The sequence below is a fragment of the Rattus rattus genome, chromosome 4 (genome assembly GCF_011064425.1).
Source record: "Rattus rattus isolate New Zealand chromosome 4, Rrattus_CSIRO_v1, whole genome shotgun sequence".
Lineage (NCBI taxonomy): Eukaryota > Metazoa > Chordata > Mammalia > Rodentia > Muridae > Rattus > Rattus rattus.
The window spans coordinates 8,700,686-8,844,864 of NC_046157.1; the positions used below are offsets into that span (position 1 = coordinate 8,700,686).

At 44.9% G+C, this 144,179-nt stretch overlaps 2 protein-coding genes across 2 annotated transcripts; both read right to left on the reverse strand.

Moving 5' to 3' along the window:
• Positions 1-7,744: 7,744 nt before the first annotated feature.
• On the reverse strand, positions 7,745-12,695 carry Rtp2 (receptor transporter protein 2). The gene is made up of 4 exons (XM_032899237.1): positions 12,532-12,695; positions 11,925-12,014; positions 10,838-11,005; positions 7,745-8,261 (listed from the first exon to the last, which is right to left on the reverse strand). Exons 3-4 carry the CDS (start codon positions 10,999-11,001, stop codon positions 7,754-7,756), a joined length of 672 nt encoding a protein of 223 aa, XP_032755128.1. The 5' UTR covers positions 11,002-11,005; positions 11,925-12,014; positions 12,532-12,695; the 3' UTR covers positions 7,745-7,753.
• Positions 12,696-37,218: 24,523 nt separating this feature from the next.
• Bcl6 (BCL6 transcription repressor) lies at positions 37,219-60,491 on the reverse strand. Its single transcript, XM_032900038.1, is given in 10 exon segments — positions 37,219-38,445; positions 40,551-40,688; positions 40,796-40,926; positions 42,418-42,585; positions 43,952-44,154; positions 44,637-45,611; positions 47,235-47,456; positions 49,512-49,683; positions 50,521-50,559; positions 60,420-60,491. Coding segments are annotated over 8 exon segments (2,142 nt in total). The 5' UTR covers positions 49,673-49,683; positions 50,521-50,559; positions 60,420-60,491; the 3' UTR covers positions 37,219-38,301.
• Between the last annotated feature and the right edge of the window lie 83,688 nt (positions 60,492-144,179).

Here is a 144,179-nt window from a genome sequence, read left to right on the forward strand (position 1 = left end):
TTTGACCCTGAGAGAGAGGGATCCGAGTATGCGCCCTAAAGGGTACCGAATGCTTTTAAGTTTATAAGAAGATATTTAAAATCTAGTTATATTAACATAGTGAGATGCACACTAGAGAAAAGGCACACAACTTTGAAGCATAGTAAAAGCTTGGGAATCCCAAAAATGGTTCTGGGTCAAAAGAACTAACACGCTTTCCAGAGAGCTGGATATATTGATTGGGTGTTTGTAGCATGATTGAGAAGCATTTTTAATTTTACTTAGAAGAAAGCCAAAAGAAATTCAAATTGTTAGGCTTCTGACTATAATTGTCTTTACCATCAGTGCTTTACCAGGGCTAGATTAGTAGCTTATCAGAGATCCCTTTGTTAATGTTAAAGCTCTGGACCTTTGAAATCTTAGTATAACAATAATACAGATAGAAAAAGAAATCTGAAAAATGTCTAAACCTATTTTGTGACTGAAGCCTGTCAGCAAGTAACCTATGTCTGCTTTTCTCGGCAGGAGACCTAATAGCTCTAGAAAAGTGAGGCCTGATTTTACCCATGAACTGAACTGAACAGGCCTCTGCTGTGGCCTTGGGTGGAGGAACATAAATCTACAGTTAGCCATCCGTGTCATCAGAAATCTGAGAAGGATAAGTTATAGCAGGAAGAATAACCCAAATGGCCTATGTATCAATTCAAATGACAAAGACTTACTGCCTTGGAGGTTCCCCTAGGCTTCTGTGGTCTCAATGCCCTTGTTTAAAGGCAGAAGTCACCAGGCAGTGTCATGCTTCAGCTGTTGGACCCAGAAGATATGAGAGACTTCCGGTGGAGGAAGAACTTGGGAGACTGACCTATCTAGACTTAGGCAGAGTGGAGCAGTCATCCTAACAATGTCCACTGGAGCAGGCAAGTTTGTCCTGTGGTTATTATTACTACAATCGAGGTGGAGTAGTCTGTCCTCTTTAGAGACCTTATGGTTCCCATTAGGAGCTGACACTTCTATCTATTATGGGAAGCTATCTCATTAAACATTTTAAATGTCATATTCAGTAGATCTCTGAAGAGTTGAGGACTATCTATTAAGTATACCTGAGTTAATTACTTGCTTTAGGCTTAACTTTGAAAACACATTAACTTGGATGTGTTAATAATCTTTAACCGTTTATAGCAAGCTAGTAGCTTATGTAAGATAAGGATTTTTTTATAGCTTTATCCCTGTTAAATCTGCACTTTAAGAATTTGCGTTGAAGATTTAATTGAAGATCATTTAGCATCAAAATAAAAGTTTAAGCCATAAGTGTGGTTCATAGAGAGACTGGGAACTTGCTTGATCTTTTTCATACTGTACCAACATAGAATATTATAATTTCTTGCATGACTCAGTTTGTCTAAATAGCTAGAATTTAACAAAGTGAGCAAAGAAAAAGAGGCTAGACATATATCACTGTTGCATATATTTTTTTCTTATTTATTATTTAAATTTAGAAGTCCAGTATTGAACATAGTTAGCAAAGACTTAAGTAGTTAGATGGACATCTCTAAGTCAGGTTTTGTAAACAAGTATATTTTTATAACCTTAGGACTTTACCAATCCTGATTATATTTAATCATAAAATCCATCCTAATCCAAGGTTATTTTGAAGATCTGTTGTTGTCTTCCTAATCTAAAAAGGAGATACAATGATAAGCAGAAGGCCCAGTAGGATTAAGAAGTTGTATAATTGTTGTTTCGGTTGCTTTATACCACATGGCCATCCTAACCGAGATGGTGATGAAGTTACATGGCATGTATCCCTTAACCTCATAAAGATGGCTGCCAGTCATGTGGTTACTTCCGTTATCAGTCAAGATGGAGGAGAGAGACATACATGTTTGTCATTTAAAATATCTATTTTCCTGTTGGGCCCTACCTTGGGCTGTTTCCCTTCCCCCACGCTGAGCCGTTTAGCCTGCTATGGCAAGAAGTTGTTGACACCCTTGGCTGTTGCTCTCGGCCCCTGATTTGGGCCCAGGACTTTCCATGGCACCCTCCCTCGCCAAGCCTTTCAGCTTGTTGTTGTTAAGAAGTTGTTTATGCCCCTGTTTTGGGGCCAGGACTTTCCACGACAGATTTTTCCTGTTCTCCTGTTTTCCTGGTTGGGGATTTTCACCTGCTTTGTTGTTTTTCCACAGCTTTTGCCTCTGGTATATAAAGAAATCTCAGTAAAGCGTTGGTGGCACTCTCTGAAAACCGGTGACCCGTGTATGTGTTTTCTTTCATCCTGCAGACCTATGCCCGATATTCACACACTGGAGGCATAGGCGTCGTCATTTTCCTAAGCAAGAGTTGAAATCAAGTTACATATACAGTAGGTAAATAGTTGAACCACAGCAAATTAAGATTCAATCTTTTATTACAAGTTGTAAGAACATGTTTACAGACTTTTTAGTCATACTCAATGAATTTGTGAATCCTGAGGAAAAGACTGGTTACGCCAGAGTCTTGTAAGATTCTCGAGAGCAGAGTGCCAGGAAATCATAAAGATAAAAAAGATTTAACAGTGGAAAGTCCTGCAGGATGTGAGTGGCAGCTCCTACACAGAGATGAGAACAGGGTTAGTGTCTTAGGTTCATATGGTAGGTGCCCTGGAGGGCATAGCAGGAAGATGTCCATGTGATAGGTGCCATGGAGGGTATGGTAAGGAGATGCCCACATGATAGACACCTTGGAGGGCATAGCAGGGTCCAGGAGACAGAGAGACAGGAGATAACCGGGTGCCTAGGAAGGCATAGCAGGTTATAGGAAGAAGAGAGGGGACATTTAGCAAGTAGACAAAGAGAGACAGAGGACTAGAGCAGGTGGAGAGAAGAAGAGGGTGAAGAATTTGGAAACAAATATAATGCGTGGCAGAAGCCAGCAAAAACAAATGGTCTGTACATATCTTAGGTGAGCCAAATCTGCAGCTTGGTTCACAGAGGCTGAGCCCCTTAGAAGAGAGCTCAGTTATGCCACACCTATAATTTCAGCATCAGATGAATGAAAGAATAAGTAAAATAAAACAGAGGAGGAGGACATGACTACCCCTAAAGTATGGAGAATATTTTTATTGTAGGTATAAGGGAGAAAGCAGACAGAGGGAAGAGTCCAGGTTGAACATGGCTGGCAGACTAAAGCCAACCAAGAGAGGAGAGGGGAAAGGGGGAGCAAGAGAGGAGCCATGGGAACTAAGGGATGCTGGGAGGGTTGGCAGGAGCCACAAATACTGAGTGAGATTTGTCCAGGTTTTGAGACCTATCAACCTCCACTCCTCCCAGATCCATATATCCTTCCCTACCCATCCAACTTTGTGTCTTTTTTAAAATCAAGTATAGTTTGTGCTCCCCACATACTCTTGAATGTGGCCTTTACTGGAGGATTTTCAACTCTAAAGAAAACTAATTCTCCTGCCCCCAGTAGCTAACGACTCTCTAACTCCTTAGCTAAGAATGGGACTTCATGCCCACTTCCCTATGCTGGAATTTTATCTGGCTTGAGCCTGTGGAGGTCTTGTCATGCTGCCCCAGCTGCATATGTCCAACTACTGTATCTAGAAAACAGTTTCCCTATTGTAAAATCTATGACTATTACAATCTTTCTGCGCCCTTTTCTTTTTTAAATTTAATTTTATTCTTTTACTTATTCACTTTACATCCCACTCACCCCTCCCCCATTCTCCATACCTCATCCCCTTCTTCTCTGAGCAGGTGGGGGCCCCATGGATATTCCCCAACCCTGGAACTTCAAGTCTCTGTGAGGCTAAGTGCCTCCTCTCTCACTGAGGCCAGACAAGGGAGCCCAGTGAGAAGAATATATCCCACAGACAGCTTTTGGGGTATCCCTTGTTCCGGTTGTTCCAAGCCCACATAAAGACAAAGCTGCACATCTGCTACATGTTTGTGAGGAGGCCTAGGTACAGCATGTGTATGTTCTTTGGTTGGTGGTTCAGACTCTGAGAGCCCCAAGGTCCAGGTTAGTTGACTCTATTGGTCTTCCTGTGGAGTTCCTATCTCCTTTGGGGCCCACAATCCTTCCTTCTAATTTTCCATCAGAGTCCCCAAGCTCAATCCACTGTTTGATTGTGAGTGTCTTTATCTGTCTGAGTCAGCTGCTGGGTGGGGCCTCTCAGAGGACAATATGCTCCTCTCTGCAAGCATAACAGAGCATCATTAATCATGTCACGGATTGGGCTTGCCCATGGGATGGGTTCAGGTTAGGCAGGTGATTGGTTGGTCATTCCCTCAGTCTCTGCTCCCTGCCCTGTGCCTGTACTTCTTGTAGACAGAATAAATTTTGGGTTAAAAGTTTTGTGGGTGACTTGGTGTCTGTATCACTCCACTGGGGTTCCTGCCTGGCTACAGGAAATGGCCTCGTCAGGTTCTATATTCCCACTGTTGTATCACAGTTAATGTCACCCCCATTGATTCTTGCTGCCCCCTTTTTCTTCAAGGATTGCTGACCCTTGAAGGGAGCGGTGTGATCCAGATAAACAGCCTCATCCAGGGCTGAGGATTCTGTAGTATCTTATTCTCTGCACCATGGCCAGCTGTCTTCTCTGTGTTAAATGCTATGTACTGCAAAAAGGAGCTTCTTTGATGAGAGTTGATTGATGCACTGATCCAGGCACTGTATCCATTTAGCATAAATAGTAGTAGATTAGCTCTGCTCTCTTGACAAGGGGCCATGGTCCTTTGAACTGACCCTCATTATATGTTATTCTTTTAGTTAAGGTTTCTACTGCTGTGATGAAACATTTTGAACAAAAGCAACTTGTGGAGGAAAGGGCTTACCATTTAAATATATATTTTATAATAGCTCACCATCAAAAGCAGTGAGGGCAGGAATTCATGTAGGGCAGGAACCTGGAGACAGGAGCTGATGCAGAGGTCGTGGAGAGGTGTCGCTCACTGGCTTGTTCAATGCGGCTTATTCAGCCTGCTTTCTTCGAGACCCTAAGACCACCATCCCAGGAATGGCACCACCTACTATTGGCTGGGACCTCTCCCATCAATCACTAACTATAAAAATGTTCTACAGGTTTGCCTGAAGTGCTGTCATATGGAAACATTTTCTCAACTGAAGTTCCCTCCTCTCTGATGGCTTTAGTTTGTGTCAAGTTAACATAAAGCATGCCAGCAAAAGGGACCCTTGACAACTTGACACACACACACCACTTTGCAATTAGAACCTTTTCTTTCTCATTTATCCCCAAGATGGCACATTGATATTAAGATCACAGTATAAAACATAAATAACTTTAAAAGTCACAGTCTTTACAAATTCAAACAATTTAAAAATTCAGTTGGAAATCCAAAATCCCTCTTCCCTGTGGGCTCCTATAAAAATCACAATTAAGCTAAATACTTTCTTAGTCCAGGAGGAAAGGACTAGGACACAGTCACAATCTGAACAGAGCAAACCAAATTCCAACAGTGTGAATAACTCAATGTTCAATACCTGGGATCCACTCACAATCTTCTGGGCTCCTCCAAAGGGGCTTGGTTCACTTCCCTGTGATGTGGGTAAGGCGATGAAGGGGGATGAGGTGATGACACTCAACATGGGACATAATAGGAAAATACTGTGGGTGAGCCAGCGGGGAGAAGAGGGATAGACAACACTAGATTTCTAAGAAGCCGAAGACTAGGTCTGGCCAGGCTGCTATGGAAGAGAGCTCCTGGTGGGCAGGTAAGTTGGTCTATGTGTCCGGAGCTCTGTACGAAAGCTTAGAAAGCCATAAAGACTGAGGGTGTGTATGTTGTGAAAAACTGTAATTGTAAGAAGAAAGGAATAAAAGTTGTGAGAAGAAATGAACAGAGGAGAATCTGGGGTGCCCTGGACATATAACGGATGAAGGAGAGGAGATTGTCCACAAAGACTATTGCAACTGAGAGAAAAAGCTATTCAAATATGAAGAGCAGGTGCTGTCCAGTCACTATGTAAGTTCCTGAGGGAATGGGGGAAATCAAGACTATGGTTAAGCACATACTATAAAGAATGTAAGTCAGCAAACCACAGCGGTACCTACAAATCCACATTTATTATTACGACACTACTCACAATAGCCAAGTTATGAAGCTCAGATCTGTGCCCATTAACAGATCAATGGAAGAAAAATAAATGTGGTGTGCATATAGTGGAATATATTCAGTTATAAAGAAAAATGAAATGCCGCCTACTGGGAAATGGGTGGGACTGGAGATCCTGTTAAGCAAAATATCACATGCTTTCCTTCATGTGTAAAATGGAGATTTTTAAACCCAGATACAAAAGCAGGAAAGGGATCATTTGGGGAAGAGAGGGCCAGTTGTTTGAGGGGCAAAAAAAAAAAAGGTGATAAATAAATGAAAGTGATCAGAATACATAGAAGAGGATTATGATAGTGACAGCCACTTTTTCAATGAAGAGAACAATTACAGAAAGAGAGGACTATAAAATGTGGCAGACACATGAGGTACACACATGCAGAAAAGCAGCCATTGTTTGGTAGTTAAGTTTGGACCTCTGGCTTTAGGGACGCAGAAACGAGATTCCCATAAACTAAAAAGGAAACAAGTCTTGGAAACAAATAGAACCTACTCCCTGGTTCTGTTGCAGCTGGGGCGTGGGGGTGGGGCGGGGCAGGGGGCGGGGCGGGGCGGGGCGTGGGGGCGGGGCGAGGCGTGGGGGGCGGGGAGAGTCAAGGACCAGTCACCCAATTTAACATGAAAATGCAGAAGTCATTGTTTACTGAAGGAAACGAGCTTCCGGAAATGTCCCCGACCTTGTTTCTCTTCACCCGTTCTATCTTCCTTGCCCTCGCATCCATTCTCGGCAGCACTTCCTCCCTCTGAGGTGGCGGTCAGGCACCCCATCTTTATTGACCATCTGAGACATGACCTATTTTCTTGACAGAACTTTGGCAAACTATTTCTAGAGACAAAACCAGATTTTAGCAAGACATGCAGGCTGGCGCCTGCTTTTTCCTGTCCCGTTGCTCCGTGTTGCCTAGGGGTTCCCAGGGTAGACAAAGCAGAGAGTGGAAGTCCTCTGGGGAGCACTTGATGCCCAAACCCTTGGTGTTCATCTTCCTAGAAGTCACCCTCGTCTGCCATTGAGCAATGGCCCCTATGGGGACAAATTCTGTATAAGCTCAACCGAGTTTGGAACTACTAAGGAACGATTTTTATTTCATTTTAATTAATCTAAATTGGAACATCCACATATGGCCAATAGCTAACCCATTGGACAATGATGTGCCCTTGACCATTCCAACCCCCCAACCCACCCCTACTTCCACCACCCCCACCTCCACCCTCATCCCAGCCCGAGGGAAATAGTCAGCATTTCCGAATGGTAGGAGCAGGACCGGGTAGCTGTCCCTGCATATTCGACAGAAGGTAGGAGGCGGTGCTGCCCCCTACAAGGGGAACCGTGCAGGGCAATTAGAGGAAGCTGAAAGTGAGCATGAGGATGTGACCGTGACGAGATGAGACCTAAGGCCAGGAACGTAAAGTAAAAGGCTGGAGGTGGCAGCTGCAGATTTTTGACTCACACTAACCTCTTGCAAGCTTCCAAAATCCCCATTCCTTCCACCTCCCTCCGTTGCTATCGAATTAGTGGAAGGACCACTATGTCTCCTAGTGCGGACTAGTGAGCAGTGTGCAGATGACCAGAGTCATAGATTGAACCTGTAGCAGACTCAGGAGACCCAATCCTTCCCACTATCAATTCCATGTGTCCCTCTCCCCACCCCTAACCAACCCCATTAAAGGAATCCCGAGCGGCCTCGGAAGAACTGCAGGTAGACAATGACCAGGCAGAGGGCACCCCAGAAAAGGCACCAGCGAAATGAGAAGAAGTTGGAGATAAAACCAGCTTGGCCCTTCCTCTTGGAGTCATCGGTGAAGGCGGCGTCCTCCTCCAGCAGCTTCTCGCTGGGCTTCCAGTGCACGATGCCTTCCTGGCAGGCCTCGCAGAACTCGCTGCGGTGCAATCCGGTGTCCGGCCGGCTGGCCACGTGGATGCGATACTGGCCCCCATCCTCGTCGTAGCACTGCTCACGCAGACTGGTGATGAGGTTGTCCACCAGGCCCTCGATGTTCTCCTCCAGCATGCTGGACTCGTCCAGCCGTGAGGTGCCGCACTGGTAGCACAGCTGCTTGAACACGCGCATGCGCACTGAGCCAACACGCTGGGCACGGTCCAGGTGCATGTGGAAGAGGATGACCACATTGGCAGACTGCCAGGTGTGCCAGCACCAAGAACAGTGGAACCTGCCAGAAAAGGAAGGAGGAACAGAGCAGGTGAGACTCTCAGGGACAGCCCCGCCCTGGGGAGCACAGGAATGAAAAGGCCAGCGTGTTAAATGGAGGACGAAAATGGAAGTGCCATGTTTATCAGTCTATGGGTTTCTTAGACCTCCTCCTGGTGATCACCCTGGAAACCAGAGAGCCTTGCACTGGAGCCATGAGCAAATAGGGGTGTTCCGGAAGCAGCCTTCTACGTGGTCTCCTAAAGCCTCTGGTTTCCTCAGCCTATTGCAGAGGTGTGCCCGGTCAACCCCCAAAACGAGTGTTGCTCCCATTCTCTGTGATTCGTTTCTTATCTGTGAGATGCAGGATTATGCTGTTCACCCTGGACTTTGTGCTCAGACCTCTTGTGCCTCTGCTACGGATGGTGATGTCACCATCTGACCCCTGCATCTTGCTTGCTCTGAGGAGCTGAGACGCAAGCTCAGATCCTGGCACATTTTAGGTCTGTACTAAGCCACCCCGAAAGACAGGATCGATTGGCAGACGGCAGTGGATAGATAGGGAAGACTGCTGTTTGGTTCTTAAGTCTTCACAGAGCAGTGTAAGAATGGGAAAAGTAGATTTTGTTCCCTAATATACCTACCCGCGGCCCAACCGTCACATGGGCTGCTTTGTCTGATCTGAACTCTTAGAGGCTGGGCCTCAGAAAGAATGGAGAGAGGTGACTCACCTGCCAAGCCCAGCTCCTCCTGGCCTCCCAATAGTGCTTACATACCTGTGAGGGAGCTCTCCTTTAAACTCCAGGGAGGCTCCATATGCCCCCGAAATGGCCTCTTCAGAGCCCTGTTACAAAGTCTTCAGAGATACACGCATGTCCACTGGGCTGACTCTGCCTTTATTCCTGGCTCTGCCTAAGTCCATTGTACAAATGGCTGTGAAAGACCTCTGATGAAGAACTCAGTTCAATCCATCAGGCACCAACTGTATTTTAAACACTACCCAGCCACTGTGGAGGAGCAGAGGAACCAAGCCGGCTTCTGACCTCTGAAAGCCACTGACGACCGTACAGGCAGAGAACAATACCAAGCAGCGCCTAACACATGGTCAAAAGGGCAGAGGTGTCTAAAGGACCCTGCACAGGGAAGATGCCACTCCTTTTCCCTATACTGAGCCGGTACTCAGTCCCAAGACTTAGCACATCTGAAAGATTAAAATCAAACCAGCATGTGTGCAGAATGACTGGGGCAGCTGCACTCCTGCCCTTTCTGTGGTGGCTGGGACTCAGCCCAAGGTGAGAAGACCTGTGAGCCTTTGGAGATGTCCTTGAACTCCAGAAGTCCCCCGCACCAGCCGGTTCTCAATCTTCTGCACTTTATCCCCCAGGAAGCTCAAACCCTCAGAGGCCTTTCAGTCTCCTAAGTCTTTTTAAATAAGCCAATCCAGAATTATTTCCCCCTCCCACAAGACCAACCCCATATTTCCAAAAGTATTGAGCATGGGTGAGCATTTGGGGGGAGATGAGACTGAAGCCTAGAAAATAAGAGAGCATGCAGCGACTTAGAGAGATTTCCACTGCCCAGTATTGATAAGAGGAGCCAACACAAACCAATCAACCTCTGTGCCCTGTCCCGTGTCAATCAATATATGCTCCACCTATTTGCTTGCAAGGCCTGTGGTAAGAGTCCAGGAGTTCACTCCCCACTCATAGGCTGCTGTTTTCTGTTTCCACCCACATGCTGTCCTCTACTCAAGAGGCTTCACACCCTTACAATACGGACAACCCAGCCAAAATTCATTCACACCTCCACAATACAACCACCAGCCAGTCTCCCGTGGAAGAGTGAGGGGGCTGCACCCCTGTGGGTGGGCTGAAGGCTGTCTGATGGAAACTGTGGGCTCCCTCCCACAAATCACCTGTCTGTAATCGGGAAGGGATTTTAGGAAAGCCCCCAGGACACTCTGCATGACAGAGAGTGAGAAACACTTAGGAAGAGCTAGACAAGCACTGCCCGAGGTCAGCAGTTCTATCATCCACAGACAGTAGAGTTGGAAGGGATTGGAGTCATGTTTGAGGATGAGCTAAGACGAGCTTTTTTGCTTCATAAATACAAAAACTGGGACCCAGAGAAAGAAGGCAGCATGCCCAAATTCACAGACCCATGGGACCAGATTCTTGAACATCCCGTGTGGCCAATAACTTATTCTGTCTTCAAGTCTAGTTACTTTTGGTTGAGCAGACAGACACCACAGCCCCCAAGCACAAATACCCTGACTTCTAGGTTAAGACTCCTCCCCATTCCAGTTACACTTGGCATCTGAATTTGCAGGGCACTGAAGCATTGCCGGTCTTGATTTTTCTGTGGAAAATGGAGACTCAAATGCAGGGCAAAATTCGTTCCCAGTAACTAAGGAATGGGAACAGCTGTGGTTAGCAGCAGAGCTTGTGTGGTCCCCCTGGTGGTCCATTGTCTGCTTGTCACCTGAGCTGACATGATGAGAACTTCCAAAGGCTCAGACTTGCAAAGTCTGTGACAGACCCCCCACCCCTGGACGAGGGAGGCGGGACTTTCTGCACCACCCTCCCACCGGCCTCTCACCTGCCTGAGGCATGCTGTTCCAGGTACTGCTTCCAGCCGGGGCCCAGCTCATTGGGCTTGAGATTGGGGTCTATGATGAGCTCCCAGCTGTCCGCTGGCTTTGCCACCTCCATCTTCTCATAGAAGACCTTCTTCCACTCACAAGTGGTCAGGCTGGTGGACATGGTCCTGTTGGCCGGGGTGGAAGAGTGAGCTCAGGCAGGGGAAGAACACAGAAAGCTTGGATAGATGCAGCCCGGGCAGTCTCTGTGGTCCAAAAAGCCTTACCCATAAGACTCAGCTTCCTCTTTTGTCACCCTGGAACCTGTTGCTATGACAGCCAGGCAGGTACCAGGAGCTAGGGAGAAGGAAAACCTCAAGGGAGAGTTCCAGGGTCCTGAGCTAGACTGCAGAGGCAAACTGAGTAGGCATGCTGACAACATGGAGAAAGCAGATAGGAGGCGAGCTCCAACCCCTACTGCCATGAGTTGACAAAGGTTCCTAGAGGACAAGGACTATGTGGTGGCCCTGATTCACACTACTCTTCCTTGCTTTCTCCATCTGTGCACCATGGCAACTATAATACCCTAGGGATCCCAGTAGAAACAGGATGGAGATGTGGGACCTGATGCTCCCACACTCCTGGCCATTGTTTGCCCTGTGCTAGCCACAAGCTGCTTGATCTGTGCACTAGCCAAGGTAGACCGGGAAACAGGCTTATATAACTTCCAAGTGATCATCCACAGTTCAGATGCAGGCCTTCCTAAACGATATCCATTCCTTTAATTATTGCAAGAGTATTAAGCTCCTAACATTAAGGGAGAAGTGACAAGTAACATGTGGCCCTTCGCTGGAGAATTCACAGTCCGGTTGGTGAGACAGAAGTAATTTAGTGCACTGTGAAAAGCACAGTGATAAGAATTCACACTATAGGGTTGAAACAATCGCTCCTGTTCTCAGAGCTCACTGACACTGCTGGTAGGGGATCTGTTTCCTTCTGAGCTTCAGGTTGCTGCTGTCTCAGCTTCTACAGAGCAGACAACAGAGAGCTGAGGCTTCCTGATGCCCAAGTTCAATTCTTTAGAGACCAGAGGCTATGGTACTATACCTGGTTCTGCCCAGGGCACCGTGAGGTTTCTGTGATATCTGTGGTCCCTCACCTGTCACTTCTTTAACCTAAGGCTCTGGCTCCCTAATGCTGTGGAGACAGCAAAATTGGAAAGGACTAAAAAGGGTAGCTAGGTGCCAGAAGTTATCAGTGCTGGGTTCCAGATTTGTCACGTGCCTCCATATGGTTTCTGTGTGGGGTAGGGTTAGGAGGATGGCCCTGGATATTATTCAGCTCAGAGAAGTGTTCTTCCACTAGCTTTGTTTTAACCTACAGAAAGGATGAATCTGTGTAATACAGCCATCAAAAACTACTGACTTCTGTTTTCTTTATTGGCCTCAACTCAAATCCCCCGACCCCAGCCCTCTTTCTCATTTTCTTTTCCTTTCTCTTATATTTTATTTATTTACTTTTTTGAGAGGGTTTCACTATGTAGCCTTGGCTGTCGTGGAACTGACAGAGATCAGTCTGCCTTTGCCTCCCGAGTGCGGAGATTAAAGGCTTGCAGCACCACAGCCAGCCCAAATCTTTTCCTAGTGAATCAGGGCAACTCAGGCCTAGAAATAGAAAGCTACTACCAAAGGAAACCCTGGAGTGGGTGGCTCACTGGGGACTCTCCTATAATCAGCCTCAAAACAGGTTACGTGCGGGACCCATGAATTCCCAGGAGCTGAAGGAAGCTGAGAGATTTGGCCTAACCTAGAGCTCAGTGTGGCGGTCCAGCTCTGAGATGTTCTATACCAGTGTTCCCAGATCAAATGGCAGTGAAAGAAAGCCTAAAGGACGGTGGGAATTGCCGGGGTTCTTCTGTTTTGCGTCGTTTTGTTCTCGCTCGGATGATGCAATCCCCTTAGGCATAGGATCACACCGAAGTTAGAACAGAATCCTCTAAGCAGAAAGCAGTGCGATTCGTCTCTCTGTTCAACAGCGCAGTTTGCATTGGGAATTCTTCCCTGGGATAGCACCAATGAGTGTAGCAGTCACTCTACGATGAGGTGGCAATTACTACCTCAGTCTTTCTCAGGATGGCACTGGGCTGCACCATTGCAAAGCTCTCGTGTAGGTGCATGGCTCACTGGCATCTGACTATTCAGATCACTGCGGGTGACACTATTTTAAATAAACTAATTTTAGCCTAATAAAATAGCACTGTCTATACCTTGTAAGCAAAATGAGCCACTCTTGTCCCCTACTATGGAGTCTCAAGTAATAAACACTTTTTCAAAATGTTCATTGTCTAAATTTTATTTGTTAGAATACCATGTGACGGGGGCTGGAGAGATGGCTCAGTGGTTAAGGGCACCGGCTGCTTTTCCAGAGAACCTGGTTCAATTCCCTGCATCCACATGGCAGCTCAAAACTATCTGTAACTCCAGTTTCACAGGATCTGATACCCCCCTACCAAGAGACATAAAATATTTAAACAAATCATTTTTTTTAGAAATAGGATACTCTATGATACATTTACTATGGAACCTGACAAGAAAGGGCAATGAAGAATTGGGAAGAATGTAATTCAGAACCACCTGGGAACTGACTCGAGAGCACATGTTCTTCGTGGAACACAGTCGTGCTGCCCCAGCTTTGCGCTGTGCTGAATCCCACCACAGCCAGCCAGTGTTACTGGTAAGCATGTATTAGCTCACAGGCTACCAAAGGTTCGAGTAAAATCACTTAGTGACTCAGGATATTTCTAAACAAATCGGGGGTGGGGAGCTGCGTTAAACCTTTCTGTCTCCACACTTAAAAAAATCTTAGCTGGTGTTGCAGACAAACTCCAGATCCTTGGTGGATCCTTTTCAAGACATTTTGAAAGGCTTCTCCATCGACAGACCTCGGCACTCGGTTCGCATTTTGGGTGGAAGTGAACTTTGAGTCCCAGGATAGTTCACCTGGTCACCACAACTCACAAGTATCTACCAGCGATGCCTAGCAAAGAGTCCACATTGCCTTTTATCAGCCGGAGCAACCAGAGCAACCATGAACCAGCCCCATTCTGTCACTGATATTCCAGGACTGGAGCTCTCACTGCCTCTCCCAGCCCCCAGAGACCCATAACAAGAAGGAGTTCTGGTGTTCACTCACATCAGGGGGAAGGGGGCGAGGACAATGATGATATACTGTGTAGTTTCAAAAGGCGAAAAATTATTTTGAATAGTCTTATCACATTTACAAATAAATACTTGAGGAAATAGATATGTTTGCCTTAATCTTAAGATTGCATAATGAATACATGTATCTGAACATCACATAAATAATTTTTAATTTCCATGTGCTTACTTAAATCAATTTAAATAAAATTTCCAGACTATATGTCTCAGTGGTAGAACATTTGACCTGATAAATACAACTCTGAGCTTTAGCTGCAGGACCCTTACCAAAAAGACAGAATGGCCATGATCTATCTAACTATACTACGTTAGTTAGTGTTCTATTGCTGTTATAAAACACCATGAGCAAGACAGTCTATAAAAGGAAGAGTTTATTTTGTCTTTCAGTTTCAATGGGTTGGAGTCCATCATTGTCACATGAAGGTGTGGCAGCGAGAGGAGGAAGCTAAGACCTCACACCTTGAATGTCCGGCATGAAATACAGAATTATAAGTAGCACAAACCATTTAACTCTCAAAATCCACTCCAAGGCCACTTCCTTCAGCAAAGCCACACCTCCTAAGCCCCCCAAATAGCACCATAAATTGGGGACCAAATATTCAAATGCCTGAAACTACAGAGGACAGCTCACTCAATCCATGACACATACCTAGCAGAGACCCAGGGACAGATCATCTCACTACTTACAGATTCTAAGTAAACAGAAGATTAGGGAGAGAGGAAAAGAAGTTTTATGCAAGGACAAGGGGCAGGAGCTGAGTGGGACACTTTGAGCAGGTACAGTTGGTTCCAAGATGAGGGCCCCCATTAGGTTTCTTTGGTTATATTCAGCCACTGGTGGTTGAACTGGATAGAATACAGACAAAGGCTTGGGACATTCCCAAGCATCATGGCATAGGGAAAGGGGAACAGGGATGGCTTTACTGGCTTTCAAAGTATCTCTTTTAAAATGATGCCAGCTACTCTCTGTGGTGATTTGAATAACAAATGTCCCCTATAGGTTCACGTATTTGAATCCTTGGTTCCTAGTTGGTGAAACCGTTTGGAAGGCTATGGAACCTTATGGAAATGCAGCCTTATGGAAGGAGTATGTCTACAGGCAAGGGTTCTAAATGTTTATAACCTTAGCCTCTTCCTGTTCCTGTCTTTCTGTGTCTCTCCTTTTCTCTCCCCGACTCCCACTTCTGTGTTAAAGTGAAAATATGATCAGCCAGCTAGGCCTCTTGCTACCATGTGGTTCATGACTGTTGCTATGCCTTCTGACCAATGGTGGACTCTATCCCACTGGGACTGCAAACGAAAACGAACTCTGTCTTTCTTAAGTTGCTCTTGGTTATAGCCTTTTATCTTAGCAACAGAAAAGTTTCCTACCAGAAGCAGCCTGCTTGACAAAGCACGTGCAAGCGAGGGAGTGAGCACAAGAAGGTCTCCCTTTTAAAGCCAGCACATAAAGCCAACATTAAGATGTTGTCACAGGAAGACCAACAGATTAACTAACCTAGGCCCTTGGGGGCTCTCAGAGACTGAACCACCAATCAAAGAGCACACACAGGCCGGACTTCAGCCTCCCTGCATACATGCAACAGATGTGAAGCTCGGTCTTCTGGGTCCCCAACAACTGGAGCAGGGAGCTGTCCCTAAAGCTGTTGCCAGTCTGTGGGACCCATTTCCATAACTAGGCTGCCTTGACTGGCTTCAGTGGGAGAGGAGGCCCCTATCCCTGCAGAGACTCGATGGGTCAGAATCTTGGGATGCACCCAAAAGGACGCTTCACCCTCTCATAGGAGAAAGAGAGGGAGTCGAGGGAGGTGCTGGGTGATGGGGGGGGATTGGCAAGGGGTCAGCAATCAAGATGTAAAGTGAATTTTTAAAAAGAGAAATCTTAAAGGCGATGTGGAGTCTCTGAATTGATTTACCCTGAACTCCATGACCATATCTGTCTGTTAGTAACAGGCTACACGGGTACATTGCTGCTCCCTCTGGTTTCCCTCTTTGCCTGGAGCTAATCCAGGTTCCCATGGCTCCTTTGCCCTGGTTTCCGGTCTAATTCTTTGAAACGCGAGGCTCCTGTGAAGGAGGCAGGTTTATCACACACTTTACTCCCTAGGCCAACAAAATCCCATGGGACGGTCTTTGTTCACTCCTAGTTAGAGCATGTGACATTAAGTGTTACAGGGAAATGGAGAGACAGTTGACAAGGTTTACATCGGAAGGTAATTAAAGTTACTTTTCATTCAGAACGTTAAATTTTTTAATGAGGTTTTACAAGATTTTATGGCCTATACCCCAGTGGAGCTCATGTGAGCTAGAAATAGATCCAGTCTGCTTGTGAGTCTGTGTCAGTATATCAATCATACGTAGAAAACGAACAAAAACGGTCTGGTCTGAACCTGTCCCTGAAAAGCCATACCTCATGCATACATGAATCCCTGATGCAAGAATGTTGGGAAGTGGGGTCTAATCAGAAATGGTCAGGTGATCATCTGTCCTTGCTTTCTTGAAGGAACTAATTTTATGGGTGCACATGAGTAGATTAGTTATTACGAGTGTAACACTGTTATAGAAAGTTTAGAGCCTAAAGAGATAGCTCAGCGGTTAAGGGAATGCCCTGCTCTTGCCGGGAACGGAAGTTCAATTCCCAGCACCCACACAGGGCAACTCATTCACCATAGCCTGTAAGTCCAGATCCTTTGTGGTCACTGCAGTCACATGTGCATGCCCACCTACCCCACCCCATACAAAAGAAACAAATTTGTCTGGGTATGGCAGCATGTGTTTGCAATTCCATCACTCAGAAAGGCAGTAGGACCACTGTGAGTTCAAGGCCAGCCTCAAATGGTTAGTGAGCCTCTACCTCAACAAAGCAGGACACCATGTTTAGCTCCCTCTTGCTCTCTGGCTCTCACTGTCTCTCAACCTTCTGTCTTTCACCTTGGGATGAGGTAGAATGAAGTCTATTTCCAAATATAGTATCTTGCCTGGGCATCCCCCTCTCCTAGAGCTATGAGACAAGAGACTTCGTACCGTCTATAAGTTAGCCATGGCAACCTCTTATAGCATCAGTCTATGGCAGAAAGCTGCAGGGGATATCCTTCAAACTGTCTTTAATCTCCTAATTAGTTTTAGAAAAGAATGATATAGACCGAGAACAGAACAATTTTTCAAATTTTTGTTTACTTTTATTTCAAGTGGTGTGTGTGTGTGTGTGTGTGTGTGTGTGTGTGTGTGTCTTGCCTACACATATTTGTGTGCACTACATGTGTGTCTGGTGCTCACAGAGGCCAGAAGACAGCACAAGATCCTCTGGAACTACAGTTTTAGATCATTGTGAATGAGTAGATTTACAGTAGATTCCTGGGAAGCAATCTTGGGTCCTCTGAGTACAGTAAGTGCCCTTAACTGCTGGGCCATCTCTCTGGCCAGAACGCTGTCAAGGTGGATTTATCCTGGATATAAGGGTGATTAGAATCTTGAAACTAACTTAGAAGACTGAGTCAATGTGGTGATCATAAAGTATAAAATATAAACTACAGTTTCCAGAGCCACCACTTAATCTGCCTGAAAGGTGAGTAAGAAAAGTCCAAGTGGCTGAGGGCACTAGGTTCAATCTGGAATGGCCTCAATGCCCAAGGGGACCTATTCATGGAGACTGGTCAGGGGGTGCCTGGGTAGTTGCAATTCCCAACTAGGGAATCCAGGTTATTCTTCCAAAACATTTTGTATGAGGTAACAAATAGAAGAAGCTGCAGTCTGAAGCAGCAAGAGCCAAACAGGAAAATGGTGGACTCCTTCGTCATCCAAATACCAACACGTGTAGGGGAGGACCTTGCTAAGCACCAAGGATAAAAATTAATGATGCCACAGACATGGACCCTTTGAAGCAGTGTGTATTGTAATGACATCACCCACTTTCTATATGAGAAAACGGGGTCTCTGAAGGTTAGCTAATGTACTAGAGGTCACAAAGGGATTGCTTGTTTGAGGATTTGGAGCCATGCCACATGCTTACAACCTGTGTGCCTTCCAACATGGAGTCTCCTTGGCCATTAAAATTTCAAAACAATTCAAAAACATATTGAAGTTCAAATTCTATTTAATTATAGAGCTCATTTTACTCCTAAAAGATGTCATGTTGTTTTATATTATATATGGTGCTTAGAAATATTTTAGCATCGATGCCTTCCAGTTTGGTATGCAACTGCCTAAGAGAAACAGACTTGAACCACGTGAGCCTGGGTCTACTAGTTGATGATGATAACATGATTGTCAGCTGGACAGGATCTAGGATTGCCTAGAAAGGAAGCCTGCAAGCATGCCTTTAAGACGTTGATTAGAATGAAAATAGATGCATATCGATCACCTTGCACAAAGCTCAACTCCAAGTGGATCAAGGACCGCAACATAAAACCAGATCCACTGAATCTAATAGATGAGAACCTGGGAGAGAACCTCAAACTCCTTGGCACAGGGAGAAATTTCCTGAACAGAACACCAATGGCTCAGGCTCTAACATTAGAACTGATCAACAGGACCTCAGGAAACTGAAAAGCTTCTGTAAGGCAAAAGACACCATTGATAGGACATATCAGCAACCTACAGATTGGGGGAAAAAATCTTCACTAACTCTACATCCATCCAATGGAGGGCTAATATCCAAAATATATAAAGAGTTCAGGAAGTTAATCTCTAGAAACCAAGTAACCCAATTTAAAAATGGGGCACAGAGCTAAACAAAAAATTCACAGCAGAAGAATCTTGAATGGGTGAGAAGCACTTAAAGAAATGTCCAAAGTCCTTAGTTATCAGGGAAATGCAAATCAAAATGACCCTGAGATTCCACCGTACACCAGTCAGAATGGCTAACATCCCAAACTAAAGTGACAAGCACATGCTGGCGAGGATGTGGAGAAAGAGGAACACTCCTCTGTTGCTGGGTTTGCAAATTGATACAACCACTGTGGAAGTGAATCTGTCCGTTCCTCAGAAAATCGGAAATAGTTCTATCTGAAGACCCAGCTATACCACTCCTGGACATATACCCAAAAGGTGCCCTACAATACCACAAGGACATATGCTCCACTATGTTCATAGTAGCCTTATTTGTAATAACCAGAAACAACCCAGATCTCCCTCCACCAAAGAATGGTTACAGAAAATGGGGTTCATTTACACAGTGGAATATTATTCAGCTGTTAAAAGCTAGACATCATGAATTTTGCAGCCAAATGGGTGGAACTAGAAAATATTATCCTGAGTGAGGTAACCCAGACACAAAAGCACATGCATAGTATGTACTCACTGATAAGTGGACATTAGCCAGAAAGTACAGAATGCATAGGATACGACCCATGAAGTGCAACAAGCAGAAAGGCCCAAGTCAGGACGCTTCAAGCCTACTTAGAAGGGGGAAGAAAGTAATCATGGGAGGCAGAGGGGGAAGGAGAGGGGGAAGGGAAGCAGGATCAGATATAGGGGTGTGGACAGGAGAGAAGCCGAGAGGGCCAGGAGAATGAAAGGAAATATGCAGTCTTGGGGGTTGGGAGGTAGGGGGATCCTCTAGAATGTACCAGAGACCTGGGAGGTGAGAGACTCCCAGGTCTCAATGGGGGCGACCTTAGCCAAAATGTCCAACAATGGGAAGAGGGAACTGGGAGAGTCCACCTCCAGTAGATAAAAGGGTCTCAAGTGGAAGGACACAGTTACTAACACACAGTCAAAATTCCTGACCCAGAATTGTTTCTGTCTAAAAGAACTGCAGGGACGAAAATGGAGAAGAATCTGATGGAAAGGTGGTGAATGACGGGTCCAATTTGGGATCTATATCATGGAGGAGGGTGGGGGGCACCAAGACCTGACACTATTACTGATGCTATGTTGTGCTGACAGATGGGAGCCTGGCATGGCTGTCCTCTGATAGTTCCTACCAACGGCTGATTAAGACAAATACTTACACCCAACCACTGGACTGAAGTCAGAGACCCCTATGGCTGAATTAGGGGGAGGATTGAAGAAGCTGAAGGGGAGAGCGACCTCACAGGAAGACCAGCAGTCTCAGTACCCAGACTCCAGGGAGCTCCCAGAGACTCAGCCATCAACGAGGCAGCATACACCGGCTGGTCTGAGGCCCCCCACCACATTTGTAGCAGAGGATTGTCTGGTCTGCCTCAATGGAGAAGATGCACCTAATCCTTGAGAGACTTGAGGCCCCGGGGAAGAAAGAGGCCTGGTGGGGAGGACACCCTCTTGGAGGCAAGGAGTAGGAGGAATGGAATGAGAAGGGGGGAACCTGGAGGAGGGACAATGGCTGGAATGTAAATAAATAAAATAATTAAAACCATTTTAAAAAGAGAGTGTTTAGCTTGGGTTAACTGAGGTGGCAAGAATCATCATCATATTGAATACCTACATCCCATGAACAGGTGTCCTGGACTGAATAAACACAAAAATGGGAACTGTGTACCCACTGTCAGCATTCTCTTCTCCCTGGCACTGGGCAAATGTGGCCAGCTGCCTCAAGATCCTTGCTACAACTCCTCCATCATGATGGAATGTACCCTTGAATTCTAGTTTGACTTAAGGTTGTCCCTTAGCAAGGGCTTCTCCTCAGATGCTTTGTCAAGGCAATGAGAGGAGTAGCATCAGACGCCCTCTGCTGGAAGCTGCCGTCACCTGCCTAGATTTCAACATTGCTGGTGGCTTGAATAGTCTACTGCCCAGGTCACACCTTGTGAAGTTATTGAATATTGATTCTCTACTACAATTGCATGGCAATAGTTAATCTCTAGATAAATGTGGTTTCTGTCAAGTTCACAAAACACTACCCAGAATGCTACCACCCTCCATAATCACAGGAGCCAATTCTTCCCCTTCATTGGTTTGGTTTCTCTAGAGACCCATGGGATATATAGGAACCGTATGGGTGTGTGTGTGTGTGTGTGTGTGTGTGTGTGTGTGTGTGTGTGTGTGTGCGCGCGCGCGCGCGTAAGATATAGCCGCATATATCCTCTCAACAAAGGATGGATAAGTCATATATTACAGTCATCGACACAAAAGCAGAGCTCTCACCTCAAGGGGAATAAACTAGTTTATTCTGGAGCCGAATACAGTAGCCATGACCCAGAAACACAGATTCCAAATGCTGTCCCAATATCACTGCAGGCTGGCTTTCACAAGCATCTGAAACCAACATCCTGTGTTGGGTCTGTGAGTCAGTGTGGGATGCAGCCCTGAGGATGTGGGGATCCAGGAGCACGGCATCTGCTCTCGGGGATGTAGTCTAGGATAGAGCTGGTCTCACATCCATCATAATAGTCTGGGAGTGTATGATGCTCACTGTACGGTGCCATGGGTGAACCTAGGACTGTCTGCATGAAGATAATGCCCTGCCTATTTCTAACCTGTGAATTTTCCATCAGTTAAAAAGTTTTGAGTTAAAAAAAATACAATTTTTCTATATTTTTATTATTTCTTTTTTCAGAGAAATAAGTATTTTATTGTTCTTAGAAAATATACTCTGTGGTAGTAACCCATGGAAATTTTCTGAGGCTACTGCTAACCTCTTATAATTATAACATTCTGTGTTGACTTTATTTATTTATTGGTTTGTTTGTTTGTTTGTTTGAGACAGGGTTGCTCTATGTACTTCTGGCCGGCTGTCCTGGAACTTGCTCTGTAGCAGTCTGGCCTTGAACTCACAGAGATCCACCTACCTCTGCTTCCCAAGTGCTCATATGAGAGGCATGTGCTTAGCTGTGTCTTCACACTGTGTCTTTTAAGAGACATTGTATTTTACAGTTAAAGTCCAGCCCGTGGAGGCAGATCCAGATGTGAATCCCAGCTGTCGACCCCATCAGTTGGGCGAGAAGCTGAGTCTGTAAACCATGCCGATTAATGGAGACTAGGGCAATGAACTGGGGACAGAACCAAATGTGCTCATACCAGCTCGTGACACACGGCAAGTGCTCAATAAATGACACAGTGGCAGGTCACTGACAACATTCTCAAATACACCAGTTATGGAAATGGGGAACAGACTGGTGACTGCAGAAAGTCTGGGGTAGAGGCGAAGGGCAGAGGGAACAAAAGAGACCGAGTGGGGATGGAGCATCCGTGTATCTTAGTGGAAAGCTCCTTAGGTGCATAAAAACCCACATCACTCATATACAGAGATGAGATGCACACCTACCCCCACACATGATCAGACATACGCATATACACAGAGATATACCATGCAAATACAGATATGTACATAGGCGCACATGCCTACACACCCAGACACAGATATCCATACACACATGAGCACACAAATGCATGCACCATACACAGGCATGGGCACAAATTTGCAAACATACGAGTTGCACCCAAACACATACACACATGCATACACAAACACACACTCAACACACACATGCACAAAGCACATGCAGAACTGGTGAGAATCTTGGTTAGGTCTACGAATGACACCCTGTGAGTCTCACTGTGATACCATGCAGTAGGTGTCTATCATATTCCTGCTGACACAGGAAGACAAGAATTCTGGCCTTCCCTGCACTCTCTCTGTAACTTCCCTGAACTTGCAAATTATTTTAGGATTTAAAAGCTGTTTAAATGTTCCTGGCACATTTTGAATGCCCCATCGATAATCTTTAGTCCTATTGACTACGTCATAACTGTTTTTTCACCATTCAATATGTATTAATTTTAAAGTTAAATATTAGGATGTGTTTTTGGAAAAATCTATTTCAGTAGAGTTACAAATTGTCATCTATACAGGGACTTTGAGGCGAGGAGAATTGTAAAAATGACATGGTGGGGACAGGTGGTGGCCTGTGCAAGTTCCTTCTGAGGTTCAGTGGCATCGGGTGCCACAGCCGGAGAGGAGTCTGAGTGGCTGAGTGGGCAAGAAACCCAGGGAGCAGGAGCTGAGAGAGCAGCTAGAGCTCTGTGGTCTCAGTGAGAGATTGACAGTCCTCGCGAACTGCAGTGAGCACAGCCCCCTGTCTCAGCGTCCACACACTTAGATGGGGAGGGAGGGTTCAGAGTCACTGCGATGGGGATTGTCAATTTTATAGAACCTAGAATCACCTAGGAGATGGGCCTTTGGGCATGCCTGTGGGGCAATGTCTTCACTTCATTAATTGCAATGACGAGACTTTCTGCGTCTCGGCACACGCACATGCACATGCACAAACACACACACACATGTACACACTGTAGGTGGCACCACTCACACACACACATGCACACGTGCACACACACACAGACACACACACAGTAGGTGATCTTACCAGTTACTTTAAGCTTTTGTCACAATGGTCTGTACCCTGGAAGTGTGAGAAAGAACAAATATCTTGTCCTTTAAGTTTCTGCTGTAGCGAGCTTCCAGGGACGGAACCACTACCCAAAGACTATACATGGACTGACCCAGGGCTCCAACTGCATATGTAGCAGAGAATAGCCTTGCTGGGGCACCAGTGGAAGGGGAAGCCCTTGGTCCTGCCAAGGTTGGACCCCCATTGCAGGGGAATGTGACGGGGCTTAAAGGAGGGTGGATGGGGGGAACACCCATATGTGGGAGGGGAAGGGGCTTATGGACAGGAAACTGGGAAACTTGAAATGTAAATAAAGAAATATATGTAATAAAAAATTTTTAAAAAATGTTTCTGCTGTAGAGTACTTCATTACAGCAACATAAAAGTGGAGTAGCCAGCGTTTGGGGGTGGGAGGTTGTCCTGAAAATCGCCAGTGTGGTCTTTTGTGTCTGAGCTAGAAACCCAAGCCTGAGAGCAACAGACTTCCCCACCAGTGCCGGAAGCCAGTCAACAATGGAGCTCTTGAGCTAGGACTGTTTGCACAGTCTCACTGAAGTGGATCCCTGCTCCGCACAGATTTGCTAAGGCTCACCGCCACCCACAGATCAGAACGAGGCTTGGGGGCACCTCTGGCCTATCACTGATGAGTAGCAGAAGGCAGGAGGGGTGCGCCAGTTCCACAGCCTTGGTAACGATAAAGTTGGTGAATTCTGGGTGTCCCTGGTGGCTGCCTATCTGACTCCATCCAGAATTTGCATTGTCACTCCCCCAAACCTTCCGATTCTGAGAGGCTCCACTATCTCCTTAAGCTACGCTGTGCACTAGAAAAGTTGTGCACAGGACTGTGCAGGAACAGGGGCACAGTGTTCCAAGCAGTGGCTCTGCCCCCTGGGGCCCAGCCTGGTCATCTTGCAGTCCAGTGCTCTTAGCTCCTTCTAATCTCCATTCGATCCTGAATAAGGTGGGTTTTTTCTTGTCTTGTTTTTCTTAAACGGGAAGATTGTGGTGAGGATCAAAGCTCTTGGATCCGGCAGTGTTTTGCTGACCTAGAAAGCCCACTGTGCTCATTAGTGGTTTTATTTGAAGGGCTCTAGTAGAGATTGGCCTCTTTTGGCTGAGAATTGGGACGAGACTTCCATGCCTTTCAAGGAAAACTGGAAACCTTCAATTCAAAGAAAGGCCAGAGTGGAAATTTACAACTTTAAGTAGGACCTCAAATCACATCTCATGGGCCACTAGTCACTTGGGGTGAAAGGAGTCACAAGAAGGGAAACGGGTTCTAGGGAGAACAGTCCCAGTAGACAGCCTGGCCCTATGGCCCTATTTACATTGGTGGTGGTCGGGGGTGGAGGTGAGTGTGCTAAAATAGCCACTGCTTGTCCTACCCTGCCACCTTGTGGCCATTTTCCAAACTACACAAGTAAAACTAGCTTCAAAACTAGCTTCAAAGAGTTGCTGAGACTGGCAAAAATCAACCTAGAATGAGTTGAAAATCCCAACTGGTTATCCTATGCCAAGTTGTCAGACATAAAAACATACACACAAAAACAACACTGCTGTGTTTATACGTGTGTGTGTGTGTGTGTGTGTGTGTGTGTGTGTGTGTGTGTGTGTGTGTGTAAGAATGATAAATAAGAGGTTATGAATTTGAGAGTGCCTGGGCACAGGAAGCTCGAACAGAAGAAAGAGAAAATGTTGCAAATACAGCACACATCTATGAAAGTCTAAAAACCAAATAAAATATAAGCAAAGACCAATCAGAGCGTCGGGAGTGGTGTTACATGCCACCCTGGGGAGCTGAGGCCCAAGTATTGCTGTGTGTTTGAGGGCAGGATAAGGTACAAAGTGACATCTAGCCTCAAACATAAATGAATAAAGGAACACATCTGAAATCCTTAAACGCACGGCCATCGCTCGGTCCACATCGGGCCAGATCGGCAGTGAGTTGTGGAGGGGTAAGCGGAGAGCAGAGGGAGCCAGGCGGCACGGCAGGACGACCAGGCGCTGCCTCTTGATGTAGACCTTGTGCATCTTTCCATGTGACTCGTGTGCCAGCAGAAATAATAGCAACGTTAGCAGGTGGGGGCATTCAACTGTCTCACTACAAATAAAATAAAATAAAATGAATGTCATGCGGGCTGAGTTGGGGTCTCATTTGGTATGGATGCTTGCTCTGAAAGCATGAGGTGCAATTTGAGTTCAAATCCCCAGTACCCATGTAAAACTCCTGATGTGGACAACTATCCCTTTAATCCCCGTGCTTTATGAGGTGGGAGCAGGAGGATGGATGGGGTTCTCTGGCTGCCACCCTAACTCCATGTTCAGTGATGGTATCAAGGTGAAGAGTGACAGGGCCCAGACACTTCATGTCCTCCACATGCACGGATACACACAGCCAAATCCATATGTGTGTGACCAGAGAGAGAGAGAGAGAGAGAGAGAGAGAGAGAGAGAGAGAAACAGACAGACAGACAGACAGACAGACAGACAGAAACAGAGAGACAGACACACACGAGAGAGAGGAGAGAGAGACAGAGACAGAGACAGAGACACAGAGAGACAGACACACACGAGAGAGAGGAGAGAGAAAGAGAGAGAGAGACAGAGACAGACAGATAGACACAGAGAGAGAGACAGAGAGATAGACACACAGAGACAGAGACAGAAACAGAGAGACAGACACACGAGAGAGAGAGAAACAGACAGACAGAGACAGAGAAACAGACACACACACAGAGACAGAGACAGATAGAAACAGAGAGACAGACACACATGAGAGAGGGAGAGAGAGAGAGAGAGAGACTTAAAACTAAAACTGGCATGTGAGAAGCCAGCCCAGGGTATGCTATAAAAAGAGGAAAAGCAACCTGAGCCCTACAATACAACTCTGTCCAGATCCACCCCAGAGGGGCTGAGACTCAGGGCGACGGCCCTTCTCTCTTGTGACTCATGGCAGCAGGTCTGCACTGTGATCTCCGCACTCCCTTGGTCACTGCTAGCTTCAGGCAGGCCACCACAGGCTCAAGGCCAGGGCCAAGCGGTCACAGATGGATCCCTGATCACAGGGCACCAAAACGGGCCTCTTCTCACCATAAGTTGGTTGTCTTGGGTATTTATTACAGTAACACAAACCACGGCCCTTTCTATCTTTAGACATTTGCTGGAAAAACCTTCCCTCCAATCAGGCAGAGCTTTGTTTTTGTGTCTCTCACCCATTGGTCACAGCCCCCCTGCCCCACCCCCATCAGCTTCACCAAAGAAGCAGTCAGACACAGCTGAGGCTATTTGACAGAGACGATCTGTCTGGTAGGGGTTCTCAACCTTCCTAACACCACGCCCCTTCTTCTTCTCTAAATGATAAAGGGGTTGAACTGCAGATTCTTCTCGGCCAGACCACCTGACGGCACTTACAATGACAGGTGGCAGTCTGTTAAAGAGCACTTGGGAGTAAAGCTCTCTTGGCTGTGAGGGCTTGTAAACCCAAGATACCCTTCGCAAGTTTAAATGCAATGAGCTATCAAAGTCTCCAGTGAAAGGGATTTTCACAGATCTTGAAATGGTCTCTCCTCTAACATTTTGATGATTTCTATTTCATAGATACCAGCTTTGACCTGTTTTCATGTCTGTGTAGCCCAAGTGCCCTTGCTCACCAAATGCTATACTGTTCACTGATGTTTCTTGGTGAGACCCACCAAAGGCAGAAATGACAAAACTAGTTAGAATGGGAAAGAAGCAACTACTGGGCTGGGGCCAGCACCATCATCTTGTCTCTCCTCCTCTGAGACAAGAAGCAAGGTCAAGTCTCCTTGGTGAGCTCCTGGGAGGACCCTGAGACCACGTGTCTGGTCCTGAGAAGAAATTCAAATCTCAACTCGATGGAACTCTAGTCGGCAGGAGAATATGAATGGGGAAGGGAGAGAGAGCGCTAGAGACAGAGACAGAGACAGACACGTGATGCTGGGGCCGTTTGTGAGAACTTTTCACCAAGTCTCCCTTACAAGCAGTCTCTGTTCTGAGTTTAAATATGTCCCTTTCAAAATTCATAGGTTGAGATTTTAATCCCGAGTATCTGAGAATGCATCGCTGTTTCCAAACAGGTTTGTCGCATAGTAATTACAAGTGTCATGCTTACTTGTCTTATCGCTGTGACAAACATACCTAATATGTTACTTAGGGGAGAAAGGGTTTAGTGGGTTGGTTAGTTAGTTAGTTAGTTAGTTAGTTAGTTAGTTAGTTAGTTAGCTGATCTAGAACTCCAGACACTCACACTTGAAGTGAGACGTCCTGTCTCAGTTAACATAATTTAGGTAATTCCTCATAGACACACCTAGAAATTTGTCTCCTGGGTGATTCTAGATATTGTCCAGTTGATAATCAACATTAGCTATTTCAAGTCCACCCCTTGTCAACTTGACACCCAAGCATGTCACGTGTAAGCCATAACCTTCCATTTCTTGTCTCCGAAGGCTCAAGGGTGTTTCCTAGTGCAAAGTGCAGTCAGTTCAACTTCAAAAGTCCCCACAGCTTTTAGCAGTTCCAATACTGTTTAAAAACCCAAAGTCTGAGTCTCTCCAGAGATTTAAGGCAATCTCTTCGCTGTAAGCCCTATTTTTAGAAAGCCCTATTTGCATAGTTCTGATGTATACTGGCACAGAGTAAGCATTCCCGCTCTGAAACGGAGAAATGAGGACGTAACAAAGTTGTACCAGACCACACCAAGACCAAAACTTCACGAAGCTCTGTGTTCAGGATGGAAAGCTTGTGATATCATCGTCTGGACACAAAGATGCCGAGCAGCCATATATCTACGGCTTTGCCACCGATAGCACACACCAACCCTCTCCTGGTCGCATCCAGTCCAAATCTGCAGCTTCTCTCAGCAGAAGGCCTGTGGTCCTGGCATCTCCATCATCCTGGGGGCTCCAGTGCAACATTAGCTGCTTCTGCTTCTGCTGCTGCTGCTGCTGCTGCTGCTGCTGCTGCTGCTGCTGCTTCTTCTTCTTCTTCTTCTTCTTCTTCTTCTTCTTCTTCTTCTTCTTCTTCTTCTTCTTCTTCTTCTTCTTCTTCTTCTTCTTCTTCTTCTTCCTCTTCCTCTTCCTCTTCCTCTTCCTCTTCCTCTTCCTTCTTCTTCTTCTCCTCCTCCTCCTCCTCCTCCTCCTTCTTCTTCTTCTTCTTCTTCTTCTTCTTCTTCTTCTTCTTCTTCTTCTTCTTCTTCTTCTTCTTCTTCTTCTTCTTCCTCCTCCTCCTCCTCCTCCTCCTCCTCCTCCTCCTCTTTCTTCTTTTCTTCTTCTTCTTCTTCTTCTTCTTCTTCTTCTTCTTCTTCTTCTTCTTCTTCTTCTTCTTCTTCTTCTTCTTCTTCTTCTTCTTCTCCTCCTCCTCCTCCTCCTCCTCCTCCTCCTCCTCCTCCTTTCTTCTTCTTCTTCTTCTTCTTCTTCTTCTTCTTCTTCTTCTTCTTCTTCTTCTTCTTCTTCTTCCTCCTCCTCCTCCTCCTCCTCCTCCTCTTTCTTCTTTTTTCTTCTTCTTCTTCTTCTTCTTCTTCTTCTTCTTCTTCTTCTTCTTCTTCTTCTTCTTCTTCTTCTTCTCCTCCTCCTCCTCCTCCTCCTCCTCCTCCTCCTCCTCCTCCTCCTCCTCCTCCTCCTCCTCCTCCTCCTCCATCTTCTTCTTTTCTTCTTCGTGTCATGCACCAGTCTCTCAGGCCGACCCACACACTGCCTGGCCTGACTAACAGTTTTCAGAGACTTTGGCACAAGCCTGCATCACTCCTTCAGCTTCCGTGTCTGCAGAAACACCATCATGTAGATACAGTATGCTGCCAAGTTCCGCTGCAAGAAGGGTGGAGCCTCCTCGTCCCCTTGACTGTGCCCGAGTCAGAGAAAAAGTCTTCCTAGGCAGTCATTTTGGGTGAGAAATTTCTTACGCGTAGCGTTCTCAGTTCAGACTGCCATCTTCCAAGTGACATTTGGACTTTCACAGGAGGGAGCCTGTGATGGGCGTGGCCATTTACTAACGACCCAGTGCACAGTAGGAGCTTTCCTGCTTTGGAAAAATAAAAATAAAAAAAAAGGCACAACCGGTTCCTTCCCATACTCCTGTGGTCGCACTCCCGCTAGTTCCGGCTTGGCCGGCCATTGGAACTTTATTATCTCAGCAGCTCCACGCTGCCCCCCAAAGTACTCTTTGACACAGGCTGGTCACTGCCATGCCCGTTTCATACAGAGACCACCTATACCGCCGCTCTCTTACTGTGGACTCTGTTCACATTTTCAACATCCACCCCTGGCCTCGGCGGCGGCTACCCTCTCATCACTCTCTGCCATTGCTCTGCTTATGCCCAACATCCCCCTAATAGTTATGGTCTAAACTCCCAAAATCTGTTAAAATTAAGACTCAACAAACTGTAAACCAACAATCAGATTCATATGTTAAATTCTCAACCCACAGTACATCTACACAAAAACCAATTGATAAGGATAAAAACCACCCACCTAGATAAGATAAATTTGTCTACGGAAATCCATCCCACCTACCTTGGCAATTCAGGACCACCAGATCTGGGTCATCCTTCTCCATCTCCATCTTGATTCTCCTTTCTTACAAAACCTTTGTCCCCACCTTTTTTTTTTTCTGTCCAATCATGGCTTTGGCCTAACCTGTACCAGCCCTCACCTGCATATTGACATCAACCTACACCATCCCTTTAGGGTTACTGTCTCTTTAACAATTACAGCTGTTATCTTCACACACACACACACACACACACACACACACACACACACCTCACCTACAACTTTAAATTCCCTGTTCTCCCACGAGACAATGCATTTTTCATATTTATTTGCTCCCTTATTGCTCTGCCTCACTGTAGACCCCAATCAGAGTAATGAGCCTCGATGCTATTCTCCTTCAAGATTTTTCTCCACCAACACATTAGTTCTGCTTTCTAATCCATCCCCATTCACATTCTGAGAACAAAATGCAGTCATCTTCAGCCAGAACAGAACAAGAATGACCTCTACCTGAATTCCTGATAAAAATCCTTGCTCCTCCCCAAAACCTCACAAGCTGGGTCCCTCCTGTCCGCATGTCTCTCAGCATTCTGGTCTTCTGATCTCCCACCAGGATAGCCCTTTGAGTTCTGCTAATAGAATATACGGCCCTAAGCCAAAGTTCAAGTCTTTCCCACATTCCTCCCACAAACCAATTCCAAAGATGTAATGACCACATGCTCAGGTTTGTCACAGTTACAGCGAGGACTACTTGACACCAATATTCTGTAGTAGTTACTTTTCTCCTTCCTGTGACCAACAAAAAGAAAGATAAAGAGAGGCAAGTTTATTTCAGTTCAAGCGAGTATAAACTGTCATGGTGGTGAAGGCATGGTGGCTGGAGAATAAGGTGTCCAATCACATTGTATCCACAGTTAGGATTCAAAGACATACTAATATTGTTCTCTGCACTGGAACACCACAAATCAATTTTTTTTTTATTCTGTCTCAGACCACAGCACTTAGGGTAGGTCTCCCACCTTAATAACCAAATGTAGAACCTCCCTCATAAACATGCCCAGGGGGTTGCCTCCTAAGTGAGTCTAAATCTCGTGGAGTTGTGCCTCTTAGCCATAGTTTCCTAACAGAGTGAGCTCCAGGTTCTGTCGAAGCCTTTCACCTGCAGACGGGAGGCCCCTTTCTTTATGTAACGCATTTTCTTTATCCACTCCTATGTTGGTAGATTCTAGGGCGTTTCTACTTCTTCATTACTGTGATTTGTGCTGCACTGGAGATGGGGTGCTAGGCTACAGTTGTGCTTCCTCTGGATGTGTATCCCCAGCAGTCAGAATGCTGGATCATCTGGTAAGTTCTGTTTCTAATTTTTGAGGAACTTTCTCACTGTTTTCCATAATGGCCTTACTAATTTACATTACCAAGAATAGTGTGTAGAGTTCCCCTTTCTCCACACGCATGCTAGCCCTTGCCCTGTTGATAACAACTGTTCTACTAGAGTAAGGTGATAGCTCACTGTGATGTTAATTGTATTCCCCTGATGAGTGATACCATTGAGCACTTTTTCATGCTTTTCTTGATCATTTAAATGTCTGGAAATATGTCCATTCCTGTTTGTACCATTTTTATATCATCATCATCATCATCATCACCACCACCACCACCACCATCATCATCATCATCACTGGCACTAGTAGTAGTAGTAGTAGTAGTAGTAGTAGTAGTAGTAGTAGTAGTAGCAACAACATATCTGTGCACATGGGCCACTGTGTGTCTGTGACAAGCAGAGGGCAGCTCTGTGGGATGGGTTCTCTCCCTCCATCTTTAAATGAATTCCTGGGATCAAACTCGGGTCACTGGGCTTGTGTGGCAAATGCCTTCACACACTGAACTGTCTCACCAGCTGTCCCCATACCAATTTTGAGTCTGATCTTTTCTGGCTACTGAGTAGCTTGAACCTCATAGATAATGTAGGCACTAACCCTTTCCTGAAGTTTTTCTGTTAGTGTGATATAAAAGACTTTGGTTACACATGTACGTGAGAGTGTGCGTGCATGCATAATAAAACAAAGAGACAGGGTCGGTGTTTTCATAAGACAGAAGAGAATCAAAGATTGCCAGGCAGCTGCCAGAGGCTATGAGAGAAGGCTGGAACAAACTCCCACACTGCACTCAGGAGAAACCACCCCACTGACACCCGGTCTCAGAAAGCTAGCCTCCAGGACTTGTATGAAGCCCCTCAGTTTATCATACTTTGATACAGCAGCCCAGACAACCTTCAGAGATGGTCACATCAAGAAAGGTAGTTCTTACCAAACAGAGGAGGCCCTGCCATTCCATGGAGAAACCCAGGGCTCTTGAAACCCTCAGCATACTTATCTCATAGCTTAACTGCTCGGCAAGGCTGGCCACCACATAGTGTCCGGAGAGAGCAATGTGTCATTCCACCTGTGTCCTTCTCAGGGTCCCAGGATTCCTAGGATCGTCATTAATTGGCCATCATTTTCATGTGTCTTGGTATTTTTTTCTACATTGCCTATGCCATGGTTTTCCAACTTAACTGCAAATATTATGAAGGCCCGGATCATGCTAAAACCCTAACGCTGGAGTTAAGCGATCTCTCTGATCAAAATTTTGCTGTGACCCTTGATGTGATGTCTTCCTGGTTTGGGCTTGGTGCTCTTGACTCTGTGAAACTATTATAAACCCTAAAGAGCCTGGGTTACAGTAGTCAGTGGTTCTGACTCTGTACATGACTGCTGCTTAACCAAACCTGCCTGCTTAGGATATAAAACAGAAGCTTGGTATGGTGTCACGCACTTTGTATGATGCCACACAGTTAGAATCCCGGGCCTGGGGAGGCTGAGACAAGACAACAGCAAGTTCAAGGACAGCTTGAGTATGTAGTAAGTTTGAAACAGGCCTCGGCTATATAGTAAAACTCTATCCTCAGGCTTGGCTCAGGTGTGAAATGTCCCAAGCAACCATTCATCTAGGGTGGTCAGTCACCAAAGGTGGGTGTTACAGTGGCCTTCCAAGCATCTCAAGTTCCCTTCTGAGACTGCAAGCCTTTTCTGGCTTCACATCCCTCTACATAGAAGTCTGCTTTCCTCGTGCCCACGGACGTGTTCTACCCTTTCAATGAAAGTGCCCCTGATCACCACATTGCTTGTGCAGGGTCTCATGACGTCAGCAGGATAGAAATACCTTCTGTTCTTTAGGGATTGGAGGAGCTTGGTCTTCTCTATTGGTCACAGTGTTTTGAGTAAACCAAGGTTTGTGTCTTTCCTTGGAGGAATCCAGGAAATGTGAGCCACCATTCATTAAGAAATGTAGACATTGCAGCCAGGGAGATGGCCCGGTTGGTTTGTGTGGTTGGTAAAAGTGAGTTCAGATCTCCAGAGACCACAGAAATGTTGGGTTGCCTTAGCAGTTGCCTGTAACCTTGTCACTTGGAAGGGGGAGATGTGGGTCCACAAAGGCCAGCTGTCTAGGTAGACTGACCAAATCGGGAGTTTCTGGATTCAAGTGGGAGTCCTTGCCTCAATAAATAAGGTGGAAAAAGACTGAGGAAGATAAACCATATGGCCTCCACTCATGTAAATATGGGTCCCTACACGTATGAACACACACACACACACACACACACACACACACACACACACACACACACACACACACCCTCCAACAGCAGTATCTGGTTTACAAATTTTGCTTTAGTTTAATAGTAAATTGAATCTTACTCACATTATATGAGTGTGGGAACACAGTGGTAAAAAGTGTGTGTATCCTTTATGAAAGTCACAAAGTTATCATCAGCAAAACCATCCACAGTGAAAAGCAGTGTATAGAGCAGGCAGCACTTTATTGTGGTGCCATAGTTAAAAGTGAAACTGGTCATGTAACTATTGAAAATAGTCTCCAAAGTCTGACGTTACCGTTCAGAGTATTCTTTCTTTTTTAACCCCTGGAGCTGGAGTTACTGTTGTAAGCTGCCTGATGTGGGTGCCGAGAACTGGACTCAGGTCTGCTAGAAGAGCCCCAAGCTTCCTCCACTGAGCTACCTCAGTAGACCCTGGGGATGTTGCTCCTCATAGCCAGTAATGCAGAATGATCAAGTGGCTATGAACAAATGGATTTTGATTTACTACTTTTTTTAGGAAGCACTACAAAAGTTTCATGCTTTAAACGCATCATATTAGTAATAACTCTGTAAATAAATAACTTAAAACTCAAAGATATATTTATATAAAATGTGAAATATAGACATGCATAAAGTGTGACTGTCAGTATAAACTGTACTCTTGTTCTGAGAAATAAGGGCCCACACAAACTAGCCCAAGTAAAGAGAAGGTTCTGGGCAAGGTACCCTATTGTAAGTAGGTGTAAGAGATGTTGAGTCTTATAGAAATGTAAGTCCAAAAACCTCCAGATGATAGCAGGCAACATAGATCCCAGTATTGGAAGATCACCTTGTTCTGGGAGCCTCGCTCTGGGGCTCTACCACTGATGTTGCCTGAGTACTGCCCAGGGGTTAGCTTTTCCCTGTTTCTCTTCCCTGTTTCAGTTCTCTTAATTCTTTCCTGGGTATGCCTCTGGGAGAACGTAAGAGAATTTGTTATCGATTACTACTGTAAGTGAGACAAAGAAGTTAAAATAAGAAGCCTAGTTCCTAAGCGTTGACTGAACTTTAAATCCTACAAAGAGCTCTGTGGTGTGCGAACTTGAACAAGCCGGACACTTAGCTGTGTGACCTTGGGCAAGCCCTATCCATTTCATCATTCCTAAATCAGAACACACACCTGTTCCTTCCTGGGGTTGGGGTAAGGTCTCCACACTTGCCCGGACACTAGATGGCAGCAGACTGTTTCCCTCAGTCCCTGCCTGGGTCAGAAGAGTCACTTGAAGGAGAGAGTTCTTGCCACTCTGCGACTTTCAGCTCCTAAAGAGCTCTGCTGGGTGGACCCACCCAGTCTGCTGACCTGCTGCTGTGGTTTAAGTCCACAGTCAAGCCCCCAACTCTTCCAAAAGCTATTGTTCTAAAACACTTGTCCTCAGTTAGTGGCACTGTTAGAAAGTTCTGGAAACTTTAGAATGAGAGTCCTCTATGGAGGAGGTAGGTCACTTGGCGCATGCCCTCGAAAGTGTCTTCTTCTTTCTCTCTCTTTGCTTCCTGTCTGCCATGACTTCCTGTCTCATCATGAGCCCAGAGTTAGCAGAGCCGAGGACAATGGGTAGGCACATCTGAAGCTGTGACCTTAAAGACCTCAAAACTGTGAAATTTAAAGGCCTCAGCCCTTCCTTGCTGGGATGGGAGTTGTGTCACGCCGGAGCTAACTCTGTGCCGCTCAGTTATCAACTCCACTCTAGTTAGAGTCATCTGGGAAGTAGGAACGTCCGCTGAGAGGGTGCCGCCCTCAGAATGGCCTGTAGACAGTTTCTGGGGGCATCTTCTCTGAGCAGATGGGCCAGGGTCAGAGACTGAGCAAGCCACAGGGAACAAGTAAGCAGTGTTCGTTCCTCATGGTATTTTGCTTCAGTTCCTGCCTCCAGGTTCCTGTCTTGACTTCCTGCCCTGACTCCCTTCAGTGGTAGACTGTGATCAGGAAATGTAAGCCCAATAAACCATTTCCCCCAAATTGCATTTGGTCTGTGTTTTATTACAGTAACAGAAAGTGGACTGAAGCCAAAGCTAATACACCTACCTCAACCTGAGGTCCTAATAAACCTTTCCCTCAGAAAACTTCCGTGATGCAGAGAATATTAAACATATCCTGGTTTGTTTGTTTTTTTTTTTTTGAGACACCATTGTGTATGTGCGCACATGTGTGTGTCTGTGAATATGTGTGTATTTTTGTGTATGTGTGTCTGTGTGTGTGTGCATGTGTGTGTGTCTATGTGTGTGCATCTGTGTGTGTGTGTGTGTGTGTGTGTGTGTGTGTGTGTGTGTGAAAATGCATTCACTTCATACTTTTGTAATAAAATTCTCTCTCCCCTTTGCTCTGGGCTATACTCTTAATAGCTCTGTTTAGAGATGTTTTCCTTTTACTTAATATTAATCATCGGCCGACTGTAGTAGCTCTCAGTCTTTGATCTCCCTTTTGTCAGAACACCACCCTCCCTGTCTGCTCCTCTGTCTCCCTCATAAATAGTAATGATACAAAAACAGACTCTCGGGAGCACAAGGAGCCTGGGGCCAGTCTCCCTCAGGCCTGTGAATTGTCATTCCTGAAGCTGTCTATTCTGTAAGTTCTTCTGCCAGGTTTCTATGGGAGCAGAGGGATCGTTTTCTCCCTTTTCAAAGAACAGGGTGAATTGAGGCCTTGGGCTGGCAAGTTCTTTAAAGTCATTTTCAAAGGAAACCTGAGCTGCAAGGCCGTGCGGTTGGCAGAAGGTGGCGTGACTTTCTGAAGCTCTCTCTGGGGCTTTGGGTGGGTAGCTCCCTTAGCTTCTCAACACGTGCCCAGAGAGTGCTGCAAAGTCACTGCCAGGATCTGACCAGTAGGCACGTGTTCCCTCCCCACTGCCACCCAGGAACAGGAAGGGGATGGAGGCTTTCTCGTCTGGGCCCATTACCAGAACCACACTTGTCTGCTGAGTTCTCAGATCCTGTCAATCACACTTGGTCCTTGGGGTTTTCTGAGGTAAAATCCAAACGGGTGCCAGAGCAGGCCGGTGTGAACTTACATCTGAATCATGGCTTCATAAATGGTCTCGTTAATCCGGTCTGCTCTTGGATGGGTCGGGACAGAGACCCACAGCAAAAATAGTGACCTGACGCACACAGGAGGCAGTGGCTGAGCTCCAGCACTGGGAGAGAGGCTTGCTTGGCCTCTGGCCAATCATAAAGCTTTTAAGTCTGTAAATGTCTGTCGGTCACCCAGGAGACTCCAAATGCATGGATGCTGAGATGTGTGTGGCTTCAGTCAGATACCTTTGACAGGCCCCGGGGTAGCCAAGGAAAGAAAACTTGTTTCTGAAGCCAGGGCTGAGATGGGACTTCTCACTTGAGAAAAAGAATAATCAACTAAGGCCCAGAGGCAGGAGAGGCCATGACATGTTTGTGTCTAAAGAACAAGGACGGGAGGAGTTATTAAGAGTAAAGCTCAGAGCTGGGGAAGGGCCCATTCAGATACTCTACCTGCCTTTCAGGCCCAGTGCCTGAGCTCTGTAGCTGATCCTGGTGTTCAGGACCAAAACAGACAGAAAGCTACCTGGACAAACCGCAGTCTGGCCCTCAAGCAACGCTCCTCTCACTCGTCTCTCTGGCCAGCGGCCCCTCCTCCTCCTAGAACATTCCCCACTGGGACAAAGAGGCTACATCCACTCCAATCTCTCTCCATGCAAAGACAGATCATTAGAAAAAGCTGGCTCGACTTTTCCATGTTTTATTCTTATATTTTATACAGATACAGCTATATTTTACAACGCACTAATGCAGTTTAGACACAGCCAAACCCTGTCTCCGGAGTAATTATAACAAGCATGACGCAGAATGTGGGAGGAGTCAAACATTCCCAAAGAGAGTTTAGTTAGTGACAACTTCAAGTCCCTGTGTCTGCCTACACTTCAAAAAGGGATGGCGCACACCCGTCCATCATTGAAAACTTCCGTGTAAAAAGGCACCGTGAGGACACGTTTACAGGTATGTACAAAGTGAAAACCAGAACAAAAGTATACATTTCTCCTTCTGCAGCTTTTTTTTTGTTCTTTTTTGTTTTTAATACACACTTTGTAAATTGTAAACCTTCACTTGCAAAAAAATACAAATACACGGAGGCATTTTAGACAAAATATTTTCTTACTTATACAGACGTAATACTTAAAATAGTCTCTTAAGTGCTCTTTCTCAATAAAGATTCTCAGATCCGTGTCTGCCTGCAGATACAAAATCGAGCCTTTAACACAGTTTTATATTTTCAATATATCTTTTTAGGTTTATATATTTATATTATATATATATTTATATATATTTATATATTTACAACTCTGCCATATATTCCTTCACCTTTGGTTAAAAAATTAAAGCCCTCTCTTTGACAACATACTGAAGTCTTGTCTTTTAAAACAATGCACATTTACATACAAAAGAGATCTCTGTCCCCACAGAACATTTACATTCCTCATGTTGCAACCTGTCAAGTCAGAACTTCTGCGTTCTCCCCTATTTTGATATTGAAAATGATTTTGCGTTTTTGCTGACATGGTTTGCCTTACACATAGGAGAAGAAGCGGTAGTATTTTCTTAATGTTTTATGGCAGTGTGGGAAGGAGAGCTGCCTTGGCTCCCGGTCCCGCAAACCCCACCCCCACCCCCACCCCCACCCCAACTATGATTTGCTCTAGTGGATGAGAGAGGCACTACGTCATGGGATGACCTTTGTAAAGTGTTACAGCATCCTTTGGGTAGATTCTGAGAAGGGGCTGGAGAGAAAAAGAGTCAACACTCCATGCTTCAGCAGGCTTTGGGGAGCTCCGGAGGCAAATCAGCGGCCGACACACGGTATTGCACCTTGGTGTTGGTGATGGCGCCATGTTTCTGACGCAAATGAAGTCGCAGTTGGCTTTTGTGACGAAAGTGCAGGTTACACTTCTCACACTGAAAAGACAACAGAGGTAACGTGTTAGCTGTCATCCACTCAAGAAACATGTCAGTGCTCAAAAGCCCAGAGGCGAGATCTCTGTGAGGGTTAGGTAGAGGCAGCCCCTCCCTCTCAAAGGGCTTGGCTTCCACTGGAAGTTACGTAGACAAATTGTGCAAATGCCCCAGTCTTCCCTTCAGGTCACATGTCCCTTGGGCTTGAGATGTCCTTGCCTGACTGAACTACATGATTACAAGTCTTATCCAAAAGATAAGTTCATATGCATACTCCCCTAATTAGCGACATTTCTGAATCTAAGATAAGGTAATCGTCTCTTTGTAACTCTCAGATTTTCACCCTTGCCTCACAGCTGTCCTGCTGTAGTAATGTCTTTGTCATGTGGCTGATACTTGGAAGTACTTCTCATCCAAACATGGTAGTCTCCCCTGTGACCTAGCAGAATACACCTTCAGAAAGCTGTGAAATCAATCTGATTGCAACAGTCCAAATGAACTAAATAGCATAAAGCCATGGAGGTTCCTGAGTGTGGGAGATGGCTTTCATTCTCTCCAAATGGCATAGGTCCACTGTACCTGTGCCACTTTCTGCTGTGTATCCTGGCCATATCATCTATCAAGACCGGCTTTCCCTTCTGTAAGGGGCTGGGTCAATCAAATCCAAACACCACTTTCCACTCTTACTGTCTCTGCGAGTAAAATCCTAGCAGTTCGTGACCCAGTTATATGCTTGAAAGACTCAACGTACCGAATGAATTAGTTCCCTAAATATGGCCACTTTACCGGTAGGCACTATTTTCTAAATCAATGTACAGGTGAGGAAAGCATAAGGCCAGAAGGGTGCAAACAACTAATTTGCCAAGAAACGAATAGCAAGTACAAAGATATTCATTCAAAGCCTTGGGACAAGTCAATGAATGCAGGCACACATTGAAGCTTACCCTCTGGGTGCCAGTGAACCATTCAATGATTTGTTCTGGGGCCTGGCAGTACCTGAAGTGCTGCCCTTAATGCCTCAAAGCATCCTTATGTAAGTCGTAAAGGTATCCGTGTGGTTGTATTCTAATTATATTCTATTTATGTCCTGTTCTTAGCACTACACTAAACATGCAGGCACCTGCTCGTTCTTTTGAAATTTACACACATGTATGCTAATCTATATCCACGCCACAGGCCTGCGGGATATAGGGTACCTGGGGAGGCCTCAAGAGGGAAATGAATCCCCTAAACTGGACTTAAAAGTGGTTGTGAAGCACCCAATTCAAGTGCTGGGAACCGAATGAACGCAAGTCTTTTATGACAGCAGCAAGTGCTCTTAACTGCGGAAACACCCCGGTCCCAGCCTGCTCTTTCTGGAATTTGTTTATATACTGCCTCTGGTTTGGGGTCTCTTCTTTGTCACGTTTCTCTGGTTGCTCTCCTACTCTTAAGTTCCCTTGAACACCTTCAATGCTCGTGCACACAGATCTACCGTAGAGGTATGCGGGAGATGCTGAGAAAACCTCTGTGGACTGAACGACTAACCAAGTTCTCCCAAATTCTGTCCCCATAACCACCTGTACCTCCACCTGTAAGACTAGGACTCCAATCTCTGGTCTCCAAGAGCAACTGCACTCATCTTCACAAACCCCACAAGATACATAATTAAAAATAAAACGAATACTTTGTGTTTGTTTGAGTAAAAATGTTTCACTATATGGTTCTATCTGTCATGAAACTCACCAGCACACTTGGCAAAAATAAATCTCTGTGATTTGGGCTTTTTTTTTTTAACAAAAGAATATAGCAAGGAACTATATAATAAATATTCCCTTAAAATATTCGATCTGAAAAAAAAACAAACAAACAAAAAAAAAAACAAAACAAAAAATCAAGTTCTATGTTTCCTTTCCTAAGGCCCAGGCCCAATGCCTCCATGTCAGAGATGACCACGCTGAGACCTGGGATGGTTGAAGAAGGGAACTTGGATAGCCAGGCCTAGATCTAGATCTCCTGACCATTATTAGTCTGCTTGTACACTAAGGTTGGAGCAAACCACTCTGCTGCCCGCTCACTCTACATCCCCTCCACCCCGGGGCCAGAGAGAAGCCACGGGGTTTACATACATGGTACGGTTTCTCTCCTGTGTGGATGCGCAGATGGCTCTTTAGAGTCTGAAGGTGCCTGAAGCGGGTGCCACAGATTTCACAGGGGTACGGCTTCTCTCCAGTGTGGATGAGCACGTGGGCACGGAGGTGAGCCACCTGAAGGAGAAACACAGCATGAGAGGTGCTGCCAGGGTACGCTGCTCGCCTAGGACCCGGTTCCCATCCTCCACACAGTCGTCCCTTGGCCACGCCCCGGGGCTCACCTGCACAAATCTGGCCCCACAGGTTTCACATTTGTAGGGCTTTTCTCCAGAGTGAATTCGAGTGTGGGTCTTCAGGTTGGCTGGCCGATTGAACTGCGCTCCACAAATGTTACAGCGGTAGGGTTTTTCACCTATCGCCAAGATGAATGGAAAAAGGAAATTATCTTTAATGGGGGCGGGGTTGCTAATGACCCTCAATTTCAAGACAATTACTTCCATCTGGGGGAGGGGCGATCAGAGAGAGAATCTACGGAGGTGGCTCACTACTTCCTAGCAGTGCCTCATGCTGTGGCGACCCCTCCTCCCAATCACAGATTGTTTTTTTCCTTGCTTCTTCATAACTGTGATTTTGCTACCGCTACGAACCGTACTGAATTATATTGTAAATATCTGTGTTTTCTGATGGCCTAGGGCGATCCCTGTAAAAAGGTCGTTCAACACCCCCCCCCGGGGGGGGGTCTCGACCCACAGGCTGAGAACCACCGATCTCGGTACCTGCCACACGCCAACACATCTAGCGAGGAACGAGGCCAAGAAAGAAGCAGTTGGGCACGGTAGGGCGGAAACTCTCTACGTAGGACACAGTGGGGTGAGTTTCAAGGAGTCCAACCTGCAGGGCCACCTTTGTCATGATGGGCATCTGCCTGTAGAGCTTAAGCAAGACCCGGCCCTTCTCTGGGCCTCGGCCTCGCTCTCTGAATGGGCAGGGCTGATTTAGACAACCTGGGAGGATTCTTCTGGTTTTTCCCTTGGCCGGACTCATGCAATAACCCACTCACTCACCAGAGAGAGACAATCAGGCTACTCTAGTTTCTCCCTCAGAACACACTTTTCCGCTTGTGGCAACTACAGCTGTATTCCATTTGCTCGCAAGACAGGGTGTGGGGCTGAGCAGAGGCTGGGCAGAGGCAACCAATCTAGAGCTGAGCTTTCCGGCCATGGAAAGTTTTGGGGATAACAGGGCCACCGAAAGGTCTGAGGGCTAGTGAACGCTCACAACAAGGAGATTGTGAGAAGCGTCCTGGGGAAAGGAATGTGAGTTGGTCGATAAGTCCTTGACATCAGGAAGCTTTTAATTTTAGCTGGCTTTATCCAAACCCCAGGCCACGTTGCCTCGGTCAGCATATGTCTCTTCACTCAACCAGGGGGATTAATACTCCGAACCCCAGCAAAGGCAGAGAAGCAGGAAAAAAAAAAAAAAAACCCACAGAGGAAACACAAAGAATAAGGAAGAGTGGCAGAGACAAGACAGGGTTAATCCCCTGATTCAGTGGTTCTCAGCCTTCCTCTTTCTGTGAGCCTTTAAGATAGTTTCTCATGTTGTGGTGGCCCTCAACCATAAAGTTATATTCATTGCTAATTCATAACTATAATCTTGCTAACTGCTATGAAACGTGACATAAATATCTGATATGTGGAATAGCTGATATGTGTGACCCCTGAGAAAGGGTTTTTTTGACCCCCATGAAGAGGTCAAGACCCACAGGTTGAGGACTACTGCCCTAGTGGAAACCAGGGTGGGGCAGGTATCACCTGCCTCACTCCAACCAAGTCCCCAGGTTTGTCCTAAGATCTATTGTCTGTAACCGTAATGGAGTACTCAGCCTGGGACAAGGCCATACCTGTGTGGACGGTCTTGTGGCTGGCAAGGTTGCCTTTGTAGCGGAAGGAGGCCTGGCAGCGGTCACATTTGTATGGTTTGTCACTGTGCGTCTGCAGCGTGTGCCTCTTGAGTGAGGCCTCCTCAGAAAAACGGCAGTCACATTCATTGCAGAAGAAGGCCCCATTCTCTACAGGAGGAGGAGGGATACCCGTGTGAGCATGGGGAGACAGGGCAGAGCTCGAAAGCCTCCCTCCTGTGGAACTCTGCCAATGTCTCACTGGACCCTGGGCTCCTACCCAACATCTATGGGTACCCATAGGACCAGTGGGGACTTTTATTTTTCTTAGCATTTAGAGTCTCAGGCGGGGAAGAGAGAGACAGGAGACAGAGTGAATCTTAAGGTCAACACATTTCACTTCAGAGACTCTCCTTAGGGCCTCACTGCTTTGAGGAAGCCTTAGTTTTTTTCTCCTCTGGGAGCTCTGAGACGCCTTGCAGTTCACAGTTCAACTTCTATTCACACATAGCAGCCCTGGGGCGAGACGCGTTACCTCCCTAAGCCTCTCCGTGTCTCTGCCCTCTAAAGCATAGCTAATAAGCCCTGTCTTGCCTACTCATAGGAACACATTATACAATGGGGAAGAAAAAGAATAACAATTATGGGGCCATGAGACACAGATCTAATCCATTCATCCTTTAAGTCCCCCTACCCCAGGAGGGACTGATGACCCAGCAATCATCTTGTGCATATCTCGATTTCATGTCTCCAAAACCCATCTGTAACCCTGGGACACTAAAGGTGGTAGAGAGAGACAAACAGAGGCCCAGTGACAGGAACTGGAATGCAGAGTGGGAAAATAATCTGGGGACAGGCAGGCACAGTCCCTATGCTCCCTGACTTGTGACCTGTGCAAAATGGCTCACTGTAAGCCACTTCTTTATTCTGTCCTAATCTTTTGAGAATGGCTTATCAGTGTAATTTAACCCTGATTATATATTTTCCGGGTCATAAAAGATGGTAACTAGGGTTGAGGAAAGAGTGAGACTTTTTACTACGGTTTAAACACTGAGGGAGCCAACACCGACTATGTGGAAATGCCAATTTAATAATTTAGTTCCACGAACTTAATTCAGCATTTTCTAATACCTCTGCCATTCTAGGAACCAACTGAGGCCGGTGAAAGATATGTGAGTGACTAAGGCCAGCTGTTTCTCCACAGAGAATCTACAGCCTACCAGGAAATGCTACCACCCCACGCCTGCTCAGGTCGTTTGGGCACAGACAGGCTGAGAAAGCTCTGAGGCTTCCAGAAGTTTTCTGCAGGCTATCTATGCTGGAGTGTAGTTATCCCAGAGTTCAACCAACAGCTACACCCATTGGCTTGCTTGAGGCAGCCCAGTTCCTGGGAGACAGAAAAGTAACTATTGCTTGTGCTATTGAGTGCCAGAGGACTTCTAATCTGGGTCATGTCCCGGAGACAGCAGCACACACATGCCAGGGAACAGAGGGGCCTCCCTTCCAGGCTCTGAGAGAAAGAGAGAGGAAAACTCACCACAGCTAGAATCCGAATACTCCGACTGGGTCTCTCCCATCTCCTCCGGGAACGTGGGCCCGGCAGTATGGAGACACATCTCTGTATGCTGTGGGGACTGAGAGCCGCAGGATGTGCACCGGGGTGCATGTAGAGTGGCAGTGGCTCGCTGCTTCAAGGGGAGCCTGCAGGGACCTGTGGACAGGGGGGGTTTCAGCATTCATCTGGGAAGAGTGGGCCACATGGCCGCCATGCTAACCTCTCTCTGTGTCTCTCGGGCAAGCCCAGAGACCAGAACTGCCTTCTCAAGTTCTAAGACTCAGAGCCCTTTTCTAGTGGTCCACGAATGCCCATCTTCCACTCCAAGGCCAGTTGCTTTTCCTTGGGGCCCAAAGCCTTTCTCAGTCTAAACGAGGGGTTCCCTGCTCCATCAAGGCCACAGGAAGGGCCTTTGGGATTTGTGGAATGCTTTTCTCCCACACAAAGGAATGGGGAAAAAAAAAAACGAAACGAAAATACAACTTCAATGTAATATGGTCAGTCCTGACTCAGGCTAACTCACTCCACTCCGGTACTAATACCCATCAGCGTTTCAGACAGAAAAACAGCACAGCCCTGCAACTCTGCCATCCACCGGAAGCTATGAGGCCTCGGAACTGTGTTCGGGTAGCCCCTGACCTTAGACCCACAGGGCCTCTGAAATCACCTGTTAACGATGTTATTGAGCCGGCTGGCTTGGGGGATGGTAGAGTCCTCCCCACTGGCACTGAGCTTGGTTGGAGACTGGAGATCAAGGTTCGCAGGCTCCATAGGCGGCTGGCAGGCCGGCGGTGCAGGGTAGGCTCGTGGGGAGAGGCGGCCCAGCTCTGCCTGCTCAGAGCCCTCTGGCTTGGCATTCTGATTGAGGCTGTTGAGAACGATGAACTTATACTTCTTCCAGTTGCAGGCTTTCGGATCAGTGGGACTCTTGGCTGGAGGGGAGCCAGAGGCCTGAAGGATGCAGGCGTTCTTGCTGCTGCAGGACTCTGTGGGTGAGTTGGGCTGGCAGTCGGATTTCTGTGGACTCTGGGGACTAACCAGACCCTTCCGGTTCAAGGGTGCATTGGGGGGCTCGAAATGCAGGGCGATCTCGTCCTCTGAAGAGGGTCTCTCTTCTTCTTTGCTGGCTTTGTCACAGGGGAAGTACGGGGCATTCCGAGCAGAAGGGGCAGCAGGCTTGGGGCCCTCAGTCACACTGTAGTGTATGTCACTCCGAGCCTCCTCTGGGACTGCCTCCTTGGGCGAGTAGATATTGCTGTGGCACAAGCTGGGGGATACCTCCATGGCTGGCCTGCTATACTCATTAGGGACTGGCCTGGCACTGTCACAGGGGAGGGCACGCTCCTTGGGAAAAGGGTTAGCCACAGGCATTCGGGAGGCATCTCGTAGTTCCTCATCGGAGAAGAGGAAACTGCTGAGCGGGAGATGGCTATACATTGGATAAGAGGCTGGTGGTGTCGACAGGCCACTGTACAGGGGAGGGGCAAAAGCTCTACTCTCACACCCGGGAGTATTTCTTAGTGGCATATTGTTCTCCACAACCTCACGACCTCGATAGGCCATGACGTCATGGGGCAGCAGCATCCGGCTGTTCAGGAACTCTTCACGGGGAGGCTTAAGTGCAGGGGCCATTTCTGCCTCACTGTGGGGGATTAAAAAAAAAAAAAGACCCAAAATTAGAACTGTTAAACAGATGACCTTCCAGTGACACTGTTATATAACCACATCTGTGCTTGAGTCAGCTAGACGTGGGAGATGTGACTCTGGAGTAGGAAAACGGAATGGTAGGGCATTAGACCCAGAAGTCTAGCAGTCTGAGGTATGATTGGGGAAACTGAGGAAGAAGAGCTACTCATGTAAATCTGTGTTTGATTGGGCATGTAAATGTGAGGCGCACAGGTATGCGTGCCTTGGAAACTGTAGGTGCTCTGATTATATAGAATTATATGGGTAACGTAAAGCTTTTTAAAGCCCCTATCCCATTTCACACGTGCGAAAGTCCTGTGAGGAAATGCAGGCCGTTTTATCCTCCCAGAAACTCAGAGGGAGGAATGCACACCATGGTAGTACTAAACAGTCAGAGTGTATCAAATAAACGACCCATATGTTCAGCAGATTCTCAGGGAGGTCGATGAAGGAGAGCGGGCAGTGAGTGACCAGCACAAAAGCCCTAGCGCTGGAGCAGCCTGGCCTGATTTGCAAAGCCCAGCTCTGACCTGGAGCAAGTTGCTTAACCATCGAGAGGACAAGGCCTGGCCTGTGTAAAGTACTCCCAAATGACAGCGGTGGTGAACTCGCCGCCATTGTCACCCACGGGAGACACAAACACTGGCTGCAAATACTTAAAGGGACGGACTTGTGTGGGTGAGAAAGTAGGGCAGCTCAACAGGATCCTCCACTAACAGGGAGGATCAGAAAGTGAGCAGTAACGGAGCCAGGTTTCAAGAGGTTGTAAAATGGAACATTGCAGCTATCCGAGGTAGACTGCACGGCTGTGAGAATGTGAGTTCCAAGGTCCTGGAGGTGGTCAAATAGAGACTAGAAATCCCTTCTGGTGGGAAAGCAGGCAGCTATCCTAAAGCTTTGGAGTCAAGCGGTTCTGAGGAAGGTGAGCCTCAAGGAGCCGTTACCAAGGCTCTTCGTCATTTCCTCAACTCTGAGGACCCCCCGTCCTCTGATGATGCTCGTGTCTCCTACCTTGGGTAAGGGTTAGACCCAGGGAACCCGATTCTATCCATGAAGTGACCTCCCCAACATGAGCGTGATGACAGAGAGAGAGCAAACAACGCACGCAACTCAACTGTGAACTCAAGCCGCCTATGCCTTGGCAGAGAACTAAGGCACCTATAGAAACCGTTGTAATAGAAGTCTAAAGGGGAACTAACACACACAGACAAACGTTAGGAGGAGGAAGGTCAGAAGGAAAAGCAAAGTGCTGCCTGCCAAATGGATGAGCCGAGGACGTCAGGGAAAGGTCCATGCTAAAGGCTTCCAGTTTTGGCCTTGTAGGGCAAGTGAGAAGAGAGACTAAAGGGATATAGGGTGGAGGTGGGCTGGTGGGTGGAGGTGGGTGGAAGTGGGTCGGTGGGTGGGGCACACAGGACATGCCTCTGGGGTCCTGCAAGGAATGGCATCTGCCTAGAGTACATGGATAAAGAGTAGAGAGGGAGGTGTCACGTGTCGTGGAGGCTATCACAGCATGCATGATTTCTGATCTGGAACTCTCCTTTCTGTGTCCACAGCTCCCACCTAGGTAGCAGCTCACCTGGCCTTGATGAACTTCCGGCATGTGTCGACAACATGCTCCATCTGCAGGTACATGGCTGTGGCCATCACGGCCATGATGTTGCCTTCCCTCAGGTTGAGCCTAGATGTGTACATGAAGTCCAAGAGGATGCAAAACCCCTCAGGGCTGATCTCAGGATCCAGATTGATTACACTAAGGTTGCATTTCAACTGGTCAGTGAAGATGCTGTAGAACAGGCCACTGCAAGACAGACAGAGTTGCCACGGTAGTGGTCACAAAGCATCTCTGTGCCTTGTCTTCCCGGAGCCTGGATCCCACAGCTCTGTGGCGCTTAATAATAACTTCTACTTGTGGAAAGCGTAGCAGATGCCAGCAATTCCTGAGGTATTCTGCAAGTTCATATTAACCAGCATTCTCCCCAATCCTGCGAGATGTCTACCACTATGTTCTACCTTTACAAGTGGAGAAACTGGGCTAGCAGAGTATGGAAGATAGCCTTGGAGCCCCAGTGCTGTTCTCTTTCGTCTAACTTAGCATTCTAACTTACTGCATGTGTTTGCTATGAATATTTCCCCTTGCTTTATCACAGTAGCCTTAGTTTTAGAAGTCTGCTGCATGTGGAGCGAGTTGGGGATGAATGGCGACGGTATGTGCATAGTTATAGGCCGCCGCCTTGCTCGAAGCCCAACAATTACCAGAAGGTCAATTAGTCCTAGAAGATTCCAGTCTAATCCCAAGCAATGCCTCCAGGTCATGTTGTCTAGTCAGTTAATATTAAAATTCTAGACTAGACTGTCATCAGAATTCTCATTCTGGGTGGGTTGCCAGAAGAGAGCCAAGGCTTCCCCAGGAAGTAGCTCTTCAGCGGTGGCCAACAGCCTTAACTTCTCTATGCCTTGATTTCCTTATCTGCTAAGCAAAGGAATATTTTTGCATGTGCTTAATAGGGTTATAGCAAGAACAAAACAATGTTAGAGTGTACACTGATGCAGGGCATGGTAAATACTAAACACTAGCTATTACTTTATATCTCTATTAATTCCCGTTCTCACGTTTTACATTTTAAATGTGTCTTTACACTCACTGTCTCTGTCTCTCTGTCTGTCTCTGTGTCTTTCTGTCTTTGTCTCTCTGTGTTTCTCTCTCTCTCTCTCTCTCTCTCTCTCTCTCTGTGTGTGTGTGTGTGTGTGTGTGTGTGTGTGTAAATATGCTATGTCATGAGAGTAGAGGTTAGAGGACAACTTGTGACAGTCACTCCTGTCATTCCACCGTGTGGGTCCTGAGGTTGAACTGACACCATCAGGTTTGGTGGCACATGCCTTTACCCACTGACCTGTCTCACCAGCCTCTCACATTGTTTTGTTAAAAGCTATTATTAGATGTTTGTTAAGTTCTCTAATTGCAATACAGAGCCTCCATCGTGATCCAGATATGTGCCTTGCTTTCGTTATCTACAAAATGGAGATGAGACGTTGGGGTCAGCCACAACAGACGCTAGCAGGAAGACCTTAGAAATAACTTAATATGCTATGGCACAGAAAAACCTGAAATTCAGGAAAATATGAAGAATTAGCTGCCTTGCTCACTCTATGCTTAAACCATGGAAATACGGTTATAGTATAAATTAAGTACGATAATCTGGGCATCGTGATTTATACCTACACTCCCAGCACTTGGGCTGAGAGGTGAGAATTTCAAGGCCAGCCTTAGCTAAGTATTATGTCCAAGGCTAGCTTAATGTACATTAAACCCGGTCTCAAAATTTTAGGGCAGCGGCAGGAAACGCCTATAATCCCAGCGCTTGGGTGGCAGATGCAAGTGGATCTCTGTGAGTTCGAGGCCAGCCTAGTCTACCAATCAAGTTCCAGGACAGTCAGAGCTACACACAGAGAAATCATATCTTGAAAAACCAAAAAGCAATTTTTTAAAAAATAAAGTATAGTCATGGCATAAAAGGTCAAATGCTTTCAAGGTTGGTTAAACTGTTTTGAAACTCTTATTTTTCATCCTCATACTAGTTAACTGAAGATACCCTCCCTGCTGGTCTCAAACGCATCTTGACTTTGAAAGTATATGATTTCTTCACTCAGTATTCCTTTGGAACAGTAATGCTTTCCGAAAGGTGTGTTCATTCAATTGTTTCCTAAGAGTCCACAACGCCAAGCCATTTGCTGAGGTCTGGAGACTAAGGAAATGTCATCTCGGACACGGAGAACAACCTATACATTCATCTCGCCGGCTGCCGATCCTAGCATCCCCTTTTATGCAATCGCCCTTCATGCCAAGACCACTCACCTGCAGGCCATGAGCACTGTCTTATGGGCTCTAAACTGCTCACGGCTCACCACGATGACAACGTCAGTCAAGATGTCCCGACTTCGGAGGCGGTTAAGGTTGAGAAGAACATCACTAGCATGGCGGGTGAACTGGATACAGCTGTCAGCCGGTGAGGCCATGTTGTGTTTGCCTGGGCAGAAGTTAAAACTCCTATTATTCCTTGCGAACCTAGGTGAGCCTGCTAAGCTATAGCAACTCAGGTATACAGTGGACAAGTCCTAGCCCATTTTCTGGGCATTCCTTTTCGTAGCTGTCAAATAGGGAGAATGAAGGCTGGTGTGGAAAGCTCTTTAGGGGAAAGGGGAAGGGAAGGGCTGCCCGTGAAGTGCTTTTCCGCATACTAAACACCCTGCCAAGCATTGAGAGTGTGTTGCAATGGAGAAAACCACTCTTGGAGAGTCACCCAGCTTGCTTTGCCTTTCACCAGCTCTGTTACTTGGAGTGCGCTGTTACTGTTTCTGGGCTTTCACTTTCCAAAATAGGAACGGCAATACCTATGTGGTTTTTAAAATTAGAAATATGTGCCTACACCATAATAGGTTCTTTAAAAAAAAAAATGAGTGCAGCTATTTTTAATCAGTATGTCATTTCACTGTTCATCCCATGCGCTGAGACTGGGGGTTGTTTCGTTCAATAGTTTGAGTACTTAGCACTCGCATAATGCTAGCAGTGTAGGCAGTCAGGTTAACCTGAACTGAGAACGGGAAGGAAGAATCCCATATATACAATGGTATGAAGTCAGTTACTGAAGGGTCAGAGGGGTGAGACCGGAGCTCTGTGTGGAGAGAATTCATTATCCTTTTGTTCATCAAGTCAAAGGTGGCAAACTTCACACATACACACACACACAAACACACACACACACACACACACACACACACACACACACACACCCCGCAGGCATGGGAAAAATTCAAGAGGAAAAATTCACCTACAAATTTTATAGCATATAATTTGATTTACTCACCCGATGCCTTGCTTCACAGTCCAAAATTTTGCTTTAAAACTGCAAAGAAGAGAGCAAGCAGAGATTGACTAAATGCGTGTAAGATTGTCCACTCCAGTCTTATTTTAGGACGCACGTAGCTAGCTTTGCTTTGATGGCTGCAGCCTGCCAGCTGGTGCAGTTTTCCCACAAGCTAGCAAACATTCCAGCTCAGTTCTTACAGAAACAACAGGCCCCAAAGCCATTGGGTAACAATGCCTTATCCTCAGTGCTAGGAACACCACTGCATACGTTAATTAGATATACCTGTATACATGGATTTCCTTTTTTAGGGTTAAAAAAAATATATACATCAAGAGGCCATTTGAGTTTATGGGAAAGAAAAAAAAATAAGTAGTTCTTTCAATATTAATGGTAATGATTCTTCAGGGACCTAAAAACACTGGATGCTATTCAAACCCTTGCTAAAAATATTATCTTTCAAGTCTTAGAATGATTCCACAAGGCTGATAGGCCCAATATCTTTATCCTTATTTCTCTGGTGATGAAACTGAGACCCAGGGTTCAAATGACTTGTTCAGGACAAACAGCCAGGCAGTATTTCCTGATTCTCTGGAACGCTTCAGACTGAGTACCAACTCTGGAATAAAACCTGAGACACCATGTTTACGAATTCCTTGGGTATCTTTGCCCTCCTTTTCAAAGTGTCCCCTCCCTCTGTTTCCAGGTCTAAAACTAGACAGAGGGCTGACCAGAGCTTCCACGTTTGAGCTGCTCCCAGCTGGTGGAAGATTTAACTGTGCGGTTTCTCTGACAACTGGCCGGGGAGCCTTCAAGTGATTTAATAAAATATGTACTCTCTCCAAATTGCTTTCTCTAAAACAAAAACCATTAGACGCAAAGGTGCAAGACTTTCCTTTATGATCGAATGCGGGCTAGAGAAGCCTGAGCCGTAATAGATTGGACCTCTGTCCTCCTGCCTAAACAGCACAGCCCTTTGGAGCTGCTTTCCGGGTGAAGGGGCCTAAGGCCAGTGAGGTCGCACTGGGCCACGTAGATAGTTGATGGCCTGGTCCTAGGTCTTCTGGCTCAGATCCCTGTCCTCTTTCCAAGTCAGCCTACGTGTCACAAAACACGCAGGACTGCAGCACCCTGAGGTGGGTGACTCTCAGTTTTAAGCTCCTTCCCCCACACAAACTTTGCCCCATTCCTTGCTGCCGAGTCTAACCAAATGAGCACTGTAAAATGTGAGGTTTCTTTGAGTCTGTAACCAAACACTCAGATATTTCTCTGTGGTCCCAAGCGCCAGTCACTCAATCTCGTCAGCTTCAAGGTTAATACGTGCGTGCGTGCGTGTGAGTGAGTGAGTATGGGGTAGGAAACCGGGGAAGTGAAAGGACAGAAAACAATAAAAAGAACCCAAACCCATCCTCATCCTGAGCGAGGAAAAAGATTTCACGTGGCCCTCACCCAAGTTCAATGACTGTCTCTTTTGAAAATAAGCACTGAAGACACGTGAAGTTTATTTACTAACGTCTCCTGCTTCCCCGTGGACGAGATCCACAAGCCCTTCTGGAATTCTTGGGCTGGGCTTCAACCACCAGCTCACTTGTGGATTTCCAGTCACAGACTTTTGGAACCACAGGAAGCCCAGATTTGCCGCTTCACCAGGACAAGTGGTAATGACTCACTCCAGATGAGGAACGAAGCAAGCAAACAAACAACAAAAAAAAAGGCAGCCCTCCTATGTCCACTGACAGGCTATCTTGGACTTTTTACCTTAAGCCTGTCTCCATCAACAAAACACATGCACACACAAGGGCAGGCTGTGTGCTATGGAATCACCCCTCTCAACAGATTCACATCTCTGTCAGCCAACTGGTCTCAGCAGGTTCCATAACTCCCTGGGGTGGGGGCTAGGTGTTGGAACTGAGTGCCACCTCCCTCCAGATGCTGCAGATAGGGAAGCTCCACCAGCATTCAGCTTGCCTGTTTGACCAATCACTCAGCCTTCTCCCACTCATCATTAGACCACATTTTTATAACAGCTAGGATTCACTATAAAGGAAACTGAGGCTCTCCAAGACCAGCTCTTCCGCAAGACCTCAAAACCATTCTCCAACAAAGTTCTATGCAAACAACCCCAAGGAGAATCGGGCTCGGCAAAGACAGGAAAGACAGTTGAACCAGAATTGGGTCTCAGCTCTAAGACAGGTCCAGCCTCAGTAATACCCAACTAAGAATTAAATTAGCCCATCCATGCATCCTTTCCCTCCCTGGGGCACTTGCCTAGTGTGCTTAGAATGAGGCAGCTTCACAAGGAGTTTCCAGTGGAGGGGAGAGAGAGAGAGAGAGAGAGAGAGAGGGAGAGAGAGAGAGAGAGAGAGAGAGAGATATATATCTCTGAGAATCCAGGGGAAAGAGCACAGTAGCCAATGCGAAAGATTCCGTCCTTTCCCTTTGAGGAGGTGGGTGGAGTGGCAGCCGCACTTGCCTGTTCACACACACCCGCACAAACCCCAGTCCTGCCGTCTGGCAAGCTTGCGCAGACTCGCTCACCGCACCTAGCTGTACCTGTCTTCCTGGGACCGCCCACCCCCTGGCGATCGGCTGGCACTTCTGCCCATCCGCCTCGAAGCCGGGAAGGTTCGGCCAGGGGCCGAGTGGAAGGACTGTAACGGCTAATTTGGTTACATTCAAATAAATGTTTTCGTGCACCTCCGTAGCTAGCTAGCATTGTGTGTCTTTTTTTTTTTTTTTCCTGTTACTCTGTCAAAGCGGGGGGCCACGAGGGGAATGGCACAGCCCTCTCATTCCCGGAACATAGTCGATCTCAGCTCTAAGGATTTCACAGAACACTCCTGCCCAGCGCGGTCTCCAACGAGAAGTAACTTTCCAGGAAGCCGCGGCCTGACAGTCCAGCCCGGGATCGCTGGTTGCGCAGCGCTAGACGGGGACAAAGCACCCTTTTCTCCTAAATCCGCCGTCCACATGGGTTCCGGGTTCCAGGCCCTACTCCACCGGGTCCTCATCCTTGCCCCCGAGCAAGCTAAAAGCCTCAGAGAGCGGAGCCCAGGAGTCTGGAGACAATCCGAGGCTCGCTTCATGATTTCTAGTTTGCCCTATTCTGGCAATTGCGTGCGCTAGGGTTCGTTTGGCTTTGTTTTGTTGTTTGTCTTAGGGTCTTGATGTTATTTCTTGGGACTTTCTTTTTTGTCTTCCCGCTTACTTCCTTCCCTGCTTTTGAAGGGAATGGGAAGGTGAAAAATCAAGGCAAAACATTGAATCCCCGGAACTACGAGTCTCTACCCTTGGAGAAACCTGACCGATTTTTTGAGGGATGCGGTGGGGGGTGGGGTGGAGGGACTAAACCTGGAAGAAAAGTAAACTGAAAGCCCCTTCCGCCTACGTTGGCAAGAAAGGGGAGGTTTCCGCCCAACCTTCTTTCGAGCTGGAGCTACCAGGCTGACAGGCTCCGGAATTTCAGTCTTATTTTCCTGAAACCGTAGAGACAGGGTAACAGGGCCCACCCCAGTGCAAGCTCGGACACACGGCTGAGCTGTCTCGCCTTCCCAGAAATGAACCCCATGTGGCTACCTCCTAAGTGCTCTCAGTAGCCTTGCGTCTTTGGGGCGGTCTGCACAACCTCGGTCCAGTCTTAAAAGTAACGGGTAGCATCACTGCATAGCACATCCTTTCATAGATGGAGGCGGGATCAGGCTCGCACCCCGAAATGGGGACTCTCTGGTTCCATGTTTTGTGGGTTTGTCCCTCGGTATGGGCTAACGGTGACAAAGGGAATTTTATATGGGACAGGAATGAATACCCTTGAGTTACCATCCCGCGGCTTACGGAAAGCGCAATCATATGGTGTATTTACCTCTGTCTAACGCTAGAGAGAGCTCTCCATCAAGGCTTGAAACTATAGTCCGCTGCTCGCCCCGCCCCTCCTTCCCATTGACCTAGTTTGGCCAGTGTCTGGATTTGGAGAACGCGTTTCCACTTCTCTCTATCCAGGATGGATGTTGGATTATTAGTAATCTAATAGCTCCAATAGCTCACCGAAAAAACCTAAAGATTCTTAAAATGTAAACACTGTTTAGGGACAAGGAGTTTGAAGGACAAGGGCCGGGAAGGGGTGGGGGGTAGATGACGCGCTGAAACATGCCTCTGGGCTCCAGCAGGAGCGCTCTTTCCTAACTGGGTGCTCAGGTCTAACCACCCTGTTGTGGCGATAATGGGTAGAGTCAAAGTGTTGCTTCTGTTCTGAAGGTACGGAAGGACAATATTGGTGCTCTTGCCTCTGGACGAAATGACACAAAAGATTAAAAAAAAAAAAGAAGAAGTTGATAATGCGACTCCGCAGCTTCAGGAGCTAACCAGAGGACTTTGTGTCCTGACTTTTCATTTCTGTTACGTGTCCTGCCCCAGAACTCTTGCTAGCCTGCAAGCTTCGAGGAAATGCAATAAAATAAAGGGATGTGTTTTATCATCAAGAGTCGAAGAGCTGAAAGGACGCTCCCCACGAGCCTGGTCGAGACAGCCTCCAGAAGGCCTGCAGACAACGCCAGTAAACCATGTCCTTCAGAAGAGATCTCTTCCCTCATCCTTACTGGACTGGGATCGGCAATGGGGTGGGAGGGGTACTGTGGGGCAGGAAAGAGAGGCATGATCTCCCCAAGCAAACAATGCCTTTTAAAATTCGATCTAGACAGAAGTCAGCCAAGGTCTTTATTCACGTTAATGAAGATGGAAGGCACTAACTGTCCTTGGAAAGCGATGAGTCAAACTTGACCGCGCTTCAGACACGTCCCCAGATTCGTTTCCAACCCGAACAGAGGCGCATTTCTCTGCCGAGGCCTGGGACAACTCCCGCAGTGATAGAGGATGAACTGGATTCCTCCCGGCCCAGTGGGGGTAGGGGGGGTGGGGCTGGGGCTAGGGGGGGGGGGTGGTTGGGGGAGACAGCTGTGTCTCTGTGGTGAGGACGCCACTAGAGGCCGCCAGCGCGTCGGTGCAAGTGGGCCATCTCTGCTAAGAGCTTTGAGAAAGAAAACTACGCAAGAGATGGGGTACACATTCTCAAAGAGTAAAGCTCTATTTATTCACAACCCCTGCAGACACGCACGCGGGTACACACTCGGGATTTCTCCCCAGGCCACTAGGTAAAGGATGAACTGGACGGAAAGAGTGTGGGTCCGGAGTTCAAGCTTGCAGAAAGCCAGTGCACACTCCAACTAGACTAAGTAGTTTCTGGCCACTCAACTCTCAAAACAAGCATGCACCACAGCTTTGAGATGTCCCGCCCCTCACACCTCGCTAACCTTTCCATGTCTAATGTCGAAAACTCTAAGACTAGGAGGGAAGGAACCGTTTCCATTTGCACTGGAGACTCCAGTGACCTAAGGTTAAACTGCTCTTCCCTTCTCTTAGATGGACTGGAATGAAGTCCCTTGATGAATTCTTTGGAATTCAGAAACTTACTGTTAGGTCTGATTCCACAATGGCAATGAAGAAGTTTAAATAAAGCTCCTGAGAGTTTGGGCGCAATTCTTCTGCCTACCAACTTTCTCTGTAGAGAGGCCACAAATGTCCTGAAAGTAGTTTCTCAGTTGAGACAAATATTGACGGCGTGGAAGGCGTGGGCATATGATTTTCATCTGTCTCTTCAAAACTTTGGAGGTCGGATGCGGTCTTCATTGGCGTATGCCCTCCTCAGTCCTAGCATCTGATCAGGATCCGAGACTACCGCTTCGGGCGGGAACCTTGACCCTGACCTACCACTAGGTGGCGAACTCAGTCCGTTCAAGAATCACCCGGTTACCAGCGCCTTCTACACCCGGCACCCCTAACCAGCGCGTTTTTGCCTCTCTTGAGGATGTGGGGGTGGGGGTAGGGGTGGGGGGAGGAGTTGCTCCCAAATCTGAAGTCGGAAAACATTTAGTTGAGCAGACGTAATTCCGTTCTTCCGATGCTTATGCCTCTAAGCTAACACCGTACGGTTTCAGGAGCCGCTCTAAGTCTATTATTTGGCTATTCCCTTCGTCCCCTCCTCAAAGCTGGCTACACTTGCTTTCAAAAAGAATCACACCTGAAAGTATTAAGAGAGTCTCTAGTCAAAGAGGGAGACAGAGACAGAGAAAGTGGGCAGAAGGGAAGGAGGAGGAGGGAAGCAACCATCCAGAATAACCCCATGATCCCTACCCACGAAGGAACGGGGAACCAGAGGTAAGCCCTTCACCCACTGGGCAAAGCAGAAGTGTGAAACCAGAATATGGTCTTTGGAGGTGCTACTGGTCCGTAGTTGGGAAGCAGGAAGGGCTAGGAGGAGCGAAAAGAAGCTAGCCAGCAGAGCCAGTGCGCAGAGTCGCACGTCGCTGCTGCCGCCCCACTTGTTGCGCAGTGTAGGAAACCGGCACGCGCCAAGCTACTTTGACTCTCATCAGGCTGCAGCCCAGCCTACTACCGCTGCTCCCTGCGGTCCACAAACCTCTCCCCCATCACTCTGACACAAGCCACCACGGCCCCATTGGGAAACTACAACACTTTCAGTTCTACAGTTTTACACAAAAAAAAAAAAAAAAAAAAAAAAAAAAAAAAAAAAAAACAAAAACATTCCTCTTTAGCTCAGAGTCAGACCGTCAATCGACTGTGGGTACAAGTCTGAAGGGGCAAAGAACTACACAGTCCAGAGAAGTCACTAAGAGCCAACTGTATCCCACCTCATCCCCACTCCTGAAAGGGTGTCTGTCCCTTGAACTACAGGAAGGACATCGCCTGTTAGGACACCATTCTGGTTTGGAAAACAACGTGTTTCTAACTTATTTGAGAGATTAAATGCAAAGTATTGATTGTAAAAGTTTCATCTCTCAGTTTTTAAAAAAAAAAAAAACTCTCGGGGTTGGGGAGCACATTACGCTCAATTTACAATTATGTTTCAAATATTTGACTTTTACCAATAGTTTTACTCACCAAGGGGTGGCGCTGCCGCACTACCTCCCCTGAAACTTAAGGGTGGTTTTTTTGTTTTTTTTTTCTCTCTCGCTCTCTCTCTTTTTTCACAACAGAGGGGGGGATATCCCCAGCAGGGGACAGAGGGAAGGAAAGATTTTGACATCTAGTCATGGCATTTACTCAACCCATAACTGGAACTCCTCAGGGCTCAGCAAACGACAACTTAGAAATTTAGGATGCCATTCCTGACCACTAAGGCCAGAATAAATTAGTCTTTTCAAGAAAACAGTCCTGCAAACCCTTCAAAAGTGAGGGGAGGAAGAGAGTAGTTCGTGAATACCCATTTCCTGGTTGTCTCTGCTCGTCACTTGGTTGTCTTGAACAGCATCTAGCCTTATTGTCACTACCAACAGATCCTTAAAATCACCCAACGCCTTGAAGTATTAGAAAAGAAATTCTTCCAAATAGGATACTGGAAACTTCTATTTATAAACTGGGGGGCGGGGAGGTGTCCATCTACAGCTTTCTATTTTGGCCTCAGGACTCAACTGCAGTCATTTTAGCAAGAGGGATACCCATCTCCTGGTGTTTTCTCTCCACTTTCTCTTCCCCCGGGGACAAATACCTTTCCTTCTTTTATTAAAATCCATATATAAAGAGGAATATGATTTCACCTAACTCCTTTGAGCTCATGTTTGCTACCTCCAGGAATAGCATGTGGATTAGGGCCAGATGAACTTCAACTTGGTCTGCAGGCTTAGGAGGTCCTCCTGCTCAAGTGCCTGCCAAAGGCTCTTGGTAGTAAATTGTAAGCAAAATAGATACCTGTCTCCGGGTGGAGCACGCTGCCCCCTTCCCCTATTTTAAAGTTGTTTATTACACACACACACACCTCGCAAAGAAAAAGGGAAACCAGCGATCTGCAGAGGAAGCCAGCGGCATAGCTCAGAGCCACAAACTGTATTTCTAAACAGTCTTTTCCGAGAGGATACCTCTCTCTTGCCCTTCTTCCATTCTCATTCTCTCTCTCTCTCTCTCTCTCTCTCTCTCTCTCTCTCTCTCTCTCTCTCTCTCGGATAGTAATATCCACTGGCACTGCAATATTTTCCTCCGAGAACTAGACAATGTTTGAAAAAAAGAAAACGGGCAGAGATAAAAATCACTTCTTAGGGGGTGGGGTGCGATGCTTGTCTCTACTGCAGTCAAGGACCCTGTGAATCGCTTTGGAGTTCCAGCGCCCGGTTTGAGGTCATTTCTCACTACCCCTAGCACAAAAACTAAATCCCTATGGGAGGGAGCACAACACAGAGGTTATTTATTTTACTCTTAAAAAATATTGTTTGGTGCTGTTGTTTTCATGGGGGACTTTTAAAACTCATTTTTGCAACATTAGCTCAATTTCTCGCTAGGGTTCCAATAACACGGTATTATACAGGCAACGCAACCCTCAGTTCTCAAGACATTTAACGTTCACTGTTTCCGGCAGGGGTGGCCTCTAGCTACCGCTGCCCCCCAGGCAGCCGATTTCCTAGGTCCCAACTCCCAACCCACTCCCGCCCCGGGCCGCCGCCGCCGCTTTTCTCCATTCCTACTCCCTCGAGGAGAGCCACAGGTTGCAAATCCAACCAACCTCGCAATCTGTTTTTGCAAAATCACTCACAAAGATCTCCCTTTCGCACCCGCTCCTCCCGTCCGGAGTCCCCCAGCCAGAATCACAAAGTGCCCCCTTCTTTCCTCCCTGATCTTGCAAATCAGGAACGCAGGCTGGGGCTCTGTTTTTCTTCCTTCGCCCAAAAATAAGGACCTTGGGAGTCTGAAGCGTGGCGTCCGCTATACCCAGGGCCATAGCTGCTTTTTTATTTATTTATTTTACACAGCTTGCACCAAGGGGGAAAAAAATGAAATTAAATTTAGGAAAGGGAGGGAACTACCGCTGAGAGCCAATACAGTCACGCAGCACCCAAAATACAAACACCGCGGCCGCCAGAAATCCCGCCACCTCCCCGGAGCTCTGGGCTGGCTGGCCAAGACCCTCCGGGTCCCGCACGCTGAAAGCGCCGCAGGTGCAAAAAACCGCGCACCCCTCTCCCGCCCACCCCCCAAATCCCTGTCCCGCCTTCAAGCCTCCTTCCTCGGGCTGGGCAGACCGAGCGCACCCGGGTTCCCGACTGCCTCGACTCCAACCAAGAAAGAATAATTTTCAAAGTATTCAACGTCCCCGCCCCCCGTGCAAGCGAAGCCTCCCCAAAACACTGTCTCTCCTTGGGAAGATCACGGCTCTCAAAGGAAACTGCAGACACGATACTTCATCTGGCTTTATGACCAAAGAGAAAAGGGAAAATAAAACAACCAGCCGAGGAGTTGGCTTGCATTCCCCCTGCTGACTCCCGGCTCGGGTGCAAGGCAGGGACTGTGCGGGGCCGGGGCCGGTGGACGGCCGCCAACGCGGGCACCGGGAGAACTGAGCGGGGAGGGAGGCAGCGGCGGGGAAGGCAGTTTGCAAGCGAGCAGAGAAAGCAAGCCAAGCCGCGCGAAGCCGGCGGGGCCGCCGCGGTCCGCGCTCCCAGGCCGCGCAACCCAGCGCCCGCCGCCCCGCGCCCCTGCGTCTCCAAACACCGAAACAACACCGGGCAGGGCGGCACAGCCTCTCCGAGGCGGCCGAGGCGCTCCAAGACAGCAAAAAAGAAGAATACGTATGCGTAAAGCTAGATCCTACAGTGGGAGAGACGTGGGGCTGGTCTTCGGCATTTATTTTAACACCTGACAGCTAGAATCAATAAATAGATACATTTATATCAATAGATACACATAGGAAACTTGGAGCCAAAGCATTTGGCAAAAGCGGAAAAAAAAAAGAATTAAAAGGTAAAATAATGATCATGAGCAGCGGCGGCGGCAGCGGCACCAGCGGCAACAGCGGCGGCGGCGGCAGCGGCAGCGGCGGCGGCAGCAACAGCAATAATCACCTGGTGTCCGGCCTTTCCTAGAAACTTCTTGCATCACCACTTCTAAGAACCCCAGTTCTAAGAATCAACAGAGCTCAATTCTCGGAATTTGAGCTGCGGGCTTTACCATTGCTCCACAGCAGGGGAGGACTCGGTGGCAGCGCCGCGCGCCCTGGCGCCCTCCCGGCCCGGAGAATGCCTCGGGGCCGCGCCGCTCGGCGCCCTACGATGCGGATTGGGGTTCCCGCAGCACTGCCGCTCGGAACACCGAGGGTCCCGTGGGGGGCGCGCGCGACTACAAGGCGACCCTCCCTGCCCCCGGCCACCGATGGAACGGCCCGCTCCGCCGCCGTCACGTGGACTCCTCCTCCGTGACGTCGGCGTCTTCGCTGTAGCAAAGCTCGGCCTCTGGAATTCTGAGAACTAATTTGCTATTCGGTGACATAAGAGGGGGAGTGCGCTTCGCTTTCCCGGGGTCTGGGGCTAATTCTTCCTCTCCTACCCATAAACTCGGCTCCTCGAGCTAAATACACAAAAGGGAGCCAGAGATTTGAGCTTAGAACCAGTATGTTAGAGGCAGGTTTAGAGAGGCGAGTGAGGGAGAAAACAATAAATACCACAGCTCTTTCCAGCTAGAATATTAGGCACCACGAGAAAAATATTTGCCAAGCAGTTTTCGGTGGGTTCATTTGTTTTCTTTTTATTTGGGACAAAGTATGTTGCGGGGGGGGGGTCCTTTTGGGATGGTGGCTTGGGGATGCTCCTTGTTGTATTTTAATGATTTAGGGTTTATTCTTTTTTCCGCTTCTGTCTGGTTTTTTGCCTTTTGCAAGTTTGTGGTGTTATGTAAATCGTAGGAACTGTCATACGTTGGTTTTATTGTCTTCCTCTTTCTCTCTCTCTCTCTCTCTCTCTCTCTCTCTCTCTGTGTGTGTGTGTGTGTCTGTGTCTGTGTCTGTCTGTCTCTCTCTGTCTCTCTCTGTCTCTGAATCTCTCAGGCATTTAAAAGATGCACTATTTCAGCCTAATACCATTGACAGAAGCTTATGTTTTTGGCCACCTATAACCCCAACCTCCAATATCCCCCCACCCCCACCCCGCAGCCGCCCTTGGTGCAGTTTCCTTTAAGTCTTGGACTTTACTAAAGGGAAGCTTTACTGCACTTGAAAGAGATGTAAAGGGATTTGTTTTGGTTTGGTTTGTTTCTTTCCAGGACAGCAAGTGGTGGGTTTACTCTGTTACTGTCAACTCTGAGGAAATTTCTTGATGCTAGAAATGTGTGTGTGGGTACGTGTGACGTTTGTCTGCTACAACATTCTGTGAAGCCAAATACATGTTTGTATTTTGTTATTTTCTTAAGGTCTTGAACATTTCTTTCTTTTTTATTTTTTTAAACCCCCCATGGGTTCGTTTCAAGGTCGTCGGGGAAAGAAAAAAAAAAATCTTTTCAGTATGTGTTGAAGGGATCAGCCTGAGGGAATTCTAAAGGCTTGGCTGCCAGGTTCACAGATACTGCGTGTATTGAGTACAGGCTGTGCTACAACTAGGCGCACTGCACGCAGCCGGGTCTTCTAGGCTCTGGAGCGGAGCTGAGGAGGGGAGGAGGAGGAGGAGGAGGAGGGGGGAATCTTTCTTTCCCTTCTTTCTTCCTTTATTTTAAAAGGCGAGTGCAGGGCAGAATCCTTTCACTGTGGGCCCTGGTTTGTTTGTTCATAGCTGCCAGTTTCCCTATTTAAATGTTGGTTGGGGTTTTTGCCCTCCTACTCATCCTTGGATGAGTGAGACTCTTGTTTCTTTTATGTCTGTCTCTTGCAAGAAGGGTGTGAGCTAAATAATATTCAGATTCCTTAAGAATTAGAATGAACCCAAAGTGTTTGGAGCAAAAGACGCTTTCAAAGGTCAGGCTGTTCTGGGCTTTAGCTGTGAAAGTCCTTCAAGTGGCTCGTTAAATCACAGAGGGGTTCTTAAGTATTCGCAAAACATCTCCACATATTAATTTCTAATGAATACCTGTGGACCACAACCCTAAATGTGAGCTTAAAAATAGAGATGCAAGCAAAATTCTGGAAGACTGGGGTACGGAGGAATGGTCCGTAACAGCTATGCCGTTGTTGGCGAACATCGCTTCATCAAAAGATGATGTCACAGGCTTTAGAACTGGGGGAGTCCGAAGGAGCTGATTGTTTTCTGTGGGGGTTGGAACTTACAAAATCCATTGTCTGTCCCTGAGAAATCTGTATGTTTGAATACGTATTGGCAGATGGACTACTGCAGTTTCGGCAGAAATGCCTGTCTTGTGAAGGATTTTTGAGGAATATATATAGGCCTAATCCTATCACTGTTGTGGAAATGAACATTTTACTTCCAGAGACGTGGTGACTTTGTCAAATGGATCGTGCTGCCGGGAAGCAGGGTGGCCGCTTTGATTTTTTTGTATCTAGAGTCCCTTCCCCTCTCATTTTAGAGTATTAAGTAAATCCCACTGGACCAAAATGATACCCTAATTTTGCTGAAGTGATTTTCTTTGTGTAGCTAGCTGTCTGATTACTATCTTTTCGGAGCATTAAGTACTTCGAATTTCTTAAATGCAACTTAGCTTTGGAACAGGAGGCTTCGTATGTGTTTGCTGTGTTGTTGTCCTCATAAATAGAATTACTTTTATGGTGTGTTTGATTATTTTTCTTTTCCAATTGACTGTGTGTCTTATCCCTTGACTCCTACCACCAAGCCTTAAAACACACACACACACACACACACACACACACACACACACACACACACACACACACACACACAGCCTGTCCGTTGTCTTGTGTTCCCTTTGCTACTCCACTCTTAGCCCCATGGGGGCGCTGCAGAGCAAAGGGAAATCTGCTCCCTCAGGCGGTGGAACCAGCCAGAGTGGGGGCTGGGAAGGAATTTACCCATCTCGTGTCTCATACCTCATACCCTTTGATTCTCTGAAGAGTTTCAGGGAGCAACGGTCCATGGCCCTGCTTTGTTGGTAATTAACCCAACCACTAGAACCTCTTGTCCTCCTAGGGACCATGTGTCAGAGTTTGTGTTACTGCGGTGGGATTTTTATTGTTATGTTTTAATTTTTTTTTCCTTTTCTCCCCCTCTTCCCACCCCACCCCCCAAATCAAAGTGTGTATGTTGGAAGAAAATAACCAGAGCAGGAGGAGGCACCTACTTTTAGATGAGTCTCTTTACTGAATGGAGGTTGAAGAAAATTATGCGCTCACCTTTCAGTTTCTTCAGTTCCACAGAAAGTAACTTAATTGAGTTTTGTACCAACATAATCTCTTCCCGAATGTCCTTTCTTCTCTCACTATTGGTCTTACCCCATCACTTCCAGCTGGGCAAGGCCTTTGAATTCTACAGTGCTATTATTGGGCTAAAGAAATGACTGGAATATATTAAGATTCTTTTAAATCATTTTTAAGGAGCCCACAGGAGTGATGCCTTGCCCTGAGGTCCTAAGAACTATTTCTGCAGACTTGGGAACAACACAGATCATCTAATGCCATGAGTTAATGATTCCTGGCTGCTACTGCTCAGGCTAGAGAACTAGGGCCAGCTTCCTTGCCCCGTGGACTGGGCTTAGGAATAGATCCTTGATCACAGCTGTTGGGTAAATATAAGCTATTACAAAATAAAATAACTTGGTACTAATATTACATTGTTGAAGGGCTGGAACACGGTTCACACCCACTTCTCGTCACAAGACCTTTCCCACAATTCAGCCGCAGTTGAAAAAGCGAACCTATCTATCCTTGGGATAAACATTGTCCTGTCTGCTCTCTATGGAGCTTTGAAAGGGAAGCATGCCTCACCAGTTAGGAGCTTGGAGGATAGCCCTGTAGATTCTAGAACAAGGGGCCTTACTGATGATCACTCCTCCCAAAGGCTAGACTATCCCTCATGAAGGGGTATGAGCCAACCTAGAGTCACAACTGGACATGAATCCATGTGGTCTGGTGATCGGAGTCACTTCTGAGGATCTGGCTGACCTACCATCTGGCCTTGAGGGGTGCGTATCGTGTTCTCACAGGATGGAGGACAGCGAGACTACATTAGGCCCTGTGTAAACTGTAGCTGCTTTCGAGAACCAACTCCAGGCCATGCTCATGGGGGCTGGGTCATTTGGATTTGTGAAGAGTTGAGTGGTTAAGTGTTTGTAAACCTTTTTTATTCTGGGTCAAGTCTTTAGTTTGGGAGTGCTGTACACAAGCCAGGCATATATCTGTAACCCCAGCACATGAAAGTTGGAGGAAAAAAGATTAGTTTTTCAAGGTCTTCCTTGGCTTTAGGGTGACTTGGAGGCCAGCCTGGGCTACATTAGACCTCATCTTGGAAAAACAAACAAACAACATGCTATAAAAACTCTCTGTATATTATTCTCAGGCACAGGAGAAGGCTCTTGGCATGTATGTTTTTAAAAATAGGTTAGTGGAGTTTGGGGAGATGGAGGAACAAGGGGAAAATGGAGGAAAAAATGCTGAGACATTGGGATGGGAGGATAGACCTGGACTTACTCACAGCTGCGCTCCCACCTCCTGAGGATGGTGAGATCTCATTTCAGTTTCTCCTCTTGCTCAAAGAAGCTCCACTTATCCATTCATCACCCCTTTGTCTTCTTCCTCCTCTTCTCCCCCTCTCCTTTTCCTCTTCTTCTTCTTCTTCTTCTTCTTCTTCTTCTTCTTCTTCTTCTTCTTCTTCTTCTTCTTCTTCTTCTTCTTCTTCTTCTTCTTCTTCTTCTTCTTCTCCTCCTCCTCCTCCTCCTCCTCCTCCACCATCATCATCATCATCTGCTCCCCTTTAGCCAGCCCTTTCAGCTTGGCTTAGACGCTTTTTTCATCACAGAACCAATTGTGTACGTTCTGCTCATTTGAATGGCAATGACTCTCTGGATTTTAAAATAGAGAAGTGTCGGGATGGGAACGCGCAATCATTTGGCTTTTTGCGTTCCATCACTGTTTGAATAGCAGGGTTTTCACTTCCTATGAAACCTTAGCAGGAGGAAAAGCGGAAATTGGACCATAAAGTGAGAGGGATGAGAGGGAGGGAGGGAGGGACTTGAGTATTTGTAAACTCAGGGTGGCTGGCCCTGCCTACCAGGCTGCTCTCTACCACCAGAGGCTAGGAGTGGAAAAACTTGATTTACGTGTTGTGCCTGCCTATTTTTCCTCCCTCCTCTTCTCCACGCCGCCCTCTGTACACCTGACCATGCCTAAGCCTATCTGAAGCTGGCTTGGTGGCAGTGAGAGCAGAAGAGTGTGCAGAGGGAGGGCGGGCTGGTACTTTTCCACTCACATCTCCACAGTGGCTCTCTTCTTGTTTACTTCAACCTCCTCCTGCAGAAACTTTTTCAGCTGCCTGAAATTCAAGTCATTAAACCGTCCCCTGAGGTCAGGCTGCAGAGGCCGGGTGCGTGTACCGTACATGCCAGTCTCTATGTAGCCTGTACACATAGGAAGAACACAAACTTGGCTCTGAGGTACTGAGAGCGAGGGAGAGGAAAAGGTGGCTTCCTGCCCAGCGCTCTTTGGTTTCTAATTACAGTTCTGCTTGGAACTTTTTTACAAGGCAAAGCCACCGTGAGGACCCTGTTTCCTCACCTGTGTGAAGGGAGGATCGCCCAGTGACTTCTGGGCTGCCAGTGTGTCCTGACTTCTGACTCTGTACCTAGACATACATTTGTGTAACTTTAGGATAGGGGAAGTAAAAAGACTGGTGTGTGTGTGTGTGTGTGTGTGTGTGTGTGTGTGTGTGTGTGTCTGTCTGTCTGGCTGGCTGGCTGGCTGGGGTGGAGCCAGAGGTTAAAATGTAAGCTTCAGAGTAAAGGAAGGCAATCCTCAAATAGTCACCTTATCAATTTTTAACCAGTTGTAGACCAAAGTCTCTGACTGTGCTGACTGAGTCCAAAAGCCAAGCGAAGGCTTGTTTGTTTAGTTTTTCGTGTGTGTGTGTGTGTGTGTGTGTGTGTGTGTGTGTGTGTGTGTGTGTGTGGTGGTGGTGGTGGTGGTGGTGGTGGTGGTTGTTTGGTTTGGTTTGAATGTTAAGGATCAGAAGGGGCAGGGTCTGAGACCTTTGGTGCTTTCACTGCTCATGATCCGAGGTGGCAACCCTGGAAGATGTGCTGCCCTTCAATTTTGTTTTATTCTTTTCTTTTTGTTCTAGAAAACTGTCCCAGGCAATGGTAGAAAGGGAAGGACAGTTGCAAATTGGATAGCCTGTAAGCCAACAGGCTTCTCGTGAATATGGGGAATATTTCAGGACATGGGGAAGGTGGCATGGCCAAGAGAGAGGAGAGAGAGGGAAGAACGACCCACAGAGAGTCGTGGTAGCCATGTGGAAGGGTCTTCAGTGATGAGTGATCACAGCACTCAAAGTAAACATTCAAAATGAGAAGAAGGAGGAGGAGGAGGAGGAGGAGAATGGAGAAGGCAGGGGAGAAGGGAAGGAAGGAACAGAAAGAAAGGCCAGAGACAACAAAAGAAAAGAAAGAGAAGAGAGAGCGAAAGTCAGTTCCAGGATCTATCAAATCATTGAACAGCAAAGGCCAGAAGGAATCCTAAGCAAGACTGAATCTATCATCTCAACTGACACGATTGCTTAGCAGTTGTTACTAATTATGAATAGTAGAGGAAAGTAGGTACAGGGTTGTTCTCTGGACTGTTTTCTCACTTTTCTGTTGATATAAAATCATTCTTAGAAATAAAGCCTATAACTCAAAAAAGAATATTTGTGTGTGATCTCTTTTTCATTCTTAGAAACCTCCAAATCATGACCTCAGCCTCCACTGAGTTCAGACAGCTTCTGATTCTCATTCAAGCTCGAGTCAGGACAGCATGCTTCTTTATCTTTAGTAATATATATTCACTCATCCATCCACTTTCTGCTTTAAGACAGCATTTCACCATGGAACCAAGGTTGGCCTCATGATCCTCCTGCCTCAGCTCCAGGGGTTCTGTAGCTGACTAAAGTCATCGACCATCTTTACCAGTTGTTCTGTTTACTCCCCTAGTTCCTACATTGAAAGCAGCTTAGTTCTCGTGTGCTACCATCCACATAGACAACGATCAGAACACAGGGGAGACACCAATGTAGGCAACCCAAGCCTTGCTCACTAGTCACATGCTTAGCATCCCCCCCATGGAAACCTTCCATGGAAACAGAACTCTCAGCTCACCTGTCATCCATCCATGTGGACACACAGAACCCAGGGCTTTGTGGCTGACATCGTAGGAGCGCTCACAGTCTTTCCAAAGTGACTGCTTTTAGTTAATAACTCCAGTGGAACTGTGGGTCAACAGTAACTCTGGGTGTGCAGAAGAGCCATGGACTGAAGCTCCCAGCCATGAGCCCGCCTTCATTAACCTCACACAACCACAAAGTCTAAATGGGGAGAGCCTCTCGCTTAGTCTTTATTTGATTAAACTGAACTATATAAGGCTATTTTATACAACTGCGCAATGTTTTTTTTAACATTTTCCCCCATTCTAGTCCCATCTTCTTACTCACGGGTTCTGTATGTGGGGAAAATTAGACAAGAAAATAGTTTACAGCGAACTTAGCAAGTTCCTGTGGCTATGTCCCATCGGATCTACACTGCATCAGTTTTTTAGCCACACTGTACTTGAGTACACTGACAGCTACTACAACATTGGTGTGCCTACTGACTTAAGATGTCCCATGAACTTCTGGCTGTTTGCCAGTAATCACTGGCTTCTACTTCTAAAGTATATTCAGAGTATCTCTCTCTCTCCCTTTCCCTTTTAACTGTTCCCAATACTACCAGCCTTTATGTCAGCTGTCGATAGTCCTTGAACCAACACTTACATTTCTTGGATGTATAACATTTAAATAATTCTTGGAGAAATGCTAAAAGACTGTAGTCCTCCTGTGACTAACATGACTCTTCCAGAAGGCTATCTGGTCACGTGTCAACAATCAAGAGCACGGTCATGCCCTTTGACCCAGTGCTCCACTTCTAGGAGTCCATGTTCTAGGTCTAGTGGAACCCGCAGGAAAGCAGATCTTTGAATGTTAGCATGTGAACATTGATGTTAGCACGGCATGAAATACCAACACTTCAAACAGTCTGTATGTTTGGCCATGACTGGTTGGTAGAGAGTGCATTAGGTAGGGGAACAGTTAAGTAAATTACAAAATACTAAGTCTGCAAGGTTAAAATTAAAATATGTACACGGGGCTGGGTGTGATGGCCCATGCCCTGAGTCCCAACACTTGGGAAGCAGAGGCAATTGTTGAGGCTAGCCAACATCATCCACATAGTGAGCTCCAGGCCAGGCAGAATTACATAGTGATTCTTGTCTTAAACAAACAAAAATACAGATGGTAATGTAAAGTAATAAAGCTGGGTACACGCATACTTACATACCTGTGGTAGGTCTAGATAATACATCTACAACTATATTTTAAAATATTTTTAGAAAGTAGACTAGATATAAATAAGAGTGTCCAACTAACAAAATACGTATAGTGGTTCCTTCACTGTTCTAGGATTATACATTTTCCCTTCTATTCTTTGTCTTTGAAAATGTCTAGTGTCTACCACCTATCTCACTGGTGCACACATGGAAAGCCCCAAGCAGCGTCTTTTCCCTGCAGACAATTAGATGCTTAACTCACAGTTTCAAATATTTGACATACAGTGTCAGTCACTCACATCTGTGAGCCTCACAACAGAAGTGAGAACTGCTCGTTCAGTCCTGGAGAGAGAGGACCCTTTATTCTAGAGACACCGGCCTCCCCAACAAGCCACCACCCTTTCTATGGGCACTGACGGCAAATAAATAAAACGGATCTGCAGATCTCTGATCTATCTCCCGCCCCCTTGGTGGTGTGGGTTTCTTGTTTGTTAGTGTTTCACGACATTTGCAAATGTCAAAGGGTTTCCTGGGTGCTGTGCTATGAAGCTACCCATGTGCTATCCTGGTAGCTAAATTTCCAAGACCCTCTTAGAACAACAGGTTATTTATTTTGATTCTTGATAACATGTTTGACTTGAAACTTCTGAAAAAAAAAAAGAAGTTATTTTAATGCTTATCATTCAATGTTCAATCAGAGAACTGATGAACTGTTAAGAACTTTGGGGATTATGCCATTATCAGAGTCACTGCCTTTCAAAGAAGGGCATGGGGGTAGAGGTCAGTATATAGTAGGTGAGGGCAAGGATCATGGTTTTACTAGGACTCTCTTAACCTGCAGATAGGATTTCTCATTTTTTCATTCATTCTATTCACACATGTACTTCCTAGCTCAAACATTATATGTTATTAACCTTTTGTGAGGTAGTCACTGTGCTGAGTGAATGAAACATGGGATCCCGACCACAGGCATTCCCCATCAACTGAAGACGTAAAGATACAGAAAGGCGCTGAGACACGCTTTAGGTTACGCAAACGACAGTTGCCTGTACTAAAACTTGCCCCACATGTCCTGGTTGGGAGCCCAGTAAAACTCCATGACTTCTCAGAAGCTGTGCTCTGACACAATCTCAGATTGGAGGGAGGTCCTGGCTCCCTCATGACGTCAGCCTTCTGAAGTGTTTGATCATATTTACTGTGAAAACAGTATAGCCCAGTCACCTCCATGTACCCTCCAGGAAAATCTAACTCCCCGTGTGAAAGAACCCCAAAGAGGCAGTGCGAGAGCTCGCAGCCTCGGCTTTCTCCACCATCATCACAATTTTCCTCAGCTTTCAGGACACTGCAACACAAAGTCTGTCCATTATTCCAAGGAGAAGAGTCCCACTCTTGTTTGTACTTTTAGCCTTCTTGGAAAGCCTGTTATTCTGAGCTATGTGTTCAGCATGTATGTTCTGGATGTACTAGCTTCGAGGTTCTACCATAAACATAGATCACCCGGCATCATGTTGTTCTAATGCACACGACTTTAAGGAACACCCACAACCTGGACTCTAGAATTCAGCATTAGTTACCACAGAACCTGAGGACAGTGGTGCCTAGTCACCTAAGGTCAAGATCGCTATAGCTCTATGGGTATTCCAGAACTTTGGGTCATAAACTATAGGTATTATCTCCAGGTGCCGGCTCTGCATCAAGACGGGTTTCCACAGCATTCCAGTCGTCAAGACCCAGCCTGCCTCAGGTTGGATCCATCAGCCAGGAGCTGTAACTATTTGTTTTCTGAGGCCAGGCAAAAAATAAATTGGATATCAGAGTAGTCAACTTTCCATTTCTATAACGAATACCAATGCACTAACATTTCAATAGAAAATGTTTATTCTGTCCAGGTTTTAGAAGTCCCAGTCTAGTTCATTGGCTCTGCTGTTTGGGCCCGGTGGCAAGGCAGCTTATAATGACAGAAGAATGTGCTGTATTCATTGCGAGTATGCGAAGCTTGGAGACAGAGATCGTGGCACTGATCAGTTAGGAGCCCTCCTTGGTACATCTACCTCTTAGAAATTTTCACTTCCTCCTAATAGTTCTGGGGTGGAGTCCAGCCTTGAAAATGCAGGACCATTGGGGAGGGTGGTATTCAGGATCGAAACTGCAAGATACAGTGGCGCATACATACTGCCTAGCTGAGAGTTAACAATTAACCGGACGTCCAACAGCTTTCAGTGTTTAAGCATCAAACTGTCGAGATTAACCTTGCCATGTTATAAGCCCCCACACCAAAATTTCAGCAAAAGACTCAAAACAATATGGGTAGGAAAAGATTAATACGGGCTGTCATTTAGGAAGGTGAATTAAGAATCGAGGAAGCAATGTTTTATCAGAGAATGATGTCATTCAGGCTCTCTAACTTCTTTCCAATCTCATATACAGAATTCTCCACACCACACTCCTGAGGATTCCCTAGGGAACCATGCAGTTCCCTGCACTCTGCACCCTAGCCTCTATGCCTTGATCTCGTCTGTCTTGAAGTACAGAGGTACTTCAGTTTTGTTTTCTTAGCGTTATGTTTGACAGCCAATGCTCACTTAAAAAACATTAACTGAGTTGAGGAAGGAAGAACCGAAAGGGAATTCAGTGTGAGGTCTGCAGACCCACATTACAGCTAAAAGCGCCACAGTTGACTAAGGTCTCCGGACCTCAGTTTCTTGTTCTCTAAAGCTGTCATTTCCATGACGGGAGAACCGAATAGCATCTCATGGGAATTAAGGGCACCAGAGGGAACGGTGATCCAAAACTCATTGTTTAGAGTGGTTGGTGAATGATTAACTAGGTAGTAAGGCACCATCATCACAGGGTAGCATTCTGTCATTTGGTAACACCTTCTGAGACTCACATTGTACCTAGAAAAATTGCATTTCAAGTGCCTTGTCTTGACTTTGCAACCATTCTTAAATATGATGATTTCACTTCCTCAAATGCTTTAAGCCTTTAAGTACTGGAAGATATACATTTCAGCTAAAGATAAACACTGATCCAAAGAAAATTTTTAAAAAGATCATCAGAAAGTCTTTTTGTTCTTGAAATGCAGAATTGGAAATGAACCATTTTCCTGTAGTGGGAACTGAAATCCAGTATTAGATCCTCGTTTCTGGTACATTCTTCCCCTTTTTTTCCTCCCCCTTTTACATTAGCTCCTCCCTACACCTTTCCAACACCCAAATAGGAAAATAGCAGTTATTTTGAGCTACCTTTACTCTTAGAAAAATGTACAGTAAAATTCCAGTTGATTAGGCCTGTGTTCTAGAATCGGCAAGGCAGCTGCTAATACCGTTTTAAAGCATTGGAAGTGATGAGTGAATTATCAAACCCTAAATGATAGAATGAATCCTGGTCTAACTCATCTCATGGTGGAGTTTAAATCTGTCCTTTTCCTTTCTGCAGCAAATACAGAGCCATCCCCAGGACATTATAGTAAATAAAAGAGGATCTCCATAAGGATTAAAGAAAATGTCAGCATAGATGTTGAGGGGAGAGAGACAACCATCAAGACAACCAATCAAGAGGCAATGATCAAGCAAGTAAAACAGTTGACTGTGGCATTTGTTACGTATTAAGTAAAAAAAAGAATAACTACTCAAAAACCCATCTCATGAAGCTACAGAGATGGCAAAGGATAAGTGCCTGATGCTTGAGTACGGAGACTTGAGTTCGGACACTCAGCAGCCACGTGAAAGCCATGGCAAGGTGGTGAATCTGTAACCTAATGTACGCCTGGGGACACAGAAGGAAGGCCCGAAGAGTCAGACCCATCCTCAGTCTGGCCAATTGCTGAGCACTGGGTTCCATGAGAGATCCTGTTTCCATACTCATGTGCATGCAATGCACACTCCCGTACAGAGGCACACATACCTCCCCCAATACACACACACACACACACACACACACACACACACACACACACACACACACACACAATTTTTAAAAGCCCATCTTAGAGGCCAGAGAGATGGCTCTCTTGGGGACACAATCACCAAGACCGGAAACAGAGACTCAGCACCCATATAAAAGCCAGACCCTGTGGAGTACATCTGGCTCATGGGTGAAGACAGGTAGACCCCGGAGATGGTCAACAAGCCTAGATGAATTGATGAACTTTGGGTTCAGTGAGAGACACTGCCCCAAAAGAAATGGAAGAGAGACCAGTTAAGGAAGATCAAGGCAGATACTCAATGATCAATCTCTAGTTTCTACCTGCATGCATATATGTATTCACACACAGCCGTCTGCACGTGTACATATACAGCCTGAACATATATACCACACTCACACAACATAAAACTAAATGAATAAAATAAAGATTTTAAAAGCCTTCCTTCTTTTCTTCTCTTCCTTGGCCACCTCCCCTCTAGTTCTTCCTCTTAAAGGTTGGCTCCAAACTCACCACATAGCCTAGATTGGTCTTGAAGATCTAACCTTCCTCTACCTCTCAAGTTCTGAGATTAAAGGTGTGTGTTACCATGTCAGGCTTTGTATAGTCTCCAGTAAGTACTTAAATGGAACAGAAATCAGGGTATTCCGCACAGATGGATGGGCCACACACCTCCAAAGGGATGAAGGTAGCAGGCATGAGAATATCTACAATTTAAAGCCTTCCACTTTGTACCTGCCACTTGGGTTAGCACCAAGCCAAGTGATCAATAGACCATTTATTTTTAGATTCCTAGAAGCAAAGAGGCAAGAATACTGTTGTATATGGTCTAAATGTTGAAAATGGGTGAATCACCACAAAAATTAGGATCCTAGACAATGTCAACATTGGGCAAGTACAGTCTCCCACTCTGGTTCAATATTCCCCCATCCAATCATCCCATTTCCCCAAACCTTTCACCCAATCATACTTGTAGGTCTTCCCATCCCTATATCTAGTACAGAGGAACCTCTGTACCAAGGTATGATGACCTTCTCACTGGAAACTGGGAGACTGGGATGGTCCAAGGAGAGAGTACTGTATTGTAAGACTTGAGGAGGTCAGAACAGAAAGAGTTTGACCACCCACTTGGCAGGACTTTCTCAGAAATGGTCCACAGGAATATATGTTAAGTAAACTTTAAAATGAAATTATAAAGAGAAGGCTCAATTGGCCAGGCCAAAAGTGGGAGGGAACATGTTCAGGCCAAGGAAACAGGAGTGAAACATTACACAGAGTAAATTCATGTTTTGTTCTAATGGCTGAAATGGGCTGACATGGGAGAAAGATCAGGATGTAGATGGCTCTTCACGGGCCACAGTTAAGACTTTATAGGTTATTCCAGATGTTCAAGATACCATGGAAGGTTGTTAGCAAGATGGTAGACAGATCTGACTTTTGTCTTAAGACAAAATTTGTACACTATTTCTATGATAAAGCACCATGACCCAAAGCAACTTGGGAAGGAAAGGTTTTATTTGGTTTAAAGCTTACATTATCAGAGGAAGGCAAGACAGGAACCTGGAGACAGGAACTAAATAAAGCAGAGGCCACGCGGGAGTGCTACTTACTGGCCTGCTCCTCACATCTTTCTCAGCCTAGTTTCTTATACAACTCAGGACAACCCACTCAAAAGTGGGACTACCCACAGTGTGTTGAGCCCTCACACACCAATCATTAATGAAGAAAATCGCCCACATGCTTGCCTATAGGCCTATCTTATGGACTTGCCCCCTTCTTCGGTTGATATTTCATTTTCTTGAATGATCCTAGCTTGTGACAAGTAGACAAGCAAACCAAACTCACCAGCACGTAATTCTACCTGTTTAGGGGAAGAAAGAGACCAGAAGGGAATCTTCTAAAAAGTCTATTATAGAATCCCTGGTATGAAAAGTGTTAACATAGACTAAGGAGTTAGCCTTGTAGATAGTGAGGCATAAAAAGACTTGAGACGCACTGCCAAGGGAGAATCGACAAGACTTAACAACAGATCTGACTAAACTGTGGAGAGTGGAAGGGCAGTAGAGCTGGCAATAATAAATTTCATTTTCCTTTAAACTAGGTAGCTCAAGGACTAACAGGGCAAAGAAATATGTGGGTGTGGGTGGGAATTGTTCAGAACTCAGTTTTGAACATTATATACTTAAGATGTCCCTGAGGTAGATGTTTTAAGGGAGGCAATTGAATACTCAAGACCTGAATTTAAAAAAGAAAAAAGATACCAGTTTGGAGATACAAATTTGGAATTCATTAATTTTTGATAGTAGGGGAAAGAATTTATTTTTGTAGCAGACCGGTTTAAAACCAAAACAATAACAACAAAAGAACCAAGCCAAAAGTGGTGGCTCACTCCTGGGATACCAGCCCCCAGATGACTGGGGGAAAGACGTCATGAGGTTAATGCTACCATAGATTACAATGAGTTCTTGGGCAATCTGAGCTACAGCGTGAGTCCCACCTTTACTGGAACAGCACCCCCCGCCCCAAAACAGTAAGGTGAAACAGTCCTTAGAAATACTTCAGACAAACTTCTCAATTACAGAGACATCAGCTGAAACAAATAAACTCCCTGGCAAAAATGGGTTGGCGAGAACAGCCAGCGCCATCGGCCTAAGGAGAACGTTCTTCATCTCATAATGTACTCTCAAGGTTTGACATTCAAGAGGTTGAAGCTGACAAACCCTCTGATTGAACTGTGTAGATGTGTGTGGTTCATGGCCACCACCTTTTCTTCATTTTATAATCACATCCACTATGTGCGAACTGCCACACACTCTCAGAACTGACTTCTCCACTTCATTTAACGTCAAGAAGGAGTTGTCTCCTTGATTCCTTACTTATCAGAACATTAGGTGTGGTCATTTGGGATGGAAATAACTGGACAGTTTGCTAGCCTACTACAGTGGTTCTCAACTTGTGGGCCGTGACCTTTTTGGGGGTCAAATGACCCTTTCACAGAGGTCACCTATCAGATAGGTGGAACTATATTAAAGGGTTGCAGCATTAGGAAAGTTGAGAACCACTGTATTAAACCTCGGCATAATGACTAAGCCTAACACACATTTTATGAGTCCCTATTATTTGGCACTCAAGTCCAATTAGCATTTGCTTGTAATTGAACTCTTTCTTTTTGAACTTGAGTATATAAAGATTAAGACCATTCTTTTCTTCTCCTTGAAACCTTAATCTAGACCTAACATGTAGGCTAAGCAGTTTATCCATCGAATACATGTTTAGAGTAAGAGGCAACCAGTGAATAGGAACTTCTATTAAACTTTTTGTAATATCTTGGTTTATCTTTCTGTTTTTCATGTGCACACATTTACCGTGAGTATATTACATGTCAGTTAGAGTATAACTGATTGTAATGTTTTCCAGTCCTTAAAAATAGAATCGTGTTATGGTAACATAACCATTAGTATGACCCAATAGCCCTAAAGGTACAGTGTTGGCACACATACCTTGGCAGTGACCAACAGATTTCTAATTGGACTTGAGACCCACTCAACGAGAGGGAAATCATATTTGGTACTGAAAAGCTGGCAAGTTGCTCAGGGCTGGTAAAGTTATGACAATTGGAAGAGAAGCCTACCATCACCACTTTATTAAACCAGTGTAGTCCCTAACTACGTTCTAAGTGTTGATCCTTCTACCCACAGATACGTGTAGTCTTCACCTCTTGAAGGAAACTTCTTTGTACAGATGGAGGATGTTACAGAAACCTATAACTGACCATATATATATACATACATACATATATATATATATATATATATATATATATATATATATAGTGTGTGTTATATGTTAAAGAGTTGGTCTCTGTCCCTTGTATTCCAAGCTTGGTGCAGGAAAACAAAAGCAATGACCACAGCATTCATTCACAGATACTCTAGTCGAATAAGTACATGGCTGCCTTACACCCAAAGAGTTCAGGGAGTTTCTTGGAGGAGTAAGATTCCGGCATAACATTGAAATAAAGTAAAATAACGAACATATCCTTGACATAACAGACACAAAGCCAGCAAGAAGCTTTGCAATAACTAGCCCATTCTTTCTATCACAGTACCTAGTCTGGACTGTTATAAAAATATTTTGTACCTATGATTTATTCAGTCATCATAACGGCATCACAAAATGGGTGGCGGTATTGGTGGTATTGCCCCTGTCTGACAGACTGGAAACTAATGTACCGGAATGTGAAGGCCCAGATAGCACAGCTGGACTTTGACTCCCGAAAGTGTGCAGCCTGCACTTAGGGCTATTCTAGACCCCTTTGAATGAAGTGCAGGGTTTCAAAATGCAGGTCGAGGGGAGGGAGTGTGGAGAGACGGTATTCTAATGTCACCTCCAGAATACCCATGTGTACTGGGTGTTCTTGCCTCTCAGAGGGGAAAGAGTTCAAGCCTGGATCCTCTCTGGGAAGCTGGTGACTCCTATGAGGTATGCTAGTATTCACATTCTGATTTTTGACCCTGAGAACCCCAGAACCCCAATAATCCACAGCATCACCCGTGAATTGGTTAGACAGCTTCTCCGACAATGGAAAAATCCCAATTAATATCTTTGCCAAAATCTTCCAGTCACTCTTATATTTGGCCGCCCTTTCCTGCGTGGTGAAAGTCAATATTTAAATATGAGACCTAGCTTCAGTGTTTTCAAAATTTTAATTCCATTATTAGAATTAGTTGAAGCTGGGCTTTGTGTCTGTTTGGAAACGGCTAGGAACAAGGCTGCCAGTAATACCCCAGGCTCGGTCTATTGCTGAAATAAGGACAACACCTTGTACTGCATTGACGGTCACATCGGGTACGGCTCAGTAAGTACCATTTCATAGGGTACAGTTTGAGAGCCTCCAGGGAGACTATAAAATCAGTGTCCAGAGAACAGGGCTGGCTCTATCATGGATCCAGAGGCAAGTACAACAAATGCTAAAAGAAATGCAATCAAAAAGATGAGTGAAAATTCTCAGGCAGCCCGACTGCCTCCGGCAGCAAGGGCTGGGTTCCCAAGCGTCGTCAGATTTGTTTGTGCATGTTTGGTCAGGGACTCCGTTCAGAAGACCATGTTTTGTTTTTTTGTCTTCCGGATTCTAGCCCAGCTCTTAGCAGAGTTGTGACCTCAGTCCAGAAAGGCAACATTTAAAAAAAAAAGACAAAAAGAAAGAAAGACAACTAAAGTTTTCGGTGCAAGATGAAGGAACACACAGGAAGGAATCTGAAAAGTTTGCATGTGATTTATCAAGGCTATCACTCCAGTGACAGACCTCGTTTCTACATTATGCCAAGTCTTCCAAAAGAGTCTCCCCAACATGCTAGACGTCATTATTTCTTTCCAGGGTGCATGCTTTAATTTACTCCTTTGGAAAGGTAAAAGAAACTGCTAGGGTGCAAGTGATACATTGAGGATTCAATGTAGCAAGGAACAGTAGCTATTTCTTTGCATAAATGCATGGAGACTGGATTTCATATGCTACCATTATCTCGGCCTTTTGTTTAAAGTCGAAGGGAGGACTGGAAAGATTCATTTAACCCAGTGGTTTTCCAACCTTCTTAATGCTATGACCCTTTATCACAGTTCCTCTTGTCATAAAATCATTTTCATTGCTACTTCATAACTGCAACTTTCTAGTGTTATGAAACATAATGTCAATATCTGATATGCAAGATATCTGATATGTGAACCCTGGGAGAGGGTCATTTAACTCCCGAAGGGGTCACGACCCACAGGTTGAGAAACACTGACTTAATGGCACCTTCTTGGATCACCTGAGAATGGCAGAAGAGGGATACAGCAGAAGGTGCCTTGCCGGAATGTGAGGGTGCATAGGATCCTAGAGGAAGATGAAATGCTAGGACCACTTAGACTGGGGACTCAGCCGGCTAAGCCTTTATAATGCAGTGGTTCACTTTATTCTGAACAGAGACTCGACTGAAGCTTGGGCTTTGTGCTTGAGTTTTTGTGCATGCATGCTTGTGCATGCATTTTTGTGCATGCCTGTTTGTGCAAGCATGTTACCACTGAACTATGCTCCTGGGCTCCAGAAAAGCTTCTATTTCTATGTAACAACCTCTTTCTTGAATTTTCCATGGTAGCTTCTGAAAGAAGGGTGGCCCGGAAAGGAATGTTTTTGTTTGGACTATTTCAGTCTGCTTATACATCACGGTGTAACTTTCCTTTATGTGGCTCAACTTTGAAATCAGAAATGGTTCAGTGCACCCAACGACCTGGGCTTTCTTATCTCTAACACTCTGACCTGTGAATCCCAGGAAAGAAGATGTTCTTCTTTGCCTCCACGTACAAGTGTTCCTTAGCTACAGAGATTATAGCTTAAAACTGCCAATATATGTTTCCTAGGATCTTCTGAGGCCAGTGCAAGGTGCCGTGTCTCCCAGTTCCTACTACGAGCACACAGGAGGTGCTCTATAAGTTTTCCTTGTGCTTTAATTTTTAAGATAAGATCTCTCAGCATTCTCTATGAGTTTCCAGCTTAGGGCTGTGTGTGGAGTGTCTCTGCTATCTTGGTTCTGTTTATCCACTCATGTAGACGTCCCTCATCTATCTAAGCCAAGGTACATGTTTACTCAATTGTGCTGTGGCCCTGCCTACTCTATATGTATGCATAGACCCTTGGCCATGCTCTGTAAGCATTTGCTAAGCCCTACTGAGTGACAGGTAGCTGCTGTGTGCCTATCATCTCAATGATGTGGCGACCAGAAGGTATCACCCCCAGCGATATATATTTTTTCTTTTACTCTTTCAGAAAATATAAGCCAAACACCCGATTTCTTTAAAAAAAAAAAAAAAAGTACAGTTGAATTAAATATTCACAGTACCAGGTCTGGATAGGACCTGATTGCAGGTTTGTGGGCACCACAGCCTTTTCCCGGACCTTTAGAAAATATCTAACAGCTCAGTCTCTTGCCTGTTTCAGCTCCCACTTTAAATTTTTACTTTGTAACTTTTCCACATTCAAGCGGCTTGAAGCAGTACTGTCAACACTTCATTGTTTGCCTTGGGGGTTTGAAAAGGCAGCGTACAGGCTATAGAGATGAGGTCGGCCCACTCCCACCCCCACACCCTAGGGACTGACACTAAATAGCTGGGTAAGCATCGAGAAGTTAAACAACTTTTCTGAGTTGAGTCTCCTATCTCTAAAGAAAGGGATACTTAACATCTAACTTGGAAACGTCTGTAAAGGTGAAAGGAGAAGTAAGCCGCAAACCCCGACGTGCAGGCAAGAAATAGCACCTTATTAGGACACTGAACGTATCCCCAGGAAGGTGCGTCTTCTTAATCCCTCCCCTCTGCTGTGTGACTCCTCAATCCAGATGAAGGATCCCCTAAGTAGCCAGTCGTCTGGAATCTCCCTTCCCCATTATCACAACAGTCACACAGTCTACCAACCACTGCAGTGGTTCAAGTCTCAGCGAGTGGAGTGCCACCCATTATTGACCTCGTCCGATCTTCACCACAGTCCCAGGAGAACTGCATGCCAGGGCTGCTTCCATAGCTTCGCAAGCTAAAGGTCAGAAAGCTTAGTGGTTAGGCCCACAGTCATAATTCTAGATTCAGGTCCCTGGCTCTGAAATCCCCCTATGAGCTTTCTAGTACATGGACAGACCCGGGGCTTTCGCCACTTACAGAGGAAAGACAATGAATGGTCTTCTGGAAGACATAATGTTAGAAAGGTAGATGTTGATGGGCCAAAGGTCTCAGGTCCAGCCCTACCCATGTCATTACCCCTTTCCCAGGTAATGTTCCTTTTCTGTGTTCCTCTCTCCCAAGCAGCTGTCCAGAATCTCTCTTCCTCTCCTCCTATCAGGGGAGCAGCACCTAACTCAAATCCAGACTCCATGATGAAAGCTTTGGTCAACCCTTCCATTTGTTTCTTTGCTTCATACTCATTAAGTATATGATAATATTCTCCAGTAATTTTTTGTGGACTCTTTCTAGCGGAGAGAAAAAGCAATCACTTAAACACTCCTTATAGTGATAGCACCAAAAACAAATGGGGGAGGGGGAGGGAGAGGGAGCACATGGATGTTTCAGCAAATGCTCACTGGCAGGCAGCATTTGATTGAAGACTGAAAAGCAGCACACAGAGGCCTGAGTGCACACCGCGGGTAAGGCTGTGGAGCAGAGACATAGGAGGCAACAGGAGGGAGGAACTGCAGAGCAAGCACTTCACCCTTTCTCCAAAACCTTCAACATCTAGGACGTCTTCACTTGGGGCAGTGGTTCTCAACCTCAATGCTGAGACACTCGGATACAGTTCCTCATTCTGTGGTGACCTTCCAACCAGAAAATTATTTTGTTGCTACTTCACAACTGTAATTTTGCTACTGTTATGAATTGTAATGTAAATATCTGATACCCATCTCGAATGTGACCCCTGTGGGAGTCAAGACCCTCACGGGTTAAGAACCACTGACATTAGGGCATTTATCTTCCAGCTAAATACAGAATTACAGCAAATAAAAAAAAACTCATTAATTCATTTGGATTTGTCATTTCCTAGTTGACTACTGTTTTTTTTTAAAGGTGTGTTTATTAATTCGTTTGTTTATTTATTGTGTGAACGTGTACATGTCAGATTCTTTGTAACCGATTCTGTGGGGATTTTGTGCGTCCATGAGTGTGGTTGTTCATAGAAGCCAGAAGAGAGCATAGAGTTTGGATGTGGACTTAGAGAAAGTTACGAGCCATTCAATCTGGGTGCTGCAGGTTCAACTAGGGCTCTCTGCAAGAGCAGCACACACACGTACTGAGGCGTCTCTCTAGGCCCACAGCCTACTCCTTTCCTAGAAGGAGAAGCTATAGCATCCGGGTCCTCAAAACAAACAGCCTCACCCCTTCTTCTGGGAAATGACTGTAACTTTTACTAGACACTGAGCATCTCAGAAGGTTGAAAATGCATAGATCATGTCTCAGCTCCCTACCCAGGGTAGAGGATACACACTTCAGTGCCTTCGTTTTGATGGTTGTGAGAAGGAAGAACAACTGGTCCTGAGACCAGTTGAAGGAAGGCCTAGGATGCTATACGGTCTTACAGAGATCACTCAGTCCGGTGGCTCTAAACCTACACCTTTAATACAGTTCATCCTGTTGTAGTGATCCCCAACTATAACATTGTTTTGTGGCTACTTCATAACTGTAATTTTGCTACTGCTATGAGTGCCAATATAAATATGATAATGCAGAATATTTGACGTGTGATGTCTGGGAGAGGATCGTTTGACACCCAAAGTGGACATAACCCACAGGGTAAGAACTTCTCACCTAGTTCAACCAGATAGCTATCCAGAAAAACGAGGGACTAGTCCAGCAAGGTCTTGCTCAAAATCCCATCACAACTATGTTCCAACCATGACTGAATGCCAGGCCTCTACTTGGACCTTTTCTGATCAGATTGACAGCAGTTGAATTATTCAGATTTATTATTGCAGGGGAAGCAAGCCAAATACTTCTACGAACTACCTTCCCAATTAACAGCTTAACCTTATCAGTAGGCTCTGATGCTTACACAAAAAAGTAACATGGAGGGTATGGAAGGTTGACTAAGAATAGCTTCCATAGGCTCATCTATCTGAACATTTGATTCCCAGTTGGTGGAACTGTTTAGGAAGGATTAGGAGGTGTAGCCTTGCTGGAGGAGGTGGTCACCAGGACTGGAGTTTTGAGGTTCCCAAAGGCCATGCCAGGCCCAGCTGTTTTCTCTGTCTCCTGCCTGTCGATGATCGGTACACAGTCTCTCAACCACTGCTCCAGGGTCATGCCTACCTGTCTACTGCCATGCTCCTTGCCAAGATGGTCCTAGCCTGAACCTTTGAAACTGCAAGCAAGCCCTCAATCAAATGCTCTTTTATGTTTCCTTCATCACGGTGTCTATTCACAGCAATATAGTGACTAAGATACCCGAGGTCACATGACTGTCATAGTGGGTTCCCAGGCCTGTTTGACTTCATGACTTTCGTCTAGCACAGCTCATACCCCTCTCAACAACTCAGCTCGAAAGCTTCAATCAAGCAAGCACCCGAAGGCCTGCCAGAGCCCCAGTACATTAGGACCCCTTGGAGCAGCATGTTTATGAGTGGTTTAACTTTGAATCCATGAGGCGGACTTTGGAAGCAAACTGCCTGTGTTTGAATCATGATTTTGATATTCATTAGCTAGTGACTTTGGCCCAACTAACTTGACTAAACCCCGGTTTCCTCATCCGTAAATGAGGACAGTGATATTTTTCCCTCTGGGGAGTTAGGATTAAGTAATATTATACTTATAAATCACTTAGTGTGGCCTCTGATGTGTACAGTATATATGCAGTAAATGTTAACTATAATAGGAACCGGAGGATTTATTTTGTAGCCCTGGGGATATTTTGTAATATTCCATCTAAATGCTTCAAAAGTCGTTCCTGCACCAGTCCGAACACAAGCAGGAAAGCAGCACCACAATAAATGATAGGAATTAAGAATTTATTATGGAAGTTAGGTCTTCTACAAGTGATACAAGGTCTTGGACGCACAGTAGTAACTCCTGAAACATCCTTTGGGACATAGTGCAGAGTACTCACAAATGCCTGGATATATTACATGTGGCATACGAGTATATATTTGTGCTATAAATTATCTATGTGCTATATGCATATGTGAAACAATGAGAAGAAACTCACTAAGATTTTCACAGTGGGAATCTTTGGATGACTAAACAATAAGAAGTGTCCATTTTCATTCCATTTACTTGTTTTCTAGTTTTGCACATTAAATGATTATTTTTTTAAAGACCAAATTATTTGTTAATATCTACTGGTCATTGACTTCTTACTTTTCCTAGGACTTCTTCCCTCTAAATGTTCAACGTGGACGTGCAGAAGATGGCTCAGCAGTTAAGAGTGAGCGCTTCTCTTGCCGAGAACCTTAGTTTGGCTCCCAGCACCCACACTGTGGGAGCTTATAAACATCCGTGACTATAGCCTCAGGGAATCTCACACCCTTTTTCAGACTCCTCCACACCTGCAATCACATACACACATTCCTACACACATACACACACATGCATACGCACATGTATAAGTTAAGGTAAAATGAATTTTAACAAAAGAAGCTATATTGTCACACTATAATAAAGAGAAAGTAGATGAAACAGAGCACTTCAGTCTGGTGCGTTCATTGGTTAGCTGGGGATTACAGGCCACAAAGCTAAGCCATCTATCCAAGAACCCAGAGACCCTTGAAAGAATGACGAACTTCATACTCCTAGTTAAGTATGCCCCACTATACATCGGTCTCTCTAAGGTTGCACTCGGGGTTAATTTTAGGATGCAGGGAGTGATCCAGAGAGGGAAAGATGGGAGAAATGGTCCTTTACGCATAGCCTTACTTGTTAGGCAGGCACATTAAACTGGAAGATATTCCCAGGGACTCTGGACTCCAGAACATGCTGAGCTGCAGCTGTCTCCTGAACTTGAACTTTGCCAGAGGTGGGATAATGCCTGTGTCAGCTCCTGTCATTCTCACTAGCAGCAGAGATGAACTTGCCTACAGTCCCTCCCTAGGTCACAACAGAAATATCATAAATGGACATTGATCTTACAAAGGCTTCTTGCTAATCAAGATAAAACATAGCTAGCCACTCAACTAACACAAGCAATAGCCAAGAAATGCTCAAAGGCCTGGTTTTGGGTTTGCAAGCTTTTGTTATGGTTCTCAGGAAAGTAATTGTAGCCTAGTGAGTCTTCAAATCAGTCTTAAAAAGCAATCCTCTTCCTTGATACTTAAGCCCAACTACAGAATCCAGGGACTTACTCCTGGTCTAGGTTTAATCATCCAAGTAAAGAACGTATTACTGTATTTGGTGTTTGTAACTATCATCTATGGACAAGATATTTTACTTACTGGACTAATGTTCTTGCTGAAAAGTTGGGAAAGTATTCAAACTCATCCTTTTCTAGCCCACTGTTAAGAGATCCACAGAGTTAACATAACATTTGAATACTATCATTTGAATCACATATAGTTCTAGTGTGTATTGTCAATGACACTAGGCCTTCTCCTCCGAATGAAGTTGGTCTCTGTGTATCTAATGCTCACCTTTCTGAATGGTTTGGGACATGAAGGGAGTGCAAAGAAAACGCCATTCTTTTCCTGGAAAGCTCTGTTACTTAATCCTCTTCTGGGAGCAAAATCTCCCAGCCACACTGCACAGTCCAGAACAGACTTGTCTTTGATGTCACCACTCAGCCAATGGGCACTTTCACTTCCCTCTTTTCAGTAACAGATTCAAAGACCTGTGTGTTGGGCTTCTCTGGTGACCATGTCAAACATTAAGGGCCCCTACATCAACGTTTAGTGCAAACAAAAAACAGACATAGGCCCAGCAGAAGAGGGGGACTTGGAGGAGAAGGGTGCAGGGATATTCTTTGGAGGCTTGGTAGCCAATGAGGATTACTTTAATTTAGAGCCAAAGAATTTTCTTCCAACAGAGTAGATTGCAGTAAACCCAGACAGGAGCAGAAACATGAGCCCAATTCAATGAGTAGGATGTCACCACCCATTTGTGGTTCCCCAGAGAACATTAGAGCAAGTCAGGCCCTAACACCTAGCTCTGCTTTGACAAGCACGGGCCCGGCCCTTCAGGTACAATTCTTACAGGGATGGGCCTCTCTTCCCTGACTTGGGTTTAGTCTGGAGCCAAGATAAGTCCTGTAAAGGCTTCAAGTCCTTGATCCACATAGACGCAGCTGCCCTTCGGATGTTTGATTGGACTATGCCATTCCTTCTTTAGGCTATTAAATCATTACAAACCCTAGGTAAGCCTAGAAAAGGAGGCAAGTAGGGCTTCCTAAAGACCAGAGAAGCAAGAACTGGACTAGATCTCTCCATCTATGTCGTCTCTTAATTCCCGGGTCATTCTCCAAACCCTGAAGTTTAAACCAAGACTCAACAGGCTTACCAGATCTGGAGAGATGCTTCCAAGGCTGCCTCTGGATGCTCCGGTGACCCAACCAGGTGTTCTCCCTGCTACATTCCAGGTAACTCCATGCACTTCCTCTTAAGTAGCTGAGTCTCGGATGGATGAGGGGAAAAGCAGCCTCATAGACAACCGAGCCAGAGCTCATCATCTAGCGCTCATCAGTGAACAGTACAGGAACAATCAGTCAGTTGATTGACGAAGGTTCTGTTGGCAAATGCTGCATTTTAAGGAAGTGCAACCTTTAAATTTCAAGTTGGACCTGGCAGTATGCCGAGAGGAGGAGTGGATTTAAGTGCAAGAGAATCCGGTGAGCCTGTGGCACCAAATGGGGCACAAACCAAGCAGGCTTTGGGATTCTCAGAAGCTCTGAGAGAAGTGAGGAGGTAATCAGCAGGAACCACAGCGAATACCAGTAAGGTGATCGTGCTCCTTCCTGCTTGCCAAGTCTACGTTTGGGCATGTCAGTTTCCTCTACTGACTTTTTTTTTTTTGGTCATAATGCTGTATAGCTCAGAATCCTGGAATACAGGAGTCGTCCGTCCTAAGATTCAACTAGTTGTTTGTTGGCATTGGTATCTCCCTCTGTCCCTACAGAGCTGCACATTTATTTTTTTAATTAGAAAAAAAAAAGAATCTCAATATATAGGCTAACACTCCAACTTCCAGAGTTGATCTTGTAAGCGTGACTATAACTAGAGAATCATAAAAAATTGTTGGGTTCAGAGGGAAGTGAGACATCAATCCAGTTTGAATCTCTAACATACCACATCTACTAAAAACATCCATTTCTTGTATATCTCTTGAGAAGAAAATAGTGTGCTTCTCAAGTTGACTCTTTCTATGTCTTGGCCAAGCTTAGAAGTTGAACAGTTTAAATGTGAACTTACAGGCTAGAGAGATGGCTAAGCCATTAAAGGCTAGGCTCACAGCCAAAGAACTTATTTCACAGCTATTTGAACTTATTTACTGGCTCAATTATTAGAAGAGATATTATCATGGCGCAGTATCAGTTAGCAGTCATACTTAGAGCTTTATGGGACTTGAATTGATGAAAGTAGGATCTGTGACTGTGCCCCAGCTCCCTTCCAAAAATGCATCTATAGTCTCGAGCCATGTCTAAAAGTACGCACACGTAGAATTAGTTTTTTGTTACAGTTTTTAGAGGAACGTTCCCAGAAGAAAGTTGATCTGAGGTCAGAAAGACAAGGAACCCATCTAAGTTCACACAGCCCGTTGAGATCAAGTCAGAAGTGAGCCCATCTTCAAACCCTATGGGGTTCCACGAGTAACACACGGAGCGCGTGCCATGACATAAGTAACTCACCAGGGCAGGGTGTGGCGCCCTCGCTGATTATGAACTTTCATGGAAAACCTAGAGAAAGGTTTACAGACAAAGCAAAAGCAAAACAAAACAAAACATCAGCAACAACAGCACACACACACACACACACGCACACACACACACACACACACACACACACACACACAAGCCAGCCTCCTTCAGCTCTCAAGGGGGCAGCCTTATTTAGCAGTATCAGTATGGAGTAAGTGAATCATGAACGCGGACTCATGCACACGCACTCAAACATTCCAGGTTATCACCACAGTATGAGAACTGCATTTGCTCTGCTCCCAGTGCTTTTCATCTATGACCGACTCTCAGTTTTCCAACACGTCACAGGTTTGGTGAGTTACTGCGGTTCTTTTTAGGTGAAGAAGCCGAAGCGTATAGGCCACATGGCCAAAATCTCGGAGCTACGGTTTGGTTGATTCTATTTTGACCATGGGATCTACCTTCTCTAAGTTTTCTCCAACTCATTTGGGGCCTTCAACAATAAACCCTAATACGGCTACTGCTGCTATGGCATACACTTGAGTTATTTGGTTTTGCTTTAAATTAAATTCCTGTAAAATTAGCCTGGTTATCTTCTCCGCCAGTTCAAGAAGCATCTCTCGAATTAATTGGTATGGCTCTTGTATTTAATGTACTGTATAGGAAATACGACAAATTAAAGCCTTTAGTAGCAAGATGAAATGTATAATCATAAAATAGTTAATAAATACATAAAAATTTGAAAACACCTTTTCACCATTTATAACTTTAAAAAAATTATTTTGTGTCAAAAATATGATCATGGTTTTAACATCTTTTTAATAGATTTAAAATTTAAAATCAGAACCTTTTTCATTAAAGCTAAGTCTAGTATTTGGCTATATATTACTTGCATAAAATTATTATTTTGCAATGTATATATTTTGATATATAAAATGTGTTTTCAATTAGTATCAGATGATTTTTTAAAAAAACATTTACTTTTGAGGTGAGCATAATATTTTTGTGTGCCATGAATAGATCATGTGTCCGGATAAATTTACTGGTAAGAACAAATATGACTTTGTGACTTTAGAAGAATAACTTTCCTGCTGCCCTAGAGTTGAGGGTGAACTTCATAGGCACAGAGTAGTGTGTGGTCCACTTGCAGCTCGACTGTAGAGAACAAATACAAACAGCAGTTCAGGAGAACCTCTCTTTGGGTGATGGGCAACTGTCATCTTGGCAATCTGGTGGTTAGAAAGTGTATGATAAATGATACTGTGCGCCTATTTCAGGTCTGTATAAGATATAAAAATCTTCTCTTCCTGCTGAAATTCACTGAATACTTCAGTTCGGATTTACAGAGTCATTGTTGAAAGCACCGTAAATGTACTCAGCCTTTCCCGAGCATTCACTGTGAGCTAGCCACTGGTCTACGTACGTCACAGGCATCGGGTCCTTGTTCTTCACAGTTAGGTGACGGTAGACCTGTGATTGCCTCCACTTGGCCCAGAGTCCACATCTGTGCATCTGCGGCTTGGGGGAAGCTTCATTTAAAAGAATGGCAGCTCTCAACCTGTGGGTTGAGATCCCAAGGGGTCGCATATCAGATGTCCTGCATATTTATATTATGATTAGTAACAGTAGCAGAATTACAGTTATGAAGTAGCAAGGAAAGTAATTTTATGGTTTGGGGTCACCATTACCTAAAGGGTCACAGCATTAGGTAGGTCAGGAACCAATGACTTAGAGGCAGACAAAGTAAGTCTAGGTATGGGAGTGCCCTAACATTCTGCTTCACTCCCTCTCTAGCCCCTGACAGGGTCCAAGCCACCACAAGCACCAAGAAACAAGAACGTAGTCCCTGGTGTGGTAAGGGCCTCTGCGGATCTTCGTGGTTTAGGTCTCTCTGGTGCCACCACGTTTTCCAGAGAGAGCTTCCCATTTTGATGGGTGAGTCATCTGTCTATTCTTCGTGATCTTCAGTTCAGTTTCCTCTCTGAAGGGAGGCTTATTTATGCTCAGCATGAGGCTTACCTTACTGGCCACCTCTAAAGCTCTGTTGGTCATTCCCTGAGCTCAGACAATTCTTATTCTTTTAGCAACATCTCCTTCCTAGACTCGGGGGGAAAAAAAGCCAGTAATTCCCATTTTATCAAAGATAAGTCCCCAAAGAACAGAGCAAATGTCTGATTTAGTCTCTATTCGTAGGCCATCTGTCCAGGACATAGCAGACTGTGTATAAATGCCGGGAGGAAGAGTGAGGGCTAGCCAGGCACCGAGGGCTCCTCTAATTCCTTCAGGAGATGCTCACCGCACAGCCACTACCCAGAAAGAAAGTGAGGCTCTGCGTGGAGCAGAGACATTCACACATTTGAAGACTGGCAGGTCCCTCCCCACCTACTTGTTCCTTGTCTGATTGATGAGCATCTTGGGAGTGCTTCCTGCCTCACCTCTGCAGTGTGTGGTCGCATGGGCGAGAAAACAACTGAGACTACCCCTGGCTTTCACTCTGACTTCCCTGCTTAACAGTTATAAGCACAGTCAACCCAGTCAGCCCATCGGAGCCTCTGCTTCCTCAACTGCTAAATGAGGGATTAACATTGTTGGGTAGCAGTAAAGGATGAAAGGAGAACACAGGTGTAAAGTGTTCTCTCTCTCTCTCTCTCTCTCTCTCTCTCTCTCTCTCTCTCTCTCTCTCTCTCCTCTCCCCCTCCCTCCCCCACCTCTAGCTGTTGTCTCTTAGCATTTGCTTGGCAACCAAAACAAAGAAAAACTGTTGACCTCAAAGGACTTGCATCCATGGGAAGAAAACAAGCAGGATATGGGACACAAACAAAACGACCAGAATGATTCAGAGTGAGCCTAGATGACAGCAGGAGGAATGGGGGGGATGTCTTTCCTTGGGGGAGAGTAAGAGGCTCTGGACAGGAAGGCAGGTCAGGAAAGACATCCTCCAAAGTAGAAATGAGCCATTAATATGTAGGCATAAGAGGGATAGGCTGCAACAGCCCAGGGTAAAATCCTTGACTACACTGTGGCAGAGTATTTTGAGATTCCGGCAGGGCACTGGGGCTCTGCTCTGAATAGTCCAGGGGCATTTCTATGCTTTCACCTGATTCATTCATTGCTTGGATTGTTGTTAGCAACTGTGGGTGGTGTGAAAATCTGTGCTCTCACCTCTTGGAGGTTTGAAAGAATATTTCTATGTTTAATTCATATGTCTCTGTATAAGTGAATATCACTGCTGCCCATGAAGACTTGAGGAAGATACTTGATCTTCTGGAACCGGAGTTACAGATGGTTAAGCTACCAAAAATGGCACTGGGAATTGGACTCATGTCCTCTGGAAGAACAGTGAGCACTCCTCTGGTGTGTCTCCTTCTCCTAGCTTTTAGAGGTTCAGTAGTGTTTAATAGCCTTTCCTACTTAGAAAACGTAATCACCTCCCAGTGTATTTTTACATTCATGTGTTGCTGATATGATTCATTTGGTGACGGCATAGCCATTGTGTGGCTTCAGTGATCCCGCTAAGAAGCTGGGGGTGTCTGGTGGAGGTTGAGGCCAACTACCAGTGAGGAAAAGCCCGTGGGGAGTTAAGACAACTTGTCTGCAGGCACAGCAGTCATGTGGCTCATCGAAGACATGAACTTCATTGTTTCTGGCTTCAGGGGTCCTTTCTGGAGCTGGACTTTGGGGTTACAGACATGCTAGAGAAGCAGAGGCCACATAGCCTGAGTAGCAGCGGAGACATCGGACAGCAGGTCCAGCTGGGATCTGCAGTATTTAGGTGCTGTGAAAACGAAGTCAGCTGTAGATATTTTCTGCTTCTTGCTGTAACCTTTCTTCTGGCTTAATCCCATCTTCTTTCAAGGACTTCAAAAGAAATTGCTCTTTGACTAGAGTCTAGGGTTATTTGTAATGGCCATTCCATCGCTCTGTTTTGCTGTTCACCGTGGAAGAGCTGTCTTCTTGATCTGAACCTTTGGGAATCAAAAGCCAAGTTTGCTTTATGTAGATTTCAGGATACTGGATTTGCTTTTGTTTGTTTGTTTTGTTGTTGTTTTGCTTTTTTGCTGGTTTGGTTTGGTTTGGTTTGGTTTGGTTTGGTTTGGTTTGGTGAGCTCAAAGTTCCACTGAAGGCCAAAGTATCCTGTGCTCAAAGTCATGGCCATTTAAAGAACTTACCTCTTTCGCTTCCAAACCTACTTCTGTATTCCCTCAAACTGAGCATTCTTTTTTATTTCTTCCCACAGCAAATATATGGAGAGGCAGTTTAATTGAGAACCAATTTTTGAAGCAGGCAGTGGTGGTGCCCGCCTTTAATCCCAGCACTTGGGAGGCAAAGGCAGGTGGAACTCTGAGATTGAGGCCAGCCTGGTCTACAGAGCAAGTTTGAGGGCACTCAGAGTTGCACACAGAGAAATCCTGTCTCAATAAAGCAGCAAACAAAACAAACCAATTTTCTGACATACCCCAGAGGAAATGTACTTACATGCAAATTATTTATGTTAAATAACTTGAATGTACTCATCCAACGGTTTATCTAGACCTCTGTGAGTTCCAGTTTCTGCTTCTGTATTCTGTGCTGACCGAAGTTTGCACATCTGTCCTTGTGCACAGAAAATGATGGGTTCTTTTTGTTAGGAATCATGCACATGTCTTTCTGTGAAGGGAATATATATATATATATATATATATATATATATATATTTGTTTGGTGATAATATACCAGATTTTTATATATATATATATATATACATATATATATATTATCTGTAGCTTAAATATTATTTACAATCCTGCCTTCTAACCACCCTTTCCCCATACACAAAGATACACACAGTCACATATACAGACACACATGTAGATAGATACACACAGATACACATATGCATAGATACACATACTCACACATACATATACACAGACACATACTCAGGCACACATACACAGAGAGGCACACACACACATTTGCAGACATGCACACAGACACACACACACATACACATAGACACACATACAAGTAGACATACACATATACAAACAAATACATGCCCAGAAACACGCATACACACACAGTTTCGTAAACTCCCCAAACGATTAGCTATATCTCACCTGCTTTCCATATGTACTGGATTGCAAGTCTGCACGTCACCCATGACATTTGGGTGTTTTCCACTGATAGGGCTGATATCTTTTTATTTAACTGTTACATAACCAAGCTGCTCAGACATTTTGGATCTTAGTTTTCTCATTTAAAAAAATGGAAACAACAATAGCATCTACCTCTTCTAATACCAAATGGAATTATGGGAAATAGAAAACTTAGCTCATTCTCTGATATGTGCTCAATAGATGTTTGTTAATATGCCAACATTATGTTTTTGTCTAGATTAAAGGATTGATATAATGGCATGATAAACTGTAAATAGACCCTTGGTATCAGGTCAAGTAAAAACTTCAATAATACCCAAAAATTATTTCTGCATTTATTGTACATAAGCTGACTGTTTAAAGAAGATATTACAAAGGTTTACAGAAGGCTGGAGTGATGTCTTAGTATGTACGAGACCTCCCTGCTTGTCCACGGGCCCTGAGTGTGGTTCGTAGCATCTGTATCAAATGACTCACATTGCCTAGAACTCCAGCTCCAGGGGGTCTAATGTCCTCTTCTGGCTTCTACGGGCACTGAAACACATGTGGAATATACTCACTCGAATGCATGTACCTAAATTGAAAGCAATCTTAAGAAAATCAAGAAAGGGATCACGAAGGAAAAAATAAACAATGTAACCAATATACTAGTTAACATATAAATTAGAAAAGCCAGGGTCATTTTGGGCAAGCCTTTTGTCTGGCTGTCCTGTTTTTGACAGACTCCCTGGTTGAAGCTTGAACCTTGTGTCTCTTAATCCTTCATTTTCACAGCTGTTTGGGAGGCGTTATCTCTTCTCAGATCTGAGGGGGAGGGAAGTGACTTGCCCTAGTTCTCACCACTTTGTGTGTGGTTAGGCTTGCAGAAATGTTCCAGAGCCTAAGATCACAGAGCCGCCACCCCCAGGGAAGAGCCAGGACTCAGTTACCCCTTGGGTGAACTTCAACCATGAGGTTCCATTCCCAAGGTCAAAGCTATGCTGGGGGGCACTAAGGCAGTAACCCACTCTGGCACTTGGCAGATCCGATCCAAATCTTGACTCTATTGTTTTCTAGCTATGTGATCTGGGGCAGGCAACACAGTCCTCCAGTTTTGGTGACTAGTCTATAAAACGAAACAGTGAGTCTTTATGATTCCTGGCTAGATGGCACTTACGATGAGGAGGGGAGTTGCAACATGGAGTATTGGTAATGCTAAGCTAAATATGTAACTCTGCCTTTGACCTGGAAGGCCCTGAGGCTGGAGAGACGTGCTGCTAGAAACTGACTCAGGAAGAAGGTCTAAATGTTGAAGCACAGAGAATGTCCAAAGAGGGAAATCAAAGCTAAAGAGAAAGGGTAAATGGAAGTGGCTGCCCGGCCCTTTGCACCTGCTAAGAGTCCATGGAAAAAATAAAATTGTGGACTAAAGATCAAAGTTCAAGATCAATTGTTGGTTTAGCTGCACAGTAACCGGATCCTTCTTTTGAGCCTCGGTTTACCAGCTAAGAAATAAAATGCATCAAGAATTAAGTTTCCTGTCATTCTTTATATTCTATCACAAGTTCCAGGGAGCGCAGGTGAAGAGAGGTGAAGTTGTGGGTGTGTCTACTTTAGCTCATTAGTGCTAAGTGACTTGAAATACTGCCTACTTTACAAACAACCTGGTCCTGAGGTATATGCGTATCTTTCGGAAATAAAGGTCATTGTTCATCTTGATTCCATCTTCTCTATTGCAACAAACTGGAAAGACATGTCTAAATCAGGCAAGAGTTAAATCTATCATCGCCTCAGAACCTTCACGCACCTGTGAAACAATAAGGAAACAGGTTGGATCCTAGGATTAGCAACTATGCTATACCTGGAGTGATCGAAGTAAACCAGCCATGGACGTGCCTCTCTCTGACAGCAGGAAACCATCGAAGAGGAATAGAGAAAGGGGGCAAGGAATGGAGTAAGGAGAAAGAGGAGGCAGATGGGAGAAGGTAGAGAAGGAAGAAGGAATTCCCATTTTGCAAAGTTCCTCAGCAAAAGGCTCTCCTATTTTGATTCTGTCATCTCCTGATTGCTAAACTATCCCAGAAGAGAAAATAAAAGTCCAGAGACCCAGAATGATTGACAAAGGCCATGCAGAACTGACTTCATGCCACGTTCTCCTTGCTCCTAACACACTCCCCGCTGTGTGCAATGACGTGGGTTTGTGTAGGGCTGGTCTTTGCTGTTGTTCTAAGGATACTTTCGGGACAAGACCTTCATAACATTCAGGCTGCTTTGTCTGACTCTAATTCTGAGGTTCAGCATTTTATACACAGCAAGGTGCTCAGTGGAACAGCGAACAAACCTCCAAAGGTAGCCCCTAAAAATCATAAAATTAGATTCTTTCATTACCCGGCTTTGTTCTCCCGTGAGAAGATTTGGGTGAGACCGTCTACCAGACGTGACCACTAATCTTTCCAGGAATCAGTTAAGGCCCTGGATAATGGCTTTCAGTCACTTACTGAACAATTTACCCAGGGTCTGGTCTACTCTGAGAAGCTAACACTGCTCATTTTACAACATGAGGTGGTTAGGCAGGAATTGTTTGTGACTCATTTTGCAAAAGAGACAACTTGGTCTGGGGAAGTGCGTAAACCCAGTCAGTGGGAAGCAGTTGAGTGTAGATTTGAATCTCCAGCGAGACTCTGAACCCTGTTCCCAGAGCTCACACACTGCCTGCATCTTTGACACCTAAACACACTTTAGTCCAGCTAAAGAAGAACATAGACTGCTTCAGCCCAATCACCTGATAATGATTACACCCATAAACCAAGATAATGTACACAATGTACATCGTCATACTGCACCTATAAGCTGTCGAATTGTGTACTCAGACAGAAAATGATAGTTATCTGGGCTTGATAGGTTGATGGTGCCAACACCATGAGAAAGTGATAGGACAGGACTTCTGGACCCTTGAGTCTAGCAATTGTCCTCTTGACCAGTCGATCTCTCAGGAATGTCCTGGAGTTTTTCATGCTGAGTAACATAGCAAGATCAAAACTATAGCTAAAAGAAGCAAAAACTGGGCTGGAGAACTTGCTAAATGGTTAAGGTTGCTGGCTGCTCTTCTAGAGGACCTGAGTTCAGTACCCAGCACTCACACTGGACAGCACAAGCATTTCTCATTCCAGATCCCAGGGACTCAATGCCCTCTTCGCAGTCACTGTTCTCTCTCTCTCTCTCTCTCTCTCTCTCTCTCTCTCTCTCTCTCTCACACACACACACACACACACACACACACACATACACACACACACAAACACACACATATGAATACAAACACATGGACACACACATAAGTAAAAATAAATCTTTTAAACAAAAAAAACCAAAGAATATTATAGTATTCGGAACAAGCTACTTGTTTTCGTAGGTTGACTTGATATTTTTGTGTGTCGATATTTGAACCATTGAAAAACTAGTAAATGACAAAAATTAATTCCACCAAGGAATATTGATGGACCTACCTTGTGCAGGTAGCCATGGCCACCATGAGTGTACCAGTCATGCCAGGCCTTGAAGACAGCATTTCCCAGAACTATCCTGACGTTCTTTTTACCTTTCTAGTCCTTCAGTCAAAATGTTCCCTGAACCTTGGAGCAGGTACTGTAGAGGTCCCACTTAGGAATGAGCACTCAACTGTCATTTATCTGCTACTGACCACATATGGGTCTTCCTATCATCTGCCACCTAGGGTAAATAGAAGCTTTTCTGACCAAGGCTGAGAACATTACCCATGCTGCAGTGTTTTCTGTCATCTTCCTGTAATATTGTTTTAGTTAAAAATGTATTTATTATCATGTTCTTAAATGATGTATGTACATGGGCATGCACCTGCTATGGAATGCATGTGGAGGTCATAGGAGAATTTTACAGAGTCAGCCCCTCCCTCTACCTTTGTGTGGGCTGCAGGAATTGAACGTGGGTTGTTGGGCTTGCTCTGCAAGCACTTTATCTGCTGAGCCATCTCTTCTGCCCCAGACAATCTTAATGAACAAAAATCTGACACCCAAATGAAGCTAACCTATAAAAAATGTATCTCACAGTAAATACCCTTCTCCTTCCTTTTGTTCTTGTTCTGTGTTTTTCTTTTTGAAAAAATCTTTACATATAACCAACAGTGGCTTCAAACTTCAAAGTCAAGAATGACCTTGAATGTATTTTTCAGAAGTAGACACACAGAATTGGATAAATAAGGCAGATACAGTCTTCAATCTTACAGAGTTGATATTTAGTGAGGGGGGAGCAAAAGAAAGACACAAACGGAAGACACGGTATGGTTTGCTGAGGTCTGTTTTAAGTCTATATTAATTGGAGCACAAAGAGTACAGGGCCAAGTGTGCGCTGTTTAGCGGAGGTGGTGCTTGAACTGACCCATGAAGGAGTATACCTGTAGCAATCCGAAGGAAGAGTTCCCCGCAGCATTTGAAATGGTATTGTCATGAGAATTTAGTTGAGCATCCTCCGAAAAGCAAGGTGGCCAGGGTAGCTAGAGCAGAATGTGAAATGCGGTCCAAAGATTAGCAGGGGAGCCTGCTGTTGGTTCTGACTCTGGAGGAAATGGGGAGCCCCTTGAAGGTCCTGATTAGAAGTGCCACTCCAGGGGCTGTGGAGAGAATGGAGCCGAGGGTAAAAAGGTTTGGCAAAAAGAGCAAGTTACTCACAGGTTAGTCTAGAAGTTCAGAAGTCAGGCAAACAATAGTTCATATTGTCGGGTGCAAATAAAGATAAATGTCTGGGCTACGTTTAGGCTTAACTTAATGTTTCGGGCTTGAACTATGGGAGAATGAGGCCAGGAAAATTTAAACTGAGTTCAAAGTTACATTCTCACTCCACCTGTTCCTAGAGTAGTTACAAACAGCACATCAGAGGGGCCCCTGTTTCATTCCTTTGTGTAGACCAATCTTCACCCACCCAAACAGAACACCCTCCTTCTTGATATCCAAGTCTAGATTCTAGGGCACAGCTGGATGCAAAGGCTAATTTTCCTATTGGGTACCTCTATAGGGTGATGAGAATTTCAACAATTGGTTGGGTCTTTCAAAGTAGCTGACTGAGAAGATATTAAACATTCTCAACCCAAGCTGACAGTACGCACCTCAAGTGATAGTCAGTCGCATTAAATACTGGAGCTCATCAATCCATGTCCACCTGTGGACTGAAATGGCACTGTACTCCACATGGACAATGCTATAGGGCAACTATATTTGTTTTGTTAATTAACAAACAACAAACAAACAAACAAAACAAAATATGCAGCAGCTTTGGGCTTCTGGAGCTCACTGCCTTACCAGGTACTATGAAACCATAAACACCTAGTGTAAGGCCCAGTCCTTTCTTTTAGGAGTGGTAATTGCAGTAAAGCTCTATTTGCATTGGAGGAAAGGTGTCATTCTGGGTGACTCTTTAGAACAATGCTGTTTCGGTGTCTTCCTGCACTTTGAGTAATTCAAAGTAAGCCCATGAATCGCTCTTAGGAAAGCACTTAGAGAAACACTCTAATCAATCCAGCAAAATCTTTGAAATGAGCAGATCAAGGCCTCTTTGTAAATAGGGGACTCAGAGGAAAACATTGGATTCTTCTAAACACTGGAAATGTTTCTGTCCTAACTTCCCAATGTTCATTGTCCTGTTTTGGAGATAGGAGCACAACTTGGAACCACTCTGGGAGATGATCATGCTTCTAGGATGACTGGAATCTAAAATCTGAAGGGAAAGTCACATTCCTTCTGCCCAAGATGTCTTGTCGCTTTTCCTTGTCTCCAGTACTGCTTAGGACTAAACCCAGGGCCATGAGGTCAAAGCAGGGCCCTGTCATTGAGCTGGACACTCAGTCTTTTTCTTACTCATTTCTAGGAATCAAAAATTTCTCTATCTTGAGAAGCTGAACTCGAAGGCCACTCATTGGTAATGATGATCCCTGTCAAACTGGCCACCCTTTTGCCTCAGAGTATTGTGGCCATTCCTTTCTAGCATGGTTGAAATGCATGTGCCTGACATTTTCTGTCTCATGTTGAGTTTCCTGAGTTTGAGGCTATGCCTAACTCACTTGCTTACTCTTCCTTGTGAGGTACGGCATTTTTGCTGTGTTCCGATTTCCATTCCTTGGTGACTTTGTAAGGCTGAGTTCAGCTGCCCTGACTGGGATCCAAAATAAGAAAGGCCAAAATAACAAAGTGGTTTCTTTGTTTACATTGCCAAAATTGCCATGAGGAGAGAAAGGCTTATTGCCATGCTGTACAGCTCTGGAGAGCCAGGCCTGTCCCTCTTAGCTAATACCTCAACCAGACAGGAGCAGCAGCCATGTTGTTGGCCCGTCACGCAGCTGAATGGAGGACTGACAGCCACTGTGAATATTAAATAAGAAAGTTCTTGTAAAGTTCTCATGATAATTATTTTAACGTAAGATATGTAGGTATAAAACAGAACAGAAAGTGGGAGAAGGAAGTGGCCATAAATACTCTCAGCCATCTAGGGGAACCGAATTTGATTCTAAGCTTCTTGGAAACTAAGCAGAAAAAGAGAACACGTTGGGTCAGTGGATTTCTCTTTCTAAAGAGACAAAACTTGTGAAGTCATCTGCTGATCTGCTGGAGAAACCAACTTTTCATGGTTATTAAAATGAAAATAGTGTTTCCCCCCAGTTTGAGTTTAAGCATAATAATGTCTCATAGTGAGAATGGAGGAGAGAAGGAAGAGGAAGAAGAGAAAAGAAGAAGAAGAAGAGAGAGAGAGAGAGAGAGAGAGAGAGAGAGAGAGAGAGAGAGAGAGAGAGAGAGAGAGAACTACTAAACCCCTCTAAGGTGTGACACTCTGCACTGTACTGCCTGGCTTCCTCTTGGGTCTTGGCTTCCCCTATTACCCTCTATCATAAATGCTATCATGAAGGACAATACTAAGTTGGTTCAGTCTCTGCCCCAGTATTTATTTACTAGTCATTTGTAGTCATCTAAAACACTTCACCTTGACTAAATCATGCCCTTTATTTATTTTGCAAAAAAAAATTACTGGTTTTGTTCTTGATCATGTGAAGTGTTCTTTCTTGATTTCCTTTAGGACTAGTTGGGCCCCATTCTTCTATTAAACATTGGCAACCATCTGGCTTTCTTTTTCTGGATTTCTCCCTTCCTTGCTTGCTTTCCTTTCTTTTTTAACTCTTCCTTTTGTTTCTTCCCCTTTCTAAGAAATGCCATCTACTCTTATAATTTTAATTTATTCTCTAGATTTTAATAATTCCCACTTTTAACTTCACATTACAATATACACTTGAGTTAACTCTGTAGGTTTTTAAACTTGAATTGTTTATATGTGTGCTTGTTCGTGTTTGCCTGTGTGGGTATGTACCCACACATATAAAGAACTCTGTGAGGGCCAGAAGAGGGTACTGGATCTTCTGGAACTGGACCGACAGGGTGGATGCTGAGAATTTAACCCAGGTCCCCTTCAGGAACAATATCAACATGGTCTTTCCAGTTCCTACTTGGGTTTGAAATTTGTATATTCAACATTCTCCCAAATTCGTTTATACATCCTTATTCCTGCATGTCTCAGATTGATAGTTGTGCTTGTCCTAACCTTTGTTATTCCCTGTGTTCTTCATCTCAGTGAAGGACTCTATCTCCTACTCAGATGTTCAACACTGAAGGGTAGTAGGGTTGGATGTGTTTGAGGTACATTGTATGTAAGAATAAAATTGTCAAAAAAGATAAGAGCATTAAAAAACAACCTTGTCCTTCTCTTTAACTTTCCCCTTCTCTGCCCCCTGCCCCCCACACCTCAACAACATTCAATCACAGGGCACTACTAACTCCAGTTCCTAAATCTCCCTTTACCTACTCTACTGATGCTATTCCCAGTGTCATGGTCCGTGAGTAGTGCAATTCTGTTGTAACTCAGAGGCAGGCTCCCTGCCCCAGGCTCGCTGTTCTTCTAACCGGATCCCACAAGCGATCCTTCTGAAGACACAGACTAAACTTGTCTTAAAGTGTAAAACATAGTGCGTCTCGATAGAACCCTAGTTCTATACTGAAGCTTACCTCCCCTTGCCTGTGTCTCCCCAGCGTACCTCTTTCTCCTCAAACTTCAAAGAGCACACTGTCTCTTACTGCACCATTTCTCAACCACATCTGCCTGTCATTGCCATGTGCTGTATCCATCCATCCATCCATCCACACTTCTCCTGGGTTATCAGCTTTTAACTCTCACCTTAGAAACAACCTAACTGTATTTTTAAAATAACTTATTTATTCACTGACATATACTTCATATATGCATGCAGTGTATCATGGTCATATTGTGGTTATTTTTATGTGCATGGGTGTTTGGCCTGCATGTATGTATGCACAGCACATGCACAGGGTATGAGATCCCTGGGGGTGCAGTTACACCCATTGTGAGTGCTGAGCATTGAAACATAGGCCTCTAGAAGAACAGCCAGTGCTCTTAACATTGAGCCATCTCTCCACCTCCACTCTATGTATTTATTCAACAGATATGAACTGAGTGCATTGACTATGTGTTGGGCACTAAACCATCATTTGGAACATAGCAGCAAAGGAGGGACACATGGTCTCTGCCCTGATGGTGCTAGTCAGAGATGCCGTCCTTGATTTTCAGAAGTGCCTGTCTTCTGTGGCACTGTGTTCCACATGGCACTGCTTCCTGTGTATTGTAGTCACTTTTAAGTGAGTCAAAACCAAGACCAACAACTTGTTTCTATAGATACTGTTGACTAATATTTCAGAACTGCAAGACACAGGGTTACTATTGGTACTACTTAAATCTGTACTTCTGAGGAAAACCACACATACAGGAAGTGTTCCAATAAAACTTTATGCCCAGCCAGATTTGGCCATTGGCCATAGTATGCATAGCTAGAATTAGATACTCTGGTTTACTTTTGTTTCTGCAGTGTTAAGCGCAGTGTTTGATATGAAGACATGTCAATAAAGATTGGTTGGGTACGTAAGTGAAGCGTAAACAGGGTAGGGTTGACTTGCTTTCTGGCTTTCCTTTGTTCCTCATGTCCTCAGTCACTGTGTGCTCCACACTCACCTCTTACCCCTAGGACCACACCCTCTATTCCTGCTGTGAGGGCTCTACCTGCAGCACTTGTACAAACAGTCCATTACGTATTATGTCATCCATTTAGGTTTCTTCGTTGGTAGTTGCCTTTTAAGACCTTTGACCCTTACCTTCAGTCATTTCCTAAAGCAAGCATGCTCGTTTCCTTTATAGATATGACCACTTGGTTTTGTGTTATCCATCACCTATTATAAACTTTTGTGATTTCATTTGTATGCATGTTAGATGTACAGGTATGCCTGGGAGATAGTGGGTTATGTTTAAGATAACTACAATAAAATAAAGTAAATACTATATTAAAGTAAGTCTCCCTCTTTCTCTCTCTCTCTCTCTCTCTCTCTCTCTCTCTCTCTCTGTCTCTCTACCGCCCCCTCCACAATATATATAGTGTGTGTATGTATGTATATATATACACATATATATGTATATGTATATATATGTATGTATATCCATCCAGTAGCCACACCATTCACATACATTTTTTAAAATTATACATACAAACACATATACATTCATACATACATACATACATACATACATATATACATACATACATGGGGAGAGGTTCATGTAGCCTAGGCTGATATCGAACTCACTATGTTGCTATAATAGGTTTCATACGTCTGATTCTCTAGCTTATACCCCCAGGGAGCTGAGATTATAGGCATGTACCTCCATACCCAATTTATATGATGCTGGGATCAAAAACAGGGTCTTGTACATGTTAACGAAGTATTCTACAGTCTTAGTTTGGGTCTCATTGCTGTGAGGAGATGGCAACTCTTTTTTTAAAAAACTTACTGGAACTCACTAACAGTTTCAGAGATTTAGTCCACTATCGTCTCGGCAGAAACCGTCGCAGCATGTAGGCAGACATGGTGCTGGAGAAAGACTTGAGAGTTCTCCATCATGATACACAGGCAGCATTAAAAAAAAACAGTGAACCTCTAGGCCTGGCTTGAACTTCTGATCCTCAAAGTGCTCCCCCATTGACACGCTTCCTCCAACAAGACCACACCTACTCCAACAAAGTCACACCTCCTAATCGTGCCGTGCCCAGTGAACCTGTGAGGATTATCTCCTTCCAATCCACCACATTCCACTCCCTGGCCCCCAGAGACTTGTAGCCATATCATAATGCAAACTTCTTTCAAGCCAACTTCAAAGGTCCCCATAGTCTATCGCAGTCTCAGTTCTGTAAAAGTTCAGTCTCTTCTGAGACTCTCGGCAATCTCTTTACTGTCCCTCATAAAATCAAAATCAAAAAGTAGATCACATACCAATAATAGCATAGAATTTATATTACTATTCCAAATGGTAGGAAAGGGAACATAGTTAGGAAATTCTGGACCAAAGCAAAACTGAAAACCAGATGGGCAAACTCCAAACTCTGCATCTCCATACCTGATATCAAAATATTCTTCAGGTCCCTCTTTTCATCTTTGTGGAATGCAATATTCTGCTTTCTCTTAAGCTGATTCTACTCCCTATTAGCAGCTTTCCTGGGTATGTATCCCACAGCTCTGGCATTTCTAACATTTTGGGGTATCTAAGGCAATCCAGGCTTCACCTCCATAGCTTCATACAAGGGCCTCTCTAGGCTTCCATGCAGGGACAACCCTGACACAAACCTGGTCGCAGCAGTTTTCTTTAGCTTTGGCAGATGATTCTGTAATCCCTTTCTTCTATCCTAGTTTCTAAAGCCAGAATCTTAGGGTTGAAGCTGCCAATTTCTACTACTTGCTAGGATGAGAACATGGCCCCCTTGTTCAGATATATTTTCATCATCTTTCTGTTTTTAATAGTTTATTTCACTGCCTAAGCTTGACTTTCCTGGAACTCTTTCTGTAGACCTCGTCAGCCTTAATCTCAGAGGTCTGCCTGTTTCTGCCTCCAGATTAAAAATGCACATCACCACACTTGGCCCTACCTAAGCTTTTTAAACAAAAGTTCCCTTTCACAAATTGGAAGCTTAGCTAGGTAGGATCTTGCCCTGAGGTCACAACTCCCCTTATTCTGTTTAATTTCAGGCTTTTAAAATTCTGTTTATTTCCTTGAACACCAGATTTAGCTCCATACTACTTCCTGGTGCCGTTTCCCCTGTGCATTGTGCATTTTCCACTTTTCATTACTCAATTTGCTTTTTTCATTATAGCTCTTTATGAGAATAGATATTAATAACTACACAACAAAGTCTACACTAGGCTGTTTTGAAATATCCTCTGCCAATGCCATGAATCCCGAAGTCTTCAATTTAGCTTCAGCATAATTTTCAGACAAGTGCAAAAAGCAACCACATTCTTATCCAAAATATCACAAGAAATCTTTCTTAACCACATCCAAAAACTCTTCTCCTCTAAAACTTCTTGAGCCAGGTTCCCAGGGTCCAAATCACCCTCAGCTTCCAGTAATGTCTTCTATGCTTCTGCTAGGATGGTCCATTAAGCCCCACTTAAAATGTTCAATTCCTATTCTAAGGAAAAGCCTCAAATCCACATTCTTCCACATAAAGGTGTGGTCAGGACAATCACAGCAATACCCTACTCCTGGTACCAACTTTAGTTTTAGTTTGGGTTTTATTGTTTTGAAGAGACACTACAACCATGACAATTCTTATAAGTGAAAACATTTAATTGGGGCTGGTTGACAATTTCAGAGGCTTAGTCCATTATTTGTCATGGCAGGAAGCATAGTCGTACACAGGCAGACATGGTGCTGGAGAAAGAGTTCAACATGTTGACCCAAAGACAGCAGAGAAAAGCAGTGAGCCATTATGCTTGGCTTGAGCTTCTGATATCTCAAAGTATCCCCAACCCCCCATAGTGGCACACTTTCTCAAACAAGGCCACACCTATTCCAACAAGGCCACACCTACTCTACCAAGGCCACACCTCCTAGTAGTGCCACTCAGTATGAGCTTTTGGCAGCCATTTCTTTCAAACCACCATATCTGTCAACTACAATAGATATGTTCTCACACTCACATTTTGTTTTCCCAGTGGATGGATGTTCTTTGTTCATGTCTCAAATTTGATGGCTATTGACTGGTCAGTCTTGTGGTTGTCAATAGTTGAAACAGCTATGGCAATTTCTCAAACCAATTTAACATTGAGAATATTGAGTTGATAGCATCATGGAGTTCTCTTTTCCTCACAGATTCCTGATAGATTCCTGATACAATGAGAAATTGTTTGATTATACATTGTTTCCTTTTCAAGTCAGGGTCTTCCTGTGTAATGTTGCCTATTCCTGAATACACCATGTAGACCAGGTTAGCCTCAAACTCTTCCTGCGTTTAAAGGTGATTAAAGGTGTAGACACTATGCCTGTCTGATTGAGAACATTTTCCTCACGCCAGATCAGTTCTTCTCAAAGCAGTACTGTGTTTTCTTCTAAATTTACATTAATATTCTGGAGTCTTTGTTTTTATTTAACAATGTTCATAGCATCTTTGCCTCATATAGAAGCTATTTCAAGAAACCATAATATTCTGTTATGCTTACAGACAGGAGCCTAGTAAAATTGTCCTCTGAGAAGCTCCATCCAGCAGCAGACTGAAACAGATGTAGAGACCCGCAGTCAAACTTGGTGAGTCTTCTGGAAGAGAAGAATTGAGAGACCCGGAGTGGATAGGGATTCCACGAGAAGACCAACAGAGTCAACTAACCTGGGTCCTTGCGGGCTCCCAGAAACAGAACCACCAACCAAAGAGCATTAAAGGGCTGGACTTAGACCCCACGAACACATGTAGTAGATGTGCAGCTTGGTCCTCATGTGGGTCCCCTGAAAAGTGAAGTAGGGTCTGTCCCTGACTCTCTTGCCTGCCTGTAGATCATGTTCTCTGAATGGGGCCACCTTGTCTGGCCTCAGTGGGAGAGGAAGTGCCTAGTCCTGCAGCAATGTGCTAGAGTGTGTTAGTACTCTGGGGCAACCTCCCCCTTCTCCGAGAAAAAGATGGGGGATAGGCTATGTGGGGAGAAGCCACCATTGGGAAATAAAAAATAAATTAATTAATGGGGAAGAAAAGCAAGTCTTAACTTTGTTTTATTATGAGATTGTACCACTCTGCTGTCTCCTCAGACTCCCCCCCAACCCCTCACTCTATTCCTCTGTTGTTTCTGCAACATCTGTGGCTTTCCTCCACTGAAGTCAGAAACTCTTCTTACTCACTCATATACACTGGGACTAGCTCCTTCTAACTTCTCTTAATCCATGAGAATGCCACAAATGTCTCTCATGGCACCTAGAAAGATGAACTCTTTCCAAAAATTCTTCAGTTTACTGTGCCACACCCACCAGATGAGTCATTTATCTATGGTAGCTATAGTCTGATGTATCTTTTTAAATAATAAGGCCCAAGTTATTATTTAAATGTCTCAATGTATGACAGAGTGGATGTTATGTATGGGGGTGGGGATTCACCTCACTGTGAGTCCCCTTCTGAGCTTTTGGGGTTCTGAGGTTCTTTGTTAATAAGCAACAATATTTGAGATAAATAAATCTACTCCTTGGAGTAGTAGTCAAGGTAGTGGGTCTAATCCTCAGCAAGCCACATTATAAGCAGATGTACTCTCACCCAGGATTAGTCCCATTTAGCACACAGGGTAGAGCTGATTTAAGTCTATAAGGGCTCTAGGTGTTTTAAGTGAACTTTGCCTTGAACTTCCAGTTATCAGCAGCATTGCCCCCGGGGAAAATCAGTCTGACTTTGAACCTTTGAAGCCAGCCACTGTAGCTCTGAAAGCTCTAGATGGACCTTGTTCCAAGACCAAGCTGCTTAGTCTACTGAGCGTCCTGTCTTCACTGGCTTTCTTGGCTCGATCTACACCTCTTCTATGGCTCCTGCAGTAAGACTTGCTTGCTTCCCAATGCCCTTCTTTGTTACGGAGATGGTTTTCTTTCTTCAAGCCTTGGGAACAAACCTGTTACATTTTCTTCTGCAGCTTCCTTCCCTCTTTCAGCATTTGCAGAATTGAAGAGAGCTCTGGTTTTAAGGAATGCTGTGGCTGCTTTGATCGCCTACCTAAACCACTAACTGCCTCGGTGCCCATCAGTAAGGATGTTAAACTATGCTATCACTCATGTGCTGGTTGGGGTTGCACTTCTAGGCAGTTTTCTTTGCATTCGAGTGGCTATTTTGTATAAGGAGCCGAGTTTTGAACCTATGTCAGCCTTCGAGATGCTTTCCTCTTTAAACAGCTCACTTCTAACTTTTGATTTAAAGCGAGAAGCATGTGTTTCTTCCTTCTCCTTGCGCACAGGTGGACCAGTGTGGGGCTATTGGTTGGCATAGTTTTGGTATTGCCTGTCTCAGATGAGAGGGAGACCCAAGAAGGGGGAGAGAGGTGGGGAGGCAACTGGTTGGTGGAGCAGACAGATCACACCCCACGCTCCTCGGGTGGCTTAGCTGCTTCTAAAATGAGAACCCATGACATCCCAGAAACTTACAGTAGGAACATCAAAGACCACCGAGTAAACATCACTTCACACATGTAACAATAACAGGAATGTGGAAAGTATTGACTAAATCATAAGACTGTGACACAGATAGCTGGGCATGGTGGCATCTGCTTTTTAACCCAGCGCTTGGGAGGTGAGTTTGAAGCTAGCCTGGTCTACATACTGAGTTCCAGGACAGAGATAGCCTATATACTTTTTTTTTTAAGTGACATGGAGACACAATAGATACAATGAGGACATGCCATTGAGCAATTAGCATTGACAGAACAATTTGTGTTTGTTTTATTTTATAGAGTGCAGGGTCTTATGAGTGCTAGACAAGTACTTTCACACTCAGTGGTATTTCCTGCTCACTTAAAAACCTGTTTGGTTTAGGGCTGTAGAAACATTTAAGCTGTAAAAGTGTATTATCTGCAAAACACAATAAAATGGCATGCAGTGAATTAGGTACGAATTCCTTTCCTCTATAAAAATGTAAAGTATGTTAAAATACGCAAACTTAAAGCCATTCTTTGGTGCAGGTGAGATGTTAGGGGAAAACCTCAAATCAATCACCATATAAATCATTTACTATTCCCTTGAGAAAGCTTCAGGGTCATCGAGGCAAAAATAGTCCAGATAAGGCAAAGATGTTAGTAAATAATTAGAATACATTGTTCTAAGTCTTCGAGGAGGTGATCAGCAAAGCACTCCCAGGACTTTCACAGGAAGTAAATTTTAGTCTTCATAGAAAGTGATTAAAGAAGGTTCTAAGGGGGAAGAATTTGACCTGGAAGTTAGAAAGTAGGTATCTCAAGGGTAGCTATGACTCCAAAGGGCTGTGATACAGAGGACTGTATGGGCGCACCCACAAGTTACTAGAAAGCAAGTTTTAAAGAGGCCATGTCTGGGGAGTGGCTAACCAATGTGAAGGCAAATCTCTTCCAGAAGGTGCTAAGTCCATTCTGGTGGGGAATGCATTGATAATTGGACACTATGCCCGTAGACTGCAAGTAGACATTCTGTACCTCCGTCTCAGAGTAGGAACAGGAACTTTGAAGGAATTAACCTCATGTGTGTAAAAAATAAATCATCAGGATCCAAAACAGGTACATTAAATCCAGTGGTTAAAAGACATGTATCTTTATTAGCTCTACCTACGTAAATGGAACCAAGAGTAAATAGCATTTAAAATAAGAAGAGACTAGGAGAGGTCGCAGCATTTTCCTCTGGAAAATTCTGTCTCGAGTATAGATTTACAATGATGATGATTGTTCATTTGCCCTTCCTGGTCTCAGTCATGTTATTTGATTGCTAAAGGAACATCTTTCTTTCCTGAGGGTTAGAAAAAAGAACTTCTGTGCATATTGAATGCTTGTGTTTAAACAGGAAGGTACCTTCTGTCAAAAATTAAGCATCTTCACTCCATTCCGTCTTGTGTCTTTATCATGCCCCATCACTTCTTCTTAACAGAGACTAAGACACATTAGTTGCTTTTCTTTTGCTGTGATAAAACACCATGACCAAGGCGGCTTATTTTTTAAGAAAGTGTTTAATCGGGCTCATGGTTTCAGAGGTTTAGAGTCTATGATGTTTGAGCAAAAGTGTGGTAGCAGGAATACCTAGAGCAGCAGCTGAGAGTGAATAACTTAGTCTATAAGCAAGACAGAGTGAGAGAGCACACTGGGAATTATGTGAGTCTTTTGAAACCCCAGAGCCTACTCTTGGAGACACACCTCCTTCATAAAAGGCTACCCCCATCCTTCCCAAACACTTCCACCAATTGGAAAATCAAATTTAAACATATGAGCCTATTTGATGCCATTTTCATTCAAACGATCACACAAGATGATTTGCTGTATCTCAAAATTGATAGCAGATCCCACCCCGATTGTCCCCACTAGTGTAAATAATAATGATTTGGACCAGTGAGACACCTACTGGGTGAAGTCTCAGGCACCCATCTTAAAGAATGTTGACAGTTACTATGATTCAGATATGAGTCATCACTCAAGAATTCAAGGGTTTTGGGTTTAGTTCTTAATGACTCAAGATGGAGGTCGGACTTTAGTCTAGGGATTTTGATGTGTTGTTTTTGGGAAGAGTTAAGGCCATTTGTTTTAGTTTGGGTTTCTATTCCTGCACAAAACATCATGACCAAAAAGCAGCTTGGGGGGCGGGGAGAGGATTCATTCAGCTTACGCTTTCACATTGCTGTTCATCACCAAAGGAAGTCAGGACAGGAATTCACTCAGGGTAGGAAGTTGGAGGCAGGAGTGGATGCAGAAGCCATGGAGGAATGTTTCTTACTGGCTTGCATCCCCTGGCTTGCTCAACTTGCTTTCTTATAGAACCCAAGACTATAAGCTCAAGGATGGCACCATACACAATGGGCTACGTCCTCCTCCCTTGATCACTAATTGAGAAAATGCCTTCAGTTGAGTCTCATAGAGGCATTTCCTCGAGGGACGCTCCTTTTCCTGTGATAACTCCCTCTTGTGTCAAGTTGACACATAAACCAGCCAGTCCACCATTCATACAGGATGCTGAGTTAGTTCTCATGAAAAGGAGTTAGTATAAAATCTTGACCCTAAGGGCTGCCAAGATCACTCAAGTGTTTCAGAGTACTTGCTGCTCTGTCAGATAATCCAAGTTTTAGTTGCCAGCATCCATTTAGGCAGCTCACAACACCATGCATTTCCAGTTCTAGGAAAGCTCCTTCTTCTGATCCTTGCAGGCACCAACACTTACAAACACATACATGTACACATACATATACATCATATACACCTATACCCACATACACATACATATTCATAAAAATAAAATAACTCTTAAAAAACAAAAGCTTCGATCCTGATCTGTAAGTCACTGAGTTTCTCTCTAACCAGACTACTAACCAGACTATCTCTCCCTCTCACATAAACCCCTCCCATTCTGCTACCATCTGTGATGAAGCATGGCCAAAGCAACTGGACACCAATGCTATGCCATTGAGTTGCTAGACCAATGAGTCAAATTAACATATTCTTTGTATAAATTTCTCCAGCCTTAGGTATTTTATTACAATAACAGAAATCATATTAATGCAGCAGATCTCAGGAGACACAGCAGTGTATTCTTTGAAGTGGCACTAAGATGTTAAATGTCCATCAAGGGTTGAGCTTCACTGTTGGACTTAGGTGTCAGAATGCCAGGGGGCACAGCTGTTTTGGAGTTACTGAGAAACTGAGGGGAAACATGTTATGGTATCAACAAAGAGGAATACAACCAATGATTCAAGAAAACATTGAGTCTCGGCTGTGTCACTTATTGCTATGTAAACCTGACCAAGCCACTGGCACTCTGGGTTTCAGTCTCCCTGTTAATAAAATTAAACACTCAATTGGAGCACCTTACTATTTCAGAATCCATATAGATTCTTATTTGTTACTGTTTGAGTTTTTACCATTGTAATCACATAAGTCTTTTACGTGATCTTTTCCAACCAGAGGCTTGGGAAGATGTGGTTATTATTATTTTTTTTTTTTTGGTTCTTTTTTTTTGGAGCTGGGGATCGAACCCAGGGCCTTGCGCTTCCTAGGCAAGTGCTCTACCACTGAGCTAAATCCCCAACCCCGGGAAGATGTGGTTATTAAACGATACAGTACATGGGTTTCCATCTGAGCCTGGAGCTGACCCTCTGCCACAGCTCTATGTACTCAGATCTGGACAGGAGAGAGCTGGTCTCCCAGAAGTGCTGACACATCTGAGAGCACAGGTGAGACCACCACTTCTGTTCAGAGGGACCCACCTGGAGCCCTCAGGTTACAGGAATGGAGGAGCAGTATGGGGCAAGATCCTTCTGGTTTGTGTCTGCGCTCAGAACTGACAAAGTATAACAGTTCTCTGTACCCAAATCTTGCCGAGAGAGAGCTAGTCTCCCAGGAGTGCTAACACACATACTTACAGGAGGGTCAAGCCACTGTCAGAGACAGCAAGATCAGCTAACACCAGAGATAACCAGACGGCAAGGAACGAGTACAAGAACCTAAACAACAGAAACAAAGGACACGTAGCATCATCAGCCAGTTCTCCCATCACAGCCAGTCCTGGATACCCCAACACACCAGGAAATCAAGATTTGGTTTTAAAATCACATCTCCTGATGATGTTAGAGAACTCCCTTAAAGAAATATAGGACAACACAGGTAAACAGGTAGAAGCCCTTAAAGAGGAAACACAAAAATCCCTTAAAGAATTACAGGAAAACACAAACAGGTGAAGAAATTGGACAAAACCATCCAGGATTTAAAATTGGAAAGAGAACAATAAGGAAATCACAAAGGGAGACAACCCTAGAGATAGAAAACCTAGGAAAGAGATCAGGAGTCATAGACACAAGCATCACCAACAGAATACAAGAGAGAGAAGAGAGAATCTCAGGGGCAGAAGATACCATAGAAAACATTGACATAGCCATCAAAGAAAATATTAAACGCAAAAAGCTCCTAACCCATCCAGGAAATCCAGGGCACAATGAGAAGATAAAACCTAAGGATAATAGGTATAGAAGATTCCCAACTTAAGGGGCCAGTAAATATCTTCAACAAAATTATAGAAGAAAACTTCCCTAACCTAAAGAAAGAGATGCCCATAATCATACAAGAAGCCTACAGAATTCCAAATACATTGGACCAGAAAAGAAATTCCTCCAATCACATAATATTCAAAAAACCAAGTTCACAAAACAAAGAATATTAAAAGCAGTAAGGGAAAGAGGTCAAGTAACGTATCAGAATTACACTAGACTTTTCAATAGAGATTATGAAAGCTAGAAGATCCTGGGCAGATGTCATACAGACTCAAGAGAACACAAACCCCAGCCCAGATAGCTGTATCCAGCAAAACTCTCAGTTATCATAGATGAAGAAACCAAGATTTTCCATGGCAAAACCAAATTTACACAATATCTTTCCACGAATCTAGCCCTACAAAGGATAATAGATGAAAAACTCCAATAGGAGAGAAACTACACCCTAGAAAAAGCAAAAGAGTAATATTCTTTCAACCAACCCAAAAGAAGATAGCCACACATAATTTCACCTCTAACAACAAAAATAACAGGAAACAAAAATCACTATTACTTAATATCGTTCAACATCAATGGACTTACTTCTCCAATAAAATGACATAAACTAACAGACTCGATATGTAAACAGGACCCAGCATTTTGCTGCATACAGGAAACATACCTCAGTAACAAAGACAGACACTTCCTCAGAGTAAAAGGCTGGGAACAATTTTTCCAAGCAAAGAGTCCCAAGAAACAAGCCGGAGTAGCCATTCTCGAATCAGATAAAATAGACATTCAACCAAAAGTTATCAAAAAAAGATAAGGAAGGACCTTTCCTACTCATCAAAGGAAAACTCCACCAAGATGAACTCTCAATTTTGAATATCTATGCCCCAAATGCAAGGGTACCCACATTCACAAAAGAAACTTTCCTAAAGCTCAAAGCACACATTGCACCTCACACATTAATAGTGGAAGTCTTCAACACCCCACTCTCATCAAAGGACATATCGTTGAAACAGAAACTAAAGAGAAACACAGTGAAACTAACAGAAGTTATGAACTAGTTGTATTTAACAGATATCTATAGAACATTACATCCAAAAACGAAAGAATATACCTTCTTCTCAGCACCTCATGGTACCTTCTCCAAAACTGACCATATAATCAGTCACAAAGCAGGTCTCAACAAATACAAGAAGACTGAAATAATCCCATGCATCCTATCAGATCACTAGAAGTAAGGCTGGTCTTCAATAGCAAAAGCAAGCGAGCAAACAAACAAACAAAAACAACACAAATCCCACATACAGAGGGAAGCTGAACAATGCTCTACTCAATGATAACTTGGGCAATAAAGAGAGAAATTAAAGACTTTTTTGAATTTAATGAAAATGAAAGCACAACATACCCAAACTTATGGGACACAATGAAAGCAGTGCTTAGGGGAAAATTTATAGCTCTAAGTGCCTCCAAAAAGAAACTGAAGAGAACATACACTAGCAGCTTGACAGCACCCCTGAAATCTCTAGAACAAAAAGAAGCAAATATACTCAAGAGGAGTAAACCAAAAAAACTCCAGGACCAGATGGATTTAGTGCAGAATTCTATCAGAATTCATAGAAGACCAAATGCCAATACTCTGCAAACTATTCCACAAAAATAGAAAAGAAGGAACACTACCCAATTCCTCCTATGAAGCCACAATTATGCTTATACCTAAACCACACAAAGACCCAACAAAGAAAGAGAACTTCAGACCAATTTCCCATATGGATGCCAAAATACTCAATGAAATTCTTGAAAACCGAATCAGAGAAGACATCAAAACAATCATCCATGATGATCAAGTAGGTTTCATCTCGGGGATGCCGGGATGGTTCAATATACCGAAATCCATCAGTGTAATCCACTTTATAAACAAAATCACATCATTAGATGCTGAGAAAACATTTGACAAAATTTAACACCCCTTCATGGTAGAAGTCTTGGAAAGATAAGAATTCAAGGTCCATACCTAAAAATAGTGAAAATCATCAATAGCAGCTTTATTTATAATAGCCAGAAGCTAGAAAGAACACAGATGTCCTTGAACAAAAAAAAAATGGATACAGAAAATGTGGTATATTTACACAACGGAGTACTACTCAACTATCAAAAACAATGACTTCATGAAATTCATAGGCAAATACATGGAACTAGAAAATATCATCCTCAGTGAGGTAACCCAATCACAACAGAATATATTTGGTATGTACTCACTGATAAGCGGATATTAGCTGAAAGCTCAGAATAATACAAGATACAATTCCCAGACCACATGAAGCTTCATAAGAAGGAAGACCAAAGTGTGGATACTTCAGTCCTTCTTAGAAGAGGGAACAAAATTCTCACCGGAGGAAATACGGAGACAAATTGTTGATCAGAAATTGAAGGAAAGGCCATCCAGAGAGTGCCCCACCTGGGGATCCATCCCATACACAGCCACCAAACCCAGAAACTGTTGTGGATGCCAAGGAGCCTGATATAGCTGTCTCCTGAGAGGCTCTGCCAGAGCCTGACAAATACAGAGGTGGATGCTCGCAGCCAACCGTTGAACTGAGAACAGGGTCCCTAATGAAGGAGTTAGAGAAAGGACTGAAGGAGCTGATGGGGTTTGCAACCCCATAAGAACAACAATATCAGCCAACCAGACCCCCCAAGAAATAAACCACCATCCCAAGAATACACAGGGCTGGACCTACGGCTCCAGCCACATATGTAGCAGAGGATGGCCTTGTTGGACATCAATAATATCAGAGTCCCTTGGTCCTGTGAAGGCTTGATGCCCCCGTGTAGTGGAATGTCAGGGTAGGGAAGTGGAAGGGAGTGGGTGGGTGGGCGAGTTAGCACCCTCATAGAATCAGGGGGAGATAGCGGGTTTCTGAAGGGGAAACTGGGAAAGGGGATAATATTTGAAATATAAATAAAAAAATCAAATGAAAAATATTAACAAAAGAATGAAATGGAGCCATTTGGTAAATGCATGTTAAAGTAAACTGTGTTCTCAGTAAATTGCACTATGTTTTAATTGAGAAAAACAATTATCCCTTTAACCAAGGAATTAAAATTAAGTAACAAAAAATTTTTTAAAAGATACAGTACTTGAATATTTTCTTATTCCTTATTTAAAATGTGTGAAAATATTTCCCATCTTTCCCTTCTCTAAAGATCATGACTTTAAGCAGTGGTGGCGCATGTGTTTAATCCCAGTACTTGGGAAGCAGAGGCAGGTGGGTCTCTGTGAGTTCAAGAGCCATTGATCTGCAGTGCACAGAAGACCTCATGCCAAGCGTGGCAGAAGTCATACACAGGTCATTGTCCAGAAAGACCAGAGTCAAGCACAATTAAAAGGATGTGATGATGGAATATCACTAAGAGTCCAGAGAGGAGTTTACTTAAAACAACACATTAAAATCAGAACAACTCAGGCTTCTGCTTCTAAGTCCTCATGCCTTTCTCCCTTTGTCTTTAGACTGTTTAACCTTGAACTAGGGCTTACAGATTGCCTAACACATGTCCATGTTCATCTAAAGATTCAGAGCTGGGATCCATAAGTGAGAGCTGACATATACCATTAGTCTTTCTGGGTCTGCGTTACCTCGCTCACTGCATTTTGTAGTCTGATCCATTTACCTGAAAGTTTTATGGTTTCGTTTTTATTTATAGCTGAATAGAATTCCACTGTGTGTGTGTGTGTGTGTGTGTTCCACATTTTCATTATGTGCTCATTGGTTGATAGCTATCTAGGCTGCTTCTGTTTCCTCACTACTGTGAAGCCAGCCGCAACGAACATGGGTGAGCAGGATCTCCTCAATAGGATAGAGTCTTATGAGCAGATGCCAAGGGGTATAGCTGGGTCAGTTGGCAGACCTTTATCTTCTTGAACATTCTCCACACTGATTTGACTATGACTGCAATAGTTTGCAGTCCCTACCAGTAGTGGATGAGAGTTCACAAGCATTTGTCGTCAGTTCTTCTCTTGACCTTTGCCATTCTGGCTGCCATACAAAAAAAAAAAAAAAAAAAAAAAAAAAAAAAAAAACTCAAAGCAGTTTAATTTACATTTCCTTGATTGCTAAAGATAGAAGCTACTTAAAGATATCTTAGTTATAGCTATTTTTACCTTTTTTGAGAATTCTGTTTGGTTCTGTAATAGTTTTTAAAATTGGGTTATTTGTCCTCTTGGTGTGTGTGTGTGTGTGTGTGTGTGTGTGTGTGTGTGTGTGTGTGTGTGTGTCACTATTAGAAGGTATGGCCCTCTTGGAGTATGTGTGTCACTGTAGGTGTGAGCTTTAAGACCCTTATCCTAACTGGCTGGAAACCAGTATTCTGCTAGCAGCCTTCAGATAAAGATATAGAACTCTCAGTTCCTCCTGTACCACGCCCACCTGGATGCTGCCATGTTCCCACCTTGATGATAATGGACTGAACCTCTGAATCTGTAAGCCAGCCCCAATGAAATGTTGTCCTTCATAAGACTTGCCTTGGTCATGATGTCTGTTCACAGCAGTAAATCCTAACTAAGACACTGTGTGTGTGTGTGTGTGTGTGTGTGTGTGTGTGTGTGTGTGTGTGTCTGTGTGTCTGTGTGTTTCGAATTCTTTGTATAGTTTGCATAGTAATCCCCTCTCAGACGGAGAGCTGGCAAAGACTCTCATCCACACTCAGCCTTCCTCTACACTCAATTGATATTTATCTTTCTGATTTTTATGAAGCCCCATTTGCCAGTTTTTGGCCTTAATTTCTGAGAAAATGGAGTCCTATTCAGAAAGTCTTATCTTGGGCTGATGTCTCTTAGGGTCCTCTCTAGGCTTTCGTCTTTAAGTTTGCACATTTAAGGTTTCACATTGAGTTGTTTTATGTGTTTGGAGTTGATTTTTGTGCGTGGTGATTGCTATGGGTCTAATTTTGTTCTTCTACATGTAGACATCCAGTTTCCCCAGCACCATTGGCTGAAGACGCTAACCTTTCCCCTGGCTGTATGTTTGCTGCCTTTATCCAACGTCAGATGGCTGCAATTCTGTGAGATTGAGTTTGGGTCTTTGTTCTGTTTTCGCTGATCTACACATCTGTCTTTTTGCCAAGACCATGCTGTTTTTATTACAAAAGAATCTGTAATATAACTTGAAATCTGATATGGTAATCCTAGGAGTTTTCTTTTGTCTCAGGATTGTGGCTATCTGGTTGGTTTTTTTTTTTAATTTTTTTTGTGTGTTTTGATGTGAATTTTATATTTTTATCCCTGTGAAGAATTTTATGAGAATTTCATCTAGGATTGCATTTAATCTTCAAGTTGCTTTTGTTAGGATGGTCGTCATCATATTAATTCTCCCAATACATTTTAAGGCCTTCTCAATAGAAGGAACCTGCATGGTAAACCTAGGAAAGAATCCGGGGTGGAAAAAGTCACAGACCTGAGAGGGAAACCTACTGATGTCATTTTCCTAAGTCAATATAGCCTTTAACTATAAATATATTATAAACATAAATATATAATTATAAATACTTAGCCTTATACCCACAGATACGTATATCTTTCACCCCTCATCAAAAAAATTTCTTTATGCAACAGACAGGAGTGCTACAGAGATTCACAATTGCTCAACATGTGAAAAATAAACATCCCTGGAATATTCAACTCTAATTGGTACATCTACAACACAACGCCTATTCCCAAGGCTCAGGAAACAAGTTGGAAGAGGCGGCAGAAAACGTATAAGGGCCAGAGGCCCAGAACTTCCCGTGTACTAGCTTCTTCTAGACATGGCATGCTCGCTGCATCCATAAAGCTTCAGCAATATGGCTGCCCATGTGTCAGCTGCAGAAATGACCATACCAACTGATAGTTCCACATAGATGGGGGGAACTTGACATGGCTCTACCTAAAGAATATAAAGTTACAAACCATCAGTGGCTGGGGAGGGAAGGAGAATCGGTTTTCTTCAGGGGTGAGCACCATGATCCTAACTGCTCATCCCTAAACACACGCATGTACAAGCAATACTAACTGGAATCAGTAGGCTGTGTGTGGGAGTACCCTGTAGAATCCAGAAGATGGTGTTAGGTCCCCTGGAGCTGGACTTAGTGGTGGTTGTGAGCCTCTGTTGTAGATGCTGGGAATCGAACACCAGTCCTATATAAGAGCAGTGCTCACGCTCAACCACTGAGCCATCCCTAGAGTCCAGGACATTTCTACTTTGATTTAAAATGTCAGCGAAGTTCTGCAATATGGTTGACTCCGACCAACACTTTTGGTCACACAGATAATTTTGGAAGTCATTTGCTACTTATTTTTGTAGTAAAGCCAGTTCTCACCTGCAAACACATAAATGGTTGGTTGAGGTGTCTGTCTATTTGCTTGTTTGTATAAAAGCTTAAGGTTCAGTTCAACTAGATGCTGCTCTGTGTATCTTTTCATTGGACATGACCAGACCCTATGTCACTTCCCTGATTCTTCCTTAATTATTTCAGACATTTGTCACAGTCCTCTGTGTTGCATATCATTTCCTTTTAAACACTGGACACTGGGAGTGTTATTTTCATGACCGTAAATGATGGTCTGGTAAGTATTGTTGGATGTGTGAATGAAGAAAGTACTTCATCCACATCACAGTTGTGGACACAGCAACAGGACACCGGCAACAGGACACTCAGTGGAGCCCTCTGTCTCATTCTGTATAAGAAAGCAAGATGGCTAACAAATACGCCAGCCTCAACAAGGAGAGGCTTGCCTGGATGTGCAAACTTCTGTGTTTGAAAAGAAAGAATAAATATACTGGCTGCACTTGCATCAAGTTTCTCACCTTACATCGCCATGAAGGTAAATCCATGGTCACTCATGGGTGGCTTGAGTAAACAGAGTGACCCTGCCAGTTTCAGGAGATGGGCAAAAGGGCAAGAAGACAACTTGTAAACTTTGGGTTGCCAGGCTCAGCATGAGGGCATCCCTGAGCCAACCCCCTACTGACTTTGGCCATGGTCCTGGATCTGTGCTCTGTGCATTAGCAGAGGTCAGCTTAGCCATTGGGAAGGGAATGTGGCAAAGGTTGGACAGGACTGGGCCTGAAACTGCTTTGACAAGACCTGGAAACACTATACTCTTTGCTCAGATGCTTAGAGGAAGGGAGAAGTGTCAGAAGAATACAAAGAAGATACAAAAATCCATCTGACTTCTGTCCAATCCCATGGGCAGGAAAGCAAAGGGGAATGTTCTCAAATGGTGTGGAAGGACATGTTGGCATCAGGGTGGGAGTGCCGGGAAGTCCTATAGGCATGAGATACAGAAAGTATCAGAGACAGGAAGACTGAACATAAGGCCAGGGGGAGGGAAGGAAGAAGGGGCAGATAGAAATAGGAGGGGAGGGACAGAGAAGGGAGGGAAGGCAGGCAGGCAGGCTAGAATGAAGAAAGCCGAAGCTTCCAGAGAGAAAACTAGGATAGGAAAGAGACAAGCTTGAAAAGATGAGAAGAAATGGGGACAGGATGCTAGACGACTTCGAGCATGCCTGTGTTGCTCTACTCAGAGAGACTTGCTTCTGTAAGCCTGGCGTGGGGAAGGCCTAGGTGTAGACAGAGATGTGCTGACCCCTGTCCATCAGAGGACAGAAACATATCAATTAGCCTGGGAGAAATGCTATGGCCGGTGATTGGTTCCTGACTGTGCCAGGCCAGGCCAAGGACTCTTACATGATCAGTGCACTATCAACAAGCCAGTGGCTCCAGGGCAGGCTCAGCCTTTTACCTTGAGAACACCGCGTGCTGGCATTTCTTTGCTAATCTGGCTACTAGCTCTGTCACAGGCTCAGCTCAGAACCCAGTTAGGGCCAGCCCGTCAGAGTTTGAACAGGCTTCAGGGACCCTCTAGGAGTCAGCGCAGCCCAGAACAACCAATCCATGGGACGGTCTTGGGGCATGTTTGTGGTTGGGGTAGTGATCATTTGGAGCAGACTACTCTCATAGCTATTCAATCAGTAGAAACATGTGCTACAGGGAGAGAAATTCTTGTCCAAAGAAGTGTTTGACACGCCGGAATTCATAATCTATATATTCTATGCCCCACTTGTGAGCATCTCTTGTGGGTCCACTGTGACACAGAGGATACAAGCAATGGCAGATAACACCTTCGGTGCCCTCTGGGGAGGCCAGTGGCACTGCATTTCCTCCTGCCCAACCTAATGGAGTGCTTTGGAGCTCAGAAGAGAGCATAACTGGTAAGCAAATATCTAGAAAAGGAAGTGTTTGAGGGCAGCCTTAAAGGCTGAGTAGGACCCACCAAGCAGACAGAATATAGGAATCCCAGGCAAGGGAGAAAAGTGAAAAAGTGTGAATTCGAATGGAAGTTGGTTAGTTGCAGGCAAGGCAGTCCAGTCAAGTCACAGGTGAAAAAGTAAGGGTCAGGTAAAAGTAGGCATTTGTGAGGACTGAGGGTGACTCTGTTAATTAGAAGGAGTTTAAAACAGCATACTAGTGGTCTGCTCAGTTGACATTTCAAAAATATTTGTGTATGAATAAATTTGTACGAATTGGTCAGTTTGGAAGAGTACCTAAAATTGGGCGTAGGAATGAAATTAAAGTAAGACGAATGCTAAGATAGTGTTCTCACTGATGGCTTTCTCTTGTAGAGCTCTTCTGCTCCATGCCTGCTTAGATATTATCCTTTTATTCCTTGTCAGACAACTTCAGCCATGGCCACTTTCTCTCTGAGGTGTCTCCTAAGCACTGACTTTCTGACTCATCTCCCTGGAGTTAGGTCATCAGAAGATAAAGATCTTCCAGCCAGTACCGTCTTCCTCAAATAGCAAGCATTTAAGGAATCATTTAAATAGCTCACCTTTGAGAAAGGGCAATTATAGATTAAAAACTACCCCCATTTTTAAAAACAAGAGATTAAATGTCACCTGACTTTTCCCTCCATTCTGTTATCATTGGTCAATCAAGATACTTTTCTTGGAGCTGATGAAGCAGGAGGCTCATAAGCTCAAGCCTAGCCTGGAGACAGTGCACTGAGACAATGTTTCAAAAGACCTCCGACAACAGAAAAGGCACCTCCCTAAGCTAAACACATTGTTGTGTATATTGCATGCCAGTATTTATAGTAAATACGAACATATACTTTTGTTTTAAGGATCTACTTACTAATTTCTTTCACACGGTGTGTATGTCTTGAGTCTATCTATGTGTTCCATAAGCAAGCAGGTGACCTTGGGGCCAAATGAGGGCATTGGGACCTCTGTAATTAGGGTTACAGTTGACTGTGAGCTATGGGTTCTGGAAACCAAACCTGGGTCCTTTGTGAGAACAGTAAGTGCTTCCAGCTGCCTTTCCAGGAAGGGCTTCTAGCTGCCTTTCGAGCCCCCACATGTATTTTTTTTTATTTTAAAGTATTTTGTGAAAACAATTCCAATTCCATATCTAATTTTGAAGTCTAACGTTCTATAGACTAGATATCTTGGCACTTGCTTTACTGTTGATAGGCATTCATCCTGATTTGATGTGTTTGATTGTACAGGTGACAGTGTCACAGACAGCGTTGTGCATGAATCCTTACATGGTCTTTGCTACTATTGCTATAGCAAGGATTCCTAGAGTTTAGATTGTTAAATCTAAGAAAGCGTACGTTTACATCTTCTTAGGAATTGTGTCATTCCTTTTCTGATGATCATCCTGATCTCTACTCCAACCGGCAACTCGTTTGGTTGTCTCTTCCTCATCCAGTTCCCCAAGCAGCAGAACTGTCCCAGCCTGGGACAGGCACTGAATGCCAGAACCAAGATCCCCTGTCTGCTGCCACCATACAGCAAGGTAATGCACATAAACTAGTCATAGCCGTGCCTGGCACAGAGTGAAGACTCGCTACCTATTTGCTGTTGCAGTTAGTAAAGCACATTGCCCAAGTTAAGAGCCAGTCAAGCTCTTAACAGCTAGCTTAGGGCAGAAGACAAGTTGGAAAGGAGAGAAAAAAAGAAAGAGTTGGGAGAAGGCTCTGGATCGGTCTGTCCATGCTGGGAGGTAAGACTTTGCTGCAGTTCCTTGGGGCTCTGCCATCTTGAAACCTCAAATTCAAGATGTGGCTTCACTGTCCATCACATGCCTTTCCCCGTGGGACAAAAGGAAAGTGGGGAGGAATGTTCTGGGTCCTCAGAGACTAACGACTATAGGCTCCGATGAGGGAGGCACGCCCACTCACATGCCCGCCGGGAATGAGATTCACAGCTTTCTGAGGCTGCCTTCACCCAACTGTTCAATGCCGGAGGGTTTCCAGGGGAAAGAAACAGGCCTTACCCAGGAACTGGATTGTTACTTTGTTTTTTAAAAAGCATTTCTCCTCAACTGGGATGGGAACCCTGCAGAGGAATGACTAAATCTTTTCTATTATCCATTGCAACAGCAAGAACGGTGAAGGGCTCCAAACGCCACTCAATAAACACCAAGTGGGGACACATCTCAGGATTATTTTTCCGTGTGATTTAAGGAAGTTTAAAGCCGTATCTACTAGAAATAACTATGCGAATAGTTATTTAAGTCAAATGAGCTTTCGCAAATGACAGACTGTGCTCAGAGCCATCCCAGGCTTGAACAGTGATAGGTTCTACCGTACAGTTCACCAGACCAGGACTCTTGGATCTGGGTGGGCCGGAGAGAAATGTCTGGGGAAAGAGGATTACAGAAGGTAACAGTTATTGGAACAATTTGGCCCCAAAGCCAAGGATGCCTCAATCAATATGCATGACTTTCAAAATTCCTATTTTAATCGGCAAAACGGAAATGAAATTCTCAATGTAGCTTTTAGTTAAAAAAATAAATTACAAGTGGTATATGATATTCATGCATACCATTTCCTCTGAAGTTCTTTTTAAGAATTGAAGAAAATAACCATATCACATACTGGAAAGGAACTAGCCCGGGAGTCCGGAGATTTGGTTTTATGCCTTAAATCTATCACCTGGAAGCAATGGGATCAAAAGCTGTAAGTTACCCCTTTACCTATGTTTGCTCACAACCGGAAGGAAAGAACTGGTGGTTTGTAAGTTCCTGTCATTCCCTGATAAGACTGAGTTGCTAAGTCCCATTTACTGTCAAGAACTCATCCATCTATCCTTTCCACAAATATTAAGTGAATTATTACCTGCATGGTGCCCATGTGATTTGAGCACATCCTTTTTCTTCCTGAGTAGACAGGTCTTAGCATCATCACGCTTCCGTGTACCCTATCACATCTTTGTCAGGCTTTGACCCCCAGTCCTCGTCTGTTACTGGCCTCCCTCAGACAAGTCTCCAGTGCCTTGTTTTTTTTTTTTCTGTTTCTGCTCTATCTTCCTCTTCCACATCCTTCCTTCCTGCCGTTCTTCCAGCCTTACCGTTTCTCCAACGAGCTGTGGCAAAAATTTTGTAGTGGGCCTGCCATCCTCTGTACTTTTTCTCCCAAATATATGCTATGTCCACAGCTCTCTACAACGTATCGTTTCCACCACCAGTTTTGAAGGCTTGCTGAATGGCACCACTACCCCTGGGCCTTTCACAGGCTGCACCATTCAGAGAAGGGAACCTGCACTTTGCAAGACACGACCACCTGATGTGGGACTGTAGTGGTGAAGGGACATTCCAGGTCATGCCTCCTGCTCTTACAAGAGCTTCGCTTAAACAATTCTTTTCTTGTGTTTCTAACATCTCACACTTCACGTCTGTTTGTCATTCCTTCTTCAACTGTTTCTCTCCTTGACCAGACTTAGCAACTGAGCAGCAGGGATCTCATGTGCATAAACCATCCTCTCACAGCCCTTGACAGCTCCCTGTAGTCTTCGGAGAGAAAATCAGTCTCTTTTACTGGGCTTTTAAAGCCATTTAGAGATTGATATTATCTTTCCAATTAACTCTGATAATAAAGCCACCCACCTCCTCACTCCCCATCCCCCATCCTGAAGTCCCATTCCTCCATCCCACAGCAGTATGGCTTTCCCAGAGCCTCTCACTTCCATTGCCCTTAAAGCCACATCATTGATTCTTCTAGAAAGGTCCAATACAGTTTGCTGGAAGAGAATGCCTGGACTATCTTAACCTCTCTTCAAAATCTCATTTGAATTCTATCTTTTCTAAGAACAGAGTTCTTGAACCCATTCGGAAGTAGTTATTACCAGCTCCTTGAGTTTCTTATAGTAAACATCCTAAGAGCATTGAGGTGTCTTGTTTAGAGTGACAGATCGGATTCTTGCCTGCTTACTTGCTGGAATCTGGACCCTTGGGAAGACATGCGTGTATCCCTTGGATGTTGAGGTCTTCTGTAACACAAACTTCTTAGTGCCTGACCCTTGAGCTACCACTGTATTAGACAGTTGTCATATGCTGCTAGCTGCAAATGCTTTATGGCATAACATCTTTTTAAAATTTGAACGGGTATATATGAAATCCAGAGCCTTGCACATCCAGGTAAGTATTGTACCATTGAGCCATACCCAACCTTTCATGACGCTTCAGTCTTACAACAGATGACGAAAGGCTAAGAGAACTACTCAAGGCCTCAGCAAGTAACACAACTAAGGTTGCATCAAGAGTACTGTGTAAGCACCTGGCTAGCTACTCCCGGGCAGAAGCTACTCTCCTTCCAGGATGTCTTACATTTGTAACCATCTGGAGAAGAAATGGGAGACGCGAGACACTCTTACCAATCATCCTCATCACCTGAGGACATTTTAGAGATATTTGGAAGGAAGAAGCATCTGGTCTTGAGACCGAATACTAAGTAGCCAATTGACAAAAAGACAAGAGTATTGGAGGTAAACAATAAGATTAGTGCTAGGACCCCCTGTGAGTTAGAGGGATGCTTCTGAGGAGAGAAGGGCTATTTGTTCATTTACTTCCCCAGCCAGACTGCAAGCAGCCAGGGGAGGGAACCACCTTGGTCTTGTCCCAGGCTCTCTTTCTTCTGTTTGTGTTCAAGCTGCACTCCTTAAATAAGTATGCCACAGGAATTACTCTGCCTGACAAACACTGGAGCAGTTCCAGGGTCTGCGTGATTGTAAGCAGTTTTGAACCTGAATTCTGAGCACTCTGGCTGCCGCTATGACGGTTGAAAGAAGCTCTAATTAAGAGGTAGACCCTGAAAACAGAGCGTCCGTCCCTAGAAAGTTTCCCTGGCCATCCGTGTTCTGACTATGACAGGCTGAGAAACTGAACAGAATATCAACAAAACAAGCTATGAAAAATCAAAATGGAAAAACCACACTATTCAGTTCTAAGAATTTGTTTACTTTCAGCAATTTTCCTGCGGTAAGGAAACTTGAGGGCTTCCTTGGTTATGTCAGTTCATTTCTAGTTGGGAGAGGAGGGGGGGGGGGAGAGAGAGAGGGGGGAGAGAGAGAGAGAGAGAGAGAGAGAGAGAGAGAGAGAGAGAGAGAGAGAGGCATGGGTCTGGCTCTGCCGACAAAAGCTCTAAGCAGCTTTGCTGCCAGTGTCCGCTCTGCATGGCTTCAAGCTTTGTACTAGAATGGGAGATAAGCAGGTCTGTGTCAGGGTGAGTAATTCCAGATCTCATTTCATTGAATCACTGAGTCAGAAAAGGCTTCAAGCAGAGCTGGTGAGGGGGGACAGAAGCATGGGGAGATATCTCAGCTTGGGTTGGGGATATAGGCTGTTCCTTCTCTAGCCAGCTTATGAGGGAGACCTTGAACAGTCACCTCTTTCTACTGGACCTTCCTGTCTCTCTTTACCTCTTAGTGAGTAGAAGGAAAACTGTTGGCAAAATACCCATTGCTGGCTTAAGAAAGGAAACAGAGCTTTCTATCAGCATGCAGTGTTGGGGTAATAGCCTAGTCTTCATTCTCGGGCAGGGTTTCCCACCCACTGCACATTGATGCCCGATTGAAATGCAGTGACTTGTGGGTGCTATTCCATTCTGTGTGGTGTCAGATGTTCTGCAGTATCTCTGACATCCCCAGTGATTCCCACTTTGTTCTCCTTGATATCCCCAGTGATATCCACTTTGTTTTCCTCACTGGGGTGCTCCAATGTGTCTCCAGACACTGCCATATGCTCCCCAAACAAGAAATTGCCTCTACTTGAAAACTTAAGGTTTCAGATGTATTGCCAACCCAAATGGATGGATTCCTTAAACTGAATGATCTCAGGGTGGACATGGTAGGGGAGGGGGTATGGGAAGCAGGCATAGAGACTCCTCCAGATCCTGTGACTTAAAGGTAGGTAGAATGCCTGAGATCTCCAGGTTGGAAGCCAGCATCTACCTTGGCATCGACTGGCTGTTGTCCTCAACAGATCTAGCTTCTGTGAGCCTCAGACTCCACATGAATCCAGCAAATACAACTCTATTCCCCCATGAATCCTTCTTCCCATCCTCCCTCATGCTTACATACTGCAACATGGTTGCTAGGCAGACAAAGAGGTATGTTGCTGTGGAAGTCATAATAGGATTACACAATAACAACACAGAACAAATGTGTGGGGCTTTTCGTTGTTGTTTCTGTTCTGGGGGGTCTGTTGGTTGGTTGTTTTTCTCCCGATAAAGCAAAGAAACAGAGTTTTACTTCTGGGCCTTTTATTTTGTTATTGTTGTTTATCAAGAATGCTAATGGCGACATCATAGGTTCCCTCACTGTCGACATCATAGGTTCCCTCACACAAGTAATAAAAACAAACGATGAAAAGGTTGTTTTTCACTGCCATTAGGCGTTCCTTCACATTTCTCCAATATGCACAGCGGTTCCTCAAAGAAGGTATCATGTATTTAGACAAAGTCAAGGGAGTTCTAGTTGACTGACCATGTACCTGGGAGTAGTTTGGCTCTGTGTTGCCTCTCTCCTCAGGAAGCTTGTCATCCTGCAGGGTGTCTAAGTGACTGTGTCTTCAGTAACTGAGATCCTCAGAACTGAGAGGGACTTGGACAAGCTGGCAGTTTCTTTGGAATAGATGGCCCATACTCTGGTCAGCCAGGCTTATGATAGAGGGCTATCTCAATGTCAAAGGCCCAGTCAGCTGGGTCCTCTGGTTAGAGCCATATTGTTTAGGTCTTAGCAAACAGACCAGCAGGCTAGAGGCTGTTCAGAATGCAGCTCAGTTAGCTGTGCCCTCCCTCCCTTCCTTCCTTCCTCCTTCCTTCCTTCCTTCCTTCCTTCCTTCCTTCCTTCTTTCTTCTTCTTCTTCTTCTTCTTCTTCTTCTTCTTCTTCTTCTTCTTCTTCTTCTTCTTCTTCTTCTTCTTCTTCTTCTTCTCCTTCTTCGTCTCCTTCTTCTTCTCCTTCTTCCTTCTTCTTCTCCTTCTTCTTCTTCTTCTTCTTCTTCTTCTTCTTCTTCTTCTTCTTCTTCTTCTTCTTCTTCTTCTTCTTCTTCTTCTTCTTCTTCTCCTCCTCTTCTCCTCCTCCTCCTCCTCCTCTTTCTTCTTTTGGTACTCTTTGATTTTTGAGACAAGATCTCACACTGCAACTTAAGCAGGCCTCAGACTTGTAGCTCTCCTCTTTCCATCTCCCAAGTGCCAGGATCAGGTTATTCCATGACACCCAGCCAAACTAGAATGTCACATTCTTTGGAGTTGCAGGTCAGGTTCAGAAGGAAGCCACAATTGTGGATGCTTCTGTTTCTGGGCTGTTTTCCCTCTTTGCACACAGGCTGGAATAGTGTTGGAGGATTCTCTTCTCCAAGGCCTGAATGTGTATTTTGGCCCTGCTTTCCCTAGCTCTGTGCCTGTGGGCAGCTGTACAGAGAAATGTGGCTATACCACCCGGTATGCCACTTGGCTACACAGCAGCCTCTTGGATGAGTGGAGTAATCATTTTCACATTGCACATGTAGTCGTAAGTTCAGGCAAGTGCATCCTTACACAGCATGCCCAACTCCCAGGTCACCCTTTCTTCTCTTTCTGTTAGCCGAACGCCTCCTGCCCCTCAAAAATCTATGAAAATGTGGCCTCCCCGATGAGTTCCCAAAGTGAAACTTCATATTTGCTGACTCCTTTAGGATCCTGTTAGGGGAAGGGAAGAGCTCATATGGAATCACGTCGAGTTCCCTCTTACCCCAGCACATAGCTTAAGCAAAAAGTGAGGGCCCAAAGCTATCAAATGCTTAAGAAATGCAGATGGTACTAAACCAAGAAGAGTTTGCTAATAGGCAGACAGTGACGTGGGATAGACATCTACGGCAAGACTCTGCCGTCACCCATGACGATATGCTCACAACATTTCACTACACTAGGGCTGATTCAAGGACAAGAGACCAGACATGGAAACATACTGTGCTCACTATCACACTGGATAGAAATTGGAAGATTGAAACGGTGTGTGGGTGGAGATTGCTTCACCCACGTGAACCTCACCAGCAGATGACAGCGCCCCAACCAACCGTGGTCTCCCCCAATTGGTCAAGCCATAACGTATAATCATCGAAAGAGCTCTGCTTATTATCGTTGTCCATTGAGGAAGACGTAGGATGCATCTCCAGTTTATGGCTAAGGCAGTTCCAGGACAGGGATTTGAGTACAATCTAAATGTCATTGTAGTTTCCTCGGTTTTATCTGATTTTGTGGAGTTAGACTTCTACTGATACTACATATTAAAATGTTGATATTATTTTATAGCTAACACATGCATCAGGTTCAAAATCTAATATGTAGCAAAGGGTAGGCAGCAAGAAGTCAATCTGCTTCCAATCCCAGCTCTCTTCCAAGTGTCATATCACCCTTTCCTGAGTCTCTGCCTTGACATCGTCCATTTTTGAGTGAGTTAATAACCCTTGCTTCTCCAACATTCTCAGGGGCCAAAATACGCCTGTAAAGAAGGAACGTATTTTTAATGCAATATATCTATGCTGATAAGATGCAATTATGCCACCCCCTGCATGTTGCTTAACCACAGTATTATAGTGTAGATCTTTCTTTAAAATGTTCCCAACTGATAGCAGTGTTTGGAGGCACCCAGTCAAGACATGTTCCTTTGACAGGTGTCTGTCCCAAAGATTCTTTTGAGAGGTTCCCAGGACCCAGCAGTGGTTTATAAAGCTTCAGAGGGCTGACCTGAGGTCTCTTGGCTGTAGCTACTAAAACAACTACCCTCAGCCCAGGCCCCTAAAGACAGATGTTCTCTTCTGCACAGATCAGCCAACAAAGATTTGCTTATCTTATTCTGCCTAGGTCAGTGTGTGTGTGTGTGTGTGTGTGTGTGTGTGTGTGTGTGTGTGTGTGGTGTGATTTCTAGTTCAAATTAGGCAGATTAAGAAAGTCATTTCCATAAAGGCTGCTCAAAATAGAAAAAGCCAGCCTATGTATCCTTACCCAAACTCTATCCTCTCTGATCTTATCCTCAATGCACAGAAATGGGCGAGCAGGGCACAGAGTGTTCCTTGAGAGTCTGTGCTGTGGGTCCTGCCCATAGCTTGCTCTCTCACCAGAGGGTAATTGCTTCCCACCTCTCTATCATCACTTCCTCAGCAGTCAGTGACAAGGGCCTCTTGGAAATCACAACAGTTAGGAAGTTAACTTGCCAGGGAAGTGAAGTCCCCTCTGTTCTCCGTCTCCTCCCAGTACCCATCTGATCCAGTTACAGAAGGCATCTCAGATTCTCAGCAACCCTCACCAGATCCCCACTGAATAACACATCGTCTGGCAGCAGGAGGCGTTTGATTACATTTGGAAGGAATTGCCTGCGTCAACTCCAGTTGTCTCTGAACTGCAACTGATGGGCCTCACGTGTGGCAGCCAACAGTTTGCCTTCACCCACTCCCCTTTCCACAATGAAGTCTTTTTCTGGGAAAACAAGAAACCTACGTGCCATCCTGAGTGAGAGACAAACAGGAGCCCTGTCGCACCATCACATCCCAGGCATGGCAAGCAAGAGTGTGCGCTGAGGACTTAGCCACGGAAAGTCATGCTTCAAGCATCTCGAGAAAAAAACCAGTCTCTGACCCAAGAGACCAAAGTGCTCTTGTCTCTACCATCATTTCAGCTCATAGGTGCTGGTTCTTCTACGTTCTTCATAAGGTACCATGCTGCTGTCTCCTCTACCAAACCCTCTGACCTCTCTCCCTTCTAGCTTGCCCGTGAATCTGCAGGCGGAATAATGTTCTGCATAGATGTCCTTGTCTAACTTTTGAGACCTATGAAAGTGTTATTTCACATGCCCAGGGTCAATTAGAGTTCCAGGTAGAATTAGGCCTGTGGCAACTGGTTTCAGATGGACATATATGTGGGTCATCTATGTAACACCAGTGTCATTACATCCATGAACAGCGACCAGCAGGGTCAGAGAGGTAGCATCTTAATAACGGATTCACCTCCATTGCTTGCTTAAAAGTGGGCAAGAGGACTGTGAACCAAGGGCTGGGGTAGCCTGTGTATTCTGGCAAACAGACTCTCCAGTACTTCTCGGTGGATTTTAGCTCTGTGGGATTCAGGCTTCTGATGCCCGAACTGCACCATAATAAACTTGTATGGTTGCAATGGCAGTAAGAAACCTATTTAGTGAGTGTGGATCTGGCACCTGGTAGGCTAGCACCTCCATGAGGTGCTTTCCCAAAGCATGTGTTTCACATCGGTCGTTTGGTTCCAGCTAAGGAACTGAAGCTATTTCATATGTCTACTCAGAGGGAGTTGCAGGCAGCTCTCAGCTACACAGATTACTGAACGATAGGGAAGCTGGTACAGGCATTAGCAAGAGCAGTTGCTGCTCCACTGGTACTTGCTTCGGCCAGTGGGACAAAGAAAGGAGGTCACGTTATTGGAAGCCAGAGACCAGAATCTCCTCGTGGAAGCTGGACCACAGTGGGACTATTCAGCAAGAGCACAAGCCACAAGGGGGACAGAGCCCAGCTGAAGAAACCCTTCTGTTGAAGTAGAAAAGGAAAGGCTCCTCTGGCTTCTCCCTTCAGCCTGTCCATTAGAAGCCTACTGATATAGAACCGGGGTCTGTGGAAAAGCTGGAGACAGGCCATAGCTAGGTTAATGGATATATTGTGTAGGTGGAAATGGGTTCACATACATAATTTGTGTTTGAAATTCATTTTTTAAAGCCTGGCTTCTATAACCGTCTGCAGCCTGTTCCTATCTTCGTTGCTCTTCCTCAGTGGGTTCTCCTCCTTTCCAGCAGGGCTGTGAACTTTGCTGAGTCCTCACTGTGCGTGTGGCTCCTCTCAGGGCCTGCACCTTTGCAGTCTCCCTTAACTTGTTCTCACAGGAGTTTCAGTTGTCTGTCATCAGACAGGCATCCCATCAATCAAACATCAAACATCTGTCACTTGTCAGATTACCCTTTTCCCCATCCAAAACAGGGACTCGATCACTCCAGGCACCATAGCATCTCAGTTTTATTCTCCCCACGTTACAGGAGATGGTCTTCCTTGTTCTGTGTTTCCTTGTTTATAATATCCCCTAGCCCCCGCCCCAGAGGAGAGCCCTTTGAGGGCAGGGATACTGGCTGACCAGTCAATCTTTGTAATCAGGATCAGGTGGCTGTTTCCTAACAGCTGTGTTTTCTTGGGAACAAGGAGGGTTGTTTCAGATCCTTTGTGGTTAGATGTGCCTGAGTGCTGGTTTATAGAACTCTAGTGGAAGTATGGAATTCAGCCTCCAGAGCCTGACTCTGGGATCCTCCCGTGCCCATTGCTATGGGTTTTGCCTTCTGCCAGGCAATGACAAGGCCCTGGAGAATGGTGGAGGCATAAGACGAAAGGAAGTTGTGCCCCAGAATGACTAAGGGCAGTGGAGTTGCCACAGCAACTGGCATGCCTAACCAGGACTGTCACAGGAACGAGAAGTAAGCCATGTTGACTCATTAATTTAGTCTCATGAATAGTCCCCGGCGATGAGAACGGTCACCTGTATAATGATTGGCCCTCGGTGAGTAGAGTGTGCATGATTGAATATTAGACACTCAGGAATGGTGCATTCCCCACGGGATTTCTGTCCCCCCGCCTCTCGGTCCTCATCTACGAGGCACACAATGACAGAAATGTTCTATGCACTGCCTCACACTGGGTGTTTAGTCATTGTTCAGTGAATGGCTGTGATACTAAATTTCTAGGCTATAAAGGGGAGCACTGGCTGGGAAGCCTGGTGGGAAGGCATGAGACCACACATTCAGTCACGTGCCCTGCCTGGTAACTGGCAGCATTCGGTTTGGCCCATGTGCAGCAAAGTGCTCTCCACACTCTGATCCTACAGTAGTTTTCATTTTATAGGTATCGCATTTGAACTCACAGGGGTTAAGTACCTGGTGAGAGCATAATTTTTGAAGCAACAATACTGGAATTAGCTCATGGTTCAAAGATATTTATTGAGTGCTTACAATGGACTACACCCACCCCACACCCACCCTGGCTAAGCTCCTTTACCTAGTAAGGGCTCAGGAAACATGAGAACCCACATTGTGAAGGAATTAGAATTACCTCGCAGAAGATCCCTGCTGAGAGGGGATGGCAGATTGTAGTCAGGACAGAGAACTGCCTGTGTCCACAGCTAAGGTGTTCAGTGGCACGCTACTGCTGGGTGCCATCTGTGTTTCTGGGTGGTCTGTCAGCAGGGCTTGAAGTCAGCACCATCTCTCTGACCCCCCTGAAGCTCTCCTACTTGCCTAGGCTAACAGCCCTGGCATTCCGAGCCTGCCCTTTTCCATACATTCTTTCTTGCTCAGGGTGCCAAGATTTTGCTCGACTGACAATTTTGAGTGGGTTCCAGGCCATTTAGCTCTGTCAGAGATTTGGGTGAAAGTTTCCTCCCACTCTGCCTGGGCCTCAGATAATCAAACAGTGTGTGATCAACCTCTGCAGGGGGCGTGGGATGGGAGAAGCTCCTGAGGTGTCTGTAGCTACTCCCCTTACCTACCTGCACTGGTGGGACTGTGGTGGAACTGTGTGGTGATGATGGGCTGTTCTTGAAAAGATAGTGTGGAGCACTCAGGACAGTGTGACTTGTCCAAACAGAGGCTCCTGGGAAGTGCTGGCGGGTTGGGTTATTTGTCAGGGCCAAGGGGACAAAGGTAGGTGTCGGATAGGACACCAGTGGGAAGGGAAGATGAAGATGACTGAGGAACTCGGGCTGCATGCCCAGGGATAGGCCTCAGCATCCCCAGACCTGGAGCGGCTACTGGCTCAGTCTGGTGCCTCTCTCTGTAGATAAATTCTCACTGCCTTCCAGAGCACGGTGTCCCATCTGAGGTGGGGCGAAAGACAAATATGCCTTTTCATAATAGCTTTACACCTGGAGCAGTGGAGGACCGTTTATTACCTTGGTAAACAGGAGGGAGAATTCAAGCAAAGTACAAACTTTGCCCAAGGCACTTCTGACAGAGCACCTTGTGTTTGTGAAGTGAGCAGATAGAGCCGGTGGGAGGCGGGGCCTGCTTTGTTTTCTGTCTCCTCCCCCCTTTTCTTGTCTGATTTCCAAGGTTTAAAAGTTCGAGTGTGTGTGTGTGTGTGTGTGTGTGTGTGTGTGTGTTGGAGAGGGAGTTTGGGGAGAATTTATTTTGGCTCTGGCTATTCCCAGCATTTTGAAATCCCTTTGCTTAGTGTAAAAAAAAATGCAGGAGCAAATTTATATTGTCTCCAGAGATAACGTACTCCTTGCTGCTCTTGGGGACAAATAGGGCTTGTGAGTGGGTGACAGGGTAAACCAGTTTGGGGGAACACAGAAGGAACGAAGGTTTCTATTAAATCTTAAAATGCAGTAAATATTTATAACAGTGCCTATTTTGTGCCAGGTACAGAACATGAACTTTCCATAAACATTATTTAATTTAGTCTTCACGACTACATGAAGCAGAGACCTTTTAACAAAATGTCCACTTTATAGGTCTGGGCAGATATCAAGGACTGTAAAGTAAGTACTTGACATGCAAACATGAGGAGCTGGGTTTGATCCTCCTGTTACATAAGGACATGTTTTCAGAGTCGAGTGTAGTGGCTCGAGTTTGTGTTCCCACTGCTAGCTAAGGAGGTTGAGATGCTCACGACTCCTTGGAGCTTGCTACCTAGCCCGGCTAACCTCATTGGTGAGTCCTGAGTGCCAGTGAGAGATCAGGTCTCCAGAAACAAGATGGATGGCTCCTGAGGAACAATGCCTGAGATTGACCTCTGACCTCCACATGCAGATACACACAGATGTACCTACACCTGTCTATGTCCTACACACACACACACACACACACACACACACACACACACACACACACACGAGGGAATACCTACTTTATATGTGAGAAATAGCATGGTGTGATACTGCCAGCCCCGCCCCCCTGCCCCTCATCCCAGCACTTGGGGGTAAGGGCTAAGAAGGTGGGAAGTTCAAGTTTATTATTAGTTACATGGAGAGCTGGTGGCCAGTCTGGAGGATAGGCCAGGAACCAGAAGGCCATGGCTACTGTGGTAATTTGAGGCATAGGGGCCAACTTCCAAATTTAGGCCTTTCTGAACTGCCCCGGAACCTTTATTTAGGGTCACAGATTATGTGATATGTGAAATTCTATCCTTTTGCTATCCAACCCCATTCTTCTGCTTTGCTCTGCCTGGATTGGATCTTGGACTTCATAATGTGTTGATGTGCTTCTACACAGAGGATTTACCTGCTTTTTCTTTTATGACTTAATTTTGTAATTATGTGTGTATGTGTGTGTGGGGGGGGTGGGGAGGTGTAATTGCCCTAGGAAGCCAGAAGAATTTGATCTCTGTGAAACTGGAGTTACTGGCAGTTGTAAGCTGCCGAATGTGGGTGCTGGGAACCTTAGGTCCTCTGCAAGAGCTGAATGCACACCTAACCACTGAGCCATGTGTCCAGCTACCTCCCTGCTCTTCCCATGAGTGCCCATTTGTCAGCCACTTCCTTATGAACTCCCAGCAAAGGATCTGAAGCTTCTCTGCTGTGTTGCTGCTGGGGTGGGAGGACCTGCTCAGTGTGTGTGTGTGTGTGTGTGTGTGTGTGTGTGTGTGTGTGTGTGTGTCCAACTACTCTTGCTTCCTTATCTCAGCCTCTGCTTTCAGGCTGGCCGGGTGGCCTACTCATTCATGCCCTTCACCAAGAGTTCTGCCCCTGACTCCTGTAGGTTTTCAGAGCAGAGTCTCCAAAGCAAGCACCTTTAAGTTTGTCTCCCCCTCACCACAGATGCCCATTCCGCATCCCTCCAGCGCTCTGGCGAGCAGGCCACCTGTTTAGCCCATTTGCAACTGAAATGTCTTCCACCATGATGCCCATGTTCTGTCCCAAAGTCTTTTTCAAAGCTAGCAGTAAACAGATCCAGAGCTGCTTCTCAAGCACTGCAATTAGCCTTGCATTGAAGGCAGCTGGGGAGGGGTAAGAGCTGAAGCAGGGACACCCGACTTCCTCTTGGAATGCTCTGGCCCCTCAGACTGCTGATTTGACATTGTCCAAATGACCTGACCTCTGCCTGGCTCAGTTTAGTATGTTCTCCCAAGGGACCTTTCATCTATGAAAACCAAGCACGGGCTGACACATTCACTCAGATTTCTTTTAAATATCAGCCTGCTGAGTTCACCCTTATTTGAGAATTAAATGGGAATTCAACCTGTGGATGAAACAGTTAAAATTTCACCCAGATGAAGGGCACAATGGGCAAGCCCCGGCTAAACATTTGAGGAGCAAACATGTAGAGGTGGGCAAAGGTCCTCAGGTTCAAAGGCTTGTTTGGAAAAGATTCCGGAAACTGCCCTGTGTTTTTGCTGAAATTCATCTGTCTGTCCCACTTGCTCTGAGACTTTAAAAACCCAGAGGAGTCAGGGGTGGGGTGATAGCTCTCAAATGAACTGGGGAGAGAACTTCCTGGACTTGTTGCTTTCTCCTAAGTAGAAAACAGAAGCTTGAAATGGGTCATGAAAGTGGAGGCTCTCGAGCTCAGTCCCTACCGCTCCCTAGGATAGATTCAGCTGCTTCATCATGGTCAGACCCAAGAAGGTAGAGTGACATAAAGACAAGGAACCAGCATTCTGTTTTGGCATGGATCAGCTTCTCCTGGCTTTTTACCACTGTTAGTCAATAACTATGCACAGAATAAATATGCACAGATTGGGTCCCTGGGAAGATGTTTACCCTGAGAAAAAAAAGGAGAGACCTGGAGTCCTCCCAAAACACTAAGTGGAAAACTCAAAGTGAAGTAATCCCATTGTGTCTTTACTTGGTCAGGACTCTAGACCAGATGAGCTATGCTTACAAAGAGATGTATATGCTTGTCCTAGTTTCAATTCCATTCTTACTAGTGTTTGAAATTTCCTTGCTAATGACTCTAAGATAATAAAGGTTCTTGCCATTGGAAAATGTACTTAGCCCATGGCTGAACTCTAAGCTTAAGGAAACTAGAAGGTGGGAGAATATATATTTGGGCCTAGAAGGAAACTTTAAGATTCCCTGGACCAGAGTCTTCAGTTGACCAATGCCCACACTGGGTTTGAGAGAAGTTAAATGACTTATCCTGGGTTGTTCCATATGGTAATGGCCTGCTAATCTCTGACTCAGTCAACTTGTGTGTGTGAGTGTGTGTGTGTGTGTGTGTGTGTGTGTGTGTGTGTGTCCTATCATTTCATGACGAAGAAGCATCTCCTTTTGTAACACTGAGGTGAGTTTTATTAATAATAAATGAATAGTGCCCAACTCTAGAGCTGACTGCTTGCTGTCACTTGGACCTAACTATCTGTATGAGATGTGGACACCCACTTCTTGTCATCTTTGCTTTCATGGAGAGACTGGTACCCAGAAGTCAGAGGAATTTTCTATGATTACAGGGTCAATCAGCAAAGGCTCTCTGGTGGCATGAGTTACTCCATGAGGAAGCATGACATGCGTACCAACCCTAATGCTACTGCTCACAGTGATGTAGGAGCTCTTGGACAAGCCACTTGGGTGCCAACCTGAGTCTTTGGTTCCCTGTCTAAGGAGTGCTTGACTTGATGACGGAGAGCTTGTTAGCTCTAATGGCTTTGTCCCTTCAGCCAGACTCAGGACTATTTAGTGTCTAAAACAAGGCTGTGTGGCATTCACAACTGACTTCAGATTGATACCCATACAGGTATCAATCCCATAGTAGAGGATAAATTAGCTCTGCCTTTAAACACCAGAGAACAAAGTGTCTTTAGTAATTTGTATGAATAATAAAACAACAATAACAATGCTAATAAGTCTGTTTTTAATTTTCCCATAATCTTTTTTTATCAACTTCTTGTATTTTCTGGTCACTCAACTGCTCAGAAGGCAGTAGACAGCAACTAGTAAACATGAAACTTGGAAACAAGGGATTTATTATTTTCTACTTTTTGAGCTTCCAGAAGGATAAGAAATAATACTTATTGAACACTTAAAACATACCACATGACTCTCATTTAAGAATTATAATAAAAAATGAGTAGATACCCTGTGAACAATCAATGTTTTCATGTTCCTTTTAGAGAAAGAAGAATTAATTTCCCAAGTTTATTAAAAAGTATTAAGTAAAGGTTAAGTTCAAAATTGGCTTTTCTGACCTCAAAGTTGATATTTCTCACAATTCTAGATAATAAGCACAAATACTACCATATTTTTGTGAGCAAAAACCTAATTTTATATAAAAACATAAATGCATTAACATGTTATTGGATCAGATAGAGTACAATACATCAGCTTCCAGAAACTACAATATTTAAACATCTGTAAAATAAGTCAAGGAAGGTAAAGACTCAGTCTGACTTTGCCCAGTATTTTAGCAGGGATCCACTTCTCTATCTAGAATCAAAAATATTTTCCTTGTACTTCCAGTTGAAAGGCTGGGTGGAGGTAATAGGCACCTTGGAATTTATTCCAGTTCCTATGTGTCCTAGGCTAGCCCTTTCCACAGTCTTCAATCCTGTAATCCTTGTAGGAACACAGTTCAATATGAGAATGCACAGAATGATCAGTTTCTGGAGTCTGTATTGCTCTCCTTAAGTTTCTCCACGCAGGAATCCCCAAGTCTATGGATCAACACAGGGCCAGATTCTCCAAGTTCAATTATCTACTTCCTGACCATCTTGGGTGCTTCCAGCTTGCAGGGCTAGACACAGAAGACTTCCATCCGTGAACTGGCCTTGAACAACCAACCCAAGCTAGGTCTGGACCTTATGCAAAAACATAGTAGACTGCATTGCCCTGTACTGCTTCCAAAGCCTAGGGTAAAAAGTCAAGTCACAGGGCAAAGGCACTGCATTTCCCCCAGGAAGACACAGTGCCCAGTTTGTCATTCTGCAACTGCCAGGAAACAGGAGACCATTAAAGCTTAAAAGGACTCTGGAGATCCAGCTGTTGTTTAGGTCAGTTGCCCTTTTCTAGGGAGGAGGGCATGAGGTTCACAGATTGGCAGATTGTTAGAGGTCAACAACAGAGCAAGACTGGAATTGAATCCCAGGTGTCCAGAGTTCAGCGCTTCTAACCTGCTTACTCGTTCACTGTCTTTTTTTTTTTTTTTTTTTTTTTTTTTTGGTTCTTTTTTTTCGGAGCTGGGGACCGAACCCAGGGCCTTGCGCTACCTAGGCAAGCGCTCTACCACTGAGCTAAATTCCCAACCCCCTCACTGTCTTAATAGTAGGAAAGACACTTAATTAGCGGCATTAAGAAGTCTGTCTTTGGGTCTTTCTTTAGTAAAATCATTAGGGTCCACTGAATAATCAATCCACTTCCTCAAGCCGCAGTAATCATGGTTATGTTGAACTGATACTGTAGCTTATCAGGGGTGGGGGGAATTGACTGCAGCCATTTTGACCGTCTTGAATACTCCAGACCTACTCATGCTTTGCATGTTACATTTCCAGGGTCAGTCTGCAATGTCCTTCCCATTTCTGCCCAGAATAGGTAATTAAACTTTCAGACCTAGTTTCAGACCTCTGCAAGTATGGTTGATCTTACTGGCAAACAAACTACATTTCCCAGAAGCCTCTTCCGCTGCATGGTTCCCCGATCGATATTGGCCACAGGAGATGGGATGTATGATATTTGGAACACTGAAATGAAGCTACCGTGTTTTTAACATAGAATGTGGCTGGTGCAAGGTGCAAGACAACATGTGTTGGAGTGTCATATACAAGTTGTCCCTGGTTGGCTGGCATATGTGGTTAAGGAGTGGCATCAGCTGACACTTCGTAGTTCCTCCAAGTCTATCAAGCTCTCCACCTGAGGAAGCTTTTAATCCCAGGGCGGCAGAGGCAGGAATCCTGGTGAGACTCAGGTTGCCCTTGATTTCGTCCATCCTAATCCATTCCCCTTTTCCTTTTCCGGCTGTCTGCTGTTCCGACTCACGTGGAACATAAAGGGAAGAGCAGCAGCCTAATGTTAACTAATCAGCCAGCAAGTACAACTGTGAGGATTAAGGTTCAATAATAACAAGTCTATATCGTAGCTCATGTTTTACTTCCTTGATTGAAACTTAACTTCTGAAGTCATCTGTGATCCCTCAGAATTAATCTCTTCCCTATCACATAATTCTATTTCGGCATAGAACACATCATGCTGTTTTTCCATGATTGATAGTCTCTCGGTGAGGTTAGCTGATTGACTGCACTTTGTGTGCTTGTTTTGTGCCCAACACTGTTCTGAGAGTTGTTTAATCCTTACAACCACATAACAGAGCAATGAGGTTTATTGTTTTCCCTATTTTATAAACAAAGCAACAGAAGACCAGGAAAAGTTTTAGTGCTTGGCCAATGCTTTCACACTCAGGAGACTGGCCCCGCAGCCAACATTCTTCTCTTTGAGATGGCTCTTCAAGGAATAAGCCTCCCCTACAGACAAATGGGGGATCTGTCTACTTGTCTTGAAGAGACAATGACTTATGACATCAAAGCTGAGGACAAGTTGTTGAAAACGAAAGTTTTTTCCGGCCTAAGATGTTATGGTGGGTACCTTGAGTCCCATTCTTTTCAGAATCAAAGTTGATATTCTGAAGAATTCGTAGTCAAACCTTGTTAGTGCACAAGACATCTGCTAAATAATTATCACCAGAAAGCCACCAGCACACTCTGTGGGAGCCATAAATATTAAAAAGACACACCCTTTGATGAGCTTGATTATCTCCCAGCGTAGCAATGCCCCACCTTGGGTGGAACTCTCTGGGTCTCCCACAGAGGAGACCTGAGCCTGGATAGATGGACAGGTTCCTACTCAAGTGCTAAGCATACAATTAATATATGACACGTTACCTATGAACAACAAAATATATTTTAAGACTATGCATTTATTATGGAGTAGGCACAGACTGGGATTGTTCAGTTTTAATGTAGTTGATAACAATGAACTTCAAATTAAAATGAAAATTCAAGTTTAGGGCTCAAATTGAGTAATTGGGGCAATAGAGAGCCCCCTTATTATACCCAGTATGCAGTAGGCTGGTCCTGTATACTGCATACGGTATAGGTATAAGGGCTGCAGGAAATTTCAGGCCTCTAACTTACATGATAAGACACCAAAGTACCCCAAGCTCCCCCACTACACAAAATAAAGAAAGAAACAAAGGGAGGGTAGAAAAATAAGATATACGGAAGAAAATGAAGAGGCAAAGTTGGTGCTATAACAGCAAGGTCAAATGCTGTGTGACTCTTCTAGGCGCAGAGAGCACATGAACAAAGGACACAGCGGGTAGACAGATAAAGGTCTAGAAGCTTTGCATAACTTGAAGCACTCCCATCACACAAGAGAGAAAAATCTACTCTGCATTGAGTGCATCATGACCATCACCGTCCTCTCCATTGTCAACATCAGCAGCATATGTATGGTTTATAGATGGTTCCTGTCTATGTGCACTCATGTGGGGTGTGTGTGTGTGTGTGTGTTTGTGTGTAGGTTGATACCTGTGGGAAACGTCAGATGTCTTCCTCAACTCCTGTCTGCCTTTTTGTTTTGTGTTTTTGTTTGTTTTTGTATTTTTGAGACAGGGACTGTCTGGTCTCCTTTATTCAGCTAGGCTGTCTGTCTGATGAGCTTCAGGATCAGCTGGCCTGCCTCAAAATTCCAGGGTCATCGGTCCTGGCGCTTCAGAGATGCACTGCTGTGCCCATCTTAAACTTGGGTGCTGTGGATCCAAATTCAGGTCCTCATGCTTTTCGCTGCAGCACCTTACCCACGGAGCCATCTCCTCAGCCCTTCCTGCCTCATAATTGGCATTATGCAAACGTCCCACAGACGCCAAACCATGAGAACGGAAAGTAGGATAAAATTTGAATTCATGATCTGTTTTCGTGGCCAGACTTGGAGTGGAATTGACTTTATCTAGTCCAAACTTTTATTCACAGATGAGGAAATGGGCTCCATGAAAATAGATCCTCTGGTTCTAGAAGAAATGCTCAGAAGAGCCTTTCTCCAGGCAGCAGCAGCAGCAGCAGCAACAGCACCAGGCTGAGACACAAAACTTTGAGATTAGCTTCTGCTGTCCTGAATTCAACGTCCTTGTTATGGGGATTCATCTGCTGCTGGATTTAGGACTCCTCACGTCCACTCTATTAGATGCTGTAGTAAAAAATCAGTGCTCCGGTTTGAGAGTCTACTGGCAAAATGCTAGTTCCAACTCTCCTACAGGTCCTAACCTTCCTGGGACTTTAGTCTAAGCCCATCTACTCTTTCCATTCTCCCAACACTTGAGAGGTAGCTTCCATAAGAGCCCCTGCCATTTCCCAAAGGGGGAAGGGACCAAAGGACTTAGAAAGACTTTAGGGTTCTCTTTTTGAGTCCTCCCATTTGAGAATGTTTCCGCAAAAATAAAACATGACTAGTGCAAAAGACCAGCAGAGAGGCTCTATTAGTTCATGCGTTGCATAAGGTAGAGGAAGGAAGTGCCCTGCCTGACCGGCACCCAGGAAAGAGGCAAGGTGAGGCTGGAGGGTTCTTCATTCAGGGTGTTGATAGACTTAAGCTTGGTGACCCAAGTCACCAATTGTTTTCAAATCGATTGGAATTGACAGGTTAGATAACATGTTGTTCTTAACTCTGACTGCATATCAGTACAACATACATATGCTTGCATGTCCTTGAAATCAAAACATCATCTGTGGCTGATTGCAGGTGATAATTTTTGTCAATATTTCAATTGTTATAGAAATTAAAGTTTTATTTTTTTTAAACTGAAAAATCTTTTCTGTTGTAGTTTATTGTGATAGTTCAAGGGGAAATGAAAAATTAGACCAGAAGGAAAAATAAGAATGACTATTAATGACATTGTACAGCATGTTGATATCTTGTCTCTGGAAATCCACACACGTTGTCCATACCACCTTTGTAAACTACTATGACAGAGCATGAGCGTACTATCATGCCAATATAGCAGCAAGCACATCTTTTTTTTCTGTATAGGTGAGTTGAGTTTATGGACGAGATTGAAACCGAATGGTTGGTGGGCAAGGTTTATTATTGAGGGTTATTTTAAGCAGAGAGGATATTGCTAGGGAGGTGTGCAGGAGCTCATAGATCGGCTATGAAACACTGTAAAGGAAATGGCAGAGAGAGAGAGACTTGGGAAGAAAAAGGTACATGGTATCCTATAACATGACGGATGCGTTTTAAAGCTTCTCTGGCTAGGTCAGGAGAAGGAGGCTGGGTCCTCAGGGCACTTGGCAGGAGAGGAAACACTAAAGCTCCCCCAGCTCTCCTGTGGCTTTCTTTCTCTTTGTTTATCTTTGACACCAGGTACAACTTGCTTCACTACTGCTATTCCTCACAGCCCTGCAAGGCTAAATCCCAGCCTCTCAAACTTGTCTTCAGCCAGGAGTGGTGGCTCACCCCTTTAATCCTAGCACTTGGGAGGCAGAGGCATGTAGGTCTCTGAGTTTGAGGCCAGCCTGACCTGCAGAATGAGTTCCAGGAAACTCAGCGCTACACAGAGAAACCCTGTCTCAACTTGTCTTCAGGTGTCAGCATCCTACTCTTTTGAAATGCTCCGGAGTCTTGCCTGCTGGGCTCTGAGTTCTCAGTGAGTGAGGCTGCAGAAGTAAACCTTTCAAACAGCAGACACTGCAGGCAGTGCTCGTAGAGATGAATCCAGGATTGTGATTCCTGAGCAAAAGGGGGACTCTCCTGACCACAGACCCCTGGAAGGCAGGTAGTTATGTGGCAAGATCAGTAACACCCTGGAACATAAAGCTGTGTGGCTGAGGCCTAGACTGGCAAAGGCAGAACACAGGCTAGCATTTTCTCCACTTTTCCCCTTTGCACAGAAGCATAGAAACTTGACTGTACAACTTGCATAGGGCAAAGATAAACCAATCGCATCTACTAAAGATACGTGCGCGCGCACACACACACACACACACACACTCACACACACACTCTCACACACACACACTCACACACTCACACACACTCACACACACACACTCACACACACACTCACACACACACACACACACACACACACACACACACACACACACACACACACACACTCACACACACACACACACACACACCCACTCACACACACACACACACACCCCACACCACACACACACACACACTCGCACACACACTCGCACACACACACACACTCACACAAACTCTCACACACACACTCACACTCACACACACACACAATCATAGCTGAAATAAATGTATAGGTACCCTCCTATATAATAGGCAGGGGTAGGGGTCTACCACATGTTTCAAGGCACTGTGTGAGTGTTCCTTCCCTGAAAGCATCTGCATTATCTCGTAGTCCTTGCACATCATTGGGGCCTGATTCATACTTAAATGTTTGGTGTTCAGACCACCCACAACAAGAGACCATTTCCAGACAAACAGGATCTCTTCCTCTGGGATTTTCCAGGTCTGTATCACACATGCCCTAGGGGCATGCTCTCCTCGACAGGTCAGGTCAAAGGCTCCTTGTGCTGAATCTTAGACAATAGTACCTGGCAAATACTTCTGAAGAGTACCACGCTAGGCTTAGCTATGATGCAAACCCTAAGCTGAGATGATTCACCAATTACCTTCTAGAAATCACTCCACAAACATTAGGATGCCATTCTAACCCTGTAGATTGTGTTATGACTCATGAGTATTGTCTCTCCTGACCCTGACACCAGCCTTAGATAGTCACATTTATCAAACGAAGACACTGTGGTTCAAGGAAGCTCACTGACTGGGGTGATGACACGAATATCTATGAATTCTTGGGGGACAGTCAAGGCCCCATGGTGTTTAGTGTTGGGTCCTGAATATCTAATAGGGTTTTTTAAAGCACATGGTAAGGAAGGAAAATGAGCCAGTCTTAGGGATTACATGGTGATGAGACTAATCGGGGAGGAAAGGAACTTACAGAAGTCTGGTTTACGGAGGCACCATGGCCTGCTGCTCCCAACTCAAGAAGAGTTTGTGGATAGCAGGATGAGTTTAATTTTCACAAGCTGAGTGGGGTCTTACATATCTCACACAAGTTATAGACAGGGCTACAGTCACCATAGGCCCTGATGGTGAACCTTGAGGGGTACAGTGTGGGATGGGAAATGGCATGGGTTAAAGGGCATAGAGTGGTTCTCAGCAAGAAGGAGCCGGTTCTTCTGGTTCCCTCGAAGCCCATTGTTTTCACAGATTGTTGGGTGGACAGTCCCAGAGTTATACTGGAAGGACGTGGTGGAATGACCAGGATGTTTGGGGAAAGAAGTCCCCTCCTTCTTCGTGCTGTAGAAATGATTTTCTTGGCAAGACGCTGTGTAACTTGTAAGAAGGTCTTGATGGATAAGGTATCAGATTAGTGTGTCACGCCAACAAACAGCACACTTTGTAACTGAAAGTCAATGCTTACCAACGTGAGAAGGCAAAAGCTTCAAGAAGGAAGTGCTAAGAGGTTGGAAAAACCCGGGACATTTTTTTTCCCAGATTAAATGATAAGAAACACATCCCCACCATCCTGAAGAGTTGCC

Coding starts and splice junctions, on each gene's coding strand:
- Rtp2 (XM_032899237.1), bottom strand. CDS start 11,001: ATGTCCACCAGCCTGACCACTTGTGAGTGGAAGAAGGTCTTCTATGAG. Junction 8,262..10,837: donor GAACAGCATGCCTCAGGCAG/GTGAGAGGCCGG, acceptor CTTTTCTGGCAG/GTTCCACTGTTCTTGGTGCT.